General features: G+C 35.5%; 6 protein-coding genes across 14 annotated transcripts; 1 reads left to right on the forward strand and 5 right to left on the reverse strand.

The window, feature by feature from the left end:
- Positions 1-17,173: 17,173 nt before the first annotated feature.
- Positions 17,174-18,697, reverse strand: LOC147512915 (polygalacturonase inhibitor-like). Its single transcript, XM_086595916.1, has one exon. The coding sequence runs from the start codon at positions 18,345-18,347 to the stop codon at positions 17,346-17,348; it is 1,002 nt and encodes a 333-aa protein (XP_086452042.1). The 5' UTR covers positions 18,348-18,697; the 3' UTR covers positions 17,174-17,345.
- A 413-nt stretch (positions 18,698-19,110) lies between these two features.
- LOC147512916 (columbamine O-methyltransferase-like) lies at positions 19,111-20,495 on the reverse strand. Its single transcript, XM_086595915.1, has 2 exons — positions 19,555-20,495; positions 19,111-19,440 (listed from the first exon to the last, which is right to left on the reverse strand). Exons 1-2 carry the CDS (start codon positions 20,320-20,322, stop codon positions 19,150-19,152), a joined length of 1,059 nt encoding a protein of 352 aa, XP_086452041.1. The 5' UTR covers positions 20,323-20,495; the 3' UTR covers positions 19,111-19,149.
- A 24,613-nt stretch (positions 20,496-45,108) lies between these two features.
- On the reverse strand, positions 45,109-46,350 carry LOC147512917 (polygalacturonase inhibitor-like). The gene has a single exon (XM_086595918.1). The coding sequence runs from the start codon at positions 46,220-46,222 to the stop codon at positions 45,221-45,223; it is 1,002 nt and encodes a 333-aa protein (XP_086452044.1). The 5' UTR covers positions 46,223-46,350; the 3' UTR covers positions 45,109-45,220.
- A 633-nt stretch (positions 46,351-46,983) lies between these two features.
- LOC147512918 (columbamine O-methyltransferase-like) lies at positions 46,984-48,368 on the reverse strand. Its single transcript, XM_086595917.1, has 2 exons — positions 47,428-48,368; positions 46,984-47,313 (listed from the first exon to the last, which is right to left on the reverse strand). The coding sequence occupies exons 1-2, from the start codon at positions 48,193-48,195 to the stop codon at positions 47,023-47,025; spliced, it is 1,059 nt and encodes a 352-aa protein (XP_086452043.1). The 5' UTR covers positions 48,196-48,368; the 3' UTR covers positions 46,984-47,022.
- A 16,306-nt stretch (positions 48,369-64,674) lies between these two features.
- On the forward strand, positions 64,675-71,381 carry LOC147512919 (ZIP metal ion transporter family). Its single transcript, XM_086595919.1, has 11 exons — positions 64,675-65,154; positions 65,234-65,385; positions 65,457-65,546; positions 65,668-65,746; positions 66,245-66,300; positions 67,666-67,722; positions 68,835-68,875; positions 69,382-69,449; positions 70,398-70,454; positions 70,688-70,805; positions 71,201-71,381. Exons 1-11 carry the CDS (start codon positions 65,091-65,093, stop codon positions 71,244-71,246), a joined length of 828 nt encoding a protein of 275 aa, XP_086452045.1. The 5' UTR covers positions 64,675-65,090; the 3' UTR covers positions 71,247-71,381.
- A 15,830-nt stretch (positions 71,382-87,211) lies between these two features.
- On the reverse strand, positions 87,212-96,862 carry LOC147512920 (electron transporter, putative (Protein of unknown function, DUF547)). Of its 9 annotated transcripts, none has more exons than XM_086595921.1 (12): positions 96,264-96,861; positions 95,467-95,996; positions 94,444-94,519; positions 94,195-94,305; positions 93,861-93,977; positions 92,787-93,143; positions 91,342-91,664; positions 90,600-90,699; positions 90,420-90,479; positions 88,751-88,837; positions 88,009-88,143; positions 87,212-87,692 (listed from the first exon to the last, which is right to left on the reverse strand). In XM_086595921.1, exons 2-12 carry the CDS (start codon positions 95,577-95,579, stop codon positions 87,360-87,362), a joined length of 1,812 nt encoding a protein of 603 aa, XP_086452047.1. In that variant the 5' UTR covers positions 95,580-95,996; positions 96,264-96,861; the 3' UTR covers positions 87,212-87,359. The 9 variants fall into 9 exon arrangements, 8 of the variants coding, with proteins under 8 accessions (XP_086452047.1, XP_086452048.1, XP_086452049.1 ...); XM_086595922.1 differs by having other exon boundaries at positions 96,307-96,324; XR_015215133.1 differs by lacking the exon at positions 96,264-96,861 and having other exon boundaries at positions 88,756-88,837; positions 94,417-94,519; positions 95,467-95,723.
- Between the last annotated feature and the right edge of the window lie 47,317 nt (positions 96,863-144,179).

The raw sequence follows: 144,179 nt of genomic DNA on the forward strand, positions 1-144,179 counted from the left end.
TAAATATCATTAAACACAACACGAATGGTCATCAATCAAATACAATTCAAACAGCTACAATCACGTACACAATTAAATACTAACATTATACACATATAGTTATCACAAAAACTAATATATAATATAGTGGCTGCACCTATACATAAGGCTGCCTACGTATCTAATCTTTCAAGATTAGAATAAAGCCTTACGTGACTCTTAACCAATAAATATCAACATCCTTGTATGTACCTTTAAGAAAAACAACAATTTATACTATATATAGAATCACATACAATAAGTTTCAAATACTCCCACAATCATATACGTAAAGTTTCATACCCAAAGATACACTATGAATCTTTAAATCTAAAAACTCACAAATGGATATTTCTCTACTTTTGATTAAAAAAAAATGATCTTATGAACCATGTCGGTTCCAAATAAAATTACAATCTAAAAGTAGACTACAAACACTATATAAACCACCCAAGAAGAGTTTAAGAGACTCTTAATTAGTTTATGACTAGACATATTTCCCAAAATAGGTTCATGCACATAAAGGATAACACAGTAGATTTTCTAGCCAACTTGTTAATCCTACAGTTTTTTTCTACATTCATCCAAATGACATGTAACTTAATTATTTAGAAACTAGGGTATGTAGACCTAATTTTTCATGTAGAACTCGAAGTCCCAACCTCAGCCAATCTAGAAAAAAACTTAGGTCGAAAACGGTAAAAATCCTAATTTTCAGCAAACTAGATTTCTGATGAACTATCTTCTGAATGGCACAACTCTTTCCACAGGTATCCAAATGCATCGAGACTTTTTGTGTTGAAAAGATAACACACAGAACTTACTTTTTTTTTTTTTTTTTTTTTTATGTTTTACAAAAAAACTCAATCTCATTCTAAATATGCGAAAACTAGGCTCGAATATAGTGCACATAAACTGATTTCGGACGCACTGTTTTCTGCCAGTCAAACTTCCAGACGTCATAATTAATTCCACGTGACTTCAAATACGATGAGGCCAATTAGAATAGAAAGCAGACTTCCAGATCTTACTCAACCAAACTATTTTAACTATTTTAAAACTGGACTTGAACACAGTGCGCATAAACTGATTTCTGACGCACGGTTTTCTGTCAACCAAACTTCCAGATATTATATCTATCTCCACATACCTCGGAATGCATCGAGTCCAATTGGGTTGGAAAGAAGAATTAGAAAAATCATTTTTTTATGTTTTGGTGAGAGTTTGAATCTGACCCTAACTATGTGAAAACTCGATTCCAAACCAGGCACAGACCGGATTTCTGCAGTCAAAAAATTCTGACGTGCCAACTTCTGAAGGGTTTAACTCCTTCTACATAAACCGAAATGCTATTGGGATTTTTGAGTTTGAAAGAGAGCGGATAACAATTACTTAACATGCTTTAAAGAAAACCAAAATCAATCTCTAAACACACTGAAATTCGTCTCCAAATCAAACAAAATTCATGACTTGAACAGGACCAAACAACACCAAATTTTGCAACAACATAGACACCCATGTCAGTACTTATACATCCATTATCAGTGTTAGATATATACGATTTGAGACCTCATATGATTTAATAGGAAGGGGTCATGCTCATCTAGGGTCTATATACAAAAGCAAAGGTAATAGATAAGTTCAAAACTAAAATACGGTTAAGCTAATGCATTACTAAAGTGTGACGACTTAGCCTTGTACCATCCATCTGAGTAATCAAAACTCATCTAAAATACAAATATGTTGGCATCCCCTGTCATGATTTATTTCTTATAAACATTCCAGTGCACAAGCAAGATGAACAAATAGTCGACAGTGTATTTCAAGCACACATAATCATCGCTTTCCAGATGCTAGATATCTTGTGTGTCATGTCAAGTAAGACAACTTTGTATTTAACCATACATATATGGAACAGATGAATGTATATATGTATTTAACCATACATATAACAGTTAAGCACTTCCGGTTATTGATCACATATATCATTAATTGAAATAGCATTCTAAAAAGTTGTTTCTATAGCATGTATGACAATCAATCATTACCACTTATATATTTTATAATTCAAATAAGTTGCACCAGTAGCTAAATATAACAACCCGTACCTTATATTTTATTTTGAGGTACTTGAAAACAACTAAAAAAAATAGGCCTGCATACGGTTCGGTAGACAGCACTCACGAAGAATTATATATATAGCAAAAGGATTTTTAGACGTCAATAACTCATTAGGGCTTTGATCAAACTAAATCATTTATTTGTATATCAACGATTCCAATCAACCAAATAATGAAATTACTAACTAAAATATGTATAAATCAATCAAACAAAATTTTAAAATAAAAAGATTTAGACTACTCACCAAAATTAATCGAAAACATTTGTTTACGTAACAAACTCAAAATCCGGTGAACTCGAAAATCGATTACGCGTTGAGAAGGTTGTCTTCTTCCTTCAGCTCCTTTCTCTCTTTCCCCCTCGCCACAAAAAGGTTTGCTCTCTCTCTCTCTCTCTCTATTTTCTCTCACACACGTCTCTTTTCTTTTTCTTTTGGTTCTCTTTTTTATTAGAAAAAAAACTCCCCCAAAAAAACAAGAACGAGGGTTTGGCAAAACCAAAACCCCAAAACCTCACCCCTTATTTTTGGTAACTATACTTATCCCACTTCCAAGTTTTTCTCTTTCTATATTTATCATTATCATTATCTTTGTTTTAATTTTTTTTTTGTTAATATTTTATTTCTAAGCACTAATAAATAGGAAGGAAAAATACGGGTGTTATAATTACAATCACTCTTTTCAAGTCTCTCCAAACTTGCTAGATCACTCCTCTCTTCTTACAAGCTTTTCTCTTTGCAAGAGTTTCCTCTCAATTTTGGTGCTCTCAAAATTGGGTTTCTATTCAAGACTTGGTTTTCCAAAACCTAACTTTTGTTTTTATAGTAATATGAAATTTCGGCTCATCTGCGAAATTTCGTGTTTATTAATAGAAAAAAGAACCTTGCATGTTTAGGCATGGTGGCAGACACGCTCTTGACAAGGCCAAACCGAGCCAAGACACGCCTCTTATATTTCCAGTTTCCCAAACTCCAGTAGACATATTTCGTGAGAGGCTAAAAAAAAACTATATTCTTTTTAACGGAAGGGCACGGACGCGCCTTAGGCACGACCAATCGGAGCTCGCGCGCACTCTGACTTCTTCAAACGAATAGTACCTAATTTTTTTTCCTTCTTCCTCATGTGAGGGATAACACCAACAATTTCCCCCTCCCGATCCATGAGGGGGGATACGTCCATGCATTCCTAAATCAACAGGAGGAGTGTGCTACCATTCCGGCAGTAGCACAACAAACATAAAACTTACATTTCGATAAAACTTTGGTCATCATATCCAACCCGTTCTTGTCGGTATGGATCTTCTCAATGCACAATTGCTTGTCTTCGAGAACTTCTCTAATATAATGATAACGCACATGTATGTGCTTGGATCTAGAATGAAAACTTGAATTCTTGCTCAAATGGATGGCGTTGTGACTGTCATATAGAACTACAAATTGTTTCTGTTTTAGCCCTAGTTCATCGAAGAACTTTTTCATCCATAGCATCTCTTTGTAACACTCAGTAGCTGCAATATACTCGGCTTCTGTAGTGGAGAGGGCAACTTAGATTGCCAAGAAACTGCTCCCCCTACAAAAGTAAATAGATAACCGAAAGTGGACTTCATCAAGTCAACATCACCTGCCATGTCTGCATCTATGTAGCCTTCAAGTAAGGTATTACTTCCACCAAAACACAAACATATCTTGGAAGTACCCTTAAGATATCTCAATATCCACTTAACACCTTCCCAATGCTCCTTACCCAAATTTGACAGAAATCGGCTTACAAAACCAACGGCGAAAGTGATAGCTACATTGCATACATCAAACTACCCACTGCGGATGCATAAGAAATCTTTTCCATTTGATTATGCTCATGCTCATCCTTTGGACACATATCTTTGGTCATGCTGAACTGACCACCAAGTGGACAACTGACTGGCTTCGCTTGATCCATGTTGAATCTCTTCAACACCTTCTCAATGTAGCTTTCTTGAGAAAGCCACAACTTCCCACTCTTTCTGTCATGAGTGATCTGCATACCAAGTATCTATTTTGCTTGACCCAAATCCTTTATCTAAATGGACTTAATCAAGTCTTTCTTCAGCTTGGATATCTTGTTGATATTTTGGCCAACTATCAACATATCAACCATATATAACAAAAACACTATGAAATCCCCATCTGTAAATTTCTAAACATACACACAATGATCGGAAGCAGACTTCTTGTATCTATGCTTCACCATAAATGACTCAAACTTTATGTACTACTGTCTCGGTGGTTGCTTCAACCCATACAAACTCTTTCTTAGTTTGCATACCAGGTGCTCCTTGCATTTGACCTTAAACCCCTCTGGCTGGTCCATGTAGACATCTTTCTCATGGTCTCCATGAAGAAAAGCTATCTTGACATCTAGTTGCTCAACCTCTAGGTTCATACTTGCGGTCAGACCCAATACCACCCTGGTAGAAGTCATCTTAACCACATGAGAGAAAATTTCATCAAAGTTAATACCTTTTCTTTGACTAAATCCTTTCAGAACAAGGCGAGTTTTGTTCCTTGGATGTGGATTATTCTTCTCATGCTTGACTTTGAAGATCCACTTATTCTTGAGAACTTTTCTTCCTTTCGTTTTCTCAACTAAGTCATAAGTGTGATTCTTATGCAAAGAACCCATCTCATCTTGTATGGAATTCAACCACTTCTCCTTGTCTGTACCTTTAAGAGTTTTTTGATAGTACATAGGTTCTCCACCATCAGATAGTAAAACATATGTAGTGGATACCTGGTTGAAGCTTGTCTTTCTCTCTCGGATCTCCTTACCCCATCTTCTTGTGGCTCAGGAGGATGCACTTCTGCTTGCTCAGGTGGTGGTTCATGCACTTCATCTACATCTTCTATATCAATAGGTTCTACCCCATCATAAGCAATAGGATCATCATCATGAGCTTCAAATCTATGGTTCTCTGCATTCTCAATGCCTTATGCTCGTTCCACAGTAGGAACTTCTGGTTCTAAGTCAACAAGATCATCAATGAAAGCTTCTAGATTCTCACCATTCTCAAAGTCTGCTATTATTTGTTCTTCCAAGAATACAACATCTCGACTTCGGATTACCTTCTTGTTGATCGGATCATAAAGTTTGTAACCAAACTTCTCATCCCCATAACCCAGAAAAATGCACTGCTTGGCTTTGTCATCAAGCTTAGATCTCACATCCTTGGGAATATGAACAAATGCTCTGCACCCAAATACCCTCAAGTATTAACATCTCTGCCTGACCATACTCTCTCTGGATAATCACTATTCAGAGGTTTCAAAGGCGATAGGTTGATCACATGTACGACTGTGTGCATTGTTTCTACCCAATAACTCCTTGGTAACTTAGAGTAAAACAGCATATATCACATCCTCTCTACAATGGTACGGTTCATCCTCTCGGCTATACTATTTTGTTGTGCTATCTTGGGAATGGTCTGCTCATGATGAATCCAATGACTTGCAATACTCTTCAAACGACCCAATGTACTATCCCCCATTATCTGAGTGTATACACTTCAGAGGCTTCCTTGTCTCTCTTTCCACCATGTTATGGAAAGTTTTGAACACGCCAAGTACTTCATCTTTGGTCTTCAGACTATATGCACATATCTTTCTTGACGCATCATCAATAAAGGTCAAGAAGTACAGAGCTCCCCTGTGGGACTTCACTTTCATAGGACCACATAAATCTGTGCATACTAGCTCAAGGATATTCTCCTTTCTGTGAGAAGGGAATCTTTGGAAAGACACCATGTGTTGCTTTCCAACCAAACAATGAGTACATCTATTTAAATGCGTACCTTTTATGTTTGGCAAGGCCTTTTGCTTGGCAAGAACTTTCATGCCTTTTTCTCCCATATGACACAGTCTCTTATGTCATAGTTCGGAGGAAGTTTCTTCTTGTACCACATTTAACTCTGCTTTACACAAACTAGCTTGTGTCTTGTAAAGCGAGCAAGTTTTCTTTCCTTTGGCTGCTACAATGGAACCTCGATCTACTCAGTTTCCATACCTCGTTACCAAACGAGTTTTGAAAGCCATCATTATCTAACTTCCCAGCGGAAATTAGGTTTAGCCGAATGTCAGGGACATGTCTTACATCCTTGAGTGTGAAGGTGTAGCCGACATTGGTTTCTACATGAACATCCCCAATGCCTATAATCTTTGAGATGCCATTGTTACCCATCTTCACTTCACCAAATTCATCACATTTGTAGGTGTGAAGAAACTCCTGTGTGGTGTGACATGATAGGATGCTAGGCCTGTATCTATCACCCACTCTGTATCCTGGCATGAGGTACTAGCACAATACTTACCACAATCGGACACAATTCCCACTAGACCATCGTCTACTAGTGCGGTAGTATCTCGGCATGTGCTTCCATTCCTCTTTACCATGTCTTCATGTATACAATTATTCTTCTCATCCTTCTTCAGTGTTCTACACTCATACCTGAAGTGACCCTTGGTGCCACAATAGTAACATTATCTCTCTACCTTAGGAATTCTAGTTTCACCCATAGATTTGCTTCTATCATCATCTCTAGAATGAGATGGTTTTCTGCTCTTACCTCTCCCCCGCTTCTTTGTGACAAGGATCTCTGAGTGAGAGGAGCTGCTTCGTGAACCCCTTCTTATCTCCTCATTCAACAATGCCCTAGTAGCCATCTCCATGGAAATAATTCCATCCTTAGCGAATCTGCCAAAAGAAACTTCTAAAGTCTCCCAACTGTCGAGTAGAGAGTTTAATAATAACAAAGCCTCAATTTTGTGACCCATATCAATCTTCATCAAATGCAACTGATTGATGGTATTCTGTACTTCATTAAGATGCTCAGATATTGAAGAACCTTCTTTGTACCTCGTATTAGCAAACTTCTTAAGGAGTAGTACCTTGTTTCCGGTTGACTTTCTCTCATAGAGGTCTTTGAGTTTCTTTCACAAGCTAAAAGCGGTAATCTTTTGGGATACATGGTGGAAGACACTATCATCAATCCACTGTCAAATGTACCCAATTGCATTTCTATTAAGCTTGCTACACTCAGCTGCAGCTATTGCATCTAGTTTTACTTCTCCATTCTCAATGGGTTGTGTCAAGTCCTTGCAGTAGAGCAAGTCTTCTATTTTAGCTTTCCAAATAGTATAGTTACCTCTCTTTAGACTAATCATGCGAGTGTTTATAGAATGGTCCATCTCAACAAGCTATTTCAACTCAAACCTCCTCTCAAGAATTTTATCAAACATCTTCTGGGCAAGATTTGGATAACTATCTTCTGTGATTAATCTAACTATGGCTCTAATACCACTTGTTGGGAAAAACGATACCAATCGATCCCCGCTAAGATAGCTTGCACTATGACAATCTACTACTCCAATCAAAATTCTAATATTTCACTATAACCAACAACTACAAACCTAAACTATGGATATAACTATCACAAATAGGCAATAATAATATAAATAAAATAAAACATACCACAACACAAGATGTAACGTGGTTTGGCCAATGATGCCTACTTCCACAAGAGCAAATCATTTTATAAGTATGGGAAGAAAGATTGCAATCACTCATCTCAAGTCTCTCCAAACTTAGATCACTCCTCTCTCCTTACAAGTTTTTCTCTTTGCAAGGGTTTTCTCTCAATTTTGGTTGCTCTCAAAATTGGGCTTCTATTCAAGACTTGGTTTTCCAAAACCTAACTTTTGTTTTTATAGTAATCTGAAATTTCGGCGCATCTGTGAAATTTCATGTTTACTGTAGAAAAATCAGAACATGGCATGTTTAGGCATGAACGCAGGCGCGCTCTTGGCAAGGCCAATTTGAGCGCGCGCTTGCCCTCTTATATTTCCAGTTTTCCAAATTCCAGTAGACACGTTTCGTGAGAGGCTGAAAAAAAACTAGAGAAACTATCTTCTTTTTCACGGTAAGGGTGCGGGCGCGTTTTAGGTACGACCAATCGGAGTGCACGTGCTCTGACTTCTTCACACGAATAATACCTTTTTTTTTTCCTTCTTCCTCATGTGAAGGATAACACCAACATAAACTTTGTAAAGCCATTAAACCACTTCGTCCATTTACGACAACTCCGTTGTTTGTTGACGTGCACATCCATCGAGCTACTCCAAGTATTGCTTTCCAATGGTTTTCTCATTCTACATTACTTGATGAAATCAATACCATAGGTAAAGTCAACATGAGTTTCGCAGATGAAAATTCTAATTAAGAAGGATGTGACTAAACGCGATAAAGTTGATTTATGTATGCCTCTTGTTCACAGTTCACGCAATGGATTTCTTCTTTACTTAAATTGATTTATAGTATATAGCGAATTTTTTACATAATATGGAATCCTGTTACTCAAAAGCAAGTGCATGCTTGCGGCGGGCTAGCTACATCACTTTACTGCGGCCGTGATCACTCTGATCCTCTTGGGTTTTTCTTCCATCATATCCAATCGCTAGGTGTTGGGGAAAACGATACCATCGTCTCTCATCCTCCAAAAAGTTTTAGTCCTCCTGTAATCTTAAATAGAGCACTATATTGGATGGTGGATAATAGTTACTACGAGGGCCTACATGGAAATTGTACGTTTTGTTCAAATTTTATTGTGTTATACGATATGAACACAGAGGAGTTTAGCACAATGTCACATCCTGGACACCCATGTTATAACCATAGTACAAAATATCGGGATATGGCAAAATATCGACCTCTGATTTATGGATATGTATCGTGGATATATCCCCTTGTGTGGGGATATATTACATTGGGGCATTTACAAATATCGTGGATATATCGAGATATATCGATAAATATCAACAAATATCCACAGACTATGTGTGGGTATTTCTGACTGCAAATATCGTTGATATATCAGGATATATCGTGATATATCGACAAATATCAATAAATATCCACAAATCAACTATATTTTCTTTGAATGTGGTCATTGTAAAAGTTGAATTTGATTAGTCCTTACAAGTGTGAACAATGGGGAAGATTGTGATGGGTTGAGTTTTGACTGAGCTCGTTTTGGGAAAAGCTGCCTACGTATCAAGTTTTTGTGATGAACTTGAATCAAGTCAGACGTAGTTCCTCTCCTCTGTTTTATAGGTAAGTACCCAATGCTTCTCTCCTTTCCTCTGTCAGCTATATACACCACACTTTCACACTACTCACATGTAGAACTCGAAGTCCCAACCTCAGCCCATCTAGAAGAAAACTTAGGTTGAAAACGGTAAAAATTCTAAATTTCAACAAACTAGATTTCTGACGGGATTTTTTTGGGATAGCACAAATCTTTCCACATATATCCACAAACAACGAGGCTTTTTGCGTTGTAAAGATAACACACAAACCTTACTTCTTTATGTTTTACAAAAATTCTCAATCGCATTCTAAATATACTAAAACTAGACTTGAACACAGTGTGCAGAAACTGATTTCTGACGCATTGTTTTCTGCCAACCAAACTTTGTGATACCGTATCTATCTCCACAGGACTCGCAATGTGTCAAGGCCAATTGGGTTGGAAAGCTAACACACAGGTCTTACTTTTTCATGTTTTAGCATGGGTTCGAATCTCAACCAAACTATGTGAAAACGTGACTCCAAAACTGGTGCAGATCCTGATTTTAAGAAGACAGGTTTCTGACGATGTATCTTATCGACTGCCTAACTTTTCACACTCGCAATCAAATAAAGAAAGAATTCTTGTAAGAAAAAGCAGACCTAACAAGGTCTAAAATAAAACTTGCCCAACACAAGAAATAAGCTCTAAGCCAGGGAAGTTCAAGCATGAACACAACCGATAGCCCTTGACCAAAAACATACAAAGCCACTATATAAACCACTAGACTACCAAGAAGTCGACCCAATCATAAATTAATATGAACTCAGAAAAATAAACTTATGTTATGATCCCAAGACCAACCTATTACATCTCACAAATATTCAAATTTTATTGTGTGAGCTAAGCCACCATATCAAAATTTCTACCAAACAGAGGGAGAAGATCAACCAACGACAATATATAACATTGTCTTCCTAGAATGAAAGTAACAAATTTGAAAACTCACCTCAAACGTAATCAATTGCGCAAAATAAAAAAGGGGTAAAAAGATACACATACATTCTTTAAGCGTGGACCAAGCAGCCATGGTAACAATTTTTTTTTAATTTGTTTCTTGGTCTGTGCTGGTTCTACTGTGAAGCTCCATCTTGCAATCTCAACTGTGCAATGTAAGACAGGAACAAACAGTGGTATAAAAGGGAAGTTTAAACCGGCTCTATGGGATGTTTCTTGAAGTATGTAAATTCTTGTAAACCCCAGTTTTCCTCTTGTTGAATCATATATCACATAACAATGTTCTTCTAATCCTTGTCAGATACCTCAAGTCACGATTAATTGGATTTGAATCAGATCCTTTTAATAAACAAATATTACAACATATATAACGCGAACGTTTCTATAGAAGCATGCTTCAATTCAACAGTTCCAACAATTGCACTTGATACTAAAACTTGGAATTCATTTCGGACATAAGTACATAACTTGGTCATGGATAACGTAGTGTTTTACAAGTCAAGGAAGGGTTTATCTGAAATAGACTTACCAGCCAAAGGAAAACTTTTGACAAAATCAGAAGGTTTGCTCAAGCATAATTTCAGTCGAAACCCTTCAACAAGTAGACAGATCAAATATGAGAAAAGGAGATGAACACCTTTTTCTAGCCTTTTCTTTCCACTTTCTTTCTTTCTTTCAAATCACTGCCACCACCAATATCGTGGATAGAATAAATTTTTTGTTATATCGTCGAAATATCGCGATATATTCACAAATATTGTCGATATTTACACTAGTATTTATCCAATTGAATATCGCGATATTTCTGTGCCCATTTCTAATTTCTCGCAATATATCGCAATATATCACAATATTTTGTACTATGGTTATAACACTCCTATTTTTATTCTTTTTTTTAAAAATATATATATAAAGTTAAATAATAATAATAAAATATGATAAAGATAAAAGAGAGACAAAACGTGGGGAGAGAGAAGGGGTTACAACCAAACCCCTATTCTTGTGGGTTTTTCATAAAAAAAAACGTGCAAAAAGAAAAACAAAGTGCTTGGAAGAGAAAGAACTGAGAGAAAACGTACAAGAGAAAAACACAGACATAGTGATTGCTTGAGAGTGTTTGGAAGAGAAAGGAGCGGAGGAAGACAACACCTTACCGTTGGTTTTCGAGTTCGCCGGTTATTTCGCTTTCACTAATGTTTTCATTTTTCGATTAACTTCGGGTGAGTAGTCTAAACCTTATTTTTATATAATTGATTTATTACTATGGTTTAGATTAGTTATGTATTTAATTCTCTATAATGGAAGTTTGAGATCGAAATTATTTGTTTAATCAGAGACTTTCGGTATACTGAGTTACTGGCACCAAAAGTTTAGCTTTGATATATAGGTGTTGTCGTGTAATAGAATGGGTTATTAGAGTTTCGTTTCATCCTGGGTTTTCAGATGATTGAATAGGGTGATGATTAAAATAATTATATATCTTGGATAATTTTCTATTTTAAATTTTTTGAAAATTTGGGGTGTGACAGTTTGGTATCAGAGCCTAGGTTAGCCTAGAATGAGAAGGTCTAAGTGATTCTCGAATTGTGGTAATGAGTAGTAGGAGTATTTTTGTGGTGTTAAGTTTTCTTGTTGTTTTCAAGTTTGTTTTGTTCCCGTTTTAGATTTTGATATTCTGCATTTTCGTATAAAGTGGTGATTCTTATTACATTGTTTTAATTTACGTATGTTCACATGTAAGGTTATACAATATTTTATATATGTATTCCGTTTAAGGTGTGTATACTTGGGTATACACCTATATCTCATTTATGATATATGCTTATTTTGAATTCTATATGCAAGTTGTAAATGACGTGTTTAATTAATGTTCATACTATGTTTTAGATTATTTATTAAAGCTTAGTTGTTGAAATACAATCTGGTAACTTTAGACTCTATAAAGATTTATTGTTTGGCATAGTGCTTTAGGGACGAGATTCCTTTAGGGTGTGTATATTATAACACCCCACCCCTATTTTTATTGTTTTTTTTTAAATATATATAAAGTTAAATAATAATAATAAAAGAGGATAAAGATAAAAGAGAGACAAAACATGGGGAGAGAGAAGAGGTTACAGCCAAATCCTCTTTTGCTCCCTATTTCTTATTCTTGTGGGTTTTTCAAAAAAAAAAAAAAAAAAAAAAAAAAAAAAAAAAAAAAAAAAAAAAAAACTGCAAAAAAGAAAAGAAAAACAGAGAGAAACGTACAAGAGAAAAACAAAGAGAGATAGCAATTGCTTGAGAGTGCTTGAAAGAGAAAGTGGCGGAGGAAGACAACACCTTACCGTTGGTTTTCGAGTTCGCCGATTATTCGCTTTCACTAACGTTTTCGTTTTTCGATTAACTTCGGGTGAGTAGTCTAAACCTTATTTTTATATAATTGATTTATTACTATGGTTTAGATTAGTTGTGTATTTAATTCTCTATAATGGAATTTTGAGATCGAAATTATTTGTTTAATCAGAGAGTTTCGGTATACTGAGTTACTGGCACCAAAAGTTTAGTTTTGATATATAGGTGTTGTTGTGTGATAGAATGGATTATTAGGGTTTCCTTTCATCCTGGGTTTTCAGATAATTGAATAGGGTGACGATTGAGATAATTATATATCTTGGATAATTTTCTATTTTAGATTTTCTAGAAGTTTGGAGTGTGACACATGTAAACTGGGAGGCATACACTAAACTATGGGACTCCTGGGAATGGAAGAGGCACTTATGTTATTAGGCGATAATTCAGTGTGTGATGAACTAGTCATATGGATGCTAGACAACTACGAGAAGCAGTCTTGGGTTAAAAGGCATGTTATCATCATTATGCCAATGAGGAAATCTTGCATTGGTACTAGACTCGATATTTACCGAGAAGCTCGTGTTCAAGCCATACACATGTGTGTACAGATCGAGACAGCTTGTTGCTGCGTCTGTATTACAGAAACCTATTCCTTTACAATATAAGATTTTCAGAAGAGTTGGAAAGAAGTGGGTCAGATATCAAATTATCGAATGTATAAAGAAAAAAGGTGTTTTTTTTTCTTTCTCTCATGTAAGGCGCGCCCGCGCCTATGTATGCTTGGACAAGGGCGCGCCCGCGCTCCTCTCTTGGCAAATGATCAGGTTGTTAGGCGTGCACGTGTTCGACTTTTGTGCGGCCAAATACCAAGACCCCAATCGTATTTCAAAGACGACTTATTTGTTTTTGAAACAAGATAAATACAAAGTTTTTTTTGTAAAAACTTAACCTAACAAAAAGAAAGAAAGAGAGAGATTGTAAGAGAGAAATTCTTAGTGAGTTGAGTGTTCATTCTTTGTGAGTGAATTGAGAGCTCTTGTAATATGTTACTCTAGACATCTAGTAAAGCTTGGAACTCGCCAGTGTGGACGTAGGCAAATTGCCAAACCACGATATATCCTTGTCTTGTGGTTTGTTTTCTTTTGCATTATTATCTTTACTTTATATGCTTGTTAAATTATTAATAAGAAGCGTTGGGATAGTACTTGGAGGGTGTTGAAGTCTTGTCTAGAGAGAATAATCAATCCTTGTGTAGGGTTGATCTATTTGTAGTGGATAACGTTGTTTCTGCATTGTTTTATCCACAACAGAATGTGTGTTGTTGCTCACACTAATAGCCTGGTCTCCATGAATTTAGATGGCCTAGTAACATTACCTTCTTGATAGTAGATCGGTTGATCCGTAAGACTAGATTTCTATGCAAGAAATGAGGCTCACCTCCCTCATTCAGAACCTGTTACACCAATCCACCCTCAAATAGCTAATACCCACTAAACCCCCTCTTTTTTAAGCCATTTATATGTAACCTCCCTATTTTTATAAAAATAATTAAATCTCGGTCTAATTTTAATATCTTCACCAAAATTATTTCCTTTTCTACCCTTTCACAGAAATAGAGATTTAAGATTGATGAACTGAGGATTACAAAAAAAAATGTAAAACACCGAAATAGTGATGTTCTTGTTTCACCATTAAAGAAACAAGCTTCCACTTTCAGATTCTCATTGTTTGACCATTGAAGAAACAAGATTTGACATTGAAGAATTATAAAATGGTTATTCTTACATCTGAGAGATTGAAGAAAGTGATATATATTTTCATCTCGATCGTCTTCAAATTTGTGTTGGATGCTTTCTCAATTTGATTACGAACTCTATTCAATTAATGCTTCTTGCTTCTTTCGTATTTTATAGTTTTATGCAATTATACATCTTGATATTGTTTTCGTTTTGCTTTAATTTGGTTTTATGTGTTTCTATTAGATTTGAATTTGTTATGAAAAGTAAAAATTTCATAGTGATTCATCAGTTTTGGTGTTATTACTATGAAAAGTTAGATTTGCGTAGTGTTCATCAGTTTTGGCATTGTTTTTGTAAATGCAGTGAAATGGAGGGATTGTGCTTTTCTGTCATTTGTTGCAAAATCCTAACTAGTGTCCGTCTTGGTGCTAATTGTACTATTATGGATTTTAAGGGGGAAAATGGCCAGATTTTATTCCTTTATCCATTGGACATTTCATTTTATTCGTTTTTTGAAGCAAAGTGTGATAGAGACAGACTTGGAGCTTCAATCCATGGCGTGCTTCTGTTGGGTGAAAACTGAGTACCGTTGCTATGGCCACCACAAGTTTCAACTCTTGGATTCTATTAGAATGCCACTTGCTTATCACTACAATGGTGGACAAGATCTGTGGGAAAATTATGAAAATGATGTCTGATCGGCAAGAGTTGGGAGACCAAACAAGAAACGGAAACAAAGCACTGGTGTTGCAAGAGGTAGGAAGAAGAACAAGCGCCTTTGCTATGACCATCGCAACCCAAGAGTGGGCTCCACTCCTACAACATGCTCTACACCAATTCAATTATTTGTTATTTGATGGTTGTTCTTATATTAAAGCAAGATGTTGATGATTTTGCATTCTTTGATCTATTCTTTGATGTTGCTCGTATATAAAAAATGAGATGTCGATGAACTTGCTTTCTTTTTCTGATATGATGTTGGATTTTATAGTCTAACATTGGATTTTATATGTTACAATTTTTAGTTGTAGATTTTTAAAATAGCTAGTTAAAAGCGGTTTTGTATAACTGTGTAAAGATAATTTTATATAGTAACTTTTGGAACTGAAATTAGCCTGACACCTAACAGAATATTTGTAAATGTATTTTTACATAGTTATTATATATGTAAATCTATATTTACATAGTAACTTGACCTATGAAAACTTACATTAATTACATAGTTACTTTTTGGTAATGAAAATTGCCCGACACCTAACAGAATGTAAATGTATTTTTACATAGTCATATATATGTAAATCTATATTTACATAGTAAAATTACTATGAAAATTTAAGATTGCAGAGTAAAACGACTATGCAAATTTAAGATTGCAAATTAAAATTTAAAAATGTAGAGTAAAAGTACTATGAAAATGTAAGATTACATAGTAAAACCACTATGAAAAGTTAACATTGCAGGATAAAACTACTATGAAAATTTAAGATTGCAGAGTAAAACTACTATATAGACCTGACAACCTTTAATAATCGAACCCAGGGAAAAATAACATTTCGACTTAAGTCTTACTATGTACCATCACCACATTTACATCCCCATAACTGCATATTTGTTTTCTAAATAACTTCATATAATAACAGCTTCAAAGACCTACCTATTAAGGCTTATCAAAACTCTAGCATCATGAATTTTTGAATTGACTACTTAGAAAATATAAGAATGCATAGTAACAATTATTACCAGGTTTGTGATTTTTCCTTTCTAAAACACAATATGTTTTCAATTCTAAGAATGAACTAGCCATTGGCACCATACCAACTTTAAAATCCGAACAAGCTCGACTTCTGATTTTTATGTGGAAATTTAAATTTACATAGTAGTTTGACATATGAAAATTTAATTTTACAGAATAGTTTGATATATGAAAATTTGAATTTACATAGTAGTTTGATATAAGAAAATTGGAATTTACATACGAAAATTTAAATTTACATAGTAGATTTGTGAAACAAAACATGCCTGATGAAAAAACATTTGTATTATGCAAACTTAAAAATGCATAGTAGTAGTATTATGCAAACTTAAAACTACATAGTAATATATATCACTCTGAAAATTTTAATTTGCATAGTTTAACTCTCTAATCGTTGTGAAAGCTAGAACCAAAAAGAAAAAGATCTCCAACAAACCCAAACGGCCAAACACAAGTTTTGTTGCAAAACTTTTACAGCCAATATTAATATTCAATCTTTAGTATTTGGATTTCTCTTTTCGAGTAGGAAATCAACAATGTCGATATTTAATCTAATATATAATGAGAACATATTTAGAAATTGAATTTTCATTATCTTCACCCTGTTTTCAATCTTCGAAATTGTCATTCGAATATGAATCTATAACCTTCTTTAATTCTTCCACCATAAATTAAATCGATATTAAATTCTTAGAATTTGGGATTGTGGTGAAGACAATACCATTTGATATGGTGATGAGTTTTTTGAGAAGTTCTCTCGTAAAGAGAGAGAAAGCTGGCCCGGATTGTTTTAATTACGTGGGTATTTTGGTAAGTTCTGGATGTAGAAAAAAATAGGGGGGTTTTATGGTTTAGTCCGTAAGAAAGGGGTTTTTATGTAGCCAGTTGAAGGTAGAGGGAGATTAAACGCAAAATTTGGATTTCTATGTACTTATTCCAGTGGGATGAATGGTGAACTATAAATGCAACAAGCCTATTTTTCACTGTGCATATATGTTTTTTACTACGCATGTCGAAGATGGAGTAGTGGTTTTTATCTTTTCATAGGAGTAAATCCCTGGAAACGAATTGCAAGTAGATTATACACATTAAAAAATGTCGCATCACAGTGATTTTAGCTGGAAAAAAAATACCATGTGGATATCACAATCATGGATAAGCAAGTTCTTCAATTAAGAAGAAAAGTTGAGACTAAAAGATATGCTTTGCCCCATATCACAATCAATGATACAGTGAACTATGGTCCAAAGGCTCGATAGTTCTAATGCTCAAGTACACTTTTTCAATGGTGATCCACACAAGCATTTGTTATGCATATAAGCGGAATAATCAAATCGGCCCATGTTTCCTCCAGTCGGAATTTGACCACACAGTCTATTGTAGCTCACGTTAAACATTTGCAATCCCACCGCACTAATTCCGTTAGGAATACTTCCATAAATCTTGTTGTGATTCAAATCCAATGAAATCAAGCTCTTTTCCGGAAATTTCACTTTCGATAAATCAAATTCCAACATGTTTCTCGATATATCTAAGATTTCGGTCGAGCCATTGGGCTTAAACAGCATTGAGGCATCACCAACTAACTTATTTCTAGATAAATCGATTCTGGTGAAGTCCATATTTGCAAATGACTTGGGAATGGACCCTGTTAACTGATTATGAGATAGGTATAAATCAGGTACTGACCCTATAAAATGCCCAAAGGATTCCGGGATGGATCCGGTTAGCTTATTGCGGTCCAAACGGAGAGCACCGAGTTTGGTGAATGTGGAGAAACTAGGTGGAATCTGACCCGTAAACTGGTTATAATTGAGCTCAAGGAAGTCGAGGTTGGGAAGTTGGCTAAGGAATTCGGGTACTGGGCCGGATAAATTGGTCCAACTAAGTCGAAGAAATCTAAGGCTCTTAAGTTTTGTAATGGACAGGGGCACCGAACCGGTTAAGTTTGTGAGCTTTCGAAACTCTAACGAGTCGAGATAAGGCAAATCGCCTATAGCGGATGGAATTTGACCCGAAATTTCACCTCTATAGATAGTCAGTTCATTGACACGGTTTGTTTTTTCGTCGCATTGGAGACAATACCAACCACAACAATCGGTCTTGGGTACCCAAGACGCGAGAAGGTATGGATTGTTCAAGGCTTGCTTGATTTCCATCAGGGTTTTGTAGTCATTTGGGTGGCAGCGATGGGTACCAGCTGAGAGAGATGGGGTTATGATAGATGTAAGTAATAATGTGACTAGAAGAAGAGTGAAGTGAGTCTCCATTGTTTGATGGTTTGTAATAAAATTTGAAGATGGCACATGAACAACATATAGAGAAAACCACACCACATCCAGATTTTTGGATAACTTGCAAAGCAATAAGGCACGGGTTTACTCTGCTCATAAACAGCTAGTGCGTTACATAGTGCAATTATTGGTTTTAGACTTTTAGCTAATTCTGCGCATCTTGTCCCACTTTGATTCGCTTTCGAGGAGAACAGCACTGAAGGCTAAAGCACTACCGCGTACTAAACACTGACCAAAATCGAATTTCTTCTGTGCTGGTACGACCTGGTTGAGTCGAGCCCTAAATCTTGGAAACACTTGTGGGGCTTGGTCACTTGGGTAAATGCAATCTAATGTCGCATTTCTTCTGTTTGTGCTCTTTGACGGTGAACTTTGAGATTACAGTGTGATTGTGTGAAATCAATTTTGCCAAACATTACTCTGTTCGAGTAATTGGCAAATGCCACTTACAGTATCTATTCTCATGGTGATTAGAGAGACAGCTAAATTAAATATTTGATGACGAAGAAGTTGACGATTAGGGCCATGGGTGTCAGGTCGCATAAAGAGATATATTAACCAGATTTATTCGTCACATAAAATCTTCACTTGTAAATGTCATTGACTAATGACTAGCTAAGCGATGTGAATCAGCTTCCCAGAACTGTTACATTATGATCACCGAATTTGATATAGGAAGATGGTAGAATTATTTGATACCTGCAATGCTATCTAGTGATAATGCAGCTGAAATAACAAATCATGTAAAGTAACATTTTGATAAGCATCTTGAGCTATTTCAAGAATATGCCACAATAATTGATTCAATCGCCATTATAGGTACTACTTTATGATAAGCAAATCCAGCTCTGCCTAGGAGATCTTTCCATTCTTTCTCTGTTCTTTCTTTTCCTCCCATTAACATCATTTCCACCTCCATACTCAATCTTGCAGAAGTGAATTGTGGTAAATTCTCAATATCGACTACAATTTCGACCAATATCACCTTCCCTCCTGTTGAAGGCATTGCTTCCTTGGCTTTGCTTAAAATCTTGACGCAGTCATCATCCTCGTAGTTGTGTAAGGTAGACTGCATATTAATTTGAACTATTATGGTCGTTGTACAAAATTTCAAATGTATATTACGAGATTGCAGCCATTATTATCGATGAATTAATTGATAGGGAATTAGTGTGTTACGTACCTTCAATAATACTGCATCAGCATTAGGAACAGAAGTGAACATGTCTCCAGCCACAAAATCCAACATTGGGTCCTTGATAACACTTTCTATAACATGATTTAAGTCCATAACACTGCATTTCACATGTGGGAAAGCCTCAGCAATTGCCTTAGCAACAACACCTGAATTTCCTCCAACATCTACAATTGAGCCAATACCTTCCAGAACATTTTCCTTCATCATACCAGATACAAGTGCAGGCACCATGAACTCACCATGGCTTGTCATAGCATCATTAAGAATCTCATTAATTTCTGGATCACCTTCGCTTTTTTCGTACACTGATATTCCGTAAGTTGATTCCCAGTAAGGCTTTTTACCATCTAACATGTCAATTACATGACCCCAAATTGAGTACTCTTCTGGATGTGTTTGCAACAACACATAAGGGGCTAAACTCCTTTTGTGTCCTTTTACAAGAAGTTTTGATGCTGGTGTTAGCTCATATTTGATTTCCTTAGTGATGTCATCATCAGTCGAAGTTGAAAAGAGCTTCATATGAACTAGATACCTCATGAAGTGGTGAAGTCTGTCAATGCTAATGGAATTCAGTGGCAGATGAGTTGCTAATTGAGATAAAGTGACAGGACCTTGATTGTGTATTATGTCAGATATCCCCAGATTTACTGTGCTCCTCAGCATAATTGTTTCAGCAAAACCATACATGTGTTTCCATACCTGTACCTGAGCGTTTACTTCTTCATTCTGAAATTGCTTTGAGGCATCCATGACCGTGGCACAATATTGATTCGAATGTGTGATAAAATCTCTATGAATGATATAATTTTCTATAAAATTATAAATCAGAAAACAAGACTAAGCTCCTCTGCTGAGAAAAGAAGGCAAGTTTAAGGCATCACACAGAGGAGAATGATTCCAATGTAATAATTCCATAATATAGAGGACAAATTGAATAATAATAATAATAACTAGTTACTGTGCATGTGGTACCCAACGTGCACCCACGTGGATCCATAGACTTTTTTTTAAGTTTATAAATATTAAATTACTATTTTATCTCTCAAAAATTTAAAAAACAATAAAAAAAAAAAAGTGAAATGACCAAAATACCCCTACATCCACACCGTTGGACGGTTTCGGGGCTGCTAAACACTTTACTATCTGTAATATTTCTCATCCTAACAAACGCGTCACCATACGCCCTACCTACGCTCACACCAAATGTGCGTTTGCAGCAAATGGGTGTTCATAAATACAAAACATAATAGTAGACTTGATCTTCTTATAGTTCATTTAAATTTGCCTGGAAACAAAGAATAAGAGATAAATCCCTAATACTTCTAATACAACTCACCTAAATTCTAATACAACACTGGTGTCAAAATGAAATCTGAACAAAATTAAGGTTGGGATTTCTGAGTCCAACTTCCGCACAAGAGTTAGCTTTAGATCACTGCTGTCCCATCTGCCACTTTTTATTCCCAGCAAGATTTTGTGGGCAGCATTCCACTTATTAGCGAAGGCAATGAAAATTATCTTTACTTAAATTTCATCAATGGTGGTCCGCACAAACGTTTGTTATGAACCTTATAAGGGCATCTCTAGGTGGTGGTAGCATACTCTTCATATTTGAAGAATGCTACCACAGAAACTGGTCCCAAATTTCGACCAACTCTAGGTGGTCGCAAATTTCGACCGCAAATTTGATTAGAGGGCCACCCCATCGCCGCCATTAAGACGGCCAAGACAAGTCGCTGTCGCCGCATTATTAGCGCGCCCAAGCAGACTAATGGCGCTGTGTGGTCTAATTCCAAAACAACCCACGGCGACATTAAGGAGTGGCGCGAACCATTCCAAAAGTAACCCACGACATTAGAGTGGCGGCGACCATTTCAAAATTAAAAGTAAGCCGGGTCAAAGCAAAAAAAAGTCAAAACATTTCAGAATGGCGCTAGCGACATTACTAATGTCGCCTCCAAGATCCCGAAGATCCAAATTGCCAAATTTGCGAACAAAAATACGAACAAACAGGTGATGCGACCACAAATACTACCACCTAGAGATGGAATTTCGACAAATTCCGACGTATTCCTTCAAATTTGAAGAATGCGACCAAATATAAAGCCACCTAGAGATGCTCTAAGATTTTGCCCATTGGGAATCTCACCACATAGTCCATTATAGCTCACATTAAAACCTCGAATATCTGCCAACTCAGTAATTTGGTTCGAATGCTGCCATAGATTCTATTGTGATCCAAATACACTGAATCCAAACTCTTTTAGGGAACCTCACTTTCGATAGATCGAATTCCAATAGATTCGTACTCAAATCCAGTATCAAAGTAGACCCTGCGGCCTAAACAACATTGATATAGACATACAGTAGTTGATAAACTATTGTTTATTTAAGAAATGGCAAAAAGATATTAATTTCTCTCTTTTTTTGTGTACTTTATCCAACTATTTCACGACTTTGCACATAGTACCCACGTAGGCTCTACTAATTACTGTGCACATGGTACCCACATGGGCTCTACTAATTACTGTGCACATAGTACCCACGTGGTGACGTGGGCTCTATTAATTTTTTTTAAAAAAAATTATAAACGTTAAATTACTATTTTATTCTTCAAATAGAACAAAAAAACTGAGAATTACCAAATTGCCCATAAGACGTACTCCAAAATACTGTTACTCAATCCTACATTTTTCTATATATTAAAAATATGGAATCACTTAATTTACTAAAAAAAACACCGAGAAGTTTACTTAAACGTGGCTATAGGTGTTAATTTTTTTAGTGATTAAAGTTGAGAATAAGAAAGCAGTCGCGCGATCTACATCAGTCTACTTTCTTGTTAGCCCCATTACAGTGTTGCATCTAATTAGACGTAGTTTTGTTTTGCAATTCATGGGTATGTATGTGTTTTTTCGTAACTGAGTGCCTAAATATATTGAATGCCAATATATATTGACAGTTGCAACCAGAATTTTCCCCAGTATTTTACTTACACGACATTTTATTGTGGGGACTGGCGTTGACGGCCTAACGCCCCATACATAGTTACTTAGTATATTTTGGACTAAAACCAACAACAAGACCCACTTCAAATTATTTAATGCGGAAATGAGAGCATATATAGATTTATCATAAATGTGTACATCTTAGGCTCTTAAAAGTTCCTAAACGTAAAAATAAAGTTTGAATCAAGTCATTCATATAATATATGCACACTTTTTTTTTTCTTAGTCAATTTGCACAATGTGATGTAATTCGGTTTATATTCCAGTTTTAAAACCTTAAGCTTTACAATGCAAATTTGGATTAGTTGCAAGAGCAAGAACAAATTAATGTATAAGTGTACAGTGAAACATAACTGGAATATATAGAATACATAAACAAACAAGTTAAGAAAATAGAAAAGCAAAAATAGCACAGTTAAGACTTAAGAGTTATCTAAGCCCTTTGTGTTCTTCTAGGCAGCATTCCTCTTTCGGCATTTTATGGTGGAATTTCTAGTCTTTTGTTTAGAGCTTCCTAAAGAATATGATTCTGTATCCATGCCATCCGAAATGGATGGACCCGATGAATCATCAACTTCCTCGACCATCCTTCGTTTGCTTAATGAGTAGATCATAGTATATCACAAGAAGTAGGGGAACGGGTGGCAGGGGAAGGGGTAGGGGTAGAGCACCTCATATACTAGTTGAAATTGGAGTGTACCAAGACCATAACAGTGGGGAGCACTATATCAATGTGAGTATTCTTGAATTATTTAGACAAATAGACAATTATTTATGTTTTGACATGTCTTACAATTTTTTTATTACGAATTTTTTTATGTCATTAGCCTCCAGGACAAGGTGGACCACCAACTTTAATGAAGTCTGCCAAGAATCCTTTATAAGATCAAATCTGAGATCTCAAGCTCAACCTACAGCTATATGTGAAGCTCATCCTACAGTTAGAAGGACAAAAGCTCAACCTACAGCTAGAAGAACTAAAGCTCGAGCTACAATTGTAAGTGAAGCTCAACCTTTAGGTGAACCTGAAGCGAAAAATCCATCTCAAGCATCAAACCAAGTTGGTAGTCAAGTTACAGCTGTAAGTCAAGTTGGACGTCCATCTACACCATGTAGAATAAGTGTAGCTAATGCTAGAAGGTTGCCAGCTCTTTTAATGAATGACTTCTCACCAGAAAAGGCACCACCAGTGAGAATTGAAGAAATGACACAAACAAGTAAACAACCTACATGGACAAGTGAGCAAGCAGCAAAACCAATTAAAAACAAAAAGGACCAAAATAGTGGGGTTGAAAAGAGCACTCTAAACAATGTGGTCAATTTTGGTTGTTTAATAGGATTTCTTTTTGGTTTTGTCTTTTGGTTTGGATATGCAATTAAAATACACTGAGACATTCATTGGTATTGATCTATGCTAATGACATGTATCTATGTTTATTATGATAGGTTTGGATGTCTTAATTTGGTTTTAGTTTTGTCTGTTGTTTGGTATGGTATCTATACTTATGACAAGTTTGGATATGTCTTTTGATTTTAGTTTGATGTCTTTTGGTTTTAGTTTGATGTCTTTTAGTTTTGTATGTTGTTTGGTATGGTATCTATGCTTATGACAAGTACCAATGCATAACCAATTTCTCGATCATCCCTTACACTGTGTCTGTGTTTTTGTAATGCTAGTGTATATGTCTTCTCTTTTCTTTATGTTGCGGTATGTACAAGAATGTTTTTTCAAGTTAAGTTGTCTTTATCGTTGCTTTATTGGAAGTGATCAACTCCTTATTTCACTGAACACCAAAACAACTCTTAAATTGCAACAAAAAACAGAATACATCAACTTGAAAATAAGGACAACAACAGACACTAAATAACATTCACCAAAATAAGGACAACAACATACACCAAACATTCACTTGAACAAAATGCATGATCAACCAAAGAAGGAGAACGGATAGACTGGCCAATAATTTCATTAACCTACAGATCCTTTTGTATTTCTTCTTCCATTCTTTTGTTTTTTTCGTCTCTTCTCCCAACCTCCTCAACAACTCTAACTCCCTTCTTTCAAGACAAAACACATCAAGATTTAATTGGTTTTTGATATTCTGCAATGTCGTATTATGACGCTGCAACTCAACCAAAGAAGTTGAATCAACACTTCTAGCTGTTCACAAAAAGATTGATCGACCTATACAAAATATTCACAAAAGGGTTCATTGCCATAATTGCGACAACCCCAGAACTTTTTTCCTGGGTTTCTTTCAGTGCGTGAAATCTTAACAATAGCTGGGTATCCACATTCACAGATGTGTCTTGAGTTGACCGAACTGGAAGACATAATTTAAGAATTAGTGGTTAGTCAATTATTTGAGGCTCAATATCAAATTATAAAGGGAAGAATGGTAGGAAATAAGAATTGGAGGGAATAATGGGAGGGAAGAATTGAGGGGCAACGTGGCTTAAGGTTTGGTGCTTAGTTCCGTGCAAGTCACGTGACCTATAACTTTAAAGGCCAAATCGTATTCCGTTACTTCAAAGTTAACAGATGGTACCAATTGTAAAAAATTGAAAGTATCTTGTATTTTTAGGCAAGAAAAATAATGCATTGTATTTAATGTAAAAAACTGCAAAGTACATTGTATTTTTAGGTCATTATGTCTTAAATATATGAAATAGCGGGGATGGGACCAAAATACCTTTCCAGACCCTACTTTTTCTCCATTTTGATCCACCTTGCACATTGATATAGACATATAGTAGTTGATAAACTATATATTGTTTATTTAAGAAATGGCAAAAAGATCTAATTTTCTCTTTTATTGTGTACTTTATCCAACTATTTCACGACTTGCCTTTAGAATACACATATGGAATCACTCAATTTACTAAGAAAACACCTAGAAGTTTACTTAAACACGGCTATAGGTGTTATTTAGTGATTAAAGTTGAGAATAAGAAAGCAGTCGATTCACGTCGATCTATTTTTCTTGTTAGCCCCCTTACAGTGTTGGATCTAATTAGACGTAGTTTTGTTTTGCAATTCATGGGTGTGTACGTGCTTTCGTAGCTGAGTGCCTGAGTATATTGAATGCCAATATATATTGACAATTGCAGTCGGGATTTTCCCTAGTATTTTACTTACACGACATTTTATTGTTGGGACTGGCGTTGATGGCCTGACGCCCCATACACCAAGTTACTTCGTATATTTTGGGAGTAATTATCATTCCTCTCTACTCGAGAGAATAGAGAGGCAACTAAAACCAACTACAAGACCCACTTCAAATTATGTAATGCGGAAATGAGAGCATATATAGATTTATCAAAAATGTGTTACCTCTTAGGCTCTTAAAAGTTCCCGAACATAAAAAGAAAGTTTGAATCAAGTCATTCATATAATATATGCACACTATTTTTTTTTTCTTAGTCAATTTGCATAATGCGATGTAGTTCAGTTTTAAAACCTCAAGTTTTACAATGCAAATTTTGATTAGTTGTAAAAGCAAGAACAAATTAATGTAGAAGTGTACATTGAAGCATAACTGGAATATATAGAATACAGAAACAACCAAGTTAAGAAAATAGAAAAGCAAAAAGTGCACAGTTAAGACTTAAGAGCCACCTAAACCTTTTGTGTTCTAGGCAGCATTCCTCTTTCGACATTTTCGATCTGGTGGAATTTCTGGTTTTTTATTTAGAGCTTCTTGAAGAATATGATTCTGTTTCCGTGCCATCTGAGCTGGATGGACCCGAAGTCGATGAATCATCAACTTCCTCAGCCATCACTCATAGTATAGCATTTAATTAATAGACCTTTATTTCTTCATTTCTACTCTTCTCAAACACCACTCATAGTTTGCACAGCGTCAACTAATTAACATACTTTTCAATATGATGAATAATGTTAGATTGTTAGCACTCGTGACTATCCACTATCTAAATTATCAATACAATCAGATATTTATTTGTATTCGAGTTTACAGTTCTACTGAAAAATGATGTTTGTGGCCATGGGACTATCTAGACATAGCTCTCGACCCATGAGTAATCATAGAAAAACTAAAATTTAGACATCTAGTAGTCAACTTGTTTTAGACATTATTTGTTCCCGTAAAATCAACTATTTAATAGGTCATAAGGGCTGAATAGATATGTAAAAAGCATAGCAAAACAGCCTAAGTCGGAAAACAAGTGATACTCAAACACAACATAATACTCAAACATCGGAATGATTATATGTCTAAGTTGGCAATAAGATCTGAAGAAGTTTTCGAAGTTTCTTTTAATTTACCGTTACAGAAACAATTCCACTTGACTATTTTAGTTTTTCTCAAGTTTCTTTTAATTTAATTTTACCATTTCTTTTAAATTTATATTTACTATTTTACCCCTCAGTGGTTTTATTTTTTTTTTTAATCGAACAAACACGCGGCTAGTGAAATATCCGAGATGGAATTTAGTTTTGCCCTTGAAAGTTGAGACTTGAGACAACTATAAAACCACTCACATCTCATGAAGCTTGAATTGCAAAATATATTTTTATCTCTTCCTAATTCCTACTACTCAACGCTTCAATTACTTCTTGATCTCTATCATATTTTTTTTTCTTGTATTCATCTTTTTCCTTAACCCTAAATATTAACTTTTATTGCAAAATATAATTGTCTATCACGGTCACCAAGTACTCCATTTTTTTTTTTTAAATCCAATTTAACACTCGAGAAGATGATGCGGAGTTTTATATATGTTTAAAACTTGAGATTTCATTTTAAACCTGTCTTTAACAATTAAAACCCGTTTTAAATGCGTTTATTATGATATTTTCAAAATATTCCGTTTTACACTTTTATATTTCTATTTTGAAAATTTACTTAATTTATTATCTAAAACTTCTATACTCTTATTCTCTACCTTCTTTACGATATTGCAACCTCTAAAATTGTTTCTATTGGTATTTGTCAAATTGTCTTGTAGTGTCAAAAATAAATAAAAAATATATATATATATATATATATATATATATATATATATATATCATTTGTAGAATAGAATGGTGTGTTTAAACTTTTTTTTAGTTTAAGGTTTGCTACATTTTCACCATTTGTTATTTCTTCCCATCATAGACAAACAAAATTTCCATGTCATCGTTATTTTTTTTTCCCATTTTTCTTGCATTTTTTAACGTTTTAAACCAGTTTATTTAGTCAACCTTCTTTTACTCCTTTTTTCGCCTTTTTGTCGAGCATTCCATTTGAAACCCGTAATAAACGTTTATTACAATTCCTGTTATAAACCAATCCCTGCATACTTGGTGACATATAGTGCCATCTCTTCCTACTCAATCAACGCTTCAAGACTTTCTTGATCTTGCCATAATCCCCCTTGAACCTGATTAATTTGTCTTCAATTCTCAATTACAATCTTATTTATATCATCTATTTGCCTACTTTAGTTCTCCTCTATGATATCTCATTCTCCCCATATCTTTCTATCTTATTTCAATGTGGAATACGTATATCTCTCTCACTCTATTTGCAATTCTATATTAGATTCATCAATAGAAAGCTTCAGAATGCTAATCTAGGAAAAAAAAGATTTCAAGTGCCGACGTGGAATTTGTACTTGTTTACACCATATTTCGAATGCACCTTTGGATATCAATTTGAGCTAGTGATTTTTATTTTTTTAAAGGTTACGTGAATACATTATTCTGTTATAGAATTTTATTTGATATGAACTAAAAACACACAATTTCTTTATTGATTATGGCTCTGTTTGGCAGCAATTATTTACCTTGGATTAATTAGGATGTCCATACGACCATACACAGTAGATATATAAATTAAACAAAAAAATGGGTGTAATAAATGGTAGATGTTATGAAATTTGTGGGCTTATATGGATGCCCACCATTGATATGTGTTTATCCTGATAATCTTATATCTTGGTATTTATCTTGGTAATCTCTTATTTTGGAAAGGAGATTACCTAGTTGTATATAAAGGTAATCTCCTCTCATTAAGACTCACCTCAATGAATAAGAATTCTCTCTATCTCATTATCTCAATAATTCAATACATGTTAAGTTAGTGTTAAGTTAGTGTGGTGTTCTCTCCAAATCGGTTTAATTCTAACATGTTATCAGCACGATAGTCTCCAGCTTTGGATTAAAGGTATGTGTTTTACTTACGATTAATGATATTTATTTAACTTGTTATTATGAATCGTAATCAATACTATTGAATTTAAATTTGTATTTTGGTATTAAATTCGTTACTGTTGAATTTAAAGTTTTAAGTCACGGGTATGCTATGTTGGCGTTTATCTTTTAAATTTTTACCATTCACGACTATTAATCCATTCACGATCTTCTTTTATTTCTTTGTTGGGAACATACTTACTTTACTGTTAATCCACTATACCTTCTCGAATTGGTTCCTAAAATGCAGGAGTCCACTCTTATTGAATACTGATAAATAATTTGGGCATATGTTGCATTATTAATTGCAAATAATCGAGAAGGCCAAATGGATTCTTCTTATCCTTTACGAAGTATAGTATGTGTTAACGGATATTTGACCTTTGTAGCTTTATCAATGAAAAAGAGCAAAAGAGATTTTACTCTTCTGATCTCCGGCATATGTTTCATGGTAGAAAACTATTCCTGATAACCATCTTAAGAAAAAGAAAAAAAAAATGCTCGATAAAGGGCCTAATAACCAGTGAAGAAGACGACAACATGTTATATTTTGCTAGATAAAGGGCCTAATAACTTCTAAAGGTCAAAGCCCATATGTTTTATTGATTATGGGCCTTAAGTTAATAAAACCCAGCTCATGACATTAGCTTCGAAATTCGGAATAGAAAGACACTTCTGATGAAAACAGTTGTAACTTTCTACTCGGTGATCAGTTTTGCAATCCGCTTATTGCATTAGAAAGCTAACTCAGAGATGTTTCCAACGGTGTATGGCTTTGAGCCTAATCTGTCCAGAGCTGATTCAGTTTTATAGTTCTTTATGGACCAATTTTTCGTCGAATAGCGAAACGTGGTAATCTGATTTTTCAATCGGATAGGTATCGTATTCCTTACCAAATCTATGCAATTCTTTGTTTTATATTGTGAGATTGATTAAAACATAGAATTATATGCTAGGATTTTTAATTTAAGGAAATTTCTTTTCTTTTCATTTTTTTTTTTTTTTTATGTATACTATTGAACAATGATGTAGACCCTAAAGTTCTACGATATATTTGGAACCCGAAGTTCCATGATCTATTTTTTTAGGAACCTAAAGTTCCAAGAATTAAATTGTTAGGAACCCGAAGTTCCAAAATCTATTTTTTTTAGGAACTTGAAGTTCTAAGATCTATTATTTTTAGGAACCCGACGCGTTCCAAGATCTAATTTTTAGGAACCAGAAGTTCTAAGGTCGAATTTTTAGGAACCTGAAATTCCAAGATCTATTTTTTTTTTAAGAACCTGAAGTTCCAAAGATTCAATTTTTAGGAACCTGAAGTTTCAAGATCGTCTGGTTGACTATATTGACTTGGTCAGGTCCAACCCATAAGGACTGGTCCGGTTTTAGCCCATTACAGTGGTCATTTATGTAGGCCAAATTTGTTTTTATAGCTATTTTGTTTTCAAGAACTTGAAGTTCTAACATAAATAAGGACTTGCAGTTCTAAAAATCATGTATGTTTAACTCCATGTATGTTTAATCTGTTACAATTACTTGAAAGATGTCAAACCTTACTAAACTCGATTTTCAAGTTCTTTCAATTAGAGGCGACAATTATTTATCATGACAGTTGGATGCCAAGATCCATTTACAATCTAAAAAACTTGGTGATGCTATTAAAGAAGGAAACAAAATGATCCCAGAGGAAAAGGCCACAACTCTCATATTCCTACGTCATCATATTCATGACGACGTAAAGAATGAGTACCTAACGGAGGAAGACCCAATGTGTCTTTGGAAATCCCCCGAAGGATAGGTATGATCACCAGAATATGGTCATACTACCAAATGCAATGGGAAAGTTTGATGAGCAAACTTTCATCCTTGGAATGATTTATTTAGTTAATTATATTTTTATTACCAATTCATGGAACATTTACCATTAATATTGTGTTTTCTTCATGGACAGTCTAAGCCAGGATTGTCATTAATATTTTGAATTTCCTTATTATGAATCTCAAGTTTTATTTTTCTTAATATACTTGTGCTAGTATTAATTTTTACAAATTTATTTTGCTTTATGTTAAAATGTATGGATATATAAATGGAGAAAAGTATTATGGATATATGTCCGGTAGACTATACCAATAAATGAGAAAGACATTGTGTATCATATCTAACGTTGGGAGCAAGACGCTCACTTAGACAGTCTGTATTACATAATTGTCAATTTAATGAGACAGTCTTCCCGTCGTTAGGGGGAGAAAAGCAATGGTTGCTCTAAGGAAAGACGTAAAACAACTTGGATCACGTCCTCTATCTCATTAAGGATCCAAACAACGAATGTGACTATATGAGATAAGGAGAATGATATACTTGCAAGCAGTTGCAGAGAAAATGCCTAAGCATTTAATGATATGGTAAAAGTAACCATGAATGTGCCAGCCATATATAATTGATGTTCAATTTGGACGGGGTCCAAACATGGCTGCAAATGAATCTACTATACCCTAAAAACGTGGTAGACCTATAGGATCCAAAGAGGGTGCTCCTAGGAGAGGAGAACTGAGGAACCATCTTGTCCAAATAATAGCCAGGTAATGGCTGGAGCTCCATAAACAAATAATGAAAATGTGCTAATATCCAAATTCACTGAAATGCCTATATATGGTTGCCCATGGAGAGGCACAGGTACCTGAAAATGAAGAAATCGATCTCAATATTCCATGCATGTTCAGGTGAATTGTGGGATAGGAAAGCACTTGTCATAGATGACATATTTAGCTATGGTATAGCTATTGGAACATCAAAGGACAATGATGAAAAATAAATGAACCACGTGTTTTGTCGACAAAGAAAGACTGGCCAATCTGAATTTGCTATTCAAGCATAATTAAACTCTTTGAAAAACATGGTGTGGACCTATAGTAAAATCCGAGGTTGGATTCAATATAGTAGCAGCAAGTTTGGTTGGTATAAACTTGATTGGGACTCCTAAGGAATTGGGAGAAAAGCTAGCGACTATAGATTTTTGAAATGAAATAGACAAAGCACATGGTTGTCTTTAAACTTGGATTTGGATAAGGATCCATTTCGACTAAAGGAAGAACATGAGGAAGTTCTTGGTCTTGAAACTACTCTACTTGAGTGATATTGAAGCATTTATGTATCTAGCACACCATTACACAAGATCGGACATTGCATTTTCTATTAGTTTCTTATCAAGATATAAGTGTGCACATACACTTAGACACCTTTGGAATGATGTCAAACACATATTGAGATATTTTTATGGAATAACTTGTATGAAACTATTTTATTCTTATGGTTCCACTAATGACTATGATCTAGTTGGCTATGTAGTCTTTGGTTATCTATCCGACCCTCGGAAGGGTCACTCCCCAAACAGTTATGTATTTTTTAGTGGTAATATTGTCATTTGTTGGCATTCCACTAAACTTCCTCTAGCCACTCTGAAATTTTAGCTCTTCATGAAGCTAGTCGTGAATGTGTATGGCTAAGGTTATTAATTAGGCATATTAAGTAGTTCTTGTCAATTACCTTCTATAACAAGTGTTTCCAACATTATTTATGAGGATAATGCAGCTTGTATAGCCCAAATTCAAGAAGGATTTAAAAGGAGACAGGACAAAACACATTGCGCCAAAATTCTTTTACACTCATCAACTTTAGAAAAAGAAGCAGATTAAGGTCGAGCAAGTTCGCTCTAGTGACAACCTTGCTGATTTCTTCACTAAATCACTACCAAAGCATATATTTCAAAAGCTTGTATATGGGATCGGCATGCGCAGAGTTCACCACCAAACCATGTAAAGACTTGTCTTTATCAGGGGGAGTAATAGAACAGGGGGAGCATCCTAAAGAATGTGTCCCAGGACATATGCACTGTACTCTTTTCCCTTATCTAGGTTTTATCCCACTGGGCTTTCCTAGTAAAAATTTTAATGAGGCAGTATAAAAGCAAGTCACAATGATTCTGAGTAATGTTGTACTCTTTTTCCTTCATTTTGGTTTTTCCCACTGGATTTTCCTTAGCAAGGTTTTAATGAGGCAACTGTCATTGGATAGTTATAGAGCATCTAGAAGAATACTACAAAATATGCATCCACCATAATTTCCACATGAATGGTGGACATCCAAGGGGGAGTGTTATGAAATCCGTGGGCTTATATGGATGCCCACCATTGATATGTGTTTATCCTGATAATCTTATATCTTGGTGTTTATCCTGGTAATCTTTTATCTTGGAAAGGAGGTTACCTAGTTGTATATAAAGGTAACCTCCTCCCATTAAGACTCACCTCAATGAATAAGAATTCTCTCTATCTCATTTTCTCAATGATTCAATACATGTTAAGTTAGTGTTAAGTTAGTGTGGTGTTCTCTCCAAATCGATTTAATTCTAATAGTAGAAGGGATGTTCATCTATCCCATTGGGCTTTATTATGACACCGTTATGGGAAGGCCCACGGACACACTAAATCAGTATGCCCATGGAATTTATTTTGATCTCACACTTGTCCCACAACAATAGGTGAGTCCTTATTTGACTTATGGTTTTGAGACCAAATTTTGGCTCCAGTGGCGGATGATCGCATTGCCAAACCATCTCTTTCTTTCTCCCTAAACATTCTTCTACGTTCTCACAGACATTCTATCAAACACTTGTCCCTCCATTTAAACAAAAACCCATTCTCATTCTCATTCATTCTTCCTCTCTTTGTTTATTGACCAATGGACTCTCAGGTGATGGTTGCTCTTGCTCTCTCACTTGTTGGTGGTTTAAGCACATCATTAGGTAATAATAATAATCTTCTTCTTTCAATTTTTATAAAGCTGCTTTACCTCAAATGTTTTTTTTTTTTTTTTGGATTCTCAGGTGCACTTTTTGTAATCATTAGTGATGCTCCCAATTTGAAGATGCTGGGCCTTTTACAGGGGTTTGCTGCAGGGCTTATGCTAAGCATTTCTTTTCTAGACTTGGCGCATAATGCTATGAATTCTATTGGCTTCTTAAAAGGCAACCTTTGGGTAACTATTGTTTTATTGTGATAACTAAATTATTTGCCAATATTGTTTTGTTGCATAACTTTTCTTTGCAGTTCTTTGCAGGTGTCATATTCTTTGGCGTTATTGCTAATTTTATTCCGGAACCAACACTTGCACCTAGTGTCGATGCCAAAAATAAAAAGGTAAATTTGGAGCTTATCCTTTTAAAGAAACCAATGAGTTCATTCATGTAGGTCTTTCAATGTTCAATAATGATTTGTTTTTTTTTTTTTTTTTTCTTTGAATTTACTACATTTTATTCTTTAAATAATAGAAAAACGATGATGGGGGAAAGGACGTTATGAAAAAGCATCGCCGCCAAGTTCTGTATAGTGGAATTATCACGGCTATTGGTATACTTTCCACCTCATTAAACCGTCTTGCTTGTTTGCGGGGTAATATGTGGACAAATGATTACTCCTTATTAGTAATTAGGAGTTTGTTAGCTATTGATTCTATTCTTTCAAAAGTTGTAAATCAAAGCCCGAGTAATCTTCTGGTGCATAAAGATTGTGACAGTGTAGCCATCAATTGAATTTCCTTGTTCCGGTCTAAAAGAAAAAAGAACAATACAAAAAGTATTCTTTCTCCTCATAGCAATACTTTTCTTTATCGATTGGCTTTTTAGGAAAAAATTACAGTAGCCTTTTCATGTTATTTTATCATTGAACTTTAGGCCATCTCTTCATATGAACCTTTTTCGTTACACATTAATCCAATTCATTTCTAACAATCAAAAGGACCAAAAAAGGAGACAATTACCCTGACTACAAGAGTTGCTGCCTATGTATATATATGCACACTTTACTGTTACATTTGACATGAAACTCTTTAACTCTTATAAATTGCAGGTATAAGCTTGCACAATTTTCCAGAGGGAATGGCAGTTTTCCTTGGGTCAATGAAGGTACCTCTTAAACTCTTACAATTTTCTGAAGTTATATGTCAAATTACAGAGGAAATCATTAACCAAATTATATACATTTAGAATATGCATCCAGTTCTGCGTTTATTTTTCTTGCAAAGGCTGCATTTATTGGATAATTTGTTTTCAAGGAAAAGGAAACTTAAAGTACTATATGTAGTTTAGAATTGCATTACCCAAAACGGAGGGTTTAATAAATACCTCACATGTTGGGTAATGATATAGTATAAATGTTCGATCATGAAAAGCTCTTCATCCATGCAGTTTTCGAGTTGATATGGTGATTCATTTTTCTTTCTTGCCATAAAGGCATGTTTTTTCTTTTTTTATTGTTGTTTTTTTGTGCATACTTATTTGGTTTCTCATATTTTCTATGGTGTGACTGTGGTCATTGTCCGATAATTGATCAAGCCTTTAGGTTATCATGGTCTTTAGTGGTATAATTGGAATAAATTTGTCCTGTACTTCTCCTTCTTTATTTTGCTTTTAGGGTTAGATGGTATTGACTCTTAGTATCTTGCTAAGGGTAGTCCATCTTTGTGTACTTAAAATACTTTTCTTTCTTTTTTGGGTAATGGAATTGCATTCTACTGATAAAATAAAAGGTTACTGTAACATCATGTATTTAATTCGTGTAAGATATGAACTCAGAAAAGGAAAAATGAAAAAAGAGAATAAGGGGCAAATTGGTCTTTGAGTTTTCTAGAAGTGGAAGAGCAATGAAGCTTTGGGTTGTCCCTATCACTGTCTCATAAAGAGCACTCTAGCAATCTGGATCTCTAGCTTTAAGCCTTTAAGCTTTAGGTTGGCTTAGTATGATACTCTTATCATGAAAAATAATGTGTTTAGGTACTCATGAAGCACCATTGATTAAAGACTGAACTTGCTAATTGATACATTTTAAAAACAAGAGTTAGTGTTACTGAAGCTCATAAGTGATGTAAAGCTGTCTATATGAACCTGTAAAGGCATGGGAAACTCGTCACAAAGATCTTTGTAGTGATCATCTTTCAATTAAGTCTAATCAAGTATGAATAATACTTTATCTTTGTTTGAAATTTTATATTATCTACATAAAAACTCATAATCACAAACATAAGTTTTGGAAAGGTATCTACACTTTATCTTTACAATCAACATGCATTGTTTTGCAAACTATAACCTAGGAACCTTGGATATTTTTTTGGCGTCATTCTTGTTATGGAAAATCATCCAGCAACCAAGGATGTGTTATAAATTTTAAAAAAAAAAAAAAAAAGATTTCTAAGTTTTGGAAACATTATGCACTTTTATCTCTAGTATTGAGATGCTGCTCATATTACTTGTGAATCTCATATTGTAGGGACTTGAGTTGGTCTTAACTTGGCCTTGGCTATTGCTTTGCACAACATCCCAGAGGTATGTAAGTTCAGTGGTTATCGTATATATATATTTTGTTCTTTGTTTTTGTTTTGTTGAAAAATGAAATCAATGTTTTATCATTATGTCAAGTTAAACCTTTCTTTGGTGCCTATGTCATGGTTATTTCACATTGAGAAACATGTCTGAATATCTTTTAAACGATTTCAATCAAAGGATGAATCTGCATCATGTTTGATATCCAATGATTACTACTCGAAGTTAATGAATGATTTATCATCATTTTTAGTCTCCAACATTCTTGTGCAAAGTGGCTAAAATGCAATGTGAGATAGTCTTCTTTGGAGATGATAAATGATTTTGCAATGTGGCAGTACAGACCAAGGACTGTTAAAGGCGGTGAGAATTGAAACTGATGCATCTAGGGTTTACAACCCTTGATTTGATCCCCAATTGGTTTCTACACTAATAGGGATTTTGAGAACCGTGTTCTATTTTGATGTTTTAAGCATAGGTTACTATTAGGCTTAATTTTAATTCCGAAAGTTAGGTATTTTAAATTCCAACTGGAATTAGAAGGCTAGCTTCTAAACTCATTGGTTCCTTTTGTCTACATATTGAGTTGTTGGCCTTTCTCCATAGTTAGAGGTGATGATTAATGAAGGTTGAGTTTGTAGAAAGGTTTTCTATGTGTGAATTCTTTGTGTGCAGTGAGAGTTCGTATTCTTCACAAGGAAGAAGATTGTTGAACCCCAAAATCCACATAGGCTTTGGAGTTAGGTTCCAAAATCATATCTTTGGACAGACTTGTTCATCAGAAACCCTTATAAATAAATAACAATAATTAGCCTCTCAAGGACGTGAAGGAGAAGCCACTTCATGCAAAAGCATCATCCCCATCATAATCGCTTTTATGGCCTTATTATTTGTCCATGTAGGCCTTATCCCTTTTACTATACCGTATCGATATTGTTGTTTTGCTCACATGGTCAAAGTTCAAGTTTACATTGGTCTTGTTATTCATGTGCAACTAAAGCTCTTTCTTCTTAATTTTTGAGCTAACAATACTCGCCCTTTTTTGTAGTGAATACTTCCTTAAATGAAAACTAATAGTAGTGTACTCAGTCATAATTTTAATATGTTCAGGCTTCTTTTACAGGGAGTTGCCGTTGCACTTCCTGTCTATTTTGCTACTCAAGAGTAAGAGATTTTCTTTGGTCTCTTTTAATTTAAATTTATGTGATATTCTTAGTGGCGTTAGAGGGCTGAGTCTGAGGGCATCAATTGGAATGAAAGAAACTTGGTAGGTTAAGTTTTTTTCCCCACTAATCTGTTAGCTTGGGTGTATAAATGTTTTGATATCCAACCTACTCGGCTCAAATGTGGAATTGGGATGGGGTCCTTTTATCATTCTATGTGAATTTCAAGTATCCAGAATAGATATATCAGATTGAAAAACTTAATATGTGATAACGTAAGTTTCGCACTGGACATCTCACATCTAATTGTGATATGGAATTTTTTTTTTGTCTTAACATACCCTTATATCTCTGAGATCTTAAGGGATGCCTGACTTCTCGAATACAATGCAAGGTTTATAGCAAAATAAATCTTTATAGTAAAAAGGTCTTGCGGTTGATTAAAATATTGTTTCAAATGTAATCACTCTGCAACTATTTTCTACTTCTTTTCTTGCATGCAACAGCAAGTGGCAGGCATTCAAATTGGCAACACTTTCTGGGTTCGCTGAGCCTCTTGGCGTGGTCATTGTAGGTAAAGCACTGCTCTACAATCTATGCTTGTACACTTGACCAATGTTTTCTGTTTCAAAAAGTTTCCACTGCTTGCATGTTAGACTAAAATACCAAATACCTTCGTAATATTTATCTATTTAGTTTGGTTATGGTAGCAAAACTGAAGCACACAGGAAGTCAAGTAAACATCGTGAATTATTATTTTCTTTGAAGATGAAATTGTGTTGTTTACCACAATGGAAGGTTCATGCCTCTAGTAGGGCGTGTATGCCTAGAATACCTATATCTTACTTTTCCTTGGGGCTGCACCTGGATGATTTGTTCATGTTGTCATATGATATTTTTCCAGACTTTTTCCAAATGTTTGACCAATATGAAGAAACTTAGATGTTTGCACCATTTGAAATAAGAACATCTCATGGTTTAAATCATCTATTCTTGGTCTTTACCCATCCAACTATTTGTAACCATGTAATATTATGGGTGATAACAAACAATAGTAACTTATTGTGACTGGTCAAGGATTAGCTTTGTTTATGTTAGGGATGTAAATCATATGTGCTAAGATTCCAGCAATAGGGTTGTGATCCAGCAATGCGGGAGAAACTTTTGAGCTAGAGTTGAGGATAAAAGAAAGCGGTGGTAGATGGTCAAGAGAGAGCATGATAGTGTGAGGAGGTTGCGATGAAATTCTAGTCGACCACAGTGGGTGGCTTAAATTGACCATATGAGTGAAAGAGCCCCATCCTGGGAGTTCGTTGGGTTAGGTGTCACTATGGTTCTAACCTTCTTGGTCCTCTTTAGTTTGATGCTATCTCTCACCCTTGTCCTTGTATCTCACTTGCATTCCATTAAATTTTTCCTTAACCGATAAGAAAATATATTTTCAATAAACAAGAATTTTGGAAAATAGTTCTTTATTATTTGTAAGATTCTTTCATTGTTTGTTCACTTAATTTCTCTCTTGCAGCTTACTTATTCCCAAGCAGTCTAGATCCCGAGATACTTGAAGGCTTGCTTTGGCGAGGTTAAGCATTACTAATCTTCCTCTCTACTATCGCTTTATGCAACAAGGAAACTCTATTATCCGGGAATGTGCAGTGTCGAAGCGTGTGATAACATAGTTGTCACCTGGGATTTCTCAGATCGATTTATTGCCTTAATGGTGTCGGCATGTCTTTAAAAATATATATATAAAGTTAAATAATAATAATAAAATATGATAAAGATAAAAAGAGAGACAAAACGTGGGGAGAGAGAAGGGTTACAACCAAACCCCCTATTCTTGTGGGTTTTTTCAAAAAAACGTGCAAAAAAAAAAAACAAAGTGCTTGGAAGAGAAAGAATTGAGAGAAAACGTACAAGAGAAAAACACAGACATAGTGATTGCTTGAGAGTGTTTGGAAGAGAAAGGAGCGGAGGAAGACAACACCTTACCGTTGGTTTTCGAGTTCGCCGGTTATTTCGCTTTCACTAATGTTTTCATTTTTCGATTAACTTCGGGTGAGTAGTCTAAACCTTATTTTTATATAATTGATTTATTACTATGGTTTAGATTAGTTATGTATTTAATTCTCTATAATGGAAGTTTGAGATCGAAATTATTTGTTTAATCAGAGACTTTCGGTATACTGAGTTACTGGCACCAAAAGTTTAGCTTTGATATATAGGTGTTGTCGTGTAATAGAATGGGTTATTAGAGTTTCGTTTCATCCTGGGTTTTCAGATGATTGAATAGGGTGATGATTAAAATAATTATATATCTTGGATAATTTTCTATTTTAAATTTTTGAAAATTTGGGGTGTGAATGAGTTTGGTATCGAGCCTAAAGTTAGCCTTAGAATGAGAAGGTCTAAGTGATTCTCGAATTGTGGTAATGAGTAGTAGGAGTATTTTTGTGGTGTTAAGTTTTCTTGTTGTTTTCAAGTTTGTTTTGTTCCGTTTTAGATTTTGATATTCCTCGTGATTTTAGGTATAAAGTGGTGATTCTTATTACATTGTTTTAATTTACGTATGTTCACATGTAAGGTTATACAATATTTTATATATGTATTCCGTTTAAGGTGTGTATACTTGGGTATACACCTATATCTCATTTATGATATATGCTTATTTTGAATTCTATATGCAAGTTGTAAATGACGTGTTTAATTAATGTTCATACTATGTTTTAGATTATTTATTAAAGCTTAGTTGTTGAAATACAATCTGGTAACTTTAGACTCTATAAAGATTTATTGTTTGGCATAGTGCTTTAGGGATCTAGATTCCTTTAGGGTGTGTATATTATAACACCCCACCCCTATTTTTATTTTTTTTTAAATATATATAAAGTTAAATAATAATAATAAAAGAGGATAAAGATAAAAGAGAGACAAAACATGGGGAGAGAGAAGAGGTTACAGCCAAATCCTCTTTTGCTCCCTATTTCTTATTCTTGTGGGTTTTTCAAAAAAAAAAAAAAAAAAAAAAAAAAAAAAAAAAAAAAAAAAGAAAAAAAAAAGAGAAACGTACAAGAGAAAAACAAAGAGAGATAGCAATTGCTTGAGAGTGCTTGAAAGAGAAAGTGGCGGAGGAAGACAACACCTTACCGTTGGTTTTCGAGTTCGCCGATTATTCGCTTTCACTAACGTTTTCGTTTTTCGATTAACTTCGGGTGAGTAGTCTAAACCTTATTTTTATATAATTGATTTATTACTATGGTTTAGATTAGTTGTGTATTTAATTCTCTATAATGGAATTTTGAGATCGAAATTATTTGTTTAATCAGAGAGTTTCGGTATACTGAGTTACTGGCACCAAAAGTTTAGTTTTGATATATAGGTGTTGTTGTGTGATAGAATGGATTATTAGGGTTTCCTTTCATCCTGGGTTTTCAGATAATTGAATAGGGTGACGATTGAGATAATTATATATCTTGGATAATTTTCTATTTTAGATTTTCTAGAAGTTTGGAGTGTGACACATGTAAACTGGGAGGCATACACTAAACTATGGGACTCCTGGGAATGGAAGAGGCACTTATGTTATTAGGCGATAATTCAGTGTGTGATGAACTAGTCATATGGATGCTAGACAACTACGAGAAGCAGTCTTGGGTTAAAAGGCATGTTATCATCATTATGCCAATGAGGAAATCTTGCATTGGTACTAGACTCGATATTTACCGAGAAGCTCGTGTTCAAGCCATACACATGTGTGTACAGATCGAGACAGCTTGTTGCTGCGTCTGTATTACAGAAACCTATTCCTTTACAATATAAGATTTTCAGAAGAGTTGGAAAGAAGTGGGTCAGATATCAAATTATCGAATGTATAAAGAAAAAAGGTGTTTTTTTTTTTTTTCTTCATGTAAAGGCGCTATATATGTATGTTTTGGACAAAGTGCGCCAGCCAGCTCCTCTCTTGGCAAATGATCAGGTTGTTAGGCGTGCACGTGTTCGACTTTTGTTCCGCCAAGCACCAAGCCCCAACCAGATTTCAAAGACAACTTCAATTGGATGTTTTCGGAAACAGTATAAATACAAAGTTTTTTCTGTAAAAACTTAACCTAACAAATAGAAAGAAAGAGAGAGATTGTAAGAGAGAAATTCTTAGTGAGTTGAGTGTTCATTCTTTTGTGAGTGAATTGAGAGCTCTTGTAATATGTTACTCTAGACATCTAGTAAAGCTTGGAACTCGCCAGTGTGGACGTAGGCAAATTGCCAAACCACGATATATCCTTGTCTTGTGGTTTGTTTTCTTTTGCATTATTATCTTTACTTTATATGCTTGTTAAATTATTAATAAGAAGCGTTGGGATAGTACTTGGAGGGTGTTGAAGTCTTGTCTAGAGAGAATAATCAATCCTTGTGTAGGGTTGATCTATTTGTAGTGGATAACGTTGTTTCTGCATTGTTTTATCCACAACAGAATGTGTGTTGTTGCTCACACTAATAGCCTGGTCTCCATGAATTTAGATGGCCTAGTAACATTACCTTCTTGATAGTAGATCGGTTGATCCGTAAGACTAGATTTCTATGCAAGAAATGAGGCTCACCTCCCTCATTCAGAACCTGTTACACCAATCCACCCTCAAATAGCTAATACCCACTAAACCCCCCTCTTTTTAAGCCATTTATATGTAACCTCCCTATTTTTATAAAAATAATTAAATCTCGGTCTAATTTTAATATCTTCACCAAAATTATTTCCTTTTCTACCCTTTCACAGAAATAGAGATTTAAGATTGATGAACTGAGGATTACAAAAAAAAATGTAAAACACCGAAATAGTGATGTTCTTGTTTCACCATTAAAGAAACAAGCTTCCACTTTCAGATTCTCATTGTTTGACCATTGAAGAAACAAGATTTGACATTGAAGAATTATAAAATGGTTATTCTTACATCTGAGAGATTGAAGAAAGTGATATATATTTTCATCTCGATCGTCTTCAAATTTGTGTTGGATGCTTTCTCAATTTGATTACGAACTCTATTCAATTAATGCTTCTTGCTTCTTTTCAGATTTTATAGTTTTATGCAATTATACATCTTGATATTGTTTTCGCTTTGCTTTAATTTGGTTTTATGTGTTTCTATTAGATTTGAATTTGTTATGAAAAGTAAAAATTTCATAGTGATTCATCGGTTTTGGTGTTATTACTATGAAAAGTTAGATTTAAATGTAGTGTTCATCGGGTTTTGGCATTGTTTTTGTAAATGCAGTGAAATGGAGGGATTGTGCTTTTCTGTCATTTGTTGCAAAATCCTAACTAGTGTTCGTCTTGGAGCTAATTGTACTATTATGGATTTTAAGGGGGAAAATGGCCGGATTTTATTCCTTTATCCATTGGACATTTCATTTTATTCGTTTTTTGAAGCATAGTGTGATAGAGACAGACTTGGAGCTTCAATCCTTGGCGTGCTTTTGTTGGGTGAAAAGTGAGTATCGTTGCTATGGCCACCACAAGTTTCAACTCTTGGATTCTATTAGAATGCCACTTGCTTATCACTACAATGGTGGACAAGATCCGTGGGAAAATTATGAAAATGATGTCCGATCGGGCAAGAGTTGGGAGACCAAACAAGAAACGGAAACAAAGCACCGGTGTTGCAAGAGGTAGGAAGAAGAAGAACAAGCGCTTTTGCTATATGACCATCGAAAACCAAGAGTGGGCTCCACTCCTACAACATGCTCTACACCAATTCAATTATTTGTTATTTGATGGTTGTTCTTATATTAAAGCAAGATGTTGATGATTTTGCATTCTTTGATCTATTCTTTGATGTTGCTTCATTATATAAAAATGAGATGTCGATGAACTTGCTTTCTTTTTTCGATATGATGTTGGATTTTATAGTCTAACATTGGATTTTATATGTTACAATTTTTAGTTGTAGATTTTAAAATAGCTAGTTAAAAGTGGTTTTGTATAACTGTGTAAAGATAATTTTATATAGTAACTTTTGGAACTGAAATTAGCCTGACACCTAACAGAATATTTGTAAATGTATTTTTACATAGTTATTATATATGTAAATCTATATTTACATAGTAACTTGACCTATGAAAACTTACATTAATTACATAGTTACTTTTTGGTAATGAAAATTGCCCGACACCCGACAATGTAAATGTATTTTTACATAGTCATATATAATGTAAATCTATATTTACATAGTAAAATTACTATGAAAATTTAAGATTGTAAAACGACTATGCAAATTTAAGACAAATTAAAATTTAAAAATGTGAGTAAAAAAGTACTATGAAAATGTAAGATTAATAGTAAAACCACTATGAAAAGTTAACAGGATAAAACTATTATGAAAATTTAAGATTGCAGAGTAAAACTACTATATAGACACGACAACCTTTAATAATCGAACCGGGGAAAAATAACATTTCTTAAGTCTTACTATGTACCATCACCACATTTACATCCCCATAATGCAATTTGTTTTCTAAATAACTTCATATAATAAACTTCAAAGACCTACCTATTAAGGCTTATCAAAACTCTAGCATCATGAATTTTTGAATTGACTACTTAGAAAATATAAGAATGCATAGTAACAATTATTACCGGGTTTGTGATTTTTCCTTTCTAAAACACAATATGTTTTCAATTCTAAGAATGAACTAGCCATTGGCACCATACCAACTTTAAAATCGAACAAGCTCGACTTCGATTTTTATGTGGAAATTTAAATTTACATAGTAGTTTGACATATGAAAATTTAATTTTCTGAGAATAGTTTGATATATGAAAATTTGAATTTACATAGTAGTTTGATATAAGAAAATTGGAATTTACATCTAAAATTTAAATTTACATAGTAGATTTGTGAAACAAAACGATGATGAAAAACATTTGTATTATGCAAACTTAAAATGCATAGTAGTAGTATTATGCAAACTTAAAACTACATAGTAATATATATATATTCTGAAAATTTTTAATTTGCATAGTTTAACTCTCTAATCGTTGTGAAAGCTAGAACCAAAAGAAAAAAAGATCTCTCCAACAAACCCAAACGGCCAAACACAAGTTTTGTTGCAAAACTTTTACAGACCAATATTAATATTCAATCTTTAGTATTTGGATTTCTCTTTTCGAAAGTAGGAAATCAACAATGTCGATATTTAATCTAATATATAATGAGAACATATTTAGAAATTGAATTTTCATTATCTTCACCCTGTTTTCAATCTTCGAAATTGTCGTTCGAATATGAATCTATAACCTTTTTTAATTCTTCCACCATAAATTAAATAGATATTAAATTCTTAGAATTTGGGATTGTGGTGAAGACAATACCATTTGATATGGTGCTGAGTTTTTTGAGAAGTTCTCTAAGAAAGAGAGAGTGGCCCGAATTGTTTTAATTACGTGGGTATTTTGGTAAATTCTGGATGTAGAAAAAAATAGGAGGGTTTTATGGTTTAGTCAGTAAAGAAGGGGTTTTTATATAGTCAGTTGAAGGTAGAGGGAGATTAAACGTAAAATTTGGATTTCTATGTACTTATTCCAGTGGATGAATGGTGAAGTGGTGAACTATAAATGCAACAAGCCTATTTTTCACTGTGCATATATGATTTTTACTACGCATGTCGAAGATGGAGTACTGGTTTTTATCTTTTCATAGGAGTAAATCCCTGGAAACGAATTGCAAGTAGATTATACACATTAAAACATGTCGCATCACAGTGATTTGCGCTGGAAAAAAAATACCATGTGCATATCACAATCATGGATAAGCAAGTTCTTCAATTAAGAAGAAAAGTTGAGACTAAAAGATATGCTTTGCCCCATATCACAATCAATGATACAGTGAACTATGGTCCAAAGGCCCGATAGTTCTAATGCTCAAGTACACTTTTTCAACGGTGATCCACACAAGCATTTGTTATGCATATAAGCGGAATAATCAAATCGGCCCATGTTTCCTCCAGTCGGAATTTTACCACACAGTCTATTGTAGCTCACGTTAAATATTTGCAATCCCACCGCACTAATTCCGTTAGGAATACTTCCATAAATCTTGTTGTGATTCAAATCCAATGAAATCAAGCTCTTTTCCGGAAATTTCACTTTCGATAAATCAAATTCCAACATGTTTCTCGATATATCTAAGATTTCGGTCGAGCCATTGGGCTTAAACAGCATTGAGGCATCACCAACTAACTTATTTCTAGATAAATCGATTCTGGTGAAGTCCATATTTGCAAATGACTTGGGAATGGACCCTGTTAACTGATTATGAGATAGGTATAAATCAGGTACTGACCCTATAAAATTCCCAAAGGATTCCGGGATGGATCCGGTTAGCTTATTGCGGTCCAAACGGAGAGCACCGAGTTTGGTGAATGTGGAGAAACTAGGTGGAATCTGACCCGTAAACTGGTTATAATTGAGCTCAAGGAAGTCGAGGTTGGGAAGTTGGCTAAGGAATTCGGGTACTGGGCCGGATAAATTGGTCCAACTAAGTCGAAGAAATCTAAGCTTCTGAAGTTTTGTAATGGACAGGGGCACCGAACCGGTTAAGTTTGTGAGCTTCCGAAACTCTAACGAGTCGAGATAAGGCAAATCGCCTATAGCGGATGGAATTTGACCCGAAATTTCACCTCTATAGATAGTTAGTTCATTGATACGGTTTGTTTTTTCGTCGCATTGGAGACAATACCAACCACAACAATCGGTCTTGGGTACCCAAGACGCGAGAAGGTATGGATTGTTCAAGGCTTGCTTGATTTCCATCAGGGCTTTGTAGTCATTTGGGTGGCAGCGATGGGTACCAGCTGAGAGAGATGGGGTTATGATAGATGTAAGTAATAATGTGACTAGAAGAAGAGTGAAGTGAGTCTCCATTGTTTGATGGTTTGTAATAAAATTTGAAGATGGCACATGAACAACATATAGAGAAAACCACACCACATCCAGATTTTTGGATAACTTGCAAAGCAATAAGGCACGGGTTTACTCTGCTCATAAACAGCTAGTGCGTTACATAGTGCAATTATTGGTTTTAGACTTTTAGCTAATTCTGCGCATCTTGTCCCACTTTGATTCGCTTTCGAGGAGAACAGCACTGAAGGCTAAAGCACTACCGCGTACTAAACACTGACCAAAATCGAATTTCTTCTGTGCTGGTACGACCTGGTTGAGTCGAGCCCTAAATCTTGGAAACACTTGTGGGGCTTGGTCACTTGGGTAAATGCAATCTAATGTCGCACTTCTTCTGTTTGTGCTCTTTGACGGTGAACTTTGAGATTACAGTGTGATTGTGTGAAATCAATTTTGCCAAACATTACTCTGTTCGAGTAATTGGCAAGCCACTTACAGTATCCATTCTCATGGTGATTAGAGAGTCAACTAAATTAAATATTTGATGATGAAGAAGTTGACGGTTAGGGCCATGGGTGTCAGGTCGCATAAAGAGATATATCAACCAGATTTATTCGTCACATAAAATCTTCACTTGTAAATGTCATTGACTAATGACTAGCTAAGCGATGTGAATCAGCTTCCCAGAACTGTTACATTATGATCACCGAATTTGATATAGGAAGATGGTAGAATTATTTGATACCTGCAATGCTAGCTAGTGATAATGCAGCTAAAATAACAAATCATGTAAAGTAACATTTTGATAAGCATCGTGAGCTATTTCAAGAATATGCCACAATAATTGATTCAATCGCCATTATAGGTACTACTTTATGATAAGCAAATCCAGCTCTGCCTAGGAGATCTTTCCATTCTTTCTCTGTTCTTTCTTTTCCTCCCATTAACATCATTTCCACCTCCATACTCAATCTTGCAGAAGTGAATTGTGGTAAATTCTCAATATCGACTACAATTTCGACCAATATCACCTTCCCTCCTGTTGAAGGCATTGCTTCCTTGGCTTTGCTTAAAATCTTGACGCAGTCATCATCCTCGTAGTTGTGCAAGGTAGACTGCATATTAATTTGAACTATTATGGTCGTTGTACAAAATTTCAAATGTATATTACGAGATTGCAGCCATTATTATCGATGAATTAATTGATAGGGAATTAGTGTGTTACGTACCTTCAATAATACTGCATCAGCATTAGGAACAGAAGTGAACATGTCTCCAGCCACAAAATCCAACATTGGGTCCTTGATAACACTTTCTATAACATGATTTAAGTCCATAACACTGCATTTCACATGTGGGAAAGCCTCAGCAATTGCCTTAGCAACAACACCTGAATTTCCTCCAACATCTACAATTGAGCCAATACCTTCCAGAACATTTTCCTTCATCATACCAGATACAAGTGCAGGCACCATGAACTCACCATGGCTTGTCATAGCATCATTAAGAATCTCATTAATTTCTGGATCACCTTCGCTTTTTTCGTACACTGATATTCCGTAAGTTGATTCCCAGTAAGGCTTTTTACCATCTAACATGTCAATTACATGACCCCAAATTGAGTACTCTTCTGGATGTGTTTGCAACAACACATAAGGGGCTAAACTCCTTTTGTGTCCTTTTACAAGAAGCTTTGATGCTGGTGTTAGCTCATATTTGATTTCCTTAGTGATGTCATCATCAGTCGAAGTTGAAAAGAGCTTCATATGAACTAGATACCTCATGAAGTGGTGAAGTCTGTCAATGCTAATGGAATTCAGTGGCAGATGAGTTGCTAATTGAGATAAAGTGACAGGACCTTGATTGTGTATTATGTCAGATATCCCCAGATTTACTGTGCTCCTCAGCATAATTGTTTCAGCAAAACCATACATGTGTTTCCATACCTGTACCTGAGCGTTTACTTCTTCATTCTGAAATTGCTTTGAGGCATCCATGACCGTGGCACAATATTGATTCGAATGTGTGATAAAATCTCTATGAATGATATAATTTTCTATAAAATTATAAATCAGAAAACAAGACTAAGCTCCTCTGCTGAGAAAACAAGGCAAGTTTAAGGCATCACACAGAGGAGACTGATTCCAATGTAATAATTCCATAATGTAGAGGACAAATTGAATAATCTTTATATATATATTATAGCTCTACCCTGTTCAATTGAGAAAGCGTTTCTAGAGTGTCACGTGTCATATTTTTAATTAAAAAAGTATGAGATAAAATAGAAAACAAATATTTATCTTTATCTTTAGATATATATTATAGTTATACCCTTATAGAGACCCAATTTTTCCTAAACTCTATTACTAAATATAAAAAGTATGATATAAATAAGCTTTAAACAATCTCATCCAGAGTTTCACAGACTCTTAAACTTTTCCTAAACTAATTACTGAAAAACAATCCCATCTAAAGTTTTACAAAATCTCCAACTTTTCCTAAACAATATAGCTAATTAATTAAAAAAAAAAATAGGAGAAAAAATTAAATTGCTAAAAACAATAATTTCCAACGAAAATGATTTTCCTAAAACCCTTTCGATTTTTCGCCATGTGATTTAGACATTTATTCAGTTAAAGATTCAAAAATCATAATTACATTTACATATTTCAATTCCTTAAATATATATTATAGTTATACCCTCACCAATCTATTTTTTGAACACTCATAGCACTCCAAGTTTTTTCTAAACTCTATTATTTCTTATAAAAAAGTATAATATAAATAAGAAAACAATCGATCTAAAGTTTTAGAGAGTCTCTAGCTTTTCATAAACACTATAACTAATTACAAAAAATAATCTCATCTAGAGTTTCACAGAAGTCTCCAACTTTTCCTAAATAATATAGCTAATTACGGAAAAAAAAAAAAAATATGAGACAAAAAACTAAATTGCTAAAACAATAGTTTCCACCGAAAAACCATTTTCCTAAACCCCTTTCGATTTGATCGCCATCCATAATGGGATTTAAACATTTATTCATAGTTAAGGATTCAAAAATCACAATTCGCCACAATAATTACGACATATTCCAATTAAATTTATAAATTTATAAATTTTCAACACTATATAAATTTTCATATATATATAATTCATTTGGAATAACGAGATTGATTTAAAGTGGATGTTGGGCTTAAATAAATTATATACCAAACCAAAACAAATTACATGTGGAAAATTAAATTATACGTAAAATAACATCACAAAATATATAATAGAAAATGAAGAAAAAAAAAAATAATGGCAAAGCAATAATGACAAATATTTTAAAACATATATAATATTGAATGAAACTAATGTCAAAGAACAATTAATGGGAATCGAAAATTGGATGCAAATGCATCGAACTAACCTCAAATAATATTTAACGGGAAATCAAAAACTGGATGCAAATGCAAGCATTAAACTAATCTTAAAAAGTAATTAATAGAAAATCGGAATATGGATACAACTGCATTAAACTAACCTCAAAGAATAATTAACGGAAAATCAAAACTTGAATGCAAATACATCAAACTAATATAAAAAAATAATTGTCAGGAAATCGGAAACTGGATGCAAATGCATTGAACTAACCCTCAAAGATTAAATTAATGGAAAATCGAAAACTGGATGCAACTACATTGAACTAATCTCAAAGAAAAATTAATTATAAATTGGAAACATGATGCAAATGCGTGGAACTAATCTTAAAGAATAATTAACCGGAAATCGGAAATCGGATGCAACTGCACTAAACTAATCTTAAAAAATAAACGGGATGCAAATGCATTGAACTAACCCCAAGAAATAATTAACGGGAAATTGAAAACTGGATGCAAATTCATTGAATTAACCTCAAACAATAATTAACGGAAAATCGGAAACTAGATGCAAATGCAACCTTATCAAATAATAAATAAGAAATTAGAAACTGTATGCAAATGCATTAAACTAATCTCACCGAATAATTAATGGGAAATCAGAAACTGGATGCAAATGCATTGAAATGGGCCTCAAAGAACAATTAACAAGAGAATTGAAAATTGGATACAAATGTATTGAACTAACCGCAAAGAATAATTAATGAGAAATCGTAAAACTAGATGCAACCGCATTGAACTAACCTAAAAAAAAAATGGGAATCGAAATTGATTCAACCGCATTGAACTAACTTCAAAATATAAATAACAGAAAATCGAAATTGGATGCAAATGCATTGAAGTAATCTCAAAACATAGTTGAATTATATGTTGTGAGAATGTCTCGATAAGTATAGTTTTGCATTTAAAATTGTGTTTATCTTATCTCTTTCTTTCAGTATGATTAGTAACTCCTTGCTATTAAAGTAGCTTCAATATATATATGAACTTGGCTTTATTAGGCAATCTCACAAAACTTCAATCAAACTTCTATTATTAAACAACAAAATGAAATTGAAGGGTTTTATCAAATGTGAGTTCTTTTTTCAAATGGAAAGTGAGGTTTTACATTATAAGAAATTTGGATGAGTGATCAATATAATATTAATATATAATAGTTATGCATATTTAATATAACAATACCCATTCAGTAGATAATCTTGCAGATTCCACATAATGAGTCATGCATAATTTAAAGAATAATTAATGGGAAATCGAGAACTGGATAATCTTTGATGATCCAACATAGTAAATCAAATATAATTTATTTTTATGTCATGTTTGCAAGGACACTTCTGAGATGGATCAAAGAAGTTGGTATTACACACCATAATGGATAATTAAAAGAAATAGAAAACTGGATTCAAATACATAACTAAGCTCAAAGAGTAATTAACGGAAATCGAAAACTTTATGCAAATACAATAAACTAAACTAAACTCAAAAAGTAATTAACTAGGAATCTAAACCTGGATGCAATTGCATTAAACTAACTAATGAGAATAACTAACGAAAAATTAGAAATTGGATGCAAATCCTTGAAAAATATTTAATGGGAAATCGTGAAAGGGTATGCAAATACATCAAACAAACCTCAAATAATAATTAATGGGAAACGTAAACTGGATGCAAATGCATTGAACTAAACTCAAAAATAATTAAAAGAAAATAAAAATCGAAATGCAACCGCATTGAACTAACCTCGAGAAAATAATTGGTGGGAAATCGTAAACTAAATGCAAATATGCATTGAAATAACCTCAAAGAATAGTTAATGGGAAATCGAAACCCTAATGTAATTGTATCGAACTAACCTCACCAATGCATAAATAATAAATTGGATACAAATGCATTGAACTAACCTCAAGAAATAATTAACGGAAATCGTAAACCTGGATGCAAATTCATTGAACTAACCTCAAACAATAATTAACTAGAAATCGAACTAGATGCAAATGCAATCTTACCAAATAATAAACGAGAAATTGGAAACTTGATGCAAATGCATTAAACTAATCTCACGGGGAATAATTAATTGGAAATCGAACCGGATGCAAATGCATTAAACCGACCTCAAAGAACAATTAACATGAAATTGAAAATTGGATACAAATGTATTGAACTAACCGCAAATAATAATTAACGGAAATCGGAACCTGGATCAACCGCATTGAACTAATCTCAAAAAATAAATAACGGGAATATGAAATTGGATGCAATTGCATTCAACTAACCTCAAAATATAAATAACGGAAAATTAGAAACTGGATGCAGATGTATTGAACTAATCTCAAAAAGTAATTAACGGGAGATTGGAACTTGGATGCAAATGCATTGAACTAATCTCAAAGACTAATTAATGGAACATCAAAAACTGGATGCAACTATATTGAATTAACCTTAATGAATAACTAACGGGAAATTATAAAATGGATGCAATTGCACTGAACTAATCTCAAATAATAATTAACGGAAAATCAGAAACTTAATGCAACTACATTGAACTAACCTCAAAGAATAATTAATAAGAAATTGGAAACTGAATGTAATGTACTACATTGAACTAACCTCAAAGAATAATTAATGGAAAATCGAAACTTGATGCAAATGCATTGAACTAATAACCCTAAAACATGTTTGTATTATATGTAGGGGAATAAATGTCTCGACAAATATAGTTTTGCATTTTAAGTAATGTTTATCATAATTGTTTTATTATGATTAAGAATGTCACGCTATTCAAGTATAAACAATATTATCTTCGGCCACATTAGCATTCTCACAAAACTTCAATCAAACTTCTATTATTAAACCTAACAACAAAAAGAAGTTGATGTTTCCTTTTATAGAGAGTGGTGCAAGAAATTTGAATGACCGATTAATATAATTTTCATATCTCATTTATATGATAGTTCTTAATATTTTTACAATAATTTAATATAACGGCACCCGCTCAGGACGGGTTCGAAAATAAGAATAATAATAACTACTATCATAAGATGGTGCATCCAACGGCACCCCACGTGGGATCCATAGACTTTTTTTTAAGTTTATAAATATTAAATTACTATTTTATCTCTCAAAAGTTTAAAAAATAATTAAAAAAGTGAAATGACCAAAATACCCCTACATCCACACCGTTGGACGGTTTCGGGGCTGCTAAACACTTTACTATCTGTAATATTTCTCATCCTAACAAACGCGTCACCATACGCCCTACCTACGCTCACACCAAATGTGCGTTTGCAGCAAATGGGTGTTCATAAATACAAAACATAATAGTAGACTTGATCTTCTTATAGTTCATTTAAATTTGCCTGGAAACAAAGAATAAGAGATAAATCCCTAATACTTCTAATACAACTCACCTAGATTCTAATACAACACTGGTGTCAAAATGAAATCTGAACAAAATTAAGGTTGGGATTTCTGAGTCCAACTTCCGCACAAGAGTTAGCTTTAGATCACTGCTGTCCCATCTGCCACTTTTTATTCCCAGCAAGATTTTGTGGGCAGCATTCCACTTATTAGCGAAGGCAATGAAAATTATCTTTACTTAAATTTCATCAATGGTGGTCCGCAGTCCGCACAAACGTTTGTTATGAATACAAGCCGAATAATCGAACCTTATAAGATTTTGCCCATTGGGAATCTCACCACATAGTCCATTATAGCTCACATTAAAACCTCGAATATCTGCCAACTCAGTAATTTGGTTCGAATATCTGAATCCAAATGGAATGCTGCAGTAATTTGGTTCGGAATGCTGCCATAGATTCTATTGTGATCCAAATACACTGAATCCAAACTCTTTTAGGGAACCTCACTTTCGATAGATCGAATTCCAATAGATTCGTACTCAAATCCAGTATCAAAGTAGACCCTGCGGCCAAAACAACATTGATATAGACATACAGTAGTTGATAAACTATTGTTTATTTAAGAAATGGCAAAAAGATATTATTTTCTCTTATTTTTTTGTGTACTTTATCCAACTATTTCACGACTTTGCACATGGTACCCACGTGGGCTCTATTAATTACTGTGCACATGGTACCCACGTGGGCTCTATTAATTTTTTTTAAAAAAAATTATAAACGTTAAATTACTATTTTATTTTTCAAATAAAACAAAAAAAATGAAAATTACCAAATTGCCCATGGACGTACTCCAAAATACTGTTACTCAACCCCACATTTTTCTATATATTAAAAATATAGAATCACTTAATTTACTAAAAAAAACACCGAGAAGTTTACTTAAATGCGGCTATAGGTGTTAATTTTTTTAGTGATTAAAGTTGAGAATAAGAAAGCAGTCGCGCGATCTACATCAGTCTACTTTCTTGTTAGCCCCATTACAGTGTTGGATCTAATTAGACATAGTTTTGTTTTGCAATTCATAGGTGTGTACGTGTTTTTTCGTAACTGAGTGCCTAAATATATTGAATGCCAATATATATTGACAGTTGCAACCAGGATTTTCCCCAGTATTTTACTTACACGACATTTTATTGTGGGGACTGGCGTTGACGGCCTAACGCCCCATACATAGTTACTTAGTATATTTTGGACTAAAACCAACAACAAGACCCACTTCAAATTATTTAATGCGGAAATGAGAGCATATATAGATTTATCATAAATGTGTACATCTTAGGCTCTTAAAAGTTCCTGAACGTAAAAATAAAGTTTGAATCAAGTCATTCATATAATATATGCACACTATTTTTTTTTTCTTAGTCAATTTGCACAATGTGATGTAATTCGGTCTATATTCCAGTTTTAAAACCTCAAGCTTTACAATGCAAATTTGGATTAGTTGCAAGAGCAAGAACAAATTAATGTAGAAGTGTACAGTGAAACATAACTGGAATATATAGAATACATAAACAAACAAGTTAAGAAAATAGAAAAGCAAAAATAGCACAGTTAAGACTTAAGAGTCATCTAAGCCCTTTGTGTTCTTCTAGGCAGCATTCCTCTTTCAGCATTTTATGGTGGAATTTCTAGTCTTTTGTCTAGAGCTTCCTGAAGAATATGATTCTGTATCCATGCCATCTGAGCTGGATGGACCCGATGAATCATCAACTTCCTCAGTCATCCTTCGTTGCTTAATGAGTAGATCATAGTATATCACAAGAAGTAGGGGAACGGGTGGCAGGGGAAGGGGTAGGGGTAGAGCACCTCATATACTAGTTGAAATTGGAGTGTACCAAGACCATAACAGTGGGGAGCACTATATCAATGTGAGTATTCTTGAATTATTTAGACAAATAGACAATTATTTATGTTTTGACATGTCTTACAATTTTTTTATTACGAATTTTTTTATGTCATTAGCCTCCAGGACAAGGTGGACCAGTCAACTTTAATGAAGCTGCTGAAGAATCCTTTATAAGATCAAATCTGACATCTCAAGCTCAACCTACAGCTATATGTGAAGCTCATCCTACAGTTAGAAGGACAAAAGCTCAACCTACAGCTAGAAGAACTAAAGCTCGAGCTACAGTTGTAAGTGAAGCTCAACCTTTAGGTGAACCTGAAGCGAAAAATCCATCTCAAGCATCAAACCAAGTTGGTAGTCATGTTACAGCTGTAAGTCAAGTTGGACGTCCATCTACACCATGTAGAATAAGTGTAGCTAATGCTAGAAGGTTGCCAGCTCTTTTAATGACTTCTCACCAAAAAAGGCACCACCAGTGAGAATTGAAGAAGTGACACAAACAAGTAAACAACCTACATGGACAAGTGAGCAAGCAGCAAAACCAATTAAAAACAAAAAGGACTAAAATAGTGGGGTTGAAAAGAGCACTCTAAACAATGTGGTCAATTTTGGTTGTTTAATAGGATTTCTTTTTGGTTTTGTCTTTTGGTTTGGATATGCAATTAAAATACACTGAGACATTCATTGGTATTGATCTATGCTAATGACATGTATCTATGTTTATTATGATAGGTTTGGATGTCTTAATTTGGTTTTAGTTTTGTCTGTTGTTTGGTATGGTATCTATGCTTATGACAAGTTTGGATATGTCTTTTGGTTTTAGTTTGATGTCTTTTAGTTTTGTATGTTGTTTGGTATGGTATCTATGCTTATGACAAGTACCAATGCATAACCAATTTCTCGATCATCCCTTACACTATGTCTGTGTTTTTGTAATGCTAGTGTATATGTCTTCTCTTTTCTTTATGTTGCGGTATGTACAAGAATGTTTTTTCAAGTTAAGTTGTCTTTATCGTTGCTTTATTGGAAGTGATCAACTCCTTATTTCACTGAACACCAAAACAACTCTTAAATTGCAACAAAAAACAGAATACATCAACTTGAAAATAAGGACAACAACAGACACTAAATAACATTCGCCAAAATAAGGACAACAACATACACCAAACATTCACTTGAACAAAATGCATGATCAACCAAAGAAGGAGAACGGATAGACTGGCCAATAATTTCATTAACCTACAGATCCTTTTGTATTTCTTCTTCCATTCTTTTGTTTTTTTCGTCTCTTCTCCCAACCTCCTCAACAACTCTAACTCCCTTCTTTCAAGACGAAACACATCAAGATTTAATTGGTTTTTGATATTCTGCAATGTCGTATTATGACGCTGCAACTCAACCAACCTTGAAGTATTATGACGCTGCAACTCAACCAAAGAAGTTGAATCAACACTTCTAGAAAAAGATTGATCGACCTATACAAAATATTCACAAAAGGGTTCATTGCCATAATTGCGACAACCCCAGAACTTTTTTCCTGGGTTTCTTTCAGTGCGTGAAATCTTAACAATACCTGGGTATCCACATTCACAGATGTGTCTTGAGTTGACCGAACTGGAAGACATAATTTAAGAATTAGTGGTTAGTCAATTATTTGAGGCTCAATATCAAATTATAAAGAGAAGAATGGTAGGAAATAAGAATTGGAGGGAATAATGGGAGGGAAGAATTGAGGGGCAACGTGGCTTAAGGTTTGGTGCTTAGTTGCGTGCAAGTCACGTGACCTATAACTTTAAAGGCCAAATCGTATTCCGTTACTTCAAAGTTAACAGATGGTACCAATTGTAAAAAATTGAAAGTATCTTGTATTTTTAGGCAAGAAAAATAATGCATTGTATTTAATGTAAAAAACTGCAAAGTACATTGTATTTTTAGGTCATTATGTCTTAAATATATGAAATAGCGGGGATGGGACCAAAATACCTTTCCAGACCCTACTTTTTCTCCATTTTGATCCACCTTGCACATTGATATAGACATATAGTAGTTGATAAACTATATATTGTTTATTTAAGAAATGGCAAAAAGATCTAATTTTCTCTTTTATTGTGTACTTTATCCAACTATTTCACGACTTGCCTTTAGAATACACATATGGAATCACTCAATTTACTAAGAAAACACCTAGAAGTTTACTTAAACACGGCTATAGGTGTTATTTAGTGATTAAAGTTGAGAATAAGAAAGCAGTCGATCTACGTCAGTCTACTTTCTTGTTAGCCCCCTTACAGTGTTGGATCTAATTAGACGTAGTTTTGTTTTGCAATTCATGGGTGTGTACATGCTTTCGTAGCTGAGTGCCTGAGTATATTGAATGCCAATATATATTGACAATTGCAGTCGGGATTTTCCCTAGTATTTTACTTACACGACATTTTATTGTTGGGACTGGCGTTGATGGCCTGACGCCCCATACACCAAGTTACTTCGTATATTTTGGGAGTAATTATCATTCCTCTCTACTCGAGAGAATAGAGAGGCAACTAAAACCAACTACAAGACCCACTTCAAATTATGTAATGCGGAAATGAGAGCATATATAGATTTATCAAAAATGTGTTACCTCTTAGGCTCTTAAAAGTTCCCGAACATAAAAATAAAGTTTGAATCAAGTCATTCATATAATATATGCACACTATTTTTTTTTTCTTAGTCAATTTGCACAATGCGATGTAGTTCAGTTTTAAAACCTCAAGTTTTACAATGCAAATTTTGATTAGTTGTAAAAGCAAGAACAAATTAATGTAGAAGTGTACATTGAAGCATAACTGGAATATATAGAATACAGAAACAACCAAGTTAAGAAAATAGAAAAGCAAAAAGTGCACAGTTAAGACTTAAGAGCCACCTAAACCTTTTGTGTTCTAGGCAACATTCCTCTTTCGACATTTTCGATCTGGTGGAATTTCTGGTTTTTTATTTAGAGCTTCCTGAAGAATATGATTCTGTTTCCATGCCATCTGAGCTGGATGGACCCGAAGTCGATGAATCATCAACTTCCTTCCTCAGCCATCACTCATAGTATAGCATTTAATTAATAGACCTTTATTTCTTCATTTCTACTCTTCTCAAACACCACTCATAGTTTGCACAGCGTCAACTAATTAACATACTTTTCAATATGATGAATAATGTTAGATTGTTAGCACTCGTGACTATCCACTATCTAAATTATCAATACAATCAGATATTTATTTGTATTCGAGTTTACAGTTCTACTGAAAAATGATGTTTGTGGCCATGGGACTATCTAGACATAGCTCTCGACCCATGAGTAATCATAGAAAAACTAAAATTTAGACATCTAGTAGTCAACTTGTTTTAGACATTATTTGTTCCCGTAAAATCAACTATTTAATAGGTCATAAGGGCTGAATAGATATGTAAAAAGCATAGCAAAACAACCTAAGTCGGAAAACAAGTGATACTCAAACACAACATAATACTCAAACATCGGAATGATTATATGTCTAAGTTGGCAATAAGATCTGAAGAAGTTTTCGAAGTTTCTTTTAATTTACCGTTACAGAAACAATTCCACTTGACTATTTTAGTTTTTCTCAAGTTTCTTTTAATTTAATTTTACCATTTCTTTTAAATTTATATTTACTATTTTACCCCTCAGTGGTTTTATTGTTTTTTTTAATCAAACAAACACGCGGCTAGTGAAATATCCGAGATGGAATTTAGTTTTTCCCTTGAAAGTTGAGACTTGAGACAACTATAAAACCACTCACATCTCATGAGGCTTGAATTGCAAAATATATTTTTATCTCTTCCTAATTCCTACTACTCAACGCTTCAATTACTTCTTGATCTCTATCATATTTTTTTTTCTTGTATTCATCTTTTCCTTAACCCTAAATAATAACTTTTATTGCAAAATATAATTGTCTATCACGGTCACCAAGTACTCCATTTTTTTTTAAAAATCCAATTTAACACTTGAGAAGATGATGTGGAGTTTTATATATGTTTAAAACTTGAGATTTCATTTTAAACCTGTCTTTAACAATTAAAACCCGTTTTAAATGCGTTTATTATGATATTTTCAAAATATTCCGTTTTACACTTTTATATTTCTATTTTGAAAATTTACTTAATTTATTATCTAAAACTTCTATACTCTTATTCTCTACCTTCTTTACGATATTGCAACCTCTAAAATTGTTTCTATTGGTATTTGTCAAATTGTCTTGTAGTGTCAAAAATAAATAAAATATATATATATATATATATATATATATATATATCATTTGTAGAATGGCGGTGTTTAAAACTTTTTAGTTTAAGGTTTGCTACATTTTCACCATTTGTTATTTCTTCCCATCATAGACAAACAAAATTTCCATGTCATCGTTATTTTTTTTTCCCATTTTTCTTGCATTTTTTAACGTTTTAAACCAGTTTATTTAGTCAACCTTCTTTTACTCCTTTTTTCGCCTTTTTGTCGAGCATTCCATTTGAAACCCGTAATAAACGTTTATTACAATTCCTGTTATAAACCAATCCCTGCATACTTGGTGACATATAGTGCCATCTCTTCCTACTCAATCAACGCTTCAAGACTTTCTTGATCTTGCCATAATCCCCCTTGAACCTGATTAATTTGTCTTCAATTCTCAATTACAATCTTATTTATATCATCTATTTGCCTACTTTAGTTCTCCTCTATGATCTCTCATTCTCCCCATATCTTTCTATCTTATTTCAATGTGGAATACGTATATCTCTCTCACTCTATTTGTAATTCTATATTAGATTCATCAATAGAAAGCTTCAGAATGCTAATCTAGGAAAAAAAAGATTTCAAGTGCCGACGTGGAATTTGTACTTGTTTACACCATATTTCGAATGCAACTTTGGCTATCAATTTGAGCTAGTGACTTTTATTTTTTTAAAGGTTACGTGAATACATTATTCTGTTATAGAATTTTATTTGATATGAACAAAAAACACACAATTTCTTTATTGATTATGGCTCTGTTTGGCATCAATTATTTACCTTGGATTAATTAGGATGTCCATACAACCATACACAGTAGATATATAAATTAAACAAAAAAATGGGTGTAATAAATGGTAGATGTTATGAAATTTGTGGGCTTATATGGATGCCCACCATTGATATGTGTTTATCCTGATAATCTTATATCTTGGTATTTATCTTGGTAATCTCTTATTTTGGAAAGGAGATTACCTAGTTGTATATAAAGGTAATCTCCTCTCATTAAGACTCACCTCAATGAATAAGAATTCTCTCTATCTCATTATCTCAATAATTCAATACATGTTAAGTTAGTGTTAAGTTAGTGTGGTGTTCTCTCCAAATCGGTTTAATTCTAACATGTTATCAGCACGATAGTCTCCAGCTTTGGATTAAAGGTATGTGTTTTACTTACGATTAATGGTATTTATTTAACTTGTTATTATGAATCGTAATCAATACTATTGAATTTAAATTTGTATTTTGGCATTAAATTCGTTACTGTTGAATTTAAAGTTTTAAGTCACGGGTATGCTATGTTGGCGTTTATCTTTAAAATTTTTACCATTCACGACTATTAATCCATTCACGATCTTCTTTTATTTCTTTGTTGGGAACATACTTACTTTACTGTTAATCCACTATACCTTCTCGAATTGGTTCCTGAAATGTAGGAGTCCACTCTTATTGAATACTGATAAATAATTTGGGCATATGTTGCATTATTAATTGCAAATAATCGAGAAGGCCAAATGGATTCTTCTTATCCTTTACGAAGTATAGTATGTGTTAACTGATATTTGACCTTTGTAGCTTTATCAATGAAAAAGAGCAAAAGAGATTTACTCTTCTGATCTCCGGCATATGTTTCATGGTAGAAAACTATTCCTGATAACCATCTTAAGAAAAAGAAAAAAAAAATGCTCGATAAAGGGCCTAATAACCAGTGAAGAAGACGACAAACATGTTATATTTTGCTAGATAAAGGGCCTAATAACTTCTAAAGGTCAAAGCCCATATGTTTTATTGATTATGGGCCTTAAGTTAATAAAACCCAGCTCATGACATTAGCTTCGAAATTCGGAATAGAAAGACACTTCTGATGAAAACAGTTGTAACTTTCTACTCGGTGATCAGTTTTGCAATCCGCTTATTGCATTAGAAAGCTAACTCAGAGATGTTTCCAACGGTGTATGGCTTTGAGCCTAATTCGTCCAGAGCTGATTCAGTTTTACAGTTCTTTATGGACCAATTTTTCGTCGAATAGCGAAACGTGGTAATCTGATTTTTCAATCGGATAGGTATCGTATTCCTTACCAAATCTATGCAATTCTTTGTTTTATATTGTGAGATTGATTAAAACATAGAATTATATGCTAGGATTTTTAATTTAAGGAAATTTCTTTTCTTTTCATTTTTTTTTTTTTTTATGTATACTATTGAACAATGATGTAGACCCTAAAGTTCTACGATATATTTGGAACCCGAAGTTCCATGATCTATTTTTTTAGGAACCTAAAGTTCCAAGAATTAAATTGTTAGGAACCCGAAGTTCCAAAATCTATTTTTTTTAGGAACTTGAAGTTCTAAGATCTATTATTTTTAGGAACCTGACGTTCCAAGATCTAATTTTTAGGAACCAGAAGTTCTAAGGTCGAATTTTTAGGAACCTGAAATTCCAAGATCTATTTTTTTTTTAAGAACCTGAAGTTCCAAAGATTCAATTTTTAGGAACCTGAAGTTTCAAGATCGTCTGGTTGACTATATTGACTTGGTCAGGTCCAACCCATAAGGACTGGTCCGGTTTTAGCCCATTACAGTGGTCATTTATGTAGGCCAAATTTGTTTTTATAACTATTTTGTTTTCAAGAACTTGAAGTTCTAACATAAATAAGGACTTGCAGTTCTAAAAATCATGTATGTTTAACTCCATGTATGTTTAATCTGTTACAATTACTTGAAAGATGTCAAACCTTACTAAACTCGATTTTCAAGTTCTTTCAATTAGAGGCGACAATTATTTATCATGACAGTTGGATGCCAAGATCCATTTACAATCTAAAAAACTTGGTGATGTTATTAAAGAAGGAAACAAAATGATCCCAGAGGAAAAGGCCACAACTCTCATATTCCTACGTCATCATATTCATGACGACGTAAAGAATGAGTACCTAACGGAGGAAGACCCAACAGGTCTTTGGAAATCCCTGAAGGATAGGTATGATCACCAGAATATGGTCATACTACCAAATGCAATGGGAAAGTTTGATGATCAAACTTTCATCCTTGGAATGATTTATTTAGTTAATTATATTTTTATTACCAATTCATGGAACATTTACCATTAATATTGTGTTTTCTTCATGGACAGTCTAAGCCAGGATTGTCATTAATATTTTGAATTTCCTTATTATGAATCTCAAGTTTTATTTTTCTTAATATATTTGTGCTAGTATTAATTTTTACAAATTTATTTTGCTTTATGTTAAAATGTATGGATATATAAATGGAGAAAAGTATTATGGATATATGTCCGGTAGACTATACCAATAAATGAGAAAGACATTGTGTATCATATCTAACGTTGGGAGCAAGACGCTCACTTAGACAGTCTGTATTACATAATTGTCAATTTAATGAGACAGTCTTCCGTCGTTAGGGGAGAAAAGCAATGGTTGCTCTAAGGAAAGACGTAAAACAACTTGGATCACGCCCTCTATCTCATTAAGGATCCAAACAACTAATGTGACTATATGAGATAAGGAGAATGATATACTTGCAAGCAGTTGCAGAGAAAATGCCTAAGCATTTAATGATATGGTAAAAGTAACCATGAATGTGCCAGCCATGTATAATTGATGTTCCATTTGGACGGGGTCCAAACATGGCTGCAAATGAATCTACTATACGCTAAAAACGTGGTAGACCTATAGGATCCAAAGAGAGTGCTCCTAGGAGAGGAGAACTGAGGAACCATCTTGTCCAAATAATAGCCAGGTAATGGCTGGAGCTCCATAAACAAATAATGAAAATGTGCTAATATCCAAATTCACTGAAATGCCTATATATGGTTGCCCATGGAGAGGCACAGGTACCTGAAAATGAAGAAATCGATCTCAATATTCCATGCATGTTCAGGTGAATTGTGGGATAGGAAAGCACTTGTCATAGATGACATATTTAGCTATGGTATAGCTATTGGAACATCAAAGGACAATGATGAAAAATAAATGAACCACGTGTTTTGTCGACAAAGAAAGATTGGCCAATCTGGAATTTGCTATTCAAGCATAATTAAACTCTTTGAAAAACATGGTGTGGACCTATAGTAAAATCCGAGGTTGGATTCAATATAGTAGCAGCAAGTTTGGTTGGTATAAACTTGATTGGGACTCCTAAGGAATTGGAGAAAACTGCTGACTATAGATTTTTGAAATGAAATAGACAAAGCACATGGTTGTGCGAAACTTGGATTTGGATAAGGATCCATTTCGACTAAAGGAAGAACATGAGGAAGTTCTTGGTCTTGAAACTACTCTACTTGAGTGATATTGAAGCATTTATGTATCTAGCACACTACGTACACAAGATCAGACATTGCATTTTCTATTAGTTTCTTATCAAGATATAAGTGTGCACATACACTTAGACACTGGAATGATGTCAAACACATATTGAGATATTTTTATGGAATAACTTGTATGAAACTATTTTATTCTTATGGTTCCACTAATGACTATGATCTAGTTGGCTATGTAGTCTTTGGTTATCTATCTGACCCTCAGAAGGGTCACTCCCAAACAGGTTATGTATTTTTTAGTGGTAATATTGTCATTTGTTGGCATTCCACTAAACTTCCTCTAGCCACTCTGAAATTTTAGCTCTTCATGAAGCTAGTCGTGAATGTGTATGGCTAAGGTTATTAATTAGGCATATTCGTAGTTCTTGTCAATTACCTTCTATAACAAGTGTTTCCAACATTATTTATGAGGATAATGCAGCTTGTATAGCCCAAATTCAAGAAGGATTTAAAAGGAGACAGGACAAAACACATTGCGCCAAAATTCTTTTACACTCATCAACTTTAGAAAAAGAAGCAGATTAAGGTCGAGCAAGTTCGCTCTAGTGACAACCTTGCTGATTTCTTCACTAAATCACTACCAAAGCATATATTTCAAAAGTTTGTATATGGGATCGGCATGCGCAGAGTTCACCACCAAACCATGTAAAGACTTGTCTTTATCAGGGGGAGTAATAGAACAGGGGGAACATCCTAAAGAATGTGTCCCAGGACATATGCACTGTACTCTTTTCCCTTATCTAGGTTTTATCCCACTGGGCTTTCCTAGTAAAAGTTTTAATGAGGCAGTATAAAGCAAGTCACAATGATTCTGAGTAATGTTGAACTCTTTTTCCTTCGCTTTGGTTTTTCCCACTGGATTTTTCTTGGCAAGGTTTTAACGAGACAACTGTCATTGGATAGTTATAGAGCATCCAGAAGAATGCTACAAAAGATGCATCCACCACAATTTCCACATGAATGGTGGACATCTAAGGGGGAGTGTTATGAAATCCGTGGGCTTATATGGATGCCCACCATTGATATGTGTTTATTCTGATAATCTTATATCTTGGTGTTTATCTTGGTAATCTTTTATCTTGGAATGGAGGTTACCTAGTTGTATATAAAGGTAACCTCCTCCCATTAAGACTCACCTCAATGAATAAGAATTCTCTCTATCTCATTCTCTCAATGATTCAATACATGTTAAGTTAATGTTAAGTTAGTGTGGTGTTCTCTCCAAATCGGTTTAATTCTAACAGTGGAAGGGATGTTCATCTATCCTATTGGGCTTTATTGTGACACCGTTATGGGAAGGCCCACGGACACACTAAATTTGTAGGCCCATGGAATTTATTTTGATCTCACACTAGTCCCACAACAATAGGTGAGTCCTTATTTGACTTGTGGTTTTGAGACCAAATTTTGGCTCCAGTGGCGGATGATCGCATTGCCAAACCATCTCTTTCTTTCTCACTAAACATTCTTCTACGTTCTCACAGACATTCTATCAAACACAGAAACACTTGTCCCTCCATTTAAACAAAAACCCATTCTCATTCTCATTCATTCTTCCTCTCTTTGTTTATTGACCAATGGACTCTCAGGTGATGGTTGCTCTTGCTCTCTCACTTGTTGGTGGTTTAAGCACATCATTAGGTAATAATAATAATCTTCTTCTTTCAATTTTTATAAAGCTGCTTTACCTCAAATGTTTTTTTTTTTTTTGGATTCTCAGGTGCACTTTTTGTAATCATTAGTGATGCTCCCAATTTGAAGATGCTGGGCCTTTTACAGGGGTTTGCTGCAGGGCTTATGCTAAGCATTTCTTTTCTAGACTTGGCGCATAATGCTATGAATTCTATTGGCTTTTTAAAAGGCAACCTTTGGGTAACTATTGTTTTATTGTGATAACTAAAATATTTGCCAATATTGTTTTGTTGCATAACTTTTCTTTGCAGTTCTTTGCAGGTGTCATATTCTTTGGCGTTATTGCTAATTTTATTCCGGAACCAACACTTGCACCTAGTGTCGATGCCAAAAATAAAAAGGTAAATTCGGAGCTTATCCTTTTAAAGAAACCAATGAGTTCATTCATGGAGGTCTTTCAATGTTCAATAATGATATATTTTTTTTCTTTGAATTTACTACATTTTATTCTTTAAATAATAGAAAAACGATGATGGGGGAAAGGACGTTATGAAAAAGCATCGCCGCCAAGTTCTGTATAGTGGAATTATCACGGCTATTGGTATACTTTCCACCTCATTAAACCGTCTTGCTTGTTTGCGGGGTAATATGTGGACAAATGATTACTCCTTATTAGTAATTAGGAGTTTGTTAGCTATTGATTCTATTCTTTCAAAAGTTGTAAATCAAAGCCCGAGTAATCTTCTGGTGCATAAAGATTGTGTCAGTGTAGCCCTCAATTGAATTTCCTTGTTCCGGTCTAAAAGAAAAAAGAACAATACAAAAAGTATTCTTTCTCCTCATAGCAGTACTTTTCTTTATCGATTGGCTTTTTAGGAAAAAATTACAGTAGTCTTTTTATGTTATTTTATCATTGAACTTTAGGCCATCTCTTCATATGAACCTTTTTTATTACACATTAATCCAATTCATTTCTAACAATCAAAAGGACCAAAAAAGGAGACAATTACCCTGACTACGAGAGTTGCTGCCTATGTATATATATGCACACTTTAATGTTACATTTGACATGAAACTCTTTAACTCTTATAAATTGCAGGAATAAGCTTGCACAATTTTCCAGAGGGAATGGCAGTTTTCCTTGGGTCAATGAAGGTACCTCTTAAACTCTTACAATTTTCTGAAGTTATATGTCAAATTACAGAGGAAATCATTAACCAAATTATATACATTTAGAATATGCATCCAGTTCTGCGTTTATTTTTCTTGCAAAGGCTGCATTTATTGGATAATTTGTTTTCAAGGAAAAGGAAACTTAAAGTACTATATGTAGTTTAGAATTGCATTACCCAAAACAGAGGGTTTAATAAATACCTCGCATGTTGGATAATGATATAATATAAATGTTCGATCATGAAAATCTCTTCATCCATGCAGTTTTCGAGTTGATATGGTGATTCATTTTTCTTTCTTGCCATAAAGGCATTTTTTTCTTTTTTTATTGTTGTTTTTTTGTGCATACTTATTTGGTTTCTCATATTTTCTATGGTGTGACTGTGGTCATTGTCCGATAATTGATCAAGCCTTTAGGTTATCATGGTCTTTAGCGGTATAATTGGAATAAATTTGTACTGTACTTCTCCTTCTTTATTTTGCTTTTAGGGTTAGATGGTATTGACTCTTAGTATCTTGCTAAGGGTAGTCCATCTTTGTGTACTTGAAATACTTTTCTTTCTTTTTTGTGTAATGGAATTGCATTCTACTGATAAAATAAAAGGTTACTGTAACATCATGTATTTAATTCGTGTAAGATATGAACTCAGAAAAGGAAAAATGAAAAAAGAGAATAAGGGGCAAATTGGTCTTTGAGTTTTCTAGAAGTGGAAGAGCAATGAAGCTTTGGGTTGTCCCTATCACTGTCTCATAAAGAGCACTCTAGCAATCTGGATCTCTAGCTTTAAGCCTTTAAGCTTTAGGTTGGCTTAGTATGATACTCTTATCATGAAAAATAATGTGTTTAGGTACTCATGAAGCACCATTGATTAAAGACTGAACTTGCTAATTGATACATTTTAAAAACAAGAGTTAGTGTTACTGAAGCTCATAAGTGATGTAAAGCTGTCTATATGAACCTGTAAAGGCATGGGAAACTCGTCACAAAGATCTTTGTAGTGATCATCTTTCAATTAAGTCTAATCAAGTATGAATAATACTTTATCTTTGTTTGAAATTTTATATTATCTACATAAAAACTCATAATCACAAACATAAGTTTTGGAAAGGTATCTACACTTTATCTTTACAATCAACATGCATTGTTTTGCAAACTATAACCTAGGAACCTTGGATATGGTTTTGTGCGTCATTCTTGTTATGGAAAATCATCCAGCAACCAAGGATGTGTTATAAATTTTAAAAAAAAAAAAAAAAAAAAAAGATTTCTAAGTTTTGGAAACATTATGCACTTTTATCTCTAGTATTGAGATGCTGCTCATATTACTTGTGAATCTCATATTGTAGGGACTTCGAGTTGGTCTTAACTTGGCCTTGGCTATTGCTTTGCACAACATCCCAGAGGTATGTAAGTTCAGTGGTTATCGTATATATATTTTGTTCTTTGTTTTTTGTTTTTGTTGAAAAATGAAATCAATGTTTTATCGTATGTCAAGTTAAACCTTTCTTTGGTGCCTATGTCATGGTTATTTCACATTGAGAAACATGTCTGAATATCTTTTAAACGATTTCAATCAAAGGATGAATCTGCATCATGTTTGATATCCAATGATTACTACTCCGAGTTAATGAATGATTTATCATCATTTTTTAGTCTCCAACATTCTTGTGCAAAGTGGCGCAAAATGCAATGTGAGATAGTCTTCTTTGGAGATGATAAATGATTTTGCAATGTGGCAGTACAGACCAAGGACTGTTAAGGCGGTGAGAATTGAAACTGATGCATCTAGGGTTTACAACCCTTGATTTGATCCCCAATTGGTTTCTACACTAATAGGGATTTTGAGAACCGTGTTCTATTTTGATGTTTTAAGCATAGGTTACTATTAGGCTTAATTTTAATTCCGAAAGTTAGGTATTTTAAATTCCAACTGGAATTAGAAGGCTAGCTTCTAAACTCATTGGTTCCTTTTGTCTACATATTGAGTTGTTGGCCTTTCTCCATAGTTAGAGGTGATGATTAATGAAGGTTGAGTTTGTAGAAAGGTTTTCTATGTGTGAATTCTTTGTGTGCAGTGAGAGTTAAGTATTCTTCACAAGGAAGAAGATTGTTGAACCCCAAAATCCACATAGGCTTTGGAGTTAGGTTCCAAAATCATATCTTTGGACAGACTTGTTCATCAGAAACCCTTATAAATAAATAACAATAATTAGCCTCTCAATGAAGGAGGCCCTTCATGCAAAAAGCATCATCCCCATCATTGCTTTTATGGCCTTATTATTTGTCCATGTAGGCCTTATCCCTTTTACTATACCGTGATCGATATTGTTGTTTTGCTCACATGGTCAAAGTTCAAGTTTACATTGGTCTTGTTATTCATGTGCAACTAAAGCTCTTTCTTCTTAATTTTTGAGCTAACAATACTCGCCCTTTTTTGTAGTGAATACTTCCTTAAATGAAAACTAATAGTAGTGTACTCAGTCATAATTTTAATATGTTCAGGCTTCTTTTACAGGGAGTTGCCGTTGCACTTCCTGTCTATTTTGCTACTCAAGAGTAAGAGATTTTCTTTGGTCTCTTTTAATTTAAATTTATGTGATATTCTTAGTGGCGTTAGAGGGCTGAGTCTGAGGGCATCAATTGGAATGAAAGAAACTTGGTAGGTTAAGTTTTTTTCCCCACTAATCTGTTAGCTTGGGTGTATAAATGTTTTGATATCCAACCTACTCGGCTCAAATGTGGAATTGGGACGGGGTCCTTTTATCATTCTATGTGAATTTCAAGTATCCAGAATAGATATATCAGATTGAAAAACTTAATATGCGATAACGTAAGTTTCGCACTGGACATCTCACATCTAAGTGTGATATGGATTTTTTTTTTTTGTCTTAACATACCCTTATATCTCTGAGATCTTAAGGGATGCCTGACTTCTCGAATACAATGCAAGGTTTATAGCAAAATAAATCTTTATAGTAAAAAGGTCTTGCAGTTGATTAAAATATTGTTTCAAATGTAATCACTCTGCAACTATTTTCTACTTCTTTTCTTGCATGCAACAGCAAGTGGCAGGCATTCAAATTGGCAACACTTTCTGGGTTCGCTGAGCCTCTTGGCGTGGTCATTGTAGGTAAAGCACTGCTCTACAATCTATGCTTGTACACTTGACCAATGTTTTCTGTTTCAAAAAGTTTCCACTGCTTGCATGTTAGACTAAAATACCAAATACCTTCGTAATATTTATCTATTTAGTTTGGTTATGGTAGCAAAACTGAAGCACACAGGAAGTCAAGTAAACATCGTAATTATTATTTTCTTTGAAGATGAAATTGTGTTGTTTACCACAATGGAAGGTTCATGCCTCTAGTAGGACGTGTATGCCTAGAATACCTATATCTTACTTTTCCTTGGGGCTGCACCTGGATGATTTGTTCATGTTGTCATATGATATTTTTCCAGACTTTTTCCAAATGTTTGACCAATATGAAGAAACTTAGATGTTTGCACCATTTGAAATAAGAACATCTCATGGTTTAAATCATCTATTCTTGGTCTTTACCCATCCAACTATTTGTAACCATGTAATATTATGGGTGATAACAAACAATAGTAACTTACTATACAGGTCAAGGATTAGCCTGTTTATGTTAGGGATGTAAATCATATGTGCTAAGATTCCAGCAATAGGGTTGTGATCCAGCAATGCGGGAGAAACTTTTTGAGCTAGAGTTGAGGATAAAAGAAAGCTTCAGGTAGATGGTCAGTAGAGCATGATAGTGTGAGGAGGTTGCGATGAAATTCTAGTCGACACAGTGGGTGGCTTAAATTGACCATATGAGTGAAAGAGCCTGTCCTGGGAGTTCGTTGGGTTAGGTGTCACTATGGTTCTAACCTTCTTGGTCCTCTTTAGTTTGATGCTATCTCTCACCCTTGTCCTTGTATCTCACTTGCATTCCATTAAATTTTTTCCTTAACCGATAAGAAAATATATTTTCAATAAACAAGAATTTTTGGAAAATAGTTCTTTATTATTTGTAAGATTCTTTCATTGTTTGTTCACTTAATTTCTCTCTTGCAGCTTACTTATTCCCAAGCAGTCTAGATCCTGAGATACTTGAAGGCTTGCTTGCAGCAGGTTCGCATTACTAATCTTCCTCTCTACTATCAAGCTATGCAACAAGGAAACTCTATTATCTGGGAATGTCTGGTGTCAGAACTCAGAACTGTGTCATAACATAGTTGTCACACAGGATTTCTGTATCAGATTTATTGCCTTAATGGTGTCGGCATGTCTTTATCTCTATAGCCAATCCTTGTATTTAACTTGAATGTGTTGAAATTACCACGTGCTTTTTTGCTCTGTATCAGTTGGGGGAGTGATGGCATTCCTTACATTACATGAGATGCTGCCTTTGGCATTTGATTATGCTGGTCAGAAGCAAGCTGTTAAGGCTGTATTTCTTGGGATGGCTTTTATGTCCGCCAGGTAGTTCTTTTCTTTGAAAAATATACATATAATCTCTCAACGGTTTGGTTTTTGGAAGTCAGATGTAATAGGTTTAAAGATACCTGTCACGTAGGGATGTTAATATATGCCTCTGTAATAGGTGACTGGTATATCAAATGTTTGTTGTAAACCAAGTGTACATGATACAGAATATCTATGCTGCCCCTTTACAAACTCCAAATTTTCTACAATAACCCTTTCTTCATTTCTTTGCTCTGCGACCATACTCTCTCAGTTTGAGTTCATTGTTACCCTGTGAAAATGGATCTGATGTTTTAATTGAGAAGCACCAAAGTTCATACCTAGTTGCTCCGTCAATATGCTTAATTTTGCCATTTTAACATTTCCTACTTATATTCTTTTGTGCTATGCAGTCTTTATTTTCTGGAGATCAGCTTGCCAAAGGAGATCAGCTTGTAGCTGCAGAACTCAAAGCATTTGTACATTTAAAACAAACATTTCAGGCTTCTGGTCTGCCCTTGTATTCTTATTTGTCAGAAATTAGCGTACACTGGGTAGTTGCAAATCAATTCAATGATGTTGTTACGTGCCCAATATTTATTTCATGTTAATTTGGTTTTATATTAATCTTATAACTGATAATGTCATTGCAAAATTTGTGTACCTTTTGGTGCTTTTTTGCTTACGGGAAGTTGGCCTGCGTGAATGTATTTGTGGATTTCAAGGATCGTTGAAGTCCAGTGTGGGAGTTGGATAAGAACGACTGGAATTTTCTGTTAGCCAAGAATCACTTATTTTTGGGATACTATCATTTTGTGTCTATATATGTCTAGATCTGATTTTATATGCTACGTTTATACGTTTCATTCTTCTGCTACTACAATCATGAATAGAAGATGGAATCAGAAGACTATATAGTAGAGATATTTCATCATCTTCCTGTAAAATCACTTTGTAGGTGCAAGTGTTTATCAAAGAAATGGAACCGTTTCATCTCTTAATTAGAACTCTTCTTTCCATCAAAGCCACTTATCAAGAATGAAAAGCCCTTCTCCTCTCTTGTTAGGTTTCTTCTTTAATAAAAGCCACGCCAATCAAGTTAGATTCTTGCCTACTTGTACTCAAGGAAACACTCTCTTTTGATGAATCCCTTAGTTTCCTTGGTCATGAAACACTCCACATTGTGGTCTCTTCCAATGGGTTCTTACTCTGTTCTCTTGAAGAATTCAATCCCATGAGCTACTTTATTTGTAACCCAATTGGGTTGCTCTTCCAAAACCCAGCATGACAAATGAAATTGTACCCACTGGTTTTACGATCTGTCAAGGCAATTAACCTTCTTTAAATTTGGTGAATTACAAAGTGGTGCGAGGTCTATGGCCTAATAATCCCATACATTTATGATTTATCGTATACACTATAACCATTGAGATCTTCTCTTACAAGTCGTTTGAGTGGAAAGTTTTGCATATGACTTGTCCTTTTTCTTTTTATATGGTATGGGAACAAACCTTTTGTTTGACGAAAAAAGGGGAGGCTATCTACCGTGGTGTCGTCGTGTTTGATCAAAGGAAAGAACACTTGCAGCTTGTTCCAGTTCCAGGAGAAAAGCGGGGATGTGATTGTTTTAGTCAGTCCGAAGGACTTACTCTATTTGCGAGACATGAAAATCGAGAGCTTGAGATATGGCCATATGGGTGCTCGGAGAGAGAGATGATAGTATATACTATGTAGTATAAAGGCGGCCTAGAGATAACAACCACATCTGTATCATGAGATTCATCCATTGAAGCCTATGGTCAAGTGTGATGTGGAAAATTCAAGAACGGAATTAATTTCTGATTTGGCTGCCCATGGTTGGTTGGACGTCGAGTTACTTTTTTTTTCGCGTACGTGTGGCCTAATTGGCCACCTTTCTTCCGAAGTTTACAACAACAGCAGGACATCAAGTAATACAATTTCTATTCCGTTCATCAACACTTACCTAATACTTAATAGTCTTGCGGGATGTTAGCTTCTATAATTTTGTTAAGCCACAACTTTGGTTACGTCCCTCTTGAACATCCTGAACACTCAATATAATCATCCATGACTATCGCTATTAGCCTATTACATCGTCTTAGAAAGTTTATTTCGTTTTGATTGCAACCAAAATGATAGTCAGAAGCCAATTCATGGTGATAGTTTCTGCTAGTGTATCGGATGAATTTTTTTTTGGTCATGTGGACATTATATCACATGATCACTAAACCATTTCATTCAATTTTCACGCTTTATCTTCAACGGCAATTGTCAATTTAAATTTTAAGTATGGAGTACTCTTAAGTATGTGATGGAACGTGAGCTACTAATTGTTGTGAGTTTAGATGCCTAACTTGAAATCATCAAAGAACATAAACTAGAACAATTGTCTTGGCTCGGATGTTGCATGTTTTTTTTCTCTTTGGATTTAGAGATGTAGACACGCCATAACATATCAATGCCATTTTAAAGAAAAAAGGAGTTTTTTTTTTTTTCTCTCGTGTAAGGCGCGCACTTATGTATGCATAGACAATGGCGCGCCTGCGCTTATTCTCTTTGGCAAACGATTAGGTTGTTAGGCGTGCACGCACTCGACTTTTAATGTCTGGCCAAGGGCGCGCCCCACCGTTTTTCAGCACGACTTCGACTGTTTTCGGAAACAGTATAAATATAAAATTTTTTCTGTAAAAACTTAACCTAACCAAAAAAAAAAAAAGATAAAGATTGTAAGAGAGAAATTTTTAGTAAGTTAAGTGTTCATTCTTTGTGAGTGAATTGAGAGCTCTTGTAATCTGTTACTCTAGACATTTAGTAAAACTTGGAACTTGCTAGTGTGGACGTAGGCAAATTGTCAAACCACGATATATCCTTGTCTTGTGGTTGGTTCTCTTTTGTATTATTATATTTACTTTATATGTTTGTTAAATTCTTAATGAGAAGCGTTGGAACTTGCTAGTGTGGACGTAGGCAAATTGTCAAACCACGATATATCCTTGTCTTGTGGTTGGTTATCCTTAGAGGGTGTTGAAGTCTTGTATAGAGCGAAGGATCAATCATTGTGTAGGGTTGATCTATTTGTAGTGGATAGCATTGTTTCCGCATTGATTTATTCATAACAATTGGTATCAGAGCGGGGTATACGACCTAGGATTTTGAGTTTTGGTGAAGAACCATAGTGCTCAAAATTTGCGTAGACAAAGTGTTCGATAAAATTCCTGAGTGAGATACTTTTTTGGGTTATTGTGTGTGACTTGAAAAAAAGGCTCCCAAAATGTCAAATGCTATATTTGAAGTAGAGAAGTTTGATAAAGAAGCAAAAGAAAAGACAACGAGGGTGACTTCCACAAGCAAATGGAAGGGTAGTTCGAAGAAGCCTTCATTCAAAACATGTACGGTGCTACAATTGCAAAGAAAAAATGCATTATCTATGTGATTGCCCTAGTCCGAAAAAGAGTAACAAGATGAGTGGTAAGTTTGAGAATGAGAATGTTAGTGAAGCAAATATTGCTTCCGACTTCGATAGGGATGATGTAAGTCTTTCGGTGTCTACACAAGACGACCACATGACCGAAAAAGTGGATTTTTGATTTCGGTGTTCCTACCACATGTGTCCAAATAGGAAGTGGTTTGCTACCTATGAGAACTTGAGTGGAGGTTCCATTTTGATGGGTAATGATGTTGCTTGTAAGACAGTATGAATTGGAATTATACGGGTCAAAATGCATGATGGTGTAGTGAGGACTTTAACCGATGTGAGGCATGTTCTTGAGCTAAAGAATAACCTTATTTTTCTTGGTACTTTAGATTCCAAAGGCCACAAGTTTGTGAGAAATGGTGGAGTCCTAAAGATCCTTAATGGCTCTTTAGTCATTATGAAGGGTCAAAGACATGAAAACTTGTATACTTTGTTGGGTAGTACAGTGATAGATGATGTAGCAGTGGGTACATATGGTGATGATTCTGAGTGCATAAAATTATAGCATATGCGCCTTGGGCATATAAGCCAAGCTAGGGGATTGTCTGAGTTGTGCAAGCGAGGGCTACTGAAAGACTTGGAGAAACCAAGTATGAAATTTTGCGAGCATTATGTCTATGGAAAGCAGTGTAGAGTCAAGTTCGGTACAAACAAACACAAGACGAGAGGCATCCTGGATTATGTGCATACGGATGTTTAAGGACCCTTTAGAGTGGCTTCTAAGGGAGGTAACCGATATTATGTCTCTTTCATCGATGATTATACACGCTATGTGTTGGTATATATCTTGAAGTCCAAGGATAAAGTTTTCGAGACATTTAAAAGGTGGAAAGCAATAGTTGAGAAACACACAGAAAGAAAGGTGAAGACTTTGAGGTCTGATAATGGTACTGAATATACCTATAGTCATTTCAAGGAGTTAAATGGCGCAATGGTATTGCAAGACTCTAGGCATGCGATTCCGTGAGAATAGGTTAAAGAAAAGAATGAACACCTTATGAGAAAGCTAAGTGTTTGTTTTCCAATGGCAAAGGAAACCAAAGATTATGATACTTGGCCGCCATGGTGTGTTTTGTATAATATATCACTACCATATGAAGGAAACACCTTTGATCCTAAAGCAAAGAACCGGTGATTATGATACTTTCTTGCGGTTTAGATCTAAAAAGGATACCATATGAAGGATGGTGATTGAGAACTAAGAAAGTTATATTCTTGGGCTATGAAAAAGGATGAGGTTGTGGTTTGAGAACCACAAGTTCGGTGCTACATTTTGAGAGACTTCGTGGAGAAGGGTTGGAAATAGTGGTGATTCTATAAAATCTCAAGTGATTGAGATGGAAGCGTCAGAAGATGTTATAGAGAGTGAGGTTCTTAATGAAAGAACTATTCAACAAGAAGTAAAGCTACAACAACCTGAGCAGCAAGCTTTGGCTAGATCAAAGCCAAAGAGATCGAGTGTGAAACAAGTTATGAAGTATGGGCATGATAAGCTAGTGAAGTATTATGGTCAACCGGACTCGGTTGCCTACACACTGAATATCGAGGGTGATAAATCAAACGACTTCAAAGAAGTTGTTAGAGATGGTCATTGCAAAGATTGGTCGGTGGATATGCATGAAATGGTGGAGCCTCGTGACAAGTTTTGTACTTAGGAATTTGTTTCATTGCCTACGGGCAAAAGGGCTTTGGGTTGTAGAAAGTTCTCTATGGAGTTGAGTTCCAATATTGGTTGGAGGTACTCCACAAATGGTGGAGGCTCATGCATTGTTGATTGATGTCTTTCGTAGGCATAACCCTTCGTGGGTGTGATTGCTCTTTGTGAGCATGACTTTCTGTGAAGATAGCTCTTTGTGGGCACGACGTGCTCTTCACGGGCATGACTCTTTGTGGTGGCTTTTCTTGAACAAGACACTCTTTGTGGCTCTTTGTGAGCAAGACACTTTTTGTGGGTGGCTTTTCGCGGGCATAACCCTTTGTGGGCATGGCCCTTTGAGGCAGTTGACGACGAGTTTCGAGACTAGTACTTCTTGTTGGATGTGTTCGGTTCGGTTTTATGTATTAAAACCTCACCGAGGTGGAGAATATAGAGAAAAAAGAGTGTTTTTTTTCTCTCGTGTAAGGCGCGTCCCACCGTTTTTCAGCACGACTTCGACTGTTTTCGGAAACAGTATAAATATAAATGTTTTTTTGTAAAAGCTTAACCTAACCAAAAGAAAGAAAGAGAGAGATTGTAAGAGAGAAATTCTTAGTAAGAGTGTTCATTCTTTGTGAGTAGTGAATTGAAAGCTCTTGTAATTTGTTATTCTGGATATCTAGTAAAGTTTGGAACTAGCCAGTGTGGATGTAGATATATCCTTGTCTTGTAGTTGGTTTTTTGTATTATTATCTTTACTTTATATGCTTGTTAAATTGTTAATGAAAAGCGTTGAGATAGTACTTGGAGGGTGTTGAAGTCTTGAATTGTCTAGAGAAAATGGTCAATCTTTGTATAGGATTAATCTATTTGTAGTGAATAATATTGTTTTAGCACTGATTTATTCACAACAGCCATAACACTCTTACTTAGTATTTAAACTCTCGACAGATGAAACTGATATTGCAACATTTTCGGAACTTTCGCTTATCAGAGTATTAGATTATAAGAATGTAATGTATATTTCATGTTGAATTGTTGATTACTCAAAAAACCAAGAATAAAGGCATGAACAAAAGTTACAGGGGAGCAAGAAAAACGTGTAATTCTGAGACCCAATAGTGCAAAAACATATTAAAACCTCAAGAGTTGACTCTGTCACTCTGAAGTTTGAAGTTTGAAGTTTGAACAGCTACTTGTACATTTGTTCCTAACACACAAAAAGCTGTGCATAGTCAATCACGACTTTGGCAGACAGAATGAAAACGGTCATTAGCTTTAAAGTAAATTAAACGCATTTCATCAGCTTTCTTGACACGCCTATTTAGTCTGTACACAGACTACTTTCTCTACGTTTCCACCTAAATAGTATTTGTGTTCTATAAGTCTATGGATAGAACTAAAACGCATGCCCAGCAAAAAAAAAAAAAAACGTCCGAACTCGACTGTGATTGGTTGATAAAAATAAAATAACAATTCAAACTCTCTTTCTATCTCTCTCTCCTGTTTTCTCTCTCTAAACCAACCAATCAGTCGATTTCGGATGGTTTTTTTGTGCTGGATCATGTGGTGTAATCGCCCCCTAAGTCTATAACACAACAAAATATATATCGATAAGAATAATCAAACACAAAGAAGATTAAATGAAAAGCATTGTGCATAGATGGGAATTTGAGTCCTGTACTCTATAAGAAAATTAGATGGGTAGTATAATAGTATATGGGTAATTGGACGTACATCTCAGACTAAGTATAGAAACAAATCCTTCGTTTCAACTGCATCCATAGCCTTGTTAGCACAGCTACCACTCACAAGCTGATTAGAGACATCCGATGTATTATTCTGGTTGTTGTCGTTGTTCTTGTGGTTGCCTTGAACGTTTGAAGGAGGGTGGTAATACATCCGAGCCGTTTGAGGGCAGTGTGAATGGAATCTAGCCGCAATTCTCACCCCCATGTCCAATAACTCCACATACTTCGACATTTTTCTAGTTAGCTATATCTCTTTTTGTATGTTGCTTCTCTGTGAAGGGCAAAATAAGAGAGAAACAAGGAACAGAAGTATCAAACGAAGGTTAAAGGAAGAAGGTATTGAATTTAGAATACGTCCCAAAGGTTGGAACCCATGCAAAAGGGAAGAAAGAATGCTTGTCAAAAAATACAAGAGAATATGATTATTTATAGCCTTGGCCTTCTAAAGCAAGGCCCAAAATTTCGATATCGGTTAATATATCGGTGTACCTAAAAACCGAGATATATCGGATATATCGGATATCTCGGATATCCGTTCACCCTAAATTATCGGATACCGAAACCGGATATCTTGGACGATATATGATTTGGACAATATTAAATTTTCGGTGAGGTTTCAATTTCTAGATCTTTTATTTAGGAAACGCATTAGTTCGGAAAATATATATATATATATATATATATATATCGAAAAATCGGTTCGGTTTTATCACATTTTTTTATACCATATCTCTCCTACAAAATGAGTTCTAAAGTTATCTAATAATTTGTGGATATAATTATTTGGACCAAGTGCGGTTTCGGTAGATCTTTTTTTAGGAAAAATTAGTTAATTATATATAAAATCGAAAGAGATTATTCATCACATTTTTATACCATAGTTTATACCACACTCTTTAAAACCCGGCTAATAATTTTGGATATAAAACCCGTTTTAAATGTTTTTTTTGAAAAAAACGCGTTTAAAATGTTTTAAACGGTTCCAGTTTAAAACCGCGTTTTAAAAACCCGTTTTAAAAGATTTTGAGCGTTTTAAATCCGTTTAAAACCGAGATTTTGAAAATCTTTTTTTTTTTTTTTTTTTTTTTTTAATAAAAGAAAACACGAAGAAGAAAAAGGGGTTTTGGAGTTTACCTTTTTGAAGAGTGGGCGTTAAATTGACTTATTGAGACAATTATATTTTGCTTTGGACTATTAATAATTAATTAGAAATTTTAAAGTTATTAACTTATTTCTAAAACTTAATTATGCCATTATGGTTGGTAATTAGTAGTATCTTATTTAGAGTCGTGTTTTGGTATTGAATTTAAAACTTCTAGTATTTGGATGAGTAATGATAATTTGATACTTTCATGTATTTGAATTTTCTTTTATTTTTATTATTTTTATTTTATCTGTCAATTATTTTTTCCACTCTTATAAAAAAAATCAAATTCTTTATCTATTATATTCTTTATCATCGGTTTTTACCGTTTCTTTTACGTATTATACGTTTTAAACCCGTTTTTTATGCCCCGCATTTTTTTACGTTTTTTTTTTTTTTTTTTTTTTTTTTTTTTAAAGGGCGTTAGTTTAAAACACGAACTAAGTTTTTTTCAAATACACCGTTTTAAACCCGTACCGTATTTGGTGACAATGGATATAATCTACTAATCATAGATAGCATCTACACAAAAATTTATCTTATTTGAAAATCTCTATTCTAGTTAAAAATCATTGTCAACTTTGAATTTTTTTTAACGGCTCAGATTATTCGATTTTGCAATCATCTTTTGACATAGTTAAACATTATCAAATGAGTTGAAATTTTATAGAGGTGATCTTCATAGTTAGTTGAACACATCCACAAAAAACTAAGTTATAATTCGCGTTGTAGGTGAAATTATGTGGCATGGTATAAACTATGGTATAAAAAATATTGTAAACAGAACACCGCCAGATATATATATATATATATATATATATATATATATATATATATATATATATATATATATATATATATATATATATATATATATATATTAAAATTCGTTAAATTCTAAAATTCACTGATTTTGACAAATATCGTATTTTCTTTTTCACAGCATTTTGTACATGATCCGAACTAAATAAATATCATAGAACACATCCTGTTCAAGGCACACACATGTCGGTTGTCATAAGAACAAGCCAACGCTTAAAAAGTTGCAATGCTGGGATCTTAAGGCATTGTTGCGTGATGCTGCAAAGAATCTTGAGGAGATTTTGTCTGATGGGTTCTAAATATGTTGTACGTATCACACTACCACATATTGAAAAGAATGTTAGCCATTAGTGATTCGACCATTTTCGAAACCATTTTACAGCAAATTCAAGAAAGCAAACCAAATATCTTCTCAATATGTTAGGTCTGCTGGTTTTATCTCGAAATGGTGTAGCCATATATATCCCTTATAAATCAATAAATCAACTTATAAAGATTACGATATTAATTTTTGTCAAGAACGAATGACTTGTGATTTGAATTTTCAAGAACGAATGACTTGAATTTTACACCAAAATGACGCACCCAATATCTTGGTGTCTTTATCAGTAGCTGGGGCCTTGACTTGAAAGAATGACTCCAAGTCTCTAATACGTAAACTGTTCGCCGCACTCTTACTTTGAAAATTGAAATGTGAATGGCACCAATTGCGAACTTTTCTTCCCAGACAAGTAGCACTAATCTCCTTAACTCATCAGTCATCATGCTTGGCGGTCAATATTTTCTCTTTTAATATCAAAATGGAATATGGTCAACTGGTCAACATTCACCTATGTACCGAGAACCCGCCTGCATTAAGGTCTAAACAATTCAGATCGGCTTCTAGATTAATGTTGCTTGTGCATTTTGACATTAAGGTCTCCATGCATAACAGCAGCATGCATTAATCATAAAAGCACTAATCAATCATAGAATTTTTCTTAAAACCATGGACCAAAATATCGCCAATATATCGATAAATCCTAGAACCAATTTTTCTAATATAGAACTTTTTTTTTTCCGATATATATTGGAATTTTTGATATGAAACTTTATATCGTCGATATAATCGATATTTCCGATATAATCGATATATATCGATTGACTTTTTGACCATTTTAAAATATAAATCCGATATTTCCGATATATATCCGATATTTCCGATATTATATTTCCAATATATCCGATATTTCCGATATTTTAAATAGTTTAGACTAGTTACCAAAAAAATGAATATATTCGAAATATCCGATATATCCGATATATATCGGTTTTTGAGTACACCGATATATTGATCGATATCGATATTTTGGGCCTTGCTTAAAACAATCTCAAACTAGAACCAATTTTCCATGTTGGCGCTGTTAATGTTGTTCTTTTTGAGTGAAAGTAGGGAAATTGGTGGAGAGAAAACTGGCTAATGAGGCCCAGCTCTGTATTATTGCTGGCCTGATCGGTAGGCCCTAAGCCTAACTGTCTTGAGTCACTCTTTTCTACTAGACCCGTCAACATTTTTTTTGTTAAGTGTTATATTTGTCTTGATCTAATATCGTAAACCAGCAAATGTGATGTCACTTTCTCATAACAACTAACAACACATCAAATAAATGAAAAATATAGATCTTGATTCTGTTAATAAATAATAAGCAATCCATTTTCAGTATTTCATGGTATTAGAATTTCCAAGGACTTGGCAACCAGCCAACCACACAGTATGTAGATTTTAGTTGTAAATTACCAGTGTTTCTATCGTATTTAGTAACTTGATCAACTCTTTTTAATAAATGGAAGCTTTACCTCGGTGTCACTGTTTTCCACACTCTAAGGGTACTCTCACTGAAGAATGTTTCGTTATCTACCATTCTACCTTGAAAAAAACACACACACATTATCAAACCATTCAAATGATAATGCTCGAGTGTCGGTGACCTAATTTTTCATTTTCTTAATTTGTTTAGTTTTTGTTTGGAACGAACTAAATGGAGAAGTATAAGCATTTTGTGACAACAAGAGCCAAACAATTCCAAAGGTATTAGATGGGCTCCCGCTCACGGGCTGAAAGTAGTACAGTTCAGACGTGAGTGGGTGTGAGTAAGATGTGGGTGCTAGGAAAAGTCCACAATGTGTGGATTCTGTGAGAAAGCAGATCTAGGAAACGCGGAATGCAAGCAAACCACACAAAAATGAAAAATGGCCTCTTTCTTCAAGGGAAGGTGTGTCTTGACCCTTGATATCCCAAAATCAATTACTAGGAGATCTAAATTTTAAACCACAATCAAATAATCATAATAATATATTCAACAAAGACAAGTAAATAAAATGAAACTCACTCTTTCATTCAAAAATAATACGATAAACTCTCCCACATAACAATTTTATATTTTCCCTATTTAGGGACAAGCAAATAATTTTCAAACAACAGAGTAAATAAAGAATTCTTTGGTATCAATTCCATCCATAGCCTTGTTGGAAACATCAGTATTGCCACCAGAAGTATTATTACTATTGTGCTGGCTGTAGAAGTGGAAGTGGAAGTGGTGGTGCTGGTCTTCAACTGTGGAAGGAGGGTGGTAATACATCCTAGCTGTTTGAGGACAGTGAGAGTGGAACCTAGCTGCAATTCTCACCCCCATGTCCAACAACTCCACATACTTAGACATCTCCAACTATCTCTTCTGTTTCTTATATATATATGTTAACTCTCTTTAAGGGAAAATAAGAGAGAAAACAAAGAAGAAAGAATGAAAAAAAATGAAAATAGGTGTTTAAAAGTTAAAATGCATCCCAAATGTTGGAACCCATACAAAATTGCTTTGAAGAGAAGAAGAGGAAAACTCTATTTATAGCCCACCTCTTTAGTCCAATAGTCCACACCCACCTCCCAAAACCCCACCTAGCTTCCTTTCTCTTTCTTTTTTAATTATTTTGGAAACGGTCATTTTGTTACCTACAAATACATCTCAGCCATATTTTGCGAGCTAAAAGTTTGATATGTCAAACTAATTGACTTTGTCATGGGTCAAGGTTTTTTGAAATCAACTCATTAACACACAACCATTCACATTTATTAGCTCTACTATAGTCTATAACTCTATATACCGTATTACTGTATAGCTTTAGGTGTACTAAATTCTTATATTTTGAGTTTTTGACTATTTCTTAACATAACGTGGTTTCAGTTTGTATTAATCAACTCTAAAGATTTTACGGATTCAACTTAATTTTCACTTAATATTAATTATCTTAGGTTGGATTACCTAATAATAAGTTTTGGTGAGTCATTCCATGGAAAAATAAGTTTGCTGTGGATCATTTTGGCCTACGTAAGCTCAAGTTGATAGAGGTTTTTGCCTAACTTTCTAATAATCTTTTAGCAAACACCAATTAAAACGTCTTTCGAGACAAAAGTTTATGTTTGATACTGTGAAGGCCTAAAAGTAGCTCGAATTTGAAGTATGAACATGCTCCAAAAATTACGCTTGTATTGTCAATTTGTCATCAATATGTGTGCATCATTATAGATGTCTTGATTGAGCATTTTAAAAGAGTTATAATTACTGTTTTCAACTAATTTCCGCGTTTGGCATATTCTTTGCGTTTGGTCTATAGGGAAAGTGGTCACGTTGGACTCGTTTATTGAGAGGAAGGGACATATTCTCCGCGTGCTTGTAACGGCGCTACTTAAGGTAGAATTTAAATTTATCTTTGTTGACTCTTATATCTACCCTCACATTTTGTTTTTTTGGTAAAGAACCTTGGTAGCAGTGTAGGTAGCACATGCACATCATAATCTTCTCCATAATCTTTATGTTAAAGTTGTTAACTAAGGACCCACACTTCAATCTCAATTTCTCAATACCGATATGATTAAGCAGTAGTCTACTGAAATTTCAACATATATCAATTGTTTCCAAATTCCAATGAATGCGTCCGTTGTTATAGGAAGATTACATCTTCTCAAAGGGAAATTTGGTTGCCTTAGAAATTTCAGCAAGTATATGCCAACATACTGCCATTCACTGCCAATCTCATAAATATTACAACTTTTATAAGGCGATGTATTTTGTACTTGACACTGTTCCAAGGTTCCAACATAGCACCCTCCAATCAGCCTGTGTTGGTACCAATTAGAATGTCGTGGATTCAAAAAGGGTTCATGCATGCGAAAGTAACACTGGTGCGCCGAAGGGTGTTGGCTATGCCTGTGTAGGACCAAAATGACCATCAGGGCATCAGGCCCCCTCAATTATATAAGTTCAGATGTTCCAAGACTTGCAACCCAATTATTACCAAGAACATGTAAAAATATAGTGAACAAACAACTATGCATGACTATGGTGAATGGTCCATGGAGTATTGGTATCAGCTGTGTTGTCCTCAAATTTGCATTTTCTTCAGCGGAAGCTGATCCCAGAGTCCAACAAAAATTACTCATAATTTGCGTGTATCAATCACAGCCCAGCTAACTTAAGAGTACAATAACATCAACCTATTGAGCTTGTGTTCGATTAATTTGGCGTGATGCCTGGTCTCCGATCCATAGCTAGTAAATTTGCGGACGGCAAAAATTCGATATGGAAATTATTCGTTAAAAATTTGAAATTTTGAATAATAATACGTTTAGAAATTCGGTAAAAAAAAAAAAAAAAAAGGCCAAACATACAATTCGTCTTTTATACGCATATAATACGAAAAAAAACAGATATATTTTGTTGCATTATAAGTTTAGAATGTAATAATTTGCCAAAATTACTCATTAACTATACATACATAACTCAATTTTTCATTTATATTTACTTGCTAACACTTTAGTTTTTCGATATTCTTTAGGTATGGAAGGTTCTAACTTAAGTAAATTTTCAAAACCTTTTATTTTGAAGTTGCATCATATTTTTTATAGTACGTTTCTTTCATTAAAAAAATACGGACTTTATTATTAGGCAATTATAAGCCTGGATCATAGAATTCGTGTATTAATTAATCTCTAGGTTTGAAACGTTCGCCTTATTATTCATATTAGACGTAAAAATGTATAAAACGGGTATTAAACGCGAATTTACTAGCTATCTGTCCAATCTATAGGCTGGATCGGACATTAGGCGCCACACCCCACATTTATTTTGCACAACCAATATAATATGTTGCAACCTAAGTCGCAGCCCACAGAAAAATATAGGCACAAACATATTCGGAAAATTCACACCCAGAGAATTAAAATAACACAAAGACTATGGGGACAGATTGAAATTAATTTTATTTTCAAAAGAATGGTGCAAAGAATATATTTGATATTCAAAACTCTTACTGCTACAAACCTATCTATACATTAATTAGTTGGACTAAATAACTAAATTGTGGATGTCTCATAGAGCTGAGTAAAGAAAAAATTCTGTAGTATCAAGTTCATCCATAGCCTTAAAGTTAGAGACTTCGGAATTGTCACCAGAGGTTCTGTCATGGCTGTTGAAGAGGAAGTAGTTTTGGTGGTCATCAACGTTGGTGGGAGGGTGGTAGTACTTCCGAGCAGTTTGAGGGTACTGAGACTGAAATCTACCAACAATCTTCATCCCCATATTTAGAAACTCCACAAACTTGGACATAACTTCTATGTTATGTGCTAGCTATTTAATTAACTTTTGAATGGAAAGAGAAAAGAACGAAAGATATGAAAAGAAGATTTCAAGAAGGAGAAGAAGAAGGTATTAAAGTTTTAGAATACTTCCCAAATGTTGAAAGGCATACAAATGGCATGAACAATATTTTGTTGCAAGAAGACCAAAATGATGGTTATTTATAATCCCTTATTAGTTGGACACTTTCTACGTTTAGCAATTTCTTTGGCTTTACATTTGTTCTAGAAAAGGCGTCTAACTTGGACTGCTGCTTGAATGCTTCAAATATTCGCCTGGTGGACCGCGACACATTCTTTTGAAAATTTGAAGACAAACAGCAATTCAACATTGGTATTGCGTCACTTTGGGTAAACTGCCAATGGCCAAAGACGAATTTGGAATCTTGATGTTGCAGTATATTCAGCTGGCATATTAATTACCAAGTGTCCAACAACTGGCAGACCTTAAGCTGGCAGTTTTCTCCTACTATAACCTGTACTGGAAAAAAAGATCAAATATGCATTATTTATCTTTATGCGAGGATTTGATGATTTTCTCTGAAAAACAAGAAAATTTTGCCCCCAAGAACATGCTTTGTAGGGAAGTACGCGACAAGTTGTTTCACTTAATTCTTATTCGCTTCGTACAAACAGTAGACGAAATATACTACTAAGACATCACTGTAGTAGACAGAAAACATACAGCATGCGATTCTTTGTTCATATAATTCATCAATCATAATCGCATTTTTTTGCTTGAAGAAAATCTGTAGATTACTGAGTGCATTAGTAACTTGAAGAATACATTTATAATATACTATTGTCAGTCCCTTTCTTGTTCATAATAAATCAAGTCAAGCTGTCAAGGTGTTGGGCTGTTAAACAGACCCAAAAAAAAGTACGTCAAATATTATCGCGTGTAATCATAAAATATCTACCCCAGATTTTTGGGTGCCTAACCAAATATATATCCACTGTATAGGGACATAAGTATCTACGATTAGGACTACCGCGTATACAAAGATACACATATTGCCAATCAAAAAAAAAAGATACACATATTTTGGATGTAGCCTCCATATATTCCTCGTCTCAACATATGCACTGTTATAGTTTCATCTACTTTAGTTAATAAATTGGAAACTTATTGCTGGCGGCAGCGACTGTAGAACTGGTTAGGCTTATTTAATTCAATCTAATGAAACATAAACATGAACAATGTACTTTGATTATCTTTACATGTTTAATCAAAACGATCGGGTAAAACTTATACTAAAGACGAAAACTGAACTGTTCAAGTGCAAATTCTTTATATGGGGATACGTTTTTTCAACTAGTTCATTCTTTCACACACAAAATTTGGATTATCATTCACAATTTTCAGTAATTAGTTATAGAACTGACTTGTTGTAGAACTAAAACTATATATATTGGCTCCGAGACTTCACACATTTTTCTATTGACTATTGTCCATTGAATTTTGATTGAGCAATTTGACGCACATTTGTTTTGTCCATTGAATTTTTGTTGAGCAATTTGACGCACAGTTGTTTTCGGTTCGGGCTCTAGGAATGAAACCGTGCTTAAGACAGAATTACAGAAGTGATGAGAAATTAAAAACTGTTCTGCTAACAATTCTCTTTTCGCTTTAATATACATATGGTGCAATAGAAATGGGCTGAAGCAAATGCTGCATTCCCTTATCGCAGCAAATGTTGACACTTTTTAAGCTCCCTAATGATGATTGAACTCGGTCCCCAAAACTCTGGATCCCCGCATCGAATGGTCACAGCGTCAGAGACGTAGAGCCGTACAGGTACCTAATTTCCTCAGGGCGCATCACATACAAAATTATAGATTCAATCAAAATGTTGACGGTCAAGGCATGTTTGTAGTAATACAAAATGTACAAATTACCTTCCAACTTTAGTCTTCGAAGTTCTCTTTATTAAAGATTACACTGTCTCATGGAGAATAGAATGAACATGTACAATGATAGGGAGTTACACTAGGATCAGAGTTGGACTCACAAGGGAAATGAAACTACTAATATCTCCAGCACCCTAACAATGACTATACCCACCATGGTTTTTCTGTCAAGTCCTTTGCAAATTTGTACTGGAATCTTGTGTTGTAAGGTAACCAATCTAAGATCAATGAAGCCTTCTTCTTCTTAGAATAACAATCAACGCATTTTTTAATTGAGTCTTGGAGCTTATTGTCAACATTCTCAGCTACCCAGTTGAGAAGATCATCAGAACTTAGACAAGCCTCCTTTGCGTATCTCTCGAGTAACTTTGGTAGGAATACCTTTCTCGACTTCTTAACCACAACATTGGCTTGAAGAAACTCCTTCATTGCTACTTCCAATTGTTCTTTGATATTTGTGGCAGTGTATACCTTTAGCTGTGTATTTAGCAACACAAGATTATCAAAAATCATAAAGCAGAAGTAATGAGCATAAGTGCATCCGTCAAAAGTAGTACACGTCGGTTATTAGAGATTTCAGAGCCTGCACGACAGCACGAACATACTCTTTTGTTGGCAAGCCAGATTTGACTTTTGGCCTTTTCATGCCCAAAATAAATGACATTTTTAAAAGACCATTCCTGTCTATATTTTTTTTATTTATAAAACAGCTAGATAGATATAGGAAGAGTGGTAAACATTTTAAAGTTTAACGCTGATCATATATAAAGCTGAAATAGAAGCAAGAAATTACCACAGGATCAGAAGAAGCACCGGTACAAAGAGCAAAGCAGAGAAGAGGTGAATTTTGAAGAGCAAATTTTGAACTGACTTGCTTATTCTCTCCGGATTTTTTCCTCATTGCAGTTGAAATAATTGCCTCAAACCACTGAGAGTCAAAATAAATGAGAATTAACAAATGTTAATAACAGGTGACGCATGCTTTTGAATAGTTAAATACAAAATTTATATAATTTTTTGTAAACGAGTTTTGCATCTCATACTTCCTATATACTGATTCTAACAATTTCTAAGAAACTCATTACGTAGAAAGGTTGTTCCCTCAATACGGACACTAATATTTCTAAAATTCTCAATTGTAATGTCACATTCTCATGTGTAGATGATGCATCCACCTGTATCAGACCCATTTCTAGCCTTTATGGATAATCCAGTCATTGACCATACAAGTTAAATAGAAATGATAATTGATGTCTTTTCCACACCTAGATAATGGACTGGGGTCAAAGTGCAACAAGCATGATCATTTGCCAAAAATTAAATTTCACTGATAACTCAAGTTCTAATTGACCTTGGTCATGTACTCAACTACTCATGCATTTAAAAGTTGGTTAACAGTCCATTTGAACTTATTCTCGCAAAGGCGTTTTTCATCAAGGAAATAATGAGCATGATCCTCCATAGAACCAATTAGTACTGAAAATATTTTTACTGAAATTATTAATGAAGTAAATGACAAGGAAATGAAGCAGTACCCGACCAATTCGAGGGTTACGCGTGCAGAATATGGACTGCTCTATTGTATTCACACTTATAACATGACCGCCAATGTTGTAAGCAGCCTGCACTAAACAAAGAAAACTACAAAGGTTAGTTAAAAGATTTTTAGAACCACAAGAAGATGTTTCCGAGATGTCCTGCAAATACAAGAAACAAAAAAGAAAGACTAAACAACATAAAGGAACCTTCTATAGGGATGTTATGAGGTGTTATGCCTCCAACTCCTACTATACCCGACAAAGAAAGAAAAACTGAAAAGAAAACGAAAGGTTGCTCCACAAAACACTCCGAATATGAATGATTCTCATATACACACAAAATGCTCAAACAGAATGTCTTGCGTCTCCTCATGAACCTTGGACCACACAAATTGAAAGCCTCTTATGACCACAATGACCTCCAAAGATGCCCCAACTCCCTCAAAGTATCTTTTGTTTTGCTCCAGACACAGTCCTCACAAGATGGCAAAGGGAAACCATACTCCAAATTCTTCTCTCTTTTCGTAAACAGATTAATTTGAAGAGGCTAGAAGCAGCTTCACCAGCCCTAGACAAACCCAATGGACCTACGGGTGGAATTTGAGCCGAGCGGAAATGAACGAGCCAACCCTGAGCTTACTTTTAAAGCTCATATAATTAACGAGCATGATAAAGCTAGGCTCGACAACGTAAAATAACCGAGGTACTCAGGCTCGGCTCGCTAAAAGCTCGGCTTGGGCACGTTCATATAATACATGAGCCAAGCTTGAGCTTATTTTAAAGCTCGCTTAATAAACAAGCCAAGCTTGAGAATAGTGAAGCTCGGCTCGATAAGCTCAAATTCCATCCCTGAATGGACCCCTGACATCTGAATAAAAGCATGTCAAATCCTCCAAGAGAAATGACACAAAATAATGGTATTGTTAACAGATTCACCATCTAACAAATATAAAGGACATAAATTGATCAGAACTTCCTTGAAGCGTCTCTCTCAAAGATTGTCAAAAGTTGAAACACGGCCTAAAGAAACATACCAAACAAAGGAAGCAACTTGCGAAGGGACCTTGGAACCCAAAATATAAAGGAAGACAGTTGTCTAGGAAAAACAGGTGGGCAAAGAGCAAGAAGCCCGTAAAAGGATTTTGTTGAAAATCACTCAATTTGCTAACAGACCACAAGATGTTTTCATGCAAGTAAGAGTGGCATGATTATTGGCGGAAGCAATTAACTACAATAAACACATGGGAAAAACTTTTCAGTTTACATAAATCAAACCTCAACTAGGTTTTCAGTTCTGCATTAGGAGGACGAAAAAGTCTTTCTAAAGTTCAATTAAAACATTAACAATCAGCCAAAAAGAGCCTCTTAACGGCTGATAAAAGTCCAGATAAAGTTAAATACATGGGGGGAAAAAACACGCACACACACACACATAAATCTGTTCAGTTATAGCCAAAACAAATTGATTATTTAACAAATCACTGAATTCAAACACCTTATAAATACAAGGCTACCACTAGAAGTAATTTGAAAGATTTCAACCTTTGGGGAAGATATAGATGAAAAGGGGAAGGTAATAAAATTATGTAGGTCATTTAAACTTGTCTAAGTTCTTCACGTATCAAATTGATAACTTTAAAGAACCATGATTTGTGTAGAACACTACCTTGTGAAATAAAGCAACCCTTCTTAAAGATCCTTGAGGGATTCCATATGCTAAATACGCCTGCAGAAATGAAAGAAAGAAAGGTTCAATGAAAGATATTGAAAACCGAATTTCTTCTATATATATATATATATTTATTTACTGATAACAGAAAGAAATCTCAAATTACGCGATCTTTACATGCATAATGAGAGAATTGTACACGTTGATCCAAAATGCTAGTTGAGCTTCCGTTCCCATTTGACATATATTCACTCTTTCCAGCTGTTCTACTAGTACTCTGATATTGACAAAAGCGAGAAATAAGTTAGGTGCTTTTTGTACTCCTTAATTATAAACAAAAGCATATTTTGATATGCTTGGTGGGTAAGAGTATAAGACAGTAAAGGTTGTTTTACTAAGGTACACCAAATACATGCAAACTTGAGCTTGTGGGTCTAGAGCTACTCTGAATGGATGAACAACCTGAAACAATTTATTTGACTCTGAAAGAACTCATCAGATTGTTTAAGTTCTAATTGTTTCAGAGTATGAAAAAAAAGGCATATTTATAGTGCTTGCAGGATGGACAGTTAGGTTCATATACTTCAGGGCACCAACTATATGCATTGCTTTCTGACTAGATTAACACGATAATAATCAGACTATTTATTTGACTCTCTAAAAGGATGCATCGAAAATGCTATAATTTTTGTTGTTGTTTCAGAGTACTGAGTACCCATAGGATGACGAGCATCCCTCTCTCCCCTCACCAGTTCTTCTCTCTTTCCATGCAAGCATTCAACATTCAAACGCGAACTAATGCACTGATACCTATATTCAACCAAGTTGCAGTTGCAATCTACTTAATGAGCAACTACCTTCCTATAAAAAATAAACACAGAGACCAGAAAACTGTGTAACATGAGATGCAGAATCCCACCTATAGCTGTTGATAGCATAAGATGCATGAGAAAATTGGCTCTTGTCAGTTGATATCCAAGAAATATCCAACGTTGATCGGCAAGACCACTCCTTATCCTTTTTAGAACCACGCCGCGGAAGAATCACATTGGTAGATGACCTTGACAGCAAAGGTGAACATTTCTTTTCTAGTTTCGTCGATTCAGCGGTCTGTACCCAACAATATACTGCAGCCATACACCTGACTAACTCCTCAGACAACTTACTTGGGCACTGAAAGAGATGATCTTTTAACGTGCGTGTGAAAGAAGTTTTCTCCACAATAGGTACCTTTTCATAAACCTGAAAAGAAAAACACAGATAAAGAAAATCTGAGATAAAAAGAACTTAAGAACAGGTCACACTTTATTCAAGAATTGGAAAAGCTCAGGAATTTAATCAAGCTTATAGGAGTTAAAGGAAATACTGCACAACTGAAGAATCGGAACGGTTACCAGAACTCTATTTATTAAATCATTGCAAAGATCATTTCGAAAATGTAGTAAAAACATTGATGCAACTTACGTTTGCAATTTTGCATTAAGTATTTCTAAAGTATATCAATTCCAAGCAACTGCTAATACCTAGAGCTTACAGGTCAAATTAATTTAATTTAGTAAATTTTGCAAAATCTAGTCCTTCAAACGTCTATTCATTGAAGGTATTCCTACGTTCTAACAGCCTCACACGAAGACCAAAAGAAATCTCCATGTACCTCCTAATGATAAATTCCATTAGGGGCACCTAATCGGATTACCACTCGTCCACTCCTTTTTACAATGGTCTGCTTTAGGAATCTCACTATATAGGTAGCACTAATTTGAAACGTTTGTGGAAACCAAGTCTCTATTCTCTAACAAGCCCAATTAGAACTTCCACACACACACGCGCACACAAATGAATTTTTTTATAAATCCAAATCCTTCAACACCAAAGAACACGTGCTGTCATCCATACTAGCTAAAACTGGTTCATATTTCTCTTACCAAACGTGAAGGCTTTATAACATAACAACGTCAATCAGGAGTTTCCTTTGTTGGTCCAAACATGTCGAGGTTTTTCTTCACTTCTAGACCTAGCTTTTGCTTTTCCCCTCCGAAGAGTTTAATACGTACACACATGTATCCAAACATGTCAAAACTCAAAATAAGGTAGAACTTGAGTTAATGTAACAAGCTCTCAGCCATAGTTGTAGGCCTTAACTATTACAGGAAACCAATACGAAACACCTCAAAAATATCATATTAAAGTGGATAAGAAATCAGATCACTGAAAAACAAAGTGGAAATAGCTTACTTTTGAAATTTAAAAAATGTGAATGTGAAAAAAGAAATAAAAACAGAGAGGCATGAATGTGAGATTATTTATTATATATCTGTACATAAAGGTCTTCAGTAGAATTACCCAAATATTTGCATTACATACCTTACTAGGATCTAAACTACTTTCAGTAGCAATATTACTCTGGCCGCTCAACAGCGAAGAATGTCTACTCTTAGACTGCAAGGAAGCATTCCTTTTCCTATACCCCTTCATAGAAACCAGCACCTGGAAAGGCTGCAAGGGCAAGTTTTTCGAAGAGCAGAATGAACTTGATATTATGCTTGGATGTTTCCTTGCTTCATTTTTCGTATGGGCAGGAGAAGTCATGCCAGAGCTTTGCTGAGAAGGGGTAGTGCTAACACATTGTTCAAAAATGCTTCTATAGAGAGAGAGAACGTGTTGCTCGCGGCTTGCAACTTCTTCTTCAAGTAATTCAATTTCAGCTATCAGCTCCTTTGTCTGCAATGAACCATAATGTTGCTAATAAGCTGTAACTACCTACCTGTTTAGGTTAGGCCAAAGGGAAGTATTCTAACAGTTTCATAAACTCCTTCAATTTAATGCAAACGCATTAGTCCACAAAAAGATACATCAACTGAGCCGTTAGGATTCTCTAAATGAGTATTTGGCTGCAAAGTTGAAATTGGAAATTGACCTTTCCAGTCAGTAATCTTCTAATCCCATTACATGCTTGGTGCATTTGTAATTTGACTAGCTAAGGGAAAACACATATCGGGGCCTGTTGGGGCCAGTAGTTGCTAGTTTTTATTGTTTTGAGATTCTACATGGACCTTTAAGGTTTGTTAGTGTTCTTCCCCAAAATTGAGAAAACTGAATAATTAGGAAATGAACTATTTTGTTCTTGAAACCCTAGCATTTCCATATTTTGTGTTTCTTAAGGTTATTCTGCATTCTTGCTTCCATGAGAATTTTATGTTACACTTCGATAAATATTTTGTGTTTGCTTAAATTTGTTCTGTCATTATAGCTTCCATGAGAATTTTACATTACACTTCGATAATGGACTACTTAAAAGACTGAAAGATCATGATGTTCCACCTTAATAGATTTTATTTTCCTACTGTCACATTAGAATATTACAGGAGCAAAATAATCAATCCTATATGTCCATCAAATTACTGGTTTGAAAAATAAGGACTTAAAAGCAATGCATACCTGAGTAGCAACATGTCTATGTCCAGGAGAAAGAGTACTCGAAGCTCGACCCATTGCCCTCTCGAGCATGACGCGCACAGACTTTTCTTGTTGCAAACGCGAGTGTAGGTCCTCAATCTGAAAATAACTCATCACTTATTGGAGCCAATGGTACTATTATCCGTGCTTTGAATCTATGCTTCTTGCGAATTAGTAGTCTAATGTATACTAAATATAACAATGATAAATCACACACAGGCAACTGCACATACACTAGCATGAACGAATACAATTGCACATAAAAAGTTCAGATAGAGACATAAATCAAATGCGAAGATGGATGTTCGACACTTACATCTTTCTCCAAAGAAGCTCGATGGTTTGATGAATCCCCGCTTTTGCAACCATTAGATTCTTGAGGAAGAGGACTTTTTCCCCTGTGACTTCTTTCTGTTGGTGGCAAACCCTAGTGGAGAAAAGTGTAGTGTGTTAATTGCCTACCCCTTATTATTTGATGTTGTTTAATTTGAATTTTATGTTTTACCCGATGGAGTAACATGTAAATATGAAATAGCACCTTGGAGAATAATAATGATGATCTTACATCTGATGTGCTAAGGTCCTTCCCCAGGGGACGCAAGACGCCGTCTTTTGCCACATTCCAGTTCCACTCAGAAGCACTGAAATGAAAGAACTATTACACCACCATAAATGTGAACTCTCTTCAAAAAAATTGTCGGTTTACAGTTTAGACATCTATCACGTTGTACTTTTATGTTCTCGGACAATTAACCTCAGTAAATGAGCCAAGCCAATATTATAAAAGGAAACAAGCATATCCCACAGGTTCATTTCGCTGAAAATATGATTTAAGAATAGCAAGAGCGTACTCTATGGTTCCCATTTTTTAAGTTTACAGAAATGTTAGCCAAAGATCAAGAATTAGATATAGCCCTTCAGCAGCTTGAGTTTAAGCATGTATGCATACAAAGTACCACTGTCCACTTTGAAAAATTGTAATGAGGCAATGATTAAACAAAAGTAACGTCTACATTTGGGAGATTCATGGACATCATTAATCAAAGTTAAATATGCTTGTCCTATATAGTTCACGAACAACAGTTGCAGAGAACCCTCCCCCCTCCCCCACCCACTGATGCACACAAATATGATACTCACTAACGCCAAATGTACACGTTCCTATTCACCGCATTTTGATAAAGATCTATTACAAAGAAGGTATTCCCTCGAGCTAGCTCAAACGGTGTTTTTAACCCATTTCTTATCAAAATGAATGGTATTTTCAACAAACTGTATTTTGCAAAAAGTTTTCTAAAGTTCCAGTATTGTGTCAAAAAACCCTTAGAACAACTGCTTGTGATCACACATTATGAATTTTAAAAGGAAACTACTCCTTTCTCCTTCCCATCCACTCCTCATTCATCTGAACCAAAATCATTTAACTAACACTGCACCACTAGTACAATTTCTCCATCCTCAATCCCCACTCCAAATAAATACAATCGTTAAAACTTAAAATTCCCACGTCCTATATGACATCTAACGAAAAGCAAGTACACCAGAGCATCTATAACTAATTAAAAAAAGAAGAAGTCAGAAGTCAGACCTTCTAGAACGTTTATGTTGAGCATGAACATCTAAAGTAGTATCCAAAATACATTTCCCAGTTTCTCTCTTTCCATCCCCAAGTACAGCATTACTACTACTACAACCCCTCATTTTGAGTTATTTCCAAGTTTGAAGAAGAAACATACAACAACATGTGATTATAAGGTGCAAACACAAGGAATATTATGAGAGAAGAAAAGAATTTTATTACTAAATAAATAAATATATGCGTCTGTTTTGGAATGAAGTATTTATGAGTGAAAGGATTTGGAATGTAATAATAAAAATATAATTATATACCAGATATGAGCTCCTGGCAAGAATTTATTTTTGCCGTTGAGCGCATTTATGATGGAATTTATTCTCCCCTTCTACTCTCACTTGCAGAATAACGGTTGTTACTTGTTAGTTGGAGGCTGGCATCATATTTTCTAATATATCCCGAATATATATCGAGATAAAGTTCACCATTTTTGTATAGCATTTAAAACTCTGACTTAGAACAGTGAAGATTCTTCTATCGCTGGACTGCAACAATGAAATGACTGCTTATAAGATTACGAAACAGGAGTCAGATATACAAAAATAAAAGTGACTACCGAATGACACTTTGACATGAAAATAACAAAGAAACATGCATCTAGATCGCCACTAATAATGAAGTTAAACGAGATAGGTGTTCCAATGAAAGGATCCGTTCTGACTAATCGAGTTAACTTGTCTAAATTTAAAACTGGGGGATTGCCTACTTCACCAAGGTCGGCAATTGAAAGTATAATTGATTTCTCCACATACCAAGAAAAGTGATATTCCTCATAATCATCTGACAAGACTTCACCTGAAAATATCCACCAACATATTACCGCGCCACACATGGCATGCCAAATGTGGCAAGGAGTTACAAATTGACAAATACTTTATTTATTTAGTGAATTCATTTTATGGAAAATGAGGTAACGTGGACAGTCTATACTTTGAAAAAAAATCTATGTATTCACGTGTCTGTGTCTGACACTAATCGGAAAATGGAATTTATCCCAAATTTTGATATTTTGCCGTGTCAAATATAATTCTCATACACACCTATCGGTGTCAATATAACATAGGGAAAATCAATGCAATTAAATACCCAAATGATTACAGATTAATGTAAATAGTTATGTATAGAGGCTACTATAAGCGCTTGCGAACAAGGACTAATTAAAGCTCTCTCTCTCATGGCTGTTCTTCACCCCATCCTCACCATGATTCTACTTGTCAATGGAACTAGATAAAAATCCATTCCTTATACAACTTTGTCTACAGTTTTGTAGTCTATACAACAGCTCTACGAGTACAAGGATGTGTACTCCCACATTCATTTGGGGAACCTTGTAAATTACTTTCGACCAACTCTTCTACTTTTCTACATTTCTTAGTAAACATTTTAATGATGTAATGCATACTATTGCAGTTACATGCCCTTTGGGTGGGTGACCTACTATGTAAAGCAACCTAACAAAAAAACCTATCCATAACCTACTGTGTTTCAAAATTCACTTGAGAATCATTAAAATACAGCGCATATATACCATTTCATATGTTAAGACATATATTTCTAGACAATGACTCCATGTGTTATCTTTTACATTAATCCCTACAAATGGAGTATTATTGTATAAGAAAGTAACAAGGAAAGTGTTGTTGGAAATGTGAATGAATTTGTGTCCTCATGGGTTTGAACCCATGACCTTTTGTATCTACTACACTCTAATGTGGGGGGCTTTAGTCCCACATTGGTTACTAAACTTAAGACTCTTAAGTTTATATTGGTTGTGTCCTTATGGAGGGATAGTGTAGAGAGATATAAGGAGGTGCTCGCGCGCACACAAGGCCTCCTTGGTTTGGGGGCTCTCGGGAGGTGGGAGCTCCAGAAAACCTTAGTGCGACCCACCCAATTGGGCTTCGCGTGGGTGCGAGTACTATGCATCTGGGAGGCGTGCGGAGGGCGGCAGATGGCGGCAACCACACCCGCCTTCTTGCATTACATGTTAGAAACCTAGTGGTAAGTCCGCAAACCCGAATTTTAAGTTACCGCGCAGATGAAAATGAGATTTTATCCGACTACTCGAACCGGGTTGAATGGATTTCGATTGAGAAACCCATTTACAATGAAAATGAAGATGAACACGGGTCGATTCGGTGGTGTGGAGAGATGGGAAAAGAAAGATTATTTATGTAGAAATTATATACTTGAATGTCTTTCCCTTGATTTGTATGATGTATATCTTTGTGTGTAATCGCTACTTCAATGTGGAGTTTACTTGATAAGAAGTATGCTACTCGAAGATCACGAGGGTTCTAAGAAATTTCTTGTAGGAAAGTTTCAAATTCAAGATGGAAGATGGGAAATCTGTTGTTTCTCAAGTGGAGGAGCCGCAAATAATTATTCATGAGATTTTGCGGGGAAGGTTATAAAATCTGCAAAGGCTTCCGGGTTGCTTCCATCATTGAGAAACTCCCTTCCTCGTGGAAGGAGTACAAAAACGATCTCAAACATAAGAAGAAAGAGATGACACTAGAAGATCGATCGTCAACCTTCGGATCGGGAGGATAACGGGAGGTTGAAATCAATGTGGAGACTTGAAATGAAGGCTAAGGCTAACCTGGTTGAAAGGTAACGCTAGTTCCTCTAAGTCTAAATCAACTAAATTCCCGTCAAAAAGAAACCATATGCGAACAAGAATAAACAGGTCCCAACCTCACTTTAAAAAGAAACCTTACAATCCACGAAATTCATTGCTATGTGTGCGGATCTCGAGGTCATATAGCCCCGGATCAGAATTCAAAAAGGTCCGAATGATGGGAAGAAAGACAAGGCACAAGCAAATGTAGTTCGGGATGGTAACTTTTTTCTTTGTGGTTACCGAGATTAACTTGGTGAGTAACATGATCGTGGGTGGGTAGACATTGGGGCTACCAAACACATCGGGTGGCACTAAAAGTGCATTTCGCCCTTCACTCCTCCGGGAGAAGGAGAAAGTCCGTTCATGGGTAACTCATCCTTTTTAGAGTTGAAGGAAAAGGGACATTAATTTGAAGTTCACTTCGGAAATGTTCTTAATTTGAAGGATGTTCTATATGTTCGATATTAGGGAAAAATCTGGTTTCGGTTCCCTTTTAAGTAAGAAGGGTTCAAACTTGTCTTTGAGTGGGACAAATTTGTTCTCGACTAAGGGGAACCTTTGTGGGTAAAGGTTATTTAGATGAAGGCTTGTTTAAGCTCAATGTAACCGATTTTGAATTTAATAAAGCATCTACTTCTTCTTATATGGTTGAGTCATTTGATCGTGGGGAGATAGTAGACTTGGACACGTTAATAATGTTTCAATTAAAAACTGATGCATCTAGGTAACATATCCAAGAATACTATTTCTGAAAATAAGAGATGTGAAGTATGTGTAGAATCTAAATATGCTAGAAAACCTTTCAAAAAGGTAGAAAGAAACACTGAGTTGTTGGCATTGGTTCACACTGACTTATGTGATCTTAAAGGTTACATGACTAGAGGAGGTAATAAATATTTTGTTACATTCATTGATGATGCTTCACGTTTCTGTCATGTTTATCTTCTTAAGAGTAAGGATGATAGCTTAGCTAAATTTATTTCCTTTAAAACTGAAGTTGAGAACCGGTTAGACAAGAAAATAAAAATAGTTAGGTCTGATAGAGGAGGTGAATATTCTGGTCCTTTCAATAAATTTTGTGAAAATAATGGTATTGTACATGAGACCACTGCCCCTTATGCTCCCCAATCCAATGGGATAGCAGAGAGAAAAAATAGGACTCTCAAAGATATGATCAATTCAATGATCAATAGCTCTGGGGCTTCTATGAACCTATGGGGGGAGGCTTTGCTAACGACTGTTATATTGAATAAGATACCTTTTAAAGACACATATAAAACTCCATATGAGATGTGGAAAAATAGGACACCGACTTATAGATTCTTTAAAGTGTGGGGGTGTTTGGCTAAGGTATCTATACCAACACCCAAGAGGACTAAACTTGGCCCTAAACTGTAGATTGCGTCTTTATTGGGTATGCACGTAATAGCGGTGCCCTCAGGTTTTAGTCTTCAAATCTAAAAATAAATTTGTTGATGATAATACCATTATTGAGTCTAGGGATCTTTGTCTTTTTTGAGGATAAATTCCCATTTATTGAGAGATCGGGAGGGACTCCGAGTTCTTCTACACTTGCTCCTAGAGTTCGAGAAGATTCTTCTGTTGAAGATAAAATTGAACTCAGGAGGAGCAAGAGACCTAGGACTAACACCTCTTTTGGACCTGATTTCCTTACTTTCTTAGTAGAGGAGGATCCTCAGACCTATTCAGAGGCCATGTCATCTTCTGATGCGATTTTTTGGAGAGAGGCCATTCTAAGTGAATATGAGTCCATTATAACCAATAACACTTGGGAGCTGGTTGAGTTGCCCCCTGGTAGTAAAACTATTGGAAATAAATGGTTATTTAGAAAGAAACTTAAGGCAGATGGATCCATTGATAAATATAAAGCGAGATTAGTAGCAAAAGGCTATAAACAGAGAGAAGGGTTTGATTTCTTTGATACCTACTCTCCTGTGACGAGGATTACATCTATCAGAATGTTAATAGCCTTTGCTTCTACTCGTAATCTCGTAATTCACCAAATGGACGTTAAAACGGCATTTCTAAATGGGGAATTACAAGAGGAGATATATATGGATCAGCCAGAAGGGTTTGTTTTAGAAGGCCTTGAGAGAAAAGTTTGTAGGCTAAAGAAATCTCTTTACGGTCTCAAACAAGCTCCTAAACAGTGGCATGAGAAATTTGATAGTGTGCTAATCTCTAATGGTTTTAATATTAATGAGGCGGATAAATGCATTTATTGTAAATTTGAGAAACAATCCGGTGTAATATATCCGTTTATATGTGGATGACATGTTGATCATTGGAACCAGTTTAGAGACCGTCAATAAGACTAAAACTTTTTGAGTAAGCATTTTGACATGAAAGATTTGGGGTATCACCGATGTCATTCTTGGCATTAAGATAGTGTATAATCTCGATGGAATTACTTTGTCTCAATCTCATTATGTAGAGAAAATGCTTAAAAGATTTAATCAATTTGACTGTGTACCGCCGAGAACACCATATGATCCTAGTATACATTTGACAAAAAATGTTTTGGATTAGGTGTATCTCCTTTAGAGTTTTCTAGGGTTATAGGGTAGTCTCATGTATCTTATGAACTGCACTAGACCCGACATAGCTTACCGTAAGCAAACTTAGTAGATACACCATAAATCCCAAAGAATGGGCATTGGGATGCTCTTATCGAGTATTGAGATATTTGAAATATACTTCAAATTATGGTGTTCATTATGGCGATATATCCGCGGCTTTGGAGGGTACTGATGATGCCAATTGGATTGCTCGATTCTCGGGGAATCTAAATCCACTAGTGGCTATGTGTTCACTATGGCAGGGGTGCGGTGTCTTGGAAATCATCTAAGCAAACTTGCATTGCCCGTTCCACTATGGAATCTCGAGTTTATAGCTTTTAGACCAAGCTAGTGAGGAAGCAGAGTGGATCGGGAATTTTTGATGGATATCCCGCTTTGGCCTAAACCTGCTCCACTGTCTCTATTCATCGTGATAGCCAAGCCGCTATCTTGAGGGCCAAAAATACTTCCTATAATGGGAAATCTCGACATATTCGTCGAAGACATAACACGTGTGGTTAGCTTGTTAAGAGATGGGATCATAGCTATTGACTTTGTGAGGTCAAAAGAAAATTTAGCTGATCCTTTAACTAAAGGCCTGGCTAGAGAGCTGGTTTTTAGTACATCGAGGGGGATGGGGCTAAAGTCTATTAAAGACTAATTGCCTATTTAATTAAATCACCGATAACTGACACCCAACCTTGGTGAATGGAGATCCCAGGATCAAGGTTCAATGGGGAAACAAGTTATCTCAATGGATTTGTGGGGGTACTACACCTAGAGTGAAAACTCTGTACCCATCCCTATGATGTAGTAGTACCTTCTGTATCTTTTAAAGGATGAGTGAATACTCTTAATGCTTTCTATAGCTGGTTTTTCCAGTGGGGTGTAATGATACAGTACACTCCTGATAGAGGCACCTATATGAGTGAGGAAGTAAAAGCCGCTTCCTATGAGAACTTATAGGCTTGTTCTCTAGAGCACTCATGAAACCCAGGAAGCTCATGGCTATAATGAAAGCACAACCGAGGGAACTCTATGATGATTTTTGAAGTTATGTGTGTTACCTGGTTGACTTGGCTTACATATAGGTTGAACAGTTCAAGACTAAGGTCACCGGGTCAACTAGTAATCCCGACAGACAAACACCAAGCGAAAGGTTCAAGTCGTGATGACACCTTCACCCCATTCATAACTTCTTCATACTCCGCACATTCTTGTTTTGTTTTTTTTTTTTCTTCGTTTCTTAATAATTCCATTCATGTGGGGATTGTTGGAAATGTGAATGAATTTGTGTCCTCATGGGTTTGAACCCATGACCTTTTTGTATCTACTACACTCTAATGTGGGGGCTTTAGTCCCATTATTGGTTACTAAACTTAAGACTCTTAAGTTTATATTGGTTGTGTCCTTATGGAGGGATAGTGTAGAGAGATATAAGGAGGTGCTTTCAGCGCCAGCACACAAGGCCTCCTTGGTTTGGGGGGCTCGGGAGGTGGGAGCTCCAGAAACCTTAGCGCTGCGGTGCCCACACACGCCGCTACAGGGGTGCAAATCCACCCAATTGGGCTTCGCGTGGGTGCGAGTACTAGGCTTGTTTTTGCGTTTTTTGGTCTTCTTTCCAAAACTGTAACAGTTACAAAATCTTTCCTTGATTCGAGTCAAACCATAAAGGCAATGAGGAGTCGTGACTCTAGCCTTGAGTTGCGTTTTTTCAGATCTATAAAACTAAGGTCTCTCCTGTTTTATAAAACACGAAAAACACAACATTATTTTCCTCTAATTGAAAACTTGTCTGGAGTATGCTGAGAGTTCCTGCAGAGCTGGTCATTGGCTGGTGACACGCTTCATCCATCCTTTGTTGTATCCTCGGGAGACGACGGCAGGGCAAAGAACCACACCGGGCGGGCGTTTTTCGTCTTAAGGAAATTGTGCCGAGCACAATCCTCAGTGATAAGTCTTTACTGCATTCTTATTACTGTTTTCAATTACTAGATATTACAAGTGTCATACCCGAATTTTCAAAAAATTAAAAATAGGAAATTATCTACACCCTATTCTATTTTCTGAAAATCCAGGATGAAACAAAACCCTAATAACCCATTACTAAACACGATATAGGAAAATGAGATCAAATTAAAACCGAAAAAACAACTCTTAATTCACAAATAAAAAAAATATTAACCAATTCTATTACATCTGTTTCAAATCAAAATTTTCCACTTCAGACAACTTAAACCAGTAAGGCTCAAAAAACGAATCCAAATCAAACGTTGTCATCCACTGCATTCTACCATCTATGTTTCCAAAAACACACCCACATTGCAAAACAAATCAAACATGGATTATCAAATTGAATTTGTTGGTATGAGTAAGACTAAAAGAAAATATACACTACTACATTCAATCTTCCAAACAAATAAATATAACATTACCAACCATTTCAACTTGGAAGACAAGATAGTTCCGTTTTCCAAAACGGTATATAGTTTCTTTCAAAGTAAAATTTCAATCCCATTATCTCGTAAATTAATTTAATTAAAATTTTACCTATAACCGCTTACATGCTAGGGTATGACAACGTCTCTGCATAAAAAGTTAATAAGTCTTATCCGCCTCTAAAATAAAGTTAGATTTTCCAAACGTAATCCTTAAAAATCTATATTTATTTCACTCTCACTGTAACCATCATGGGTATACATAATCTGGCATAATATATCGTCAATATTAACATTCATGTCACACCACCCTATCCATCACATCATGCTAACCACATTCACGTACATTCCTTCATAAAAAATTATATGCATCCACTTGTCTACTTATGAGAACGAGAAAATCTCAACCAGATAGTACATTCATCCCTCGGGAGTATCAACTCACACAACCCACGCATATATTTTGTGTAATAAATCATGTGCATCATAATACATAAATATTCATATGCAATAACTTCATCATATTTAAAATCAATATTTTACTAATTAACCACTCATCTACTTATGAGAACGAGAAAAATATCACAACTAGAGAGTACATTCATCTCTCGTGAGTATCAACTCACACCAACCACGTATATATTTCTTGTAAGAAATCATGTACAACATAATACATAAATATTCATATGCAATAACTTAGTCATACGTAAAATCAATCGTTTACTTTGTTTATTAATTATCTCATTGACTCATTTATTAAAAGACACAGTCTAACCTTTAATTCCTACTCCACGATTTACACTTCATACGTTTGCCAAATCACACATATCTGTGTGCCTCACTCACACCGAATACCACTACAAGACATATGTCCCAAGTGGGGATCGGATATCGCCTCTAGAAAACATATTTCCATCTTATAAACTCATAACTTATGAGTCACAACCATCTATAGGCTTTCTATACACATAAACAAAGCCTCTTTTGGGCATAAAAATATAACAGGTCATTCATGGCACATTCAATAAATATCTTGGGTAATTCCCGTCACATTTAAGGAATACCCACCATAACACTAACAGGTCATTCATGGCACATTCAATGAATACCTTGGGTCATTTCCGTCACATTCAAGGAATACCCATCATAACACTAACATGTCATTCATGGCACATTCAATGAATACCTTAGGTCATTCCCGCCACATTCAAAGAATTCATACCTACATTCTCATATACTCAAGGAATCCAGCCCACCTGTAAGACAAATGCCTTAGTTCCTCTCTAAGGCAGTTTTTCACATGACATTATTAGTCATAAACATTTCATTTAATTTATTTTCATCAAAAAGGTGTGGAGAATTCTAAAGATGTGGGCGACACATTAAATTTTCACAAGACTTTTTACAACACTTGTTAACACCCAAGAGTTATCTTTTATTATAATATTTTCATTATAAAATAAACATATTCTTACACAGTAGAATCATTAATAAAGATTCTAAACACAATAACCAATCAACTCACCTCATTATCCATTATATAAATCATAGATATCCCTATTCTCAATTATGATTAACACGTTAATTAAATGTCTCGTAAATACCTTTTAAACCACCACAAGCATGTACACAGTTAAGTACTAATAATGTATATATATAATTATCACAATAACTACTATATAATATATAATATAGTGGTTGCACTTTTGTTCAAAGCTGTCTACGTATCCAAATCTTTCAAGATTGGAATCAACCCTTCGTAGTTCTTATCAGCTACATAGTCAAAGTCAAAATCCATCAGTGACAATATATATATTTGCATAATACCACGTCAAATCTTTATTAGATAATTACAAACATGTTTATACAATTTTTGACAACATCCTATTATTGGATTTGTCCACAAAATTTAATATGTCAAAAGTCCGAAAAGTCAACATTCAAAAAGTCAACGGTCAATACCAAAATCGACGGTCGGTCAACAAATCCTAGTAGTTATGGTCAATGATCATTTTCATAATCAACAGACTCATGGTCATAGCCATGGTTCATAATTAAGGTTATGGCTCATGGTTAAGGTCATAGTTCATGGACCAGACCCAACTAACCAAAACCAAAGACTAAAACCCAAAAGATAACTAAAAACTAAAGCCCAAAAGTCTAAAACAAAAACCCCGGGCCATGACAACTAAAATAGATTCACATAAAAACACTTAATATGATAAAGGCCCAGCCCACACAGAGTTAATAACCGGCCCTTATAACTAGACCAAACCTAACTAGAACATATTCGGCCCAAAAACAAACTCTAACCAAAGCCTATCTAAATTAATCTTGTTCACTTAAAATAAAACGGACCCAACCCACAAAAAAAAATAATAGAAACCAGTCCAACAACTCAAGGCCCCAAAACCATAAATTAAATTTAAGCCCAAAAGTTTATAACTTAAAACAAACTCAAGCCCGGCCACAAGTTTCTATTTCGGCCCAAGCCCAATTCAAATACAACTTAAGTCCACATGTTTTTAAAAACAACTAAAGCCACAAATTATAATTATGCTCAGGCCCAACTGAAACAAAACTTTAGTTCTAGTTCTTCTGGAGCACTGGATCATCCCTCAAAAACCCAACTCATTGCCACCTTCAAAATCCAATTCCATCACTTTCAAAAAAATCGACCTCAACCCCATTAACAACCCGTAGGAACTTCAACAGTACCTATTCAAACCACCAACCACCACTAGAACAGTTCGGTTTTGTTCACCAACAAAAACCCCACCCTATGATATAATAAAAACTCGCTTACCCAAATCGAGTTCGACTTCTTCAACAACCCTCTCAGAGAGCTTCAACAGTACCAAACTCATAACACTCAATATATCCAACTCAACCAACAACCAATCAAAATCATTCAACAACCCATAGACAATCCAAACATTTTAACAGCTCACACAAATCAATACATATATAGTTAACCATTTTTAACAATTACAATTAGATAGGATGATATTCGACAGGCTAATCGACATCCACAATAGATAAACAATAATCAAAATCAATTAATATTTGATCGGGTCGACAGTATGTATTCCAATTTCGGCAGGCATGTAGAATAAGCACAGAACGAGCAGAAAAATTTATGAGCAGAAGTTCGTAAAAATTTGAAATATTTAATAGACTATTAGTAACGAAAAATCTATGAGTTCAATGAAAAGATAAAAATATGTGGATATGTGGAAAGCTTGCTCGCAGAGTTCTATGAGTTCAATGGCATCATGCAATAGGCCAAACACCATAGCTCTTTGATTCTGGATATGTGGAAAGCTTGCTCGCGGACAAGTATGGTAAGCTTATGGAAGAATAGAAACCAGGTGCTCTATAATCAGAAAAAGTCAAGCTTTTCTAACATTTGTTTTCTGACTAGAAGAGTCATCATCAGAGCATACCATAAATCGACAGGTATCATGAACAATAAATCGACAGGTACCATGAACAACACAGTGACCGATATGAAAATTCTTCATACCCTTAATCTCCAACACAAATTGAGAAGGGCACCCAAAATTCTGGAATGTTACTGGCTTCTACCACCTCCTGACATCATAAAAATTAATGTGGATGAAAGTTCACGAAGGAACCCAGGCAAGGCTGGTTGGGGAGTGATTCTCAGGGATGACATGGGTAACTTTTGGGGAAGGCATGTGAGGCCTTGGGGTATCTACTAACTATATGGCAGAAACTTATTATTAACACCCCGTTTATTTTCTTTGTTTTTCCTATTTATTAGGGTTTTAAAAAAAATATAATAATATTAAAAAGAAAAGAAAAGAATAAAGATAAAATAAGATAAGATAAAAACGTGGGAGAGTTAGAGGGGTTTGGTTACAACCGAACTCTCTCTTTTTGTTGGTTTTTTTTCTGGTTTTTTGAAAAAAGAAAAAGAAAAAGAAAAACAGAGAGAGACGTACAAGAGAAAAGAAGAAATGGAGGTTTCTTGCTGGGGGATTTGCTGGCAACAGGAGCGTATCACGGGTGAGTAGACTGACTTTATATACACAGTTGATTGACAATAATTGTTTATTCTAGTTATGTGTTTATAAACTTGAAAGTTTTATCAAGCAATTCAATTTCTTCTTCGTGGAATCACTATTTTTGGTTATAGTTTAAATGCTCTCTGACATAAATAGACTGTCATAATATAGATTCTACAAAAGTACAAAACAGTTATAAGATTCAAGAAAAAGTGTGTCCGTATAGATCCAAGGAATTGATTACATGTGAGTATAGTTTTACTTCTGGTCTGACATGGATTCTCTCTACACTCTGGTGTATATGGGTTTGCTTGTATTGTCATTGGTGGTCTGTAGGGCATTGATTATTTGGAAGCCCTTAATATATATTTGAATCTTTGATTCTTATGAGTATGTAAAAGTTTGCTATAGCTATAGCTGATGTGAAAACATTATTGAAGGTAAGAATAGATTTGTTGAAGTTTTAAGAAAGGTTAGCTCTGGTCTGATTTCGAGCTCAATTTTGGTTTAGTTAGAGTTTGAACTAGTGTTTTTAGAAAACACGAAAAAGTAAAGTCTGGAAGTCTGCTTTTCAACCCAATTGACCTCATTGCATTCCGAGGTTTGTGGATATGGTTACAGTGTTCGTAAGTTAGCATGTCAGAATTTTCTGACTGTAGAAATCCGGTCTGTGTCTGGTTTGGAATCGAGTTTTCACATAGTTAGAGTCAGATTCAAACTCTCGTCGAAACATGAAAAAATAAGTTTTATGTGTCTGATTTCCAACCCAATTGGCCTCGTAGCATTCTGAGGTCTGTGGTGGTAGATATAATGTTTGGAAGTTTAGTTGACAGAAAACAGTGCGTCAGAAATCAGTTTCTGTGCACTGTGTTCAAATCCAGTTTTAAAATAGTTAGGGTGAGAGTTAGATTTTTATAAAATATAAAAGAGTAATATTTGGAAGTCTTCTTTCTATTCCAATTGGCCTCATCACATTCCAAGGCCGGTGGAATTAATTATGACATCTGGAAGTTTGACTGGTAGAAAACAGTGCGTCAGAAATCAGTTTTTGTGCACTGTGTTCTAACCTAGTTTTCGTATACTTAGAATGAGATTGAGTATTTTTGTAAAACATAAGAAAGTAAGTTTTGTGTGTTAGCTTTTCAACACAAAAAGCCTCGATGCATTTGGATACCTGTGGAAAGAGCTGTGTCATTCGGAGAATAGTCCGTCAGAGATCTAGGTTGCTGAAAATTAGGATTTTTACCATTTTCTTCTAGATGGGCTGAGGTTGGGACTTCGAGTTTTACATGAAAAAGTATATCTACATACCTTAGTTTCTAAATAATTAAGTTACATATCATTTGGATGAATGTAGGAAAAACTATAGCGTTGACAAGTTGGCTAGAAAACCTACCGTGTTATCTTTTATGTGCATGAACCTGTTTTGGGAAATATGTTTAGTAATGAACTAAGAGTCTCTTAAACTCTTCTTGGGTGTATTATATAGTGTTTGTAGTCTACTTTTAGACTGTTGTTTTATTTGGAACCGACATGGTTCATAAGATTGTTTTTTTTTTAATCAAAAGTAGAAAAATATCCATTTGTAAGTTTTTGGATTTAAAGATTCATAGTGTATCTCTAGGTATGAAACTTTACATATATGATTGTGGGAGTATTTGAAACTTATTGTATGTGATTCTATATAGTATAAATTGTTGTTTTACTTAAAGGTACCTACAAGGATTTTGATATTTATTGGTTAAGAACTACGAAGGCTTTATTCCAATCCTGAAAGATTTGGATACGTAGGCAGCTTTGAACAAAAGTGCAGCCAATATATCTATAATATATATATTAGTTTGTGTGATAACTATGTGATTGTGTTAGAAATTACTGTTGTTTTGAGACTACATAAATATATATGTGTGAGATAGAAGTTGTATATGAATATAAACTTTAGTATATGTGAATATGTTTTGGACATTAGTGTGTGTAATTTGGGCTAATGAACTATTTGTTTACTGTTAAGTGGAGTGAAGAGAATAAAGGGAGACTCACTGTTAAGTCTGTCTATACTTTCCTAAACAAGAAGTGCTGGGAAGGGCAGTCCTCCACCTTTGACCATAAGACCATATCTAGGATATGGAAAGTAAAATTGCCTTCCCACATTCAGCTGTTCATATGGAAATTATACATGAAAGCCCTGCCTACAGGGGATATCTTAATAGAAAGGAACATGCTTGGGGACTTTGCATGCCCCTTTTGCCTAAGAACTGTTGAAACAGCTGAACACCTCTTCTTTGGGTGTGATTGGTCCAGAAATGCCTGGTTTGCATCCATTCTAGGGCTGAGAATGTTGCACCTAACTAGTGACATTGTCAGACTTTGGCTGGACAAGATCCTAATGTGGTGCTCAAGCAAAGAGAACCATACCATTCAGGCGGGCATCTTCTGCTGTGTCATGCTACATTCCATGTGGGAAGTAAGGAATGAAGTAAAATTTGATCACAAAGTACCTCACAGGGATAAACTGCTCAGAAAATGCTCTACCATGGCTGACAAATGCTTTTTAGCATTCAAAGAAGATACCCCTAAACCTCATGAGTATTTGCAGCATCAAAGAAACAACTTAGAATCTATTTTTCATATTATTCCAAATGATTGCATAATCATTTATTTTGATGCTGCCTTCTCCAGGGAAACTGGATGGGCAAGTGCTAGCTGTATGGCGTGGAATGATGTAGGAGAATTGGTGGGAGTTGCTTGTAGGAGATTTAGAGATAAGGATCCGACAGAAGCAGAGATGGTGGCTGCAGAGGTGGCAGTGCTACTGGCATGCTACTTATGAAGCTACAGTTTTGTGTTTAAGGGCGATTGTATGGAAGTCATCAAAGTTTTCAATGGGGGGTGATTGCAGCTGGCATTTGACTGCATTGTACACTTCTGTAACAAACCTTTTTAGTAACCTAGAGTCTGTGTCTTTTGAGTGGATTAGTCGAACGCCTAATGGGGATGCATTACAGCCTAGTGCACTCGACCATCGTGCGCTTTTACCTATGTCGGATCTTCCAATTTGTATGCTTGAAAACCACTATGTCCCCTTGCTGCTTTAAGCACTAATATAATTAAGATGTTTATCGGAAAAAAAAGAACTATTTGTTTATGATATTGTGTATATGAGTGTGGTTATGTAAATTGTATTTATTTGATTATAAGTCTGTTTACATTCAATGATATTTAAGTGCTTGATTTGCCTTGACGCGCGAAAATGACTCTCTGCATGTGTGGTCTGTTTTGACATGAGTAATGTTAGTATAATTATAAGTGATAATAATGTTTTAATGTGTCACCCACATCTTTAGAACTCTCCACGCCTCAGGATTTGGTAATGAGATATTATGACTTGTGATGTCATATGATATATGGGTATTCATTGAATGTGCCATGAATGACCCAATAGTTTGGACTGCCCTAGAGAGGAACTAAGGTATTCGCCTTGCGGGTTGGCCATATTCCTTGAATATACGGGAATGTATATTTGGGTATTCCTTGAATGTGGCGGGAATGACTCAGGGCATTCATTGAATGTGCCATGAATGGCCCGTTAGTATTATGATGGGTATTCCTTGAATGTGGCGGGAATGACCTAAGGTATTCATTGAATGTGCCATGAATGACCTGAGATTTTGTTATGCCCAAAAGCGGCTTTGTGATTATGTGTATGGAAAGCCCAGGGATGGCTGTGACTCACAAGTTACGAAGTTTACAAGATGAAAGTATGTTTCTGGAGGCGATATCCCTTGGGACATATGTCTTGTAGTGGTAATTTTCGGTGTGAGTGAGGCAACACGAATATGTGTGATTTGGCAAATGTGTGTAGTGCAAATCGTGGAGTAGGAACTAAAGGTTGGGCTGTGTCTTTTAATAAATGAGTCAACGAGATAATTAATAAGCAAAGTAAAATATTGATTTTACGTGTGATGGAGTTATTGCATATGATGTATATGATTTCTTATGAGAAATGTTTACGTAGTTTGTATGAGTTGATACTCACAAGGGATGAATGTACTCCTTGGGTGTGATATTTCCCCGTTCTCATAAGTAGACGAGTGGTTTTTAAGTAAAAGTATATGAATTGTATGATGTTATGGATGTGAAGTGTGATTGTGAATAATATTAGTAAATGATTGTGATTTCTATGTGACTGAGGAATGACTATAACTTGATATGTTATTACAAAAATATTAATGACTTGTGATAGTCTGAGATCTATGGTTATGCATGCATAAACTTTATGACGTAATGATGTCATATGAATGACTACCCTTGATATAGGTAGTATGATAAGTGGTATTCCCCGAATATGCGGGACGAACCAGGTTATATCAATTAGACTTAAATGTCTTAAATGAAGGTTGGTTATGAATGGAAATTTGACTGGCTGAGATAAATCATTTTATTGTGATGTCTAACTCTGTTTTGCAGGAGAGTAGGATCTATTAATCTTTTCTGCAGGGACGTAAATATCCTACCCTAAGACGACGTGTTGGCTTAAAGGTAAGGTATACCAAACTTATATTTAATTAGGTTATCATATGTACATTTAATAAATGGAATGTAAGTGGTATTGTATTGTGAGTTATTTTGGAAAGTAGGAATGATGAGTACTGTTATATGAGATTCTTGGAATTTGTATGTTAGGGGTGAAATCTTACTTGGGAAGAAACTACACGCCGTTTTAGAAAACGGAACTATATTGTCTTCCAAGTTGAAATTGTTGGTAATGCTATATTTATTCATTTGAAATATTATTATATATATTTTGTTGTTAGTCTACTCATACCAGCAAATTCAATTTGCTAACCCATATTTGCTTTGTTTTGCAACGTGGGTGTGTTCTTGGGAACATAGATGGTGGAGTGCAGTGGATGAAGACACGTGACTTGGATTTGCTCTTGGAGTCTTCTGGTTTAAGTTTTTCGAAAGTGTACGGTTTTGAATTGAAACAAATGTAATAGAGTTGGTTAGTAAAAATTTTATTTGTAAATGAAGCGTTGTTCTTTCAGTTTTAATTTGATCTCAGATTTTAATATCGTAGTTGATAATATGTTAGTATGTTTTGTTTCACCCTGGGTTTCCAAATGATTGAATATCAGTTTTAATTTTTCTGGAAATTTGGGGTGTGACACTTATGCTATTATAGAAGGGATTCAGAGGGCACTGGATCGGGACTGGTGATATATATGGGTGGAATCCGACTCTGCATTGGCAGTCAAAGCCTTTTAGGAAGACAATGCATTGGAGGGTTAGAACAAAATGAAAGCAACTCAGAGAGAAAGCATCATGGATCAATGTTCCAGCTACATGGAGGGAGACAAACACAAGTGCGGATAACTGTGCGAGACATGGAGCAGCATTGCAAAATGGAGAAAGTAAATGGTGGGACAACAAACCTCCTTTTGTGCGAGATATGGAGAACCACTTTACTACTTACTTCCGTTTCATAAGTTAAATGTAGGATGTAATAAGTGGGTACACAACTAATGATACCCATACTATACAGTTCTTAACACTTCTTATTTTTTTTCCTTGTAACCTCTTATTCTTTTAATCAATTACCTTTTAGTGGAAAAAAAAATAAAAATATCTACTCACCTCTGTTGTGTTTACGAGCGGCGGCGTGAAGGAATAAAAACTTGAGAACGAAAAACGCTACGTAACAATCGTCAGAAAACAATCCTCATAATCTTCCCCTTTTTCTTTGTGTCAAACTCTCCTTTTTCTCTCGGTGTTTGAAACCCCCGAAAACAGGAAAGAAGGTTTATTCTCTTTTCCCACGTTTTCTATATCCAACAAATCTTTATCCTTTCTTTTGTGTTATTTTTATTTCTGTTCTAATATAAATATTTATCATATATTGAAAAAAAAAAATAGTCGAGTGTTATAGAAAGTAATTTACATACCACCTCACTAGCAAGTCTTGTGAACTCGTTAGGTTTATCACTCTGAGACTGTAAGAATCAACAAAAACCCAACATGAGATTACAAATATAACACATGACAGAATCTCAAGATATAAAAGACTAGGATGCCTAGAGTTCAATACTTTGTAAGTGAGCTAGGTCAAAACCAAATGTAAATACTTAGATTTTGTCGCGAGAAACAAAAGAGAAGGCCCTATGTTTAGGAAATGTCTAACTCAGACAAAGTCTAAGCATAAGTGGCTCCTAGCTTGAGTGTTGATGGCCAAGATGAAAATGTCCAAGACTCGAACAGAAAGCCAAAGATCAAGAACATTATCAAACAATATATCCTCGTAGAAGTATTTCACCAAGACCTAGAACACGATTATATCTTGGTTAAGTTTGTTTTCCATTGAACAAACCACATATGATCACCTTAATTGGTCTGAAAGGATTTGTAAAACAGGTGATTCATGCCCCGAAAAGTATTTCAGGGTTTTGTGTAAGACTAGGAACACAACCCAAGGGAAGCGATCTGCCGAGCTAGGAGCTTGGCTTTGGCAGGTTATACCTTACCCTTCTCTCAAGCCTTTCCACTGTAGCATCAACCAACAGTAGAACATATAAAATTCTGAGTTAGAAGATTTTATACTGTAAGTACCCTCCGTTCCACACTACAGTGCACGTGTCCACATAACAGGTCGTCCAACACCCATCAGAGCGTACCCAACGACCCAACACCCATGTCGTCCAAAGCAACAGTTACAGCCATTTATGGAAGGATATCAACTAGAGCAATCTCGGAGCTCAATCAAGGAAACATTAACTTTATAACAGCACATTAATGGCGAATCATCAAGATAGCATACAAGGTGGATCTACAATTCATAACAGTCCAAGCACACATCTATAAATAGAGAGAGATGAACTAAGTAAGGCTTGATTCAAGTTTAGCCCGAGAAACTTGATACGTAAACAACTCTTATCCCCAGAAGAGTACAACCATTCCCAATTCTCCAGATCATCAGGTCGTTGTCCAGTAAACACAACATCTATATTGGCGCTGTTTGCCGGTTCGTTTTCCTTAAGAAAAGCACACTTACTCTTTTCTCAAGCCCACGAAGTTGGTAAAAACCACCATGGATACCTCTCTTCAAATGTTGGCAGAACAAATGAAGACGCTACAAGACGCTTTTGTCACTTTACAACAAGAGAATCAGACGATGCGCGACCAGGCCACCTCCAACGCCAACAACGGCACGACAGAAGTAGTGGAGCACACCGCCGTTGCAACCGTCACGAATACCACCGATCAACGCTTAGAAGACTTCGCCCAAAAATTAGAGAAGTCAAATGAAAGAGCCAGCGCGATCCAGATCGCTCAGAAGATGCTAGAAACGTACAAGGCATCACCATTCACCACAGAAATCAGAGACAAGCAGCCTCCTTCAGAGTTCATCCAGCCAAAGTTCCCGTTGTACGACGGTATGCCCAGGCGAGCACAATACCGCTTAAGTCAAATCCTTGCACTCTACACCATCCGGATCACGACTACCTAAAGTGCAAACTTTTTCCAACTAGTTTGAAGGACGGAGCAATAGACTGGTTTTACACATTCCCTCCCGATTCGATCAGCAACTTTGACAAGCTAGCTGAGACGTTCGCGGTAGAATTCGTCCACAACAAAAAGAAGCGACCCGAGCTAGACTCTTTGTTCCAGCTCAAGTAAGCTCATAGCGAAACAATTCATGTCTTCCTAGGACGTTTCAAGAAGGACCTCCTCTCACTAGAATCAGGACTCAGTGATGGCTTTGCAATTTCTGCGTTCACAAACGCCCTATTAGACGACTCCAACCTAGCAGGGCCCCTCATGCGCAACAAACCAGAAACCTCAGCCGACCTGTATCATAGAGTCGACAAGTATATCAAGTACGAAGAATGGATGGCCCAGCGCAAAGGCAAAGAGGTCCTCGCAGTTAGCAACGAGCAAGACCCCAAGGGAAGCAAGCAATATTCAGTCAACAACAACAACAACAACAGTAACAAGAGATCCAGCTCTAGCAAGCCTTCTTACACGAAGAGGGAATTCTCCAACTTCTCCAGGACGCCGAGTCAGATCTTAAAGAAGATATATACAACAACATACTTCAAACCCAACATCAACAAGGTAATCGCCATACCCAAATGTTTATACTGCCATTTCCACAAACTTCACCTCCATGACACCAATAATTGTTGGAGCCTGAAGTACTACCTCCAAGACTTAGTAGAGGAAGGCAAATTAAAAGAGTTCCTACCAGAAAGTGACCTGAGGCACAAGCTAGATGCCAAACGCCACAGAAGCAGGAGCCGTAGCAATGAACGACCTGTGATATGGAGCAATAGAAATAGAAGCAGTAGCAGATCAACCCGACGATCTAAATCTCCAGGTCGGTCGAGGCACAACAGGAGACAACACTCCTCCGACCATGATGAGGACAAAGTAATCAACATGATTATAGACACCTCAAACGACTAAGGGTGGAATTCGGGCTAAACAAGCTGAGCTTTATCATGCTCAAGCTCGGCTCGCTAATTACACGAGCTTTAAATTGAGCTCGAGCTCGGCTCATATAGTTAAACGAGCGAGCTCGAGCCGAGCTTAAACGAGCCAAGCCTGAGCTGAGCCTGAGCCGCTCGGTTATTTTACACTATAAATATGCTATTTAAGCTAAACGAGCCGAGCTTCATCAAACTCATTTGTTACACGAGCTTTAATTTGAGCTCGAGCTTAAACGAGCCAAGCCCAAGCCGAACTCCGAGCCCTCGGCTCAAATTCCACCCTTACAAACGACGAAACCTTAGGTCGGGAGAAGCTCAGAAGAGTTGGAGCGCTTCAAGAGATCTACCACCTCTCACACAAAGCTGAGATGATCAACCCCACCAATCCACAAACAACAAGAACAATTTCATTTACTGAAGAAGACCTAGACAAGGTGTGCCTACCACACAATGATGCCTTGGTAATGCACGTAAAAATCAATGGGTGGACAGTTAAAAGAGTCATCATCGATCTAGGCAGCTCGTGCGATATACTTTTTTATCAAACTTACAAGGACATGCACCTGCCAGACTTGGTGATAATAGAATCAAACGCACCGCTCTACGGGTTCAATGGAGATCGCACAGACGCCATTGGAGATGTCATCCTGCCAGTCTCCATTGGAGAGAAGGAAGACATGGTCAAAACTTCAACACGCTTCAGTGTGGTCGATGTCAGGTCATCCTACACCGCCATTCTAGGACGCCATTGGATTCACAAGATCCAAGCTATTCCATCAACCCTACACCAAGTCCTGCGATTTTCCGGTCCCAGAGGCATCATGGAGCTCAGAAGCAACCAACTGGAAGCTTACCGATGCAATTAGGTCAGCACAACGACCTCACCCAAGCCTCAGGTCGTTGAAGCCAAAGACGTCCCAAAGAGGCAAGATCCTCAAACATCCAGCCCTCCAGCAACTGCATCAGACAAGCTCAAAGGAAAACAAACTCAAATAGAACTAGGAGAAAAAGTCAATTTGGGCACAACTGACGACCCAAAATTTGTCTATGTAGGGGCTGATTTAGACCCAAAGCTCAAGGAGCAACTTGTCAAATTTCTATCTCTCAATAAAGATGTTTTTGCTTGGTCGTATATCGATATGCCAGGAATCGACCCTCAGGTCGCTTGCCACAAGTTAAATGTAAATCCAACTGTCAAGCCTACCAAACAACGACCTAGGAAATTAGCACTCAATACAAGTTTCAAAAGGTCATCAACGAAGAGATAGAAAAGCTCAAAAATGTTGGATTCATCAGAGAAGTCGAGTACCCGACCTGTCTAGCCAACAAAGTAGCCGTTCCAAAGAAGAACGGTCAGGTACGACTTTGCATAGACTTCACCAATGTCAACAAGCACTACCCAAAGGACAACTTCCCCTACAAAGAATTGACATACTGGTAAATCAAACTTGTGGCCATGAGCTTTTGTCATTTATGGACGCATACAGTGGGTACAACCAAATACTGCTTGCAGAAGAAGATCAGGAAAAGACGTCCTTCATAACCGAGCAAGGTACGTTATGCTACAACGTCCTACCATTCGACTTGAAGAATGCAAGTGCGACCTACCAAAGACGGGTCACAAAAATGTTCAAAGACTTGCTAGGAGACACTATGGAAGTTTACATAGATAACATGGTGGTCAAAAGCGAAAAGGCGGACGATCACATCTCCCACCTACAAGAAGGCTTTGAACGACTTTGCCAAAACAAGATGAAGCTCAACCCAGCCAAATGCGTATTCGGAGTAGCATCAGGGAAATTCTTAGGTTACCTCGTTTCACAAAGACGCATTGAAGCAAACCCAGAACAGATACGAGCTCTCCTTGAAATGCCATAACCAACTACAAAGCAACAAATCCACAAGTTATCTGGCATGGTTTCAGCCCTCAACAGGTTCATCCCAAGAGCATCTGACAAGTGCAGACTATTCCTGCAACTACTCAAAAAGGGAGCAACTTTCACTTGGACAGACAAGTGCCATAAAGCCTTCAACGACCTGAAAGCTTATTTATCAACTCCACCCATCCTGTCCAAGCCAGAAGAAGGAGAAACACTAGGGTTGCACCTTGCAACTACCGACTTCGCAATCAGCTCAGTTCTCTTTCGCGAACATGATGGAGTCAAAAAGTCAGTCTACTTCACCAACAAGACGTTGGCAGATTCAGAAAAGCACTACTCTTCGATGGAGAAAACAATGCTTTCTTTACTCTACTCAGCTCGGAAGTTCCGACCTTACTTCCAATCTCACAGCATCAAGGTCATCACAGATATACCTATCAAACAGGTATTGAGTTCCAACAATAAAATAGCCCGCATGGCCAAATGGGATGAAGAACTCGGAGAACATCACATCGAGTTCGTTCCTAGAACATCTCGAAAAGGTCAGGTGGTTGCTGATTTCTTGGTAGATTTTCCCATCGAAGATATCAACTGGGAGCCCGATCTAGTCACTTCACTCCATCAACAAGCCACCCCAGACACATGACACCTCTACGTAGATGGAGCATGCAACAACAATGGCAGTGGACTGGGGGATGTGTTAACTTCACCAGAAGGAAGCCAGCTACAAAAATCAATCAAGATCGATTATGCAATATCCAACAACGAAGCGGAATACAAAGCATTGATCACAGGACTCCGCATGGCACAACAACTACAAGTCCCAAAGCTTAAGGCTTACATCGACTCCCAGCTAATCGTCAAGCAGATCACCAAAGAATATGTCACAAATGGAGCAAACCTGGCAAAGTACGCTCAGGTTGTGAATGACCTCATCAGATCGTTCAAAACGTTCTCATTGGAGCACATTCCCAGGGAAGATAACAGACATGCAGATAGTGTAAGACCTCTATTTTATATTTACATTATCTGCGTACCAATATTTAATATTTTCTGTATTTGACTGTATTTTCTGGTCAACGTGCTAGCATGTGGAATACCAAATAGTTAAGGAGGGAATACTAAATAGAAATTTCGAATAATGATAAGATAGGAAACTAGCATTTTGAATTTTGAATGGGGGTAATTTATCTTTAATTTTTGGTAAGCTTTAAATAAAAAGGAAACAAGTTATTAACTTAAGGAACATAATATATATGATACTGTTAATAGAAATAATGTTTCCATAGTTAGGATATAAGAATACTTAGTAATTTGGAAGTTAAGGAGAATATAGGGTGTCTCCGGAGAAACTTCTTTTTCTGGAAAAACCACAGACAACACACACAAACTTAAAACGGAGAAGAACGCGGATTTTTGCGAGCTAGCTGGGATTGGTTCTCTCTTCTTTCTTCGATATTTTTTTGTTGCCGATAACACGAGGTGAGTAGTTTATCTTTTTCGGTTTTCCCGTATATAGACACAGTAACTGGACTTTAAAAACCATGTTTTGTTCATCCTTCATTGCCTGCTCTTTTTCTCTGCAAAGATTATTCTTATTGTGAGTGGTTATTCTTGATTGTTTCACTCGATCTAGACACGCAACCGCACCACATTTTGGTTCTTGAAGAACCACCGTTCTATTACTTTTCATGCCGTTTTTGTTCTGAACAACCATGGATTTTTCCTGTACATGTTAGATACTCTGAAGAGTTGTTAGTACTGCCTACACCATTAGGTGGTGGGGAAGGGAGGCGCGAGCCCCTAACCTCCTCTGTCAAAAAACGCCATTTTCGCCATTCTTAAGCATCGGAGAAAGTTTTGTCTGTGAATTTATTGGTGCGGGTTTGAGCTGTTTTTGGTAGGGAGGGTTGTTGGTTTGAGGTATGGTGGTGGTAGAGAGTTTGTGGGGGTTCGAAAACTCCCAAGAACAGTTATGGCGGTCGGATCTAACAAATTTTGAAGTGTTTTCTAACTGAAAATCGGGGGTGCTTGGTGAAGCAAAGTGGTGGGGTTTTTCACCCACTCCATTTTCGCTTAGATAGATTTGGGTGGTGTGTGAAGGTTTTTGGAGGTGGCTGGAAGGAGCGGCTGTTGCTGCGGAAGGGATGACCGCGAGAGCGATCCGGTCTCGTGTCATTGTTTAGTTTTGGGACTTAGGACTAATTAGTGGGCCGGACCCTGTTAGTTTTGGTTGGGCCGGTTTACAAGATTTAGGTGGGCTGGTCCTAAAATTTGAATTGGGTTGCATGGGATCTAGTTAGAATTGAGATTTCTAGTTGGGCCAGATCAGTTATGGGCCGGGTTAAACCGGGTCAGTTTAGCTAGTTGCTTAGGACCAAGGTTTGAACTCTTTTTAAATATGGGTTTGGGTGAGGACCGGGAGAAATGACCACCGGTTAGGACCGTTGACTGTTGACCCGTTGACTTTTTCCAAAAATGTTATAGATGGTATTTATGGACCCATCCGATGATAGGATGTGGGTGACTCTTGTATAAACTTGTTTGTCAGTATCTAATATAGATTTGACGTTGATCTTGTGTTAATATTGACACGTGAAGATAGAGAAATTTTAAGATGCATAGATATATACAATGGAATAAATTACGTAACGAAAATCCTAGAACCTGACTACCACAACTCATGTGATTTGCCTTTGTGGGCGTGATGTGATATGATTGACCCATGTGTTGGGTGTATATATAAGATGTGATTGACCCATGTGTTGGGCAATCGTGAGCGAATAGTGGCTTGATTATTCCGCTCAAGAAAATAGAACGATGATGCTAATATTTTATGCCGAATAGGGGCATTACTTACATAATTGCTTCCGCGGTGAGGATTACTGGTGTGCGCATCATTTCGTGGTAGTTACGCACGAGTGGTTCATTATGTAAGGGGAGGCATGTGGATGTACATGTTCGGCGTTGGGTAGCGATTGTGGTAGCCAGGAAAACTAGGTAAAACATAGAGACGGCGCGGTTACTAGGGACACTTGATAAATGTTATCGATATGTTATTTTCCCTTCGGTGTGGATAGCAAGTTAAGCTTTTAATTTATGCTATGATTATCACAGATTGCCTTGCAGGAGAGTGGGTTAAACTAATTATTCTTGCAGAGAGGACCCACTCTGCGATAGAGCATGCATTACGGTAAGTATTAGGATGTCATAAGTTATTTACTCATAGTTAGAAGCTAAGGTGCCTTTATGAAGGAACTAACTACCTTAAGCTAAGACGCCTCGATGGAGGAACTACCTGCCATGTAAAGAGTGAAATATTATGTATGTCTAAATGGTTTTCTAAGGCTACTCATACCAACATTATTTATAATGTTGACCCGATTTGCATGTTTGCTAATCGGGTGTGTTCTTATATGAACATAGTCGATCAGCCTGGACAGGGTTAGCTGATGTTCGAGAAGGTGGCATGGATCGCTTTCGTGATTGATGTTAGCATTTATTTTCAATAAGATGTTGTTTCATTTTTCCTCGGAGATGTAGTGGAATTTGTTGGGGACATATGTTTAATTTATTATTTTTTGGATTATTAAGTGAAGAAGTTTGTAACTTAATTCGATCGATCACAAATATTCATAATGATGAGTGGATGGTTTTGAGTATTTTATTGTATTAGTTTTCCATGCATGTGTTATTATTCATTAGGGTTATGATATAGATTGGGTTTTGAGGTTGGTCTCACATCTCGGATATCGAGGAGTCGGATATCATTTATATTATCTGATTTATCGAAATTCGGGGTGTGACAGATAGTCTAGCTTTCTTAGCTTCAAAGACACAAGAGGTTTGCCCCACCACAGTCTACATTGACATCCTGGAAAGACCCGCTTTTAAAGAAAAAGTGTCAACAAATTTCTGTTTGATTTCCAACCCTCATCCGCAGAAGTGATCAGTCAATCTTGGATAGGCCCATTTCTCAAGTTCATCTTACATGGCGAACTCCCATCAGAAACAAAAAATGCTCGCGTAATATAATTCTGATCCCCAAGATACACAGTAATCAACGGACGATTATTCCGCAGATCCGCAGGAGGGCCCCACCTAAAGTGCATAACTCCACACGAAGGCTAGCTCATTTTCGACGAAATCCACAAAGGTGAATGCAGCAACCATGCAGGCGCACGATTTCTGGCACATAAAGCAATAGCCCAAGGATATTATTGGCCAGGCATGCATATAGAGGCAAAAAGGTACGTTCTTAAATGCCTCCAATGTCAAACATTTGGTCACAACCACCTAAGTCCAGCTAGGGAATTGATCAACATAGCCAGCCCATGGCCTTTCCACATGTAGGGGATAGACATCATGGGACTGTTCATCCCACCAAAGAAAACAGGTCTCAAATACGTCCTAGCAGCCACATATTACTTCACCAAATAGGTTGAAGCAATCCCACTAATCCAAGTCAAGGAAGTCAACATCATCAACTTCATATGGACCAATATCATCACAAGATTTGGTCTACCCCACACCATTGTCATGAATAACGGAACCCAATTTGCGGGCACACAAGTCAAGGCTTTTCTACAAAAATGGCACATCACTCAAGCATTTTCTTCACCTAGATATGCACAAAGCAATGGCCAAGCAGAGGCCACAAACAAGGCAATCAAAGAAAACCTCCAAAAGAAGTTGGAAAGCAAAAAAAGTCAATGGCCAGAGCAGCTCGAGAATATTCTATGGGCATCTGGAACAAATGCCGAGCAAAGACCAATGAGTCTCCATTCACACTTTGCTTCAAACGTAAGCAGTAATACCATCAGAACTCACACTCACAACCACACGTTCTGACATAGTCGAGTCAGGAGACAATGACAGTATCTTGGCAAAAGAAGTTGATCTCCTAGAGGAACAAAGAGAAACAGCCGCAATATCTCTAGCTTTGTACCACCAAATAATCCAACAATCTTACAAAAAGAAGGTCGTCCCAAGATCTTTTCAAGCTGGGGACCTAGTCCTCAAAAAGACACTAGCTCCAACCAAACTCGACCCAACATGGGAAGGCCCCTACATTATTGACAAAGTCATTAGAAATAGCGCATACTGGATCAAAACTCAGCTCGGTGATATGCTTCCCCGACCTTGGAATACAGCTCTCCTAAAGTGATTTTATCAATAAGTTTTTCTTTTTCACTCTCCAAATACATTAGTCGATATAAATAAAGTTTCATCAACATTTCAAGTACTGATGTCATTTTTGCATTACATAAGTACAATGCACCTCACTGCGCAACCCGACCTACGTCATCACAATGTCAGATAGTACATCAAATGCGGAGTCTACAACGACTCAACTACAACCACGCAGTGGTTAAATTTCAATCAATTCAAACAAGGTCCCCCAAAAGGACCCTAAATCAACTTAACACCAGCACCAGGGTTAAGTATGATTCAACTGTAATTGCCACTCAAAGGCCAATTATCAGACAAATACAATTCAAGGGACCCCCAATTGAAATTGCCACTCAACTTATGACCTCACAAAGGGTTTAAGTTAGACTCAAATATAATGGTCACTCAAAGGCTAATCACATCAATCAGAAGTTCCCCCAAAAAGAACGAATCAGGGTATACACCTAGGAACAAGACGAAGCCCAAACACCAACTACGTAAATATACCAGGTCGTACGCAAACACTTTATGACGTGTAACAAATCAGATGACCTAGCAAAGTCAAGCAGTTCATCAGTACGACTACGATGCAACACAGGTCATCCACCAACAAATCAAAAACAACAGAGCAATCACATGCATGCTTCAAGCAAAATTCCAACAAGTAAGTAATTTAAGTATTGCTAATTACATACAATTTCGGTTAGATACATGAGGCCCCTGTGTTATCCGGAAAAGCGACCTCAAGATCCCCATCATAAAAATATAAAGTGTATCAGTATCAGTATTAACTCGAGCAAAAAGAGAATATTGTTCAAACACTTCAACCACATCACAAACATCAATCAAACAAGAAGAGGCTCAAACAACCCGTGTTACTTGATCAACATTCAAAGGCTCCAATGGCCCACCCTCTTCACCCACCGGGCCACTAGCTAGATCAGCAACAACTTCAGGAACCACCGAGACAGAAACAATAGAAGGAACATCTGGAGCAACAGCTGGAACAACGACTTGGTCGGATGAAAGATTAGATCGTCTACTAACATCTACACCAGTACTTGCAGCAGACACTCTTGCAGCCCCACTTTCAACTGACATCTTGAGACGCTCATACTTATCCAGTACCTCCACGTAATCATCTACCAGAACGTAAATGTCGCCGCTCTCCACCAAGTACACCAAGTTGTTATACTCAGTCTCAGCTCGTTCAGTAACGGACCGCAACTTCTTGCACTCGGCAACCCATTGTTGAACCTCCAGCTTTGCAGAGTCAAGAGAGGGTTGCAATAGAGCCACTTTCCCACCCAACTCTTGCACCTGAGCCCTCAGCCCTACAACCTCAACCCTCTCCACTTGTTACTCGGCCACCAGCCTGCTGCAAGTTTGCCTGCTGGCATCAAGCTCCTTCCTGTAATGATCAGAAATAGAAGTCATCTCCTTCAGCTTCTTGTACATTGTCAGAACCTAACAAACAAGAGAACAAATATAGATATCATATTGGATCAAAATCGACAAAGCCCAAAAAAAACAAGCTTAGAACGGAAGAACACTCACATAGCACAAAGACCGGTCCATCTCCAGCAAGTTCACTTCCAAACACTTATTATCCAACTTGCGCCTATCCCCATCAAGCACAATACTCTCTAGCAACTCCCCACCAACCAACTTGGACTTAAAGCTACAGTCACCATTCTCCACAAACTTCCTCAGCCCAATAATAGGGTCTTCATACATAACCAGCCTGTCCATAATAGCACTTTCACTCTTCTTACTTGGGTCCGTACTTCCTGACCCCTTGCACTGTTCAGCAACAGGCTCAACCTCATCAACTTTCTTCTTTCCACGGGCCTCAGCCACCCCAACATTAGCAGCCAAATCAATCAGGTTCATTTTCTTCAGATGAACCCGACCTAAAGATGTATGACCCTCACCAGTACTAGGTCGTTCCTCAGACTCAGTTCGGGCCCTCTTAGCCCCCTTCGACTCAACCACTTCGGAACGCCTTTTCATATTAGGCTTCCAGAATGAAGTGGGAGCATCACCCTCCCCACCAAAGACTTCCAAAGACCAGCATCTCCGTAAGAGAAGCAAGTAGGCCTTGAACGATCGCATCACCGTAAGAGAGGGATTGGATCGCGGAGGCCACATCCCCTTTCGAACGTTGGGGCCTTAAAACAATTTCGTCACCCAACTCGAAACGTTGATGACAAGCGATTTCGCGTCACACCCAACTCTCGAGCATCCGATTTCGTCACCCCTCCGGCCGTCCCTTACCCCCCAAACGGTGTTGTTCAACAGATCCTCCAAATTAGGCTAGCCACCCCATAATGGCTATCACCAGCACCTCCAACCTTTTTCCCTCTAGAAACAAGTGCTTTCTTTTGGCTCTCCCTCTCCATGGTAGATTCCGAGCTAGAATCAGAGATAACAACCGCAGCTTTGCGAGCCCTCGCCTTTTGCTCCAGCCTCTTATGGTTGATCTTCTCTCCTCCGCACCTCTTAAAATAATGTGCAACCTCCCCCAACAACGCTTGTTTCTCCTCCAAGCTCAAACAAGCAAACTTTTCAATAACACCGGCCTTAGTACGAAAACGAATATTGATCTCTGCAAAAACAAACCAAATAAATTAGAACGTCCAAATTATGATATACCATACACACATTACGACCTAAAAGCAACGACCTACCAGGCAACTTTATAACCCGTTTTCAATCTCCAAACCAGGAGGACAATATCTACCCACAACCAACAATGGCCTACGACTCTAGTCCTCCTTACTCGCCCCCACGATAATAGGAGACTTCCCCTTAAAGACATGAAAACCGAAATTCATAGCACCCGACCTCCTCACAACAAAGTGCTCCATCATATCCGATAAACAGATGTTATAGCCTCTGTCATTCAACAAGTCTAACACATAGAGAATCCTCTAGCTGTTCTCCACGAACTGACAAGGGGCTTTTCCCAAAAAGTTCAACACTTCCACAGTAAGACGGGGAAAAAACAACCTCATCCCAGCCTTCAATTGTCTATAGCAAATAACTACTCCTCCACCCCAAGGAACGTAGTCACTATGAAATAAATTTCTCTCTTCCCTTAGGTCGTACATGGCCAGGTCGGACGCCACCCAACCAAACTCCTCCTTCAAAGCTGCATAGCAATCCTCCGACTTAGGCTTCCTCACATCTACCGTCTCTAACGATAGAGACGATGAAGCCTTATCACCACTACACACCCTCTCCTCAACTTCTTCATCACTTACCGTTCTCTCTCTCCATTCATGAACTTCCACCTCACCACTCAAGCTATCACTAGTAGCAAACATTACGGGATCTAAAATTAACGAAAGAGAAAGATTGCAAGATCAAAAGACGCACCTGATACTGAAGAAGGAAAAAGTTTTTTTTGTTTCTCTCTTTTCTTTTTTCTTTCGCTCTGGGTTTTTTCTCTTTGTCTAGAATGAGAACTGAGCAAGAGAAATCCCAAAGTCAAAAACCCCTCAACTGCCCCAAACCTCGAGAATACAAAAATGTTTCGTGTTCCCAAAACCTAAATCATTACTCGCCCACAAATCGCCGTAATTTCGGGCCCATGAATCCAACCCAAACAGTTCCCACACATTCCCCAAAACCTAAATTCAAAACAAAACAGCTGTCAGACACGTGTTTTCAAATCTTTACTTTTTAACCGTTATTTATCCACGCAACAGCTGTCCAAAGAACGAATAAAAAATAAAAGGGATTGTATAAGTACCCTCTGTTCCACACTACAGTACACTTATCCACATAATAGGTCGTCCAACACCCATCAGAGCGTACCCAACGACCCAACACCAAGGTCGTCCAAAGCATCAGTTACAACCATTTATGGAAGGATATCAACTAGCGTAATCTCGGAGCTCAATCAACGCCATAATCAAGAAAATATTAACTTTATAACATCACATTAATGGCGAATCATCAAGATAGCACACAAGGTGGATCTACAATTCATAACAGTCCAAGCACACATCTATAAATAGAGAGAGATAAACTACGTAAAGTTTGATTCAAGTTTAGCCTGAGAAACTTGATATATAGGCAACTCTTATCCCCAGAAGAGTGCACCCATTCCCAATTCTCTAGATCATGAGGTCGTTGTTAAGTAAACACAACATCTACACATACCGTGTACATAAACGCTGAAATATCCTTTCCATTAACCGTTGTTTCAGAAGCAAAAACTCTCTCCTCATTACCAACTTCGACTTCCAAGGTAGATTCATTTCGAACGTTGTAGTCGGCAAAGAGTCTGAGCATCTTCAAGTTGATGCCCATAAAAAATAAGCCTCATCTAATGGTGCGCCGGGATCCCCTCTTTGTCTTGAATCTTAGTCTTGACATTATGAATAGTGTCGAGCTCTCAACATCAATCAGGTGATCGCCTTACCGTGACCCGGGGGTTGTTTGTTTTTTTTGAATTCAAAGATTTGAGCCTCTTAAACTTAAGTTTTAAGCATTCAGAGGTTCAAAACTTGTTTGTTTTTTTGAAGTAGTTTAAGCATTCAGTGGTACTTTTAGCATTCAGCATTCAACACCAAAATTTCTTCTGAATGCTGAATTCTAATACTTGAAACAAGAAAGTCCCTTCTTGCCTTTTCTTAAGAACCCAATCTTAAGAACCCATCTACTTTCCTACCTTGATTTTTATGGCTTCAAAATAAGTTCTTCAAAATTTGATGTTGGCGTCACGGGTTTTTTCATTTTTTTGGGTGAATGATATCCACTTTGTTAACAATAGAATTACATATATATATTCTGAAAATAAACAAAATATGAAAATAAACTGTTAAAATATATTTGTGAAAGCATATTTTAAATAAATTTATTTATCATTTATTTTTTTCGATAATCCATCTCTTCTCCTCAAATATAATATATATTTTGTTTAACAAGAAATCAAGTTAGTGTTTAAAATAGATAGCATGAGTAAAATTGTCAGAATGATTTATATTCAAATTTTCGTGAGCTGTGTTAGGGTTATCTACTATCTATATACTAAAGCAGAGACCTTTAAAGGAGAATTTTCTCTCTCCTATGTGGCACTCTAATATGAGAGTTAGCTTTTTCTCTATCCTATGTGGCACTTTAGTATGAAAGATAATATTTTCTAATAGCCTATAATCCCACGTATATTGAACCTCTTTATACAGTTTGAGTGTATTTCTAATTCTTGTATTTAGAAAGTTTGAGTGTATTTCCAATTCTTATATATTTGATCAAAAAAAAAAAAAAATTGCTAAAAAATAGGTGATGTGTAGAAAGTAATTTCCTATTACTTAATCAAACACTTTTTAGTGTTCAATTATTATATATTTGATCAAATAAAAAAAATTGCAAAAAAAATAAGTGATTTATAAAAACTAATTCCCTATTACAAATCATACAATTTTAGTGTCTATAATAAAACACCGACTTATTTCAAATATATCCTTAATATGGCTCAAAACATAGTTAAAAACAATTATACAAAAAATAACATCACAAAATATATAATAGAAAATGAAAAAAAAAATAATGGCAAAACAATAATGACAAATATTTTAAAATATATATAATATTGATTGAAACTAATGTAAAAAAAAAAAAAAAACAATTAATGGGGAACTGAAAACTGGATGCAAATGCATTGAACTAACCTCAACGTAACTAATATTTAACGGGAAATCGGAAACTGGATGCAAATGCAAGCATTAAACTAATCTTAAAAAGTAAATAATAGAAAATCGGAATATGGATAGAACCGCATTAAACTAACCTCAAAGAATAATTAACGGAAAATTAAAACTTGGATGTAAATATATCAAACTAACATCAAAAAATAATTGTCAGAAAATCGGAAATTAGATGCAAATGCATTGAGCTAACCCTCAAAGATTAAATTAACAGAGAATCAGAAACTAGACGCAGCTGCATTGAACTAATTTAAAAAAAAATTAATTATAAATTGGAAACATAATGCAAATGCGTGGAACTAATTTTAAAAAATAATTAACGGGAAATCGAAAACCGGATGCAACTGCACTGAACTAATCTAAAAAAATAAATTGGACGCAAAACCTCCAGAAATAATTAACGGAAAATCAGAAACTGAATGCAAACTCATTGAATTAACCTCAAACAATAATTAACGGAAAATCGGAAACTAGATGAAAATGCAACTTTATTAAATAATAAATGAGAAATCGAAAAATGGATGCAAATGCATTAAACTAATCTTACAAAATAATTAATGGGAAATCAGAAACTAGATGCAAATGCATTGAATTGACCTCAAATAATATAACAATTAACAACAAAAAATTGGAAGTTGGATGCAAATGTATTGAACTAACCGAAAAGAATAATTAACAAGAAATCAGAAACTAGATGCAACTGCATTGAACTGATCTCAAAAAATAAATAACGGGAATTGAAAATTGGATGCAACTGCATTGAACTAACCTCAAAATATAAATAACAGAAAATCAGAAACTGAATGCAAATGCATTGAACTAACCTCAAAACATAGTTGGGTTATATGTTGTGGGAATGTCTCGATAAGTATAGTTTTGCATTTAAAATGGTATTTATCTTATCTCTTTCCGTATGATTGTAAACTCCTTGCTATTCAAGTAGTTTCAATATATATGAACTTCGCCTTATTAGGCAATCTCACAAAACTTCAATCAAATTTCTATTATTAAACAACAAAATGAAGTTGAAGGATTTTATCAAAGGTGAGTTTTTTTTTTAATGGAGAGTGAGGTTTTCACGTTATAAGAAATTTGGTTGAGTAATTAATATAATATTAATATATAATAGTTATGCATATTTGCAAATATTTTTCAGAATAATTAATATAAGAACATCCATTCGTAGATAATCTTTGAAGATTCCACGTAGTGAGTCATGCATAATTTAAAAAATAATTAACGAGAAATCGGGAACTGAATAATCTTCGATGATCCCATGCACATAGTAAATTAAGCATAATTTACTTTTTATATCATGTTTGTAAGGACACTACATATGGATCAATAGAAGTTGGTATTATACACCACATTAGATAATTATAAGGAAATCAGAAACTGGATTCAAATACATAACTGAGCTCAAAGAGTAATCAATGGGAAATTAGAAACTTTATGCAAATTGCATTAAACTAACGACAGAGAGTAACTAACGGGAAATTAGAAATTGGATGCAAATCCTTGAAAAATATCTAATGGAAAATCGGAAACGATATGCAAATACATCAAAGAAACCTCAAATAATAATTAATGGAAAACCGGAAACTGGATGCAACTGCATTGAACTAACCTCATAGAATAATTGGTGGGAAATCGGAAACTAAATGCAAATGCATTGAAATAACCTCAAAGAATAGTTAACGGGACATTAGAAACCGGATATAATTGTATCGAACTAACCTAAAAGCATAAATAATAAAAAACTAGATGCAGATGTATTGAACTAACCTTAAAGAGTTATTAATGAAAAATCGGAAACTGGATCCAAATGCAATAAACTAATCTCATAGACTAATTAACGAAACATTAAAAAATGGATGAAACTGTACTGAACTAACCTAAATGAATAATTAACGAGAAATTATAAATTTGATGTAAATGCATTGAACTAACCTCAAAAAATAATTAACGGGAAATCAGAAATTTGATGCAAATGCATTGAACTAACCTCAAAGAACAATTAACATAAAATCGAAAATTGGATGCAACTGCATTGAACTAATCTTAAAGAATAATTAACGGAAAACTAAAAATTGGATGCAACTGCATTAAACTAAAATTAGAGATTAACTAACGAGAAATCCAAAATTGGATGTAAATGCATTGAAATAACCTCAAAAAATAGTTAACTAGAAATCGAAAGTCGGATGTAAGCGCATTCAGAATCGACCTCAAAGCATAAATGTTCACTTTTTAGCCTCCTCATGAGTAATTACGAGTAATTAGGAACCCAAAACAAGAGTGAGTTTATAAAAACAGAGCTCTTACATATATGCAAACTGTATAGAAATTGTAAACTATCGAACTAACCTAGAAAAACAATTAACGGGAAATCATAAACTGGATGCAGATGTATTGAACTAACCTCAAAGAGTAATTAATGGGAGATTGGAACCTAGATGCAAATGCAATGAACTAATCTCAAACACTAATTAACGAAACATCGAAAACTAGATGCAACTATACTGAATTAACATTTTAATGAATAATTAACGGGAAATCATAAAGTGAATGCAATTGCACTGAATTAACCTCAAATGATAATTAACAGAAAATCGGAAACTTGATGCACTGCATTGAACTAACCTCAAACAATAAGTTATGAGAATTTGGAACCGGATGCAACATACTATATTAAACTAACCTCAAAAAATAATTAATAGAAAATCATAAACTTGATGCAAATGCATTGAACTAATAACCCTAAAACATATTTGTATTATATGTAGGGGGAATAAATGTCTCGACAAATATAGTTTTGTATTTTAAGTAGTGTTTATCATAATTCTTTTCTTGTGATTGAGAATGTTTTGCTATTTAAGTAGCTTCAATATTATTTTTGCCACATGGGCATTTTCACAAAATTTCAATCAAACTTCTATTGTTAAACCTAACAAAAAAAAGAAGTTGATGAGTTTTATCAAAGTTTGATGCTTTCTTTTTATAGAGAGTGGTGTAAGAAATTTAAATGAGTAATTAATATAATTTTCATATCTCATAACTATGCATAGTTGCTAATATTTTTTAGAATAATTTAATATAACGGCTCCCGTTCGTAGAACACGTTCATGTGATAAATATTTTCAAGTGGGAGTAGTGTATTCTTTGAGGATATAGAAACAATCAATCTGTTTTAGTGATTTGTACACATTAGTACATAAGCCGGAGGTGATGATTCTGACTAAATCACCATAAATCTAATAAAAATATTATACAAACTAGATCGAGTTTAAGATAATTCCATTTGAAAATTACTGATTAATATCCTAAACCAAAAAGTGAAAAGGCTATCTCAATTTGATCCCTTAGTTTCCAAGTACTTATCCACCATAATTTTTCATTAACGTATTTCAATTTATTTCTAATAAAAATATATTCGGTTCAAAATTTCCTGCTAAATCACTATAAATTTAAGAAAACTATTATACAAGCTAAATCGAAGTTTAAGATAATTATATTTGAAATTTATGGATTAATATCCTAAACCACAAAGTGAAGAGGCTATCTCAATTTGATCCCTTAGTTTCCAAGTACTTATGCATTATAATCATTTGCTTCATTAACGATATTTGGTTTATTTTAATAAAATATATATTCGATTAAAAATTTGTGTGAGACATTTTGTAAAGCCGTTTCAGGACACAAAATATTTAATCCGTGAGCGTGAGCGAACTCTTGAGGTCACTATTCAACACTCTCACAAAAAACCACTTCATACGTGTCACCCTCCCAGGTGTCTGTCCGTACCCCCAAATAACCCTTACTTTGTGTCTGACCGTACCCCATTTATCTCATTTTCTCCTGTCTTCGCCTCCAACCTCTCCCAATCTCTCCTCCAAACTGTTCTCACAATCTAAGAGTGATTTATACAGACTCAATCTCCCTCCTTCAGTCTTTATCTCCCTCTCCTACTCTCTCCTCCTCCTTCCTTCTCAACCAAACTCAACTCTCTCTCTCCCCACCACAAACTCATCTCTCCCTCTCTCTTCTCCACCTCCGCTCACGCCTCCACTGCCTTGCAGTTATCTAGTAGATCCCGGGCGTATGCCCGGGTCCAAAATCTAGTTCTAACATAAAACAAACATGTTTTTTAGAATTCAGCAATCAGCATTTAGCATTCAGAGGATAAGCCATTCAGCATTCATAGGCTCAGAAAAACAAACGACCCCTGAGTCTTGACTATGATTTGAACTAGGGGTATTTTATAGCATTCACTGTAAAATATTCTGTTTCGAACATTGGTTATAGATTGTTTATTATTAATTACTCGTTGAGGAACACGGTACATAGACCGAGATTGTTTACTGTCCATAATTGGTCTCTAAACTTGACGGGCAGACCAACTTCAACACCACGGTTGGACAAACCATAGCAAACATCAGACCCTATCTAGGAGGGAAACAGTTTTATTTGATTTGTCAAAATAGGCGGACATGAATTCAATGAGATAACCATTATTATTACTCTTGCTGACTGGTTTTCTGAAAATTTTCCCAGTGCTCATGTATCGAACAAAAGTCCATGATTTTATTTTTTTTATTTGAGATCGCAGGTTGTTGTGAAGGAGAGAAAAAACGGCGGCGAAAAGTCGGTCAAAAAAGTCGTGGCACGTAGCATGCTCTTCGGTTGTGTATTAGTTTCAGAGGGTCTGATGTCGAAACACATTTATAAATTGGGACGTGGTGTTGAGCCAGATTGTTCGAATTCTATCGTGTTGTTTAATATTAATACCAAGTATTTAATTTCTACGCCAAACCACACCCTGGAGATTACTCCAGTTTGAGAAAAATACATGTTAAAATGGAGCTAACAGTAATAGAAGGGCGTTTATGTTTTGGTAAGCAACACACTTAAGCAAATAAATCAAGTCCCAAGTCCCAACTCCTTTTTATGTCCCAAGAACTGATACCCCATATGAAGGTGTCACGTTCATGTTATGAAAGGTCGTCGACAACTTTGAGTTAAACTACATCCTAGAGATGTCTCATCATTCTTTCATGAGGTTAGTGGAGGAATTGAAGCATGTCACACTTGTGTAAAAGCAATGCCTACGATGCAGTTTCCGAGTTAGCTAAAGATACTTAGAGAGCACATGACATCAAGCAAGTTATCAAAAGAACTAAACCATCATTTCCCATTTGCAAAAAAATCCTGACAACCACGCAAACATTTTGAGGTACCAGGGATTGTAGAACACCCACACGGTACTAAGTAGATAACCTATCTGCTCAAAATGTAATGAGCGATAACCCATAGCATACTACTAACATATTACTAATATATGACCATTGGAAACTTGGAACTGTTCAGCCACAGATTTCGAACTTGAAACCATCAAAACAATTTAATTGGTACCAAATAAGTGTTAGCATACTGATACAGACCTGTTTTTCTTACAACAATTTGATTGTTACCGATTTTTCATCCCATAACTGCCTTTTCCTTCTCCATAACTCTTTCAGCTGCCTTCTTCAAATCCAGCTCTACATACGGGAAGAGATCAACTAACAGCTCCTGCAATTACAGGCTATACAAATAACACAAGTTTATAGCGTAGAGCGCGCCTTAGACTAAAACCAGTCTAATCTCAGCTAGCCATTCAGAAAGAACACTACTTCATAGCTTAGACTAACACTAGTCCAATCTGGCAATCTCAGCTAGCCACTAAATATTCATAAAGTCTAGGGTAGCTAAACACTGGATTCCCAAAATGTTGAAACCAATAAAATCGAAACTTTTCGACAGGTATTATCCAAGGAATGAAATAAAACAAACAATCAATTTCTGTAGTTTGTGTAATCATTTAGCGAACAAGGGATCCTATTGCAGATATCAGATATTCAGATGAAACAATAAGCAGTTGCATATAATGTGCCTACACTGCAATACCAATTAAGCACTCAACCCCAAAAGACATTATCTGTATCAGCTAGACTTTAAACCAACGTGCTTTCGAACTCAGAAAGTAATTGAATGCGGAAGCTTCAGAGAGAAAAATTTGAGAATGATTCTGAACCCTTACACTTGCGTCATAATTAAGGCTTAATAGGATCGGTCACTTAGTCACTGGGCACCTGCAAATGGGCAGTTTAAGCGCCTATTAATCGTTGCTTAATCGGCGCATAAGCGTTATGTGCCCCTCGACCGATCCAATCAAGAAAAAATTTAGAGGTCTGAGCGGGTGCCATAAAATGGACGATTTCTTCTGCTTAATCCGCGATTAATCGGAAAATCGGTATAAAAAAGCGACGATTTAATAGGTTTACAGGTTTTGTTTGTTGTTTTTTTTTTAAAATTTAAGTCCACAAAAAAACCCAAAAAAGAAAAGCCCACGAATCTATATATTGAAAACGTTTTGCTTCACCGAGGAAAAATAATCAAAACCGTAAAAAATGAAAAACCACCAAAGAAAACTCTTAGGCCAGCTAGTACTCCACCACTCAGGCTTGTAGTTTTTTTACTTTATTTTGTTTTAAGTTATTATATCACTTATATGTGACATATGTATTATAAGTTAACTAAGGTGATTAATTACGATTAATCTCCGATTAATCGCTATAAGCTCTTGGAGCGACTTGCTCCTGATTAGCACTTAAACTACACAGCTATAATTAAATAAAAAACGGAAACCGTAAATCGAGAGTAAAGAAACTTTATAACTTTCCAGATACGTAGGCTCTAAGAATTTGATAAGTTACTGCATATGTTTGTAATCTTGTATCCAAGATAAGCCAAATACACAAGTCCACATGATCCAATATAAACCACAAGTTGTGTTGTTTTAAAAAGTAAGTAGCTCAATTCTATTTATCTAATAAAAAGGCTTGGTGTGAGGGCCGCAGGCCCCATCCAACGGCTACAAATGTTTTTCACAAATTATGACATGACAGATCCAAAGTCTTATAGAATATGTACAGTTAAAAATGTTAATTTGAAAGAGTATTTGATCAATAATGGTTGTTTTGTGAGCTAGGCTTTTATCATTAGGTCATTAGGTTAGTTGGGGTTCTTTTGGACCTAATTTGAAATATTGCCGTGGGCACAGGCTATATACTAGTATCAAGCAAATCTTCTTCTTCAACTCTTTGCAATACTCCAGCTAGTAATATGAAGAGTTCATTTCTCATCTCTTTCCCAAATAAGCAAGATGTGTCGAGAAACAAACTATAAAGGAGTCGAGATTTCTACAACCGGGTACAGAGATCATCTCTGTAACCGTGTTATCTCGCCGTTGATCCGAATCCGAGATGTGTGTGTGTGCCGAGATACGAGATATGTGTGTGTGGTACAGAGATTGGTTATAGAGGAACCGGTCTCAACTATAAAAGCTCCAAAGACAAGAAGACACATTAAAAACGAGCTTAGCTGACATGAAAACGCAAAGTTGTAGAACAAGCTAGGTAAGAACGCCCCAGACAAAACCCATCAAAAGCATCTGTGTTTTCATAATTGACCATGTTCTTGACTTTAGGATTCTCAGAGTTTCCCTTCTCTCATCATTTACAAACTGCCTAACATTTATCCTCCTGAACCTATTATTTGTCACAACCATTCACACCGACATATTACAATCTATATGCTTATACTAGAAAACCAACTATACATAGTAGTAAAAAAAACTTAGGTAATGTAGAGAAATCCGGCCAGGGTAATCGCCATTGACGCTTGCAGATTCGATTATAACCTAAACTAGACTACAAATAACCGATCTATGAATGTAATGAAACCGATTCAACATTACAGAACAGAGAGATATATACAGGGGAGACTCAAGGCAATCGAAGGCCCTAAGCAAAGTTCTAATAAAATTGTTACATCTTATAGATCGATATGATTTGTTTACGTTATTTCATATGAATGCAAACGCTTAGTTTATTTAACAAAAAATTTAGAATATAACAATTATTGTAAAAATTGATCCTAACATTTTCTTTTTTCTTTCTTGAATAGTCTCCCCCACAAACATTTTTTTTTTATAACAAAAAATTTAGAAGATAACAATTGTTGTAAAAATTGATCCAAATATTATCTTTTTTCTTTCTTGAATAGTCTCCCTCACAAACATTTTTTTTTTATAACAAAATTTTTAGAAGATAACAATTATTGTCAAAATTGATCCTAACATTTTCTTTATTCTTTCTTGAATAGTCTCTTAACAAACTTTTTTTTTAATTGAATTTTATTGAGAAAAAGAACATAAATACAAAGTGAAGTAGAAACATAGGAGTGTTGTGAGAGAGATCCTCACATACATAGTGTCACACTCCGAATTTCGACAAAATTGGAAAAACAATATTTGTTCCTGACTCTTCGATTTTTGAGGTGTGATGCACTCTCAACTTCCAAAAACCCATTATCCGTTTAACTATTCCAATAATTTGAAACCAATAAATTTTTTTAAATAAACAAAAGTCCTCTTCATTACAAAAATTCACAAATATGATTAAATTATAAATTTCTTTTCAACAACTCTTTAATTATAATTACAAATGAAAATACAAAAACATTGTCTCGACTGAAAATCTATTACACCTCAAGGGAAAACAAAACATATCATGTAATGAGACGCTAACGCGAACCACAAGCAGCAATCCATCTTCTTCAACACTAATCCTGTCAAGACTTATCAACTGAGTTCATTTAATGAACACACCTGATAAGCAAACATGCAAATCGGGTCAGCATTATAAATAATGCTAGTATGAGTAGCCCTAAAATACAAAATATACTTATACATATATATCCACAATCTATAAGGTAGTTAGTTCCTCTACCGATGCGACTTAACATCCAACGAATAATACAACATTCTTAAGTACAATAATTAAGGCATATTGTTCCTCCACTGAGGCGCCTTAGCTTCAAACCGTACTAGATCAACTAAAACTTACTTTATACTTACACTGGTATAAGCTTGATCACAGAGTGGGTCACGCCTGCATAACTAATCAATCCAACCCACCCTTCTGCAACACCCTTGTGAATGCAACATAAATTGCAATAAATCATTTATTATAGATTTAACGTACACTTTGATATATCATCACAATTATTGTTTAGAGTTTCTTCAAGTGTCTCTAGAATTACGTCGTCTCTATGTCTTACCTAGTTTTCCTGGCTATCACAATCGCTTCCCAACGCCGAACATGTACATCCACATGCCTCCCCTCACATAATGAACCACTTCGTGCGTAGTTACCCTAAGCGGGATATCGCATACCAGGTAACCCTCACACGAAAGTCATTATGTGAGCACTGCCACTATTCGGCATAAAATATCGCGCGTCTCGTTCTAATTTTGCGAACGGAATAATCAAGCCACTATTCGACTATGTCAGAAGGGCCATTCAGACTCACTGAAACGCCAAAAGGGCTAAATCACATGAGTTGTGGTAGCTAGGTTCTAAGATTTTTGTTACATAATTTATTCAGGTGTCATACATTTGTATCTCATAACCATCTCACTTTATCACGTGCCAAATAAATTATTGCACTAAGCCAAAAATATTTAGAATTATCTCAATACATCTCATAACAACTTTCATTCTTTCACGTGCCAATATGTTATTGCACTAAGCCATAATCCTGTGGGAAATATCCACAATTACTATCATACCTCATAGTAGTATTACACAGATATAATGACGAAGCATTTACATTTATTTCTCAAAGATATTGCATTTAATAGATATCCTAACATATGATATCATATAACAGAACAACAATTTTCCCATACCACATAACATTTTTTATAGCATTTTAGGACTATTATGTCTCCTAAAATTTCTATCTCGTCACGTGTAAATAAATACACAATATCAACGTCAAATCTTTCTTAGATAATGACAAACCAATTTATATAGGCTTCCGCAATATTCTATCATTGGACTTGTCCATACAATTTACAACATAAAAGTAATGTAATTAAACAGTCAATAGCCCACAATCAAGGTCCAAACCAAAGTCCAAGAGTCTAAACATTTAAAGACCCAATTGGATCTATTTTAATTTAGATGGACATAACCCAAACAAAATAGAAACTGACCCAAAGAAAACTAATGGATTTTGGCCCAAGCCAACTAAAAATAAATGAAATTGAAACTGGCCCAAAACTTTAATTGGTTCGGTCCAAAGAAATAAAAGAAATTGGCCCAAAGACTAAACTGAAAATGGCCCATAGAACTTAAATTGAACTGGCCCAAAACAAACCAACTTAGTTGTTCGGGCCCAAGCCCAAGAAAAACATAAATCAGTTTCGGCCCAACCAACAAAACAAATCAATTTTGGCCCAAAGAAGCAATCAAACTTAGCTACGTCCCATGACCAAGCCCAAGCCCAACATAGTCATCTTCTTCACCTCGCCAACTACTCTCCTCCACCAGATCAGCCGCCATCCTCCACTCGCCAGCCCTCCCAACTTAACTGAAAATACTCACTGATATTGCTTTTTTTACAAAGTTAGAGATTTACTCTCTAATTTGGCGAAAAATGCGAATTCAAAGATTTCCTTACTCACGATCTTCGTGTTCGTAAAGTTGAAGTAAGGATTCGATCCAACCTAAAGTCTAGGACAACTACAACTTGGTTTTTACTCTTAGGGAACTAGTGAGTAAGTCTAATACTAATACTAGATTTCTTTCCTACACAAACATTAAGATTCAAATTTATGAAACTAAGACACAATACAATTTACTAAAGAAAAGGTGGAGAGCTAATCCTCCTCATGTGAAGATAACTTTTGTTGTTGATTTTAATAAATTCATTTTATTCTTCCTAGACTCATAGACAAGTCCTAATTGAAGAAAACTTGATCTCTAACATGTATGGCTCATCTCTAAGCTCATACATGTTAGCAAGTGGAACCAAGCAATGACTTATCTCTTAGCTCATCACTTTGATTCCTAACTAGACACTACACCAACTATCATTTTGGGATAGGATGTAGGTCTAGTTGTTCTTCCTAATTAACTTACCAAACTAACAACAAATATTTTCCCTCACATGAGTTGGATTAACTCCCCAAAAAGGGAAGTTAGCTCATGATCCTTGGGATAAAGGATGACAAGTTAGAAGTACAAAAAGAGAGAGAGAAAAAGGAAGAAGAAGACTAACTATCTAAACTCACTTGCTTTCTATTTATTTTCTAGTAGAAAACCAAAGTTTCCTCCACTAAAACTATTACAAGCTTTTCTTACAAAACTAAAAACTAAATAATAAAAATGACTAAGGAACTAAAATAATACAAGGTAAGGAAAAGAAGTCAAGGAGTAAATAGAGTGTCCCCCCCTTGTTTTGTTTTCTTCTCCATTTGAGAGAAATTTCATTTCTTCCCATGTGAAATATCAAACCACATTTACTTCATTTTTATCCACCACATTAAAACAAAGTGACACATTGCCTTTTTTTCACTATTAACACCTAATCTAATTAATTACATGCAAGGTGTCAACTTTGCACCAATAATTTGTCATTTTTGTCTTGACATGCTCCATGATTAATGACCCATCCAATCTTGTGGGCCCGTATAGTAGGTCCTATGTGCAGTCCAGTGGCGGTCCGGTCTTTGGGCAATTTTACAACTTCCCGCCTATGCGTAGAGTTCATCGCCCTGATTGTTTGAGCAGCTCACTTGTCGCATTCGGAGTCCTGGTTCAAGAGGTAGGAGCTTGGAAGTTTGATGCTACGTGCGATTTGGAAGAATTCATATATATATGTCGCTCCTCGTGCTTTTATCGCGAGGTTTAAATAATATTTTCATGTTTACTCTGCAAATACCGCAAAAGTATGAAAACATATTTATTTCATGATTATTAAACACATAATTAACCAAATTTATATGTCTCAATGGGGTTTCATAATACACTTTTGGGTGCTTATCACACTACCCCCAAATAGCACTTTGCTTGTCCTCAAGCAAAGAAGAGACATTAAAACAAATAAGTGGCCAAAAATGTGTAGTCCTAACTAATTCTCGTTTCGCAGAGTGCGGTTACATTGACCATATGCAACAAGGCTTTAAACCACTAGGAATTCCCTAGTGGGACGAAGTTATAACCTCATTCGAGAGTTTTCCGGAGAAGATACTCACAAACTTCATTTATACTACAACAACTCGATTGGATGTAAACTTCGTTTCCTAAATTAATCTCAGATATCCATACATCTCCTTAGCAGGGAACGAGGATTGATTTCTTTGAAACTCAAGTTAATATGTATTCAATAATTAAAACATCTACATATGATCATGCATGCAGTGAACTTTTCATTAAAATGTACTAGTAGGGTTGTTTCTGAATCCTTTGGAGAGTGTACTTAAATGGGTTCTCACAGGTATGTGTCAAAACACAATTTCACTCAAAAAATTTCCACTCAGGTTTTGTTAACTCCGAGTAATGCGGTGGGCACCGTTTCCTCACATCTCAATGATAAATGAGGAGCCGATGTCGATCAATCACGCGTCTACTACTTATTATCACACCACCCTACTCCTAATTGAGCTAGAAGTCTTTATTAGGTATTGTGGGGCTTAGGTGATAGTGTACAAGAAAATGGAAATGGATAATCAAAATTTACGAGCATGAGAGAATAGGATCTTCATATATTTACACTAGAGAAATCCTTGTTTTCTTTCCTTCTTCTAACTGAGTTTTCCAACCTTGTTCTTAAGCCTCTAATGGATTTTTTTTTTTCTAGATGCCTTAAGAACATGATTCTATTTTTCTTTCCTTAAGTAAGTAACTGACTTTTATTTGGGACAAGTCTTTCTCTTTATTCTTTCCACATTTCATCCTATTTCTCATACTCATCACTTAGGTAGGTTCTTTTATTTGGTTTAATAGATGGGTAAGGATTTTTTTTTTTGGGTGAAAGTGAAAGGTTTGATGAAAGGTTCAAATGGAGTGACTAGCAAAGTAAAATTTGTAATGTAAGAATTTTTAGCTATGTCGATCCAAAGATGGCCTAAATTCGCTGGGTTCGATTGGTGATCAAGTAAGTAGATCGCGTGATTTTTCTCTAATCGAAAAACTACTCCTCCTCGTGGTCATCACACACAAATCACTCATGTCAAGGTTTTGGTTAGATTCTCACAGGATTTATAGTTTAAGTAACTAACCGTTGGTTCGAAAACTTACCGCTATGTACAATCGATGATACTCAAGATACATGAATGTTCATGAAAAGATGTATAAATTATTGCATCGTATTATCTTAAGTTTCTTAAAAACAAATCCTAATTCGGATACTAATGTGAGATTTCTAGACAATTTTCATCATTGAAAAGGAAACAAGACTTTGTCACTAAGTACAATTATTAACATGAAAATAAAACTATATACTGGTTACAATTTGCCTAATATTTGTTCTGGGGTTAAAACACCCCATGGCGGAGAATGATGCTTAGTCCTCGAAGTATTAAAGAGAAAGTACCGAGAACCGTGAGCAAAATTAGGGCTAGATTCTTTTGGAACGAAAGGTTGGAGAACATAATATATTATTGAGAAAAGAACAATAAAATGTTCAATAACACACTAAACATAGCACACCTAAATAATGAAAACAATAGCATCTGAAACATGAAAAATAATAGCACACCAAACATAAGGTTTAGCTAGATATATGTATAATGGCAAGCTCAAGTTTACCATCCTGCAGGATGTGAAGGTCTGGCGTCCTCTTTAAGGAAATGCATTTCCTTAGCATCGCGCCAAAAGATAATAGTCTGCCAAATTTCTGCCCATTCTTCGTCTCCAGATTTCCTCAAATGTTTCTTTATATTTTTTCATCCCGGGTAACAACGAACATGCCTCAGTACCGGCGGACGCTTCCATTGCCGAAACCTCAATGAACGAATGATTCTGTTTGCCGGGCACATAGAATCTACCTTGACCCAGTCATGAAAAGTAGCTATAAACTGTGGGAAATGTGTCTTCATGATTTGGCAAGCGGTGACTGGTAAAAGTATATCTAATCGATCCTGAAAAGTCGAGCTCGTTCGGGGTTGGAGATAACACAACCTAAGATGTTAAATAATGTATGACCTTGAGCCAGTGCACTGAATACGACGTAGGTAGCCTCATTGGCAGTAGAAAAATGCCAATCTCCCATAATGTTCAGGAGTACAAATAACATCGTAGTCCCCATGTTCATGGTCATGCTTGATAATGGAATGGTGATGTCGCGCCATGGCACATGGCCATTTCCTTCTCGTTTAATCTCAAGACCATCACCATAAGAGTCGCGAAACGCTTGCCACTGAAAGGAACGGTAAGAATTATGATAGATGTAATGCCATGATGTAGCAGGTTCATGGTATGGAAGATCCAAAGTTAGGGCAAGTTGTTGTTCAGAAAAGATGTGAGGTGTGTCACCAACTAGGATTGTGAACCCGTGTAAGTAGAAACCATGCGCATGGTTGAATCCTGGTGTGTCTTCCATATTAGCATAAAAATATGTAGCCAAACTCGGAGAATAAGTTTGGTTAGGTTGAAGAATTAGGGAAGACCACCCGATGTTTGTAATGTACTCACAGAAAAGATGGCCATAGGTATTGGAATCCATCATAGACTGAAAGGATTGCTTAGGAATGAGTTTGGGAGATACCATGTTTGATGAAGATGCCATAGTGGATGAAGTAAAGAAATAGGTAACGACAAAGGCAAACTGGATGGATAATTGAGTATGTAAGAAAATAGATCCTCCTGTAAGCACATGTTAAAATTATATTAGTCACAACGATGCAAATGATGACAATCCTATTAAGCATTTCATACAAAAGAAGACACAAAGATAAGACAAAATTCATAATACGACGAAAAATGTAATAACATATACGATTATTTATTTATTGACTTAGTAATATTAGAAAATTATGGATTATTATGTTGATCTTGGAGACACATATCGTGCACCAAACTGTTTAGTTCTTCCAATTGTTGGCCGAGCTGCATCTGAATGTCCCCTTGGCTGGCAGAGAGTGTAGTTTGATTTTCCATAAGGAGAGCGTGATTCTGCAAGGACTGAGAATGATTTTCCAATATTTCCTCCTGTTCAACATCATGCTTTGCTTGACGTTCTTGGAAATCCTTAAGAGTTGTAATGATGATATTCTGACGAGCGTGTAGTTCCCGCATGCCGTGATGAAGAAATTGAATGCCTTCCATGGGATTAAAAAACTTTAGCATGGTATTTTCATCAAAGAAACTGTCAGGGTTTGAGCTTGAGTCGTTCCGTTCATCACATCGAGTATCGAGGAGTCCAAAACCAATGGAGTAGTACGTTTGAGAGCGCCAATATGTGCTCTTTGAAGTGGTGTTTCTCGAGAAATGACTGGATAACCCCAACGCATCATAATTTGCGTGACTAAAGTGGGTAGAGGTAGAGGTGCTGACTTTCTTGTTTTCCTGGTGATCACGTTCCAGAGGTGTTGGATTAGACAAAAATCATCTCTCGAGTGCGCAAAATCCAAAGTAGGTGAAGTTGAGTCTTTGTGACTTCTCGATTAGTGAGATGTACCGATCATATTGTGTCCCAACCAATTGGAGCACTCGACTCATTGATTCTCGTTTTCAAAAGCTTGAAGAACAACGTGATGTCTATTTCCCGCCGCCATAAGATATGGTAGCTCTTAGTAAACTTTTAGCGAGGAATCAAATGATGACTCACGGAAAAAGGCACTCCTAGGTAT

The sequence above is a fragment of the Coptis chinensis genome, chromosome 3, assembly GCF_015680905.1.
Source record: "Coptis chinensis isolate HL-2020 chromosome 3, ASM1568090v1, whole genome shotgun sequence".
In the NCBI taxonomy this organism is placed as follows: domain Eukaryota; kingdom Viridiplantae; phylum Streptophyta; class Magnoliopsida; order Ranunculales; family Ranunculaceae; genus Coptis; species Coptis chinensis.

Bases quoted from the DNA above. Each gene is read 5' to 3' on its own strand.
- LOC147512915 (XM_086595916.1), bottom strand. From the start codon at position 18,347: ATGGAGACTCACTTCACTCTTCTTCTAGTCACATTATTACTTACATCT.
- LOC147512916 (XM_086595915.1), bottom strand. From the start codon at position 20,322: ATGGATGCCTCAAAGCAATTTCAGAATGAAGAAGTAAACGCTCAGGTA. The intron at 19,441-19,554 runs GTACGTAACACA...ATTAATATGCAG, and splicing joins CTGATGCAGTATTATTGAAG to TCTACCTTACACAACTACGA.
- LOC147512917 (XM_086595918.1), bottom strand. From the start codon at position 46,222: ATGGAGACTCACTTCACTCTTCTTCTAGTCACATTATTACTTACATCT.
- LOC147512918 (XM_086595917.1), bottom strand. From the start codon at position 48,195: ATGGATGCCTCAAAGCAATTTCAGAATGAAGAAGTAAACGCTCAGGTA. The intron at 47,314-47,427 runs GTACGTAACACA...ATTAATATGCAG, and splicing joins CTGATGCAGTATTATTGAAG to TCTACCTTGCACAACTACGA.
- LOC147512919 (XM_086595919.1), top strand. From the start codon at position 65,091: ATGGACTCTCAGGTGATGGTTGCTCTTGCTCTCTCACTTGTTGGTGGT. The intron at 67,723-68,834 runs GTATGTAAGTTC...CTTCTTTTACAG, and splicing joins CTTTGCACAACATCCCAGAG to GGAGTTGCCGTTGCACTTCC. The intron at 68,876-69,381 runs GTAAGAGATTTT...TGCATGCAACAG, and splicing joins GTCTATTTTGCTACTCAAGA to CAAGTGGCAGGCATTCAAAT.
- LOC147512920 (XM_086595920.1), bottom strand. From the start codon at position 95,579: ATGAGGGGTTGTAGTAGTAGTAATGCTGTACTTGGGGATGGAAAGAGA. The intron at 91,665-92,786 runs GTATGTAATGCA...TTTTCTTTTCAG, and splicing joins GTAGTTTAGATCCTAGTAAG to GTTTATGAAAAGGTACCTAT. The intron at 88,838-90,419 runs GTAGTGTTCTAC...TGTTTAGTGCAG, and splicing joins GGGTTGCTTTATTTCACAAG to GCTGCTTACAACATTGGCGG.